The sequence below is a fragment of the Panthera onca genome, chromosome B4 (assembly GCF_046562875.1).
Source record: "Panthera onca isolate mPanOnc1 chromosome B4, mPanOnc1 haplotype 2, whole genome shotgun sequence".
Lineage (NCBI taxonomy): Eukaryota > Metazoa > Chordata > Mammalia > Carnivora > Felidae > Panthera > Panthera onca.
In genome coordinates this window covers 78637306-78776554 of record NC_138345.1, presented here as the reverse complement: position 1 = coordinate 78776554, position 139249 = coordinate 78637306, and the positions used below count along the sequence as shown (strand labels likewise).

The 139249-nt window shown below is 49.2% G+C and overlaps 7 protein-coding genes and 1 pseudogene across 10 annotated transcripts; 7 read left to right on the top strand and 1 right to left on the bottom strand.

The window, feature by feature from the left end:
• Window positions 1-5084: 5084 nt before the first annotated feature.
• On the top strand, window positions 5085-11880 carry KRT4 (keratin 4). Its single transcript, XM_060657521.3, has 9 exons — window positions 5085-5647; window positions 7438-7652; window positions 8601-8661; window positions 9048-9143; window positions 9660-9824; window positions 10084-10209; window positions 10625-10845; window positions 11098-11132; window positions 11241-11880. Exons 1-9 carry the CDS (start codon window positions 5186-5188, stop codon window positions 11426-11428), a joined length of 1569 nt encoding a protein of 522 aa, XP_060513504.1. The 5' UTR covers window positions 5085-5185; the 3' UTR covers window positions 11429-11880.
• An 11469-nt stretch (window positions 11881-23349) lies between these two features.
• On the top strand, window positions 23350-29581 carry KRT3 (keratin 3). Its single transcript, XM_060657517.3, has 9 exons — window positions 23350-24093; window positions 25130-25350; window positions 25898-25958; window positions 26307-26402; window positions 26681-26845; window positions 27268-27393; window positions 27725-27945; window positions 28341-28375; window positions 28851-29581. The coding sequence occupies exons 1-9, from the start codon at window positions 23434-23436 to the stop codon at window positions 29213-29215; spliced, it is 1950 nt and encodes a 649-aa protein (XP_060513500.3). The 5' UTR covers window positions 23350-23433; the 3' UTR covers window positions 29216-29581.
• An 11088-nt stretch (window positions 29582-40669) lies between these two features.
• On the top strand, window positions 40670-50333 carry LOC132694332 (keratin, type II cytoskeletal 2 oral). The gene is made up of 9 exons (XM_060657519.3): window positions 40670-41296; window positions 42853-43073; window positions 44480-44540; window positions 45231-45326; window positions 45927-46091; window positions 46201-46326; window positions 47180-47400; window positions 49041-49075; window positions 49496-50333. The coding sequence occupies exons 1-9, from the start codon at window positions 40670-40672 to the stop codon at window positions 49840-49842; spliced, it is 1899 nt and encodes a 632-aa protein (XP_060513502.3). The 3' UTR covers window positions 49843-50333.
• A 3889-nt stretch (window positions 50334-54222) lies between these two features.
• LOC132694334 (ADP-ribosylation factor-like protein 2-binding protein pseudogene) lies at window positions 54223-55416 on the bottom strand (annotated as a pseudogene).
• A 7144-nt stretch (window positions 55417-62560) lies between these two features.
• On the top strand, window positions 62561-69770 carry LOC132695350 (keratin, type II cytoskeletal 3-like). Its single transcript, XM_078450523.2, is given in 12 exon segments — window positions 62561-62566; window positions 63631-63854; window positions 63951-64197; window positions 64315-64497; window positions 64500-64540; window positions 65569-65628; window positions 66352-66448; window positions 66931-67095; window positions 67648-67777; window positions 68296-68391; window positions 69510-69633; window positions 69719-69770. Coding segments are annotated over 12 exon segments (1425 nt in total).
• Window positions 69771-75265: 5495 nt separating this feature from the next.
• Window positions 75266-91794, top strand: LOC132695351 (keratin, type II cytoskeletal 3-like). The gene is made up of 11 exons (XM_060659687.2): window positions 75266-75315; window positions 75749-75971; window positions 85787-86007; window positions 86980-87040; window positions 87692-87787; window positions 88024-88185; window positions 89287-89412; window positions 90023-90243; window positions 90882-90916; window positions 91214-91319; window positions 91704-91794. Exons 1-11 carry the CDS (start codon window positions 75266-75268, stop codon window positions 91792-91794), a joined length of 1392 nt encoding a protein of 463 aa, XP_060515670.2.
• Window positions 91795-100147: 8353 nt separating this feature from the next.
• On the top strand, window positions 100148-112837 carry LOC132694329 (keratin, type II cytoskeletal 1b). Of its 4 annotated transcripts, XM_060657516.3 has the most exons (9): window positions 100148-100937; window positions 104847-105061; window positions 106172-106232; window positions 106757-106852; window positions 107786-107950; window positions 109879-110004; window positions 110120-110340; window positions 110766-110800; window positions 111285-112837. In XM_060657516.3, exons 1-9 carry the CDS (start codon window positions 100191-100193, stop codon window positions 111569-111571), a joined length of 1953 nt encoding a protein of 650 aa, XP_060513499.3. In that variant the 5' UTR covers window positions 100148-100190; the 3' UTR covers window positions 111572-112837. The 4 variants fall into 4 exon arrangements, 2 of the variants coding, with proteins under 2 accessions (XP_060513499.3, XP_081652293.1); XR_014137953.1 differs by having other exon boundaries at window positions 100151-100937; window positions 110120-110800; window positions 111285-111371; XR_014137952.1 differs by having other exon boundaries at window positions 100152-100937; window positions 110120-111043; window positions 111285-111372.
• Window positions 112838-120792: 7955 nt separating this feature from the next.
• On the top strand, window positions 120793-126305 carry LOC132694331 (keratin, type II cytoskeletal 1). The gene is made up of 9 exons (XM_060657518.3): window positions 120793-121440; window positions 122376-122590; window positions 122904-122964; window positions 123370-123465; window positions 123629-123793; window positions 123926-124051; window positions 124619-124839; window positions 125355-125389; window positions 125481-126305. The coding sequence occupies exons 1-9, from the start codon at window positions 120832-120834 to the stop codon at window positions 125828-125830; spliced, it is 1878 nt and encodes a 625-aa protein (XP_060513501.2). The 5' UTR covers window positions 120793-120831; the 3' UTR covers window positions 125831-126305.
• Window positions 126306-139249: the final 12944 nt, after the last annotated feature.

The following is a 139249-nucleotide window of genomic DNA, read 5'->3' as shown; positions in this document are numbered from 1 at the left end:
CTTGCTCCACCTCCTGAGTCCAGCCTATGTGGGCAGCAGATGTCTCTCCCTTTTCTAGGGAAAGACCCTCATGTGTGCTTCTGTCACTCCAGGAAAAATCTGCCCCTGCAGACGGGAGGCATGTCTACCTTCGGTTTCCCATGTTACAGTTTGAGGGGTTTGTGAACTTTTGGCAATTCTGACTTAATCAAGGCACAGAATATGGCTGTCGTCTAGAACTTTCTTCCTGTTTGGCTTGGGTTTATTGTAGGATGTGTAATTAAGTTAATTTGCTTTTAATGAAAAAAAATTAAACAATTTTTGTAGGTGCATACCTTATTTTTTTAATGCTTCAGGTTTTTATTTAAATTCTAGTTAGTGGGGCGCCTGGGTGGCGCAGTCGGTTAAGCGTCCGACTTCAGCCAGGTCACGATCTCGCGGTCTGTGAGTTCGAGCCCCGCGTCAGGCTCTGGGCTGATGGCTCAGAGCCTGGAGCCTGTTTCAGATTCTGTGTCTCCCTCTCTCTGCCCCTCCCCCGTTCATGCTCTGTCTCTCTCTGTCCCAAAAATAAATAAAAAACGTTGAAAAAAAAAAAAAGACCGTTTATTTAAATTCTAGTTAGTTAACATATAGGGTCATATTGGTTTCAGGAATAGAATTTAGTGATTCGTCACTTACATACAGCACCCAGTCACAACAAGTGCCCTCCTTAATGCCATCACCTACCTTGCCCACCCCTATCAACCTTCAGTTTATTCTCTGTATGTAAGAGTCTTTTATGGTTTCTCTCTCTCTCTTTTGTTTCTTTTCTCTATGTTCATCTGTTTTGTTTCTTAAATTCCACATTTGAGTGAAATCATATGGTATTTGTCTTTCTCTGACTACTTATTTTGCTTAGCATAGTACCTTCCAGTTCCATCTAGGTTGTTGCAAATGGCAAGATTTCATTCTTTTTGACTGCAGAGTAATATTCTATTACACACACACACACACACACACACACACACACACACACACCACATCTTCTTTATCCATCAGAATGGTTAACATGAACAACACAGGAAACAGCAGATGTGAAGAAAGGGGAACCCTCTTACACTGTTGGTGGGAATGCAAACTGGTGCAGCCACTCTGGAAAACAGTGTGGAGTTTTCTCAAAAAGTTAAAATAGAACCACCCTACTACCCAGCAATTGCACTATTCACCCAAAGGTTACGAAAATATGGATTCGAAGGGGGCACACGCCCTGATGTTTATACCCTGATGTTTGTCTACAGTAGCCAAATTATGGAAAAAGCCCAAATGTATTTACATTAATTTGGATCTGGTTAATTGAACGACACAGAATCGGTCCCTTGGGACAATGTCCTACCTAATTGGATACTTGCAAGGACGAGGTAATGTAAACAGAACAACCAATCATGTAACAAGAGAAAGGGCAGAAAGAGCAGAGACAGCTCTACAGAGCATGCTCGTTAAGGACCCTGTTGATGCCCTGTTGGATTATAAACTATGGTTCTGTAGAAGTTGCTGTATGTTTTTTTTTTTCTTTTTTTCCTGCAGGTATTGTGTGGGGCAGAGTCACTGATGTAAAGTGGTATAGAGGTTAAGGTCATTAGACTTTGCGGTTAGACGGATAGGACTGGTTTCCCACTGCCATCACTTCCTGGCTGTGTGACCTCAGGCAAGTTGCATAACCTCTCTGAGCCTCAAATGCCTGCAGCCCTAAACTGAGCATAGCAACACCTCTTTTACAGGGTTGTTGTAAGGAATGGAACTGTTATCAGAAAAGCACCCAGTGTCCCGCACATAATGGCAACTCTAAATGACAGCCCCTTCTACCTGGAAAGCACTAAGCCCTTTCCTTTGTTTTATTTTTTGTCTCAGGGTGGTGTGTGCGTTAGCATTAGCTTCATGAGCAGTACCTCAATTGAGAAGCACCCACAGGCACAAAATAAGTTGAATGTTATATATCATCTCGCTCCAAATCCTTTCCATCCCCACTTGTGTTCTCTTCTAGGCTCTGGGCACGAGCGGACACAACTCCAGGTGCAACACCACATCATTTTCTCCTAGCATGGAAGTGTCACAGTCACAGACGACAAGGCACAATGGACATCTCAGGAGCCTCCTTGGGGCTTCACCTCTGCAGATATAAACCTTCCTCCTAGCCAGGAAGGTTCTCGTCAACTGTTCAGGGGCAAGAGGATGGAGCTGTGAGTGGGAGGTGTGGAGACCCAGGTGAGGCAGCCGGGGTCTGAGCTCAGGCTGCAATCCTGGTGGCCTTCCTGTCTCCTCTCAGGGCAGGACAGCCGACCATCAGACCTCAGCTCCACAAAGGGGGTGGCGCCAGATCTCCTCTGCTCCTATAGCTGCAGCCCCAGATACCTGGAGTAGCTCTGCCTTCCTACCCAGCCATGCCCATACCTGCGGTCAGGATGGAGGGCAGTAGACCCTGGGATACCAGTGCCCTCAGAGCCCCCTTGACCTGAATGGTGGGGTCAGCCAGGTTTGTTCAGGTGCCCAATTCTGGACCGGCTGCTATAGAAATTAGACAAGCGGCTTCACGCCGGGCAGGGTGATACGGTGAGAGGCCGGGGGCACCGAGCCTCTGGGACGAGACTGATGTGGGTTCCAGTCCTGGCTCCACCACGTGCTACTGCGTGACCCTGGGGAGACCCTTTAGGAAGACAGAATGGTGCCCTGTGTGCAAAGCACTCAGCACAGGGAGGGCATGAAGCTGGCATTCAATAAATACTCATGGAAGGAGGGAGTGAAGTGTCAGCGGCATCCCTTGTAGGAAGTGGTCCTCGCTCTAGGGTGCTCACTTACTCCAGGGGGACGGACTACCCAGTGGGTTTTCTTCCGTGGACCTTCCATGGAGCCTGGGAGCCTCCTGTCTTCATGGCCACGGCTCCTCCACCCCCCTTCCACCTGAACCCTGACAGGTGGAGCTCCGCAGAGGCTGAGGTAGGTGGGACTGAGGGGGGGGGGTGTTACAGATCAGAGGGAGAGAGGGGATGGGGGAGGGGAGGGGGAGAGGAGAGAGCCCCCCGCCAGTCCATTCTTCCGTGCAGCCCCGTCCCTGGGAACTGGACCCACCGCCTCCCTCTTTGCACCCCACGGGCCCTGCCCTTTCTCTCTGCAGGGAGGGAGCTGTTCATTTCTGCCATGGCCAGCTTTCGGTAGGTCAGGGTCAGCTCGGGCCTGTGGGAATTACCCAGGCCCCAATCACTGCTGTGCCTCAGATTTGCAACGGCAGTCTCATCAGGGCTTTAGAAGAGGAGGAGGGCCACGGATTTGTCTAATTTCTCATCTTAAGTGGCAATGGCAAGGTCTGGGCCGGGTAGGAATGAATGTCCACTGACCTACTATGTGCCAGGCCCCATAGGTATGTAAGAGGCAGGTGTCGAGTTTCTAGATGAGAAGATGGTTTGAATGCATTCAGCTAAAGTGAGATAAGTCATACAGAGAAAGACAGATACCATATGTTTTCACTCTTATGTGTATCCTGAGAAACTTAACAGAAGGCCATGGGGGAGGGGAAGGAAAAAAAAAAAGAGAGGGAGGGAGCTAAACCATAAGAGACTCTTAAAAACTGAGAATAAACTGAGGGTTGATGGGGGAGGGTGGGAGGGAGGGGAAAGTAGGTGATGGGCATTGAGGAGGGCACCTTTTGGGATGAGCACTGGGTGTGGTATGGAAGCCAATTTGCCAATAAATTTCATATTAAAAAAATAAATAAAAATTAAAAAAAAAACAACGAATGCATTCAGCTAGTTAGTGGCACCAGGTGGGATTTGAACACAGATCCATGTCACTCAGTGGGGAAGAGTTTAAGTTAGGGCTTAAAAACTAGGATTTTGCACTTATTTTCACTCATTTATTTCTGTTTATTTTTGAGAGAGAGAGAGAGAGAGAGAGAGAGAGAGAGCAAGCAGGGGAGGGACAGAGAAAGAGAGGGAGACACAGAATCCGAAGCAGGCTCCAGGCTCTGAGCTGTCAGCACAGAACCCCCGACATGGGGCTCGAACCCTTGAACCGTAAGATCATGACTTGAGCCGATGTCGGACGCTTAACTTAGGCACCCAGATGCCCCTGGGATTTTGTGTTAAAAACATTGCTCTGAGAAGGGGCTCACGGGCTTCACTGTTCTGCTAAAGGGGTCCTCAGCACCAAAAGAGTTACAAACTCCTGCCCCGAATGCGGGGGTCATTACAGAAAAACAGAACATGCCCTGTCCTGGTGGAGTGGAGGGAACAGCTGGGCAGCAAACGGAGCAGTGGGGCACACGCCGTAGGGATGGGACCCAGGCTGGAGAGTGCTGATCTAGAATCCCACAAACACAGACCCGAACAGAGGCCAGAGAAGGAACCTGTGTCTTGAGGGCCAGAGACAGAGTTCTGTCTCCTCAGTCCCCAGCTCCACGCCTGGCACATAGTAGGGTCTCGACAACCGTGTCAAGTTGAGGTGAGTCTTGATCTAGGTTTGGAAGGCTATAAGGCTGGAATACGGATTTCTTCTTTGTGTGTGCACGTGGGCCCCAAGTGTGTGTGGAGGAATAATAACGAGGAGAATAAACCTGGGGGCAGCTTCTGACGGTTTACGATTATCATCTCGCTGCATCTTGAGAGGAGCTGCAGGTAAATGTTTGTATTATTTCCAACTTCCGGGGGAAGCATCTGAGCCCAAGGCAGTGACTCGCTCCAGGTTTGTGGAGCAAGGGAGGGCGGGCCCTGCACCTGAACCCAGGCCCTTGGTTTCCAAAATCTGTGGAATGAGAGAATGGGCAATGGGCCATCTTGTGTGGAGTCGGGGTGGGGGGAGCCCCTGAGAGGCTGTTGAGATGGAAGGGGCAGTGGGTGGGGGCCCCTAAGGGCTGGGTCCAGGCAGGGGCCTGTGATTCAGGAGGCCCTGGGGCACCAGTTCAGGTTCTCCTGGAGGGGAGTGTGTTGGGATCCTGTAACCTGTGCCCTCCGAATGACATCTGTAGGTGTGTTTAGTGACATACTCAGCAGGTACGGGAAGGATGGGCCTGTGCCAAAGGCCAAGCCCAGAGATGTTTCAGATTTTTCCCTTTATGCCCCTGCAACCAAGCCCTGCTGCTTCAGCACATATAAGAGACCCAGGCTGGGGCTGCAGCATTCACGGGCCTGGCCCCTCGAGTTTCTCTGAGAAAGCCAAGCTCGCTCTCCTCTCCGCAACCATGATCTCCAGACAGCAGTGCGTCCGAGGCGGGTCCCAGGGCTTTAGCTGTGTCTCGGCTGTCGTCGGCGGGGGCAAGAGGCCTGCCTTCAGCTCAGTCTCCACGTCTGGGGGCACGGGCCGCTGCTCCTCTGGGGGCTTCGGCAGCAGGAGCCTCTACAATCTCGGGGGGAGAAAGAGCATCGCCATCAGCATGGCCGGGTCCCGGCAAGGCGCTGGCTTCGGGGCTGCTGGAGGTTTTGGCGTTGGCAACTTTGGTAGTGGATTTGGGGGTTCTTTTGGTGGACGGGGTGGTCCTGGCTTCCCCGTCTGCCCTGCTGGGGGGATTCAGGAGGTCACCATCAACCAGAGCCTGCTGACTCCACTCCACGTGGAGATCGACCCCGAGATCCAGAAGGTCCGGACTGAGGAGCGGGAGCAGATCAAGACCCTCAACAACAAGTTCGCCTCTTTCATCGACAAGGTGAGCCGCCCCTTTGGCCAGACACGGTGGTAGAAACCAGGGGTCCTGTGTCCTGGGCTTTCAGACCTGAGCCTGCCACAGTGTTGGGAACCACTGAACTTCTCTGGGCCTCTGTTTTCTAGCCGTTAAAGGGGGCTCATTCCTCCAAGTCTTCCTCTTTTGTCCATGGGGGTGGGAAGACAGGCTACTCAGAGCAATGCAGTGTTGGGAGTCTTCTTAGATGTGCTCTGTGACACTGGGCAAATTGCTCAACTTTGCTGAGTCCAGGTATCCCTGCTATACGGTTTCCCTGGGTGCATTGTTTCCCTGCTGTTTTCTCAGGTTTGGTTTTGGAAGTAACATGGCTAATAATCTAATGATTAGCCAAAATTAATTATAGTTAATATAAGAATTTAACTATTGGCACTTTTGTTGTTGGAGCAGAAGAAAACCACGCTGGTTTCCCAAAGGCAAAAGGGACCAATGGGACCCTGGAGAGTCATCTTCTTCATCCTCCTGACTCTGGGCAGACTTGCTCATTTCTGGGTCTGTTAGAGAGGAGGGGTTGGGTCTCTGCTTTTCTCTTTGTACTCTAACTTCCTTTCCCATGCAGGGTCTAGAGATTCAAGTCCTTTTTTTTTTTCTTTTTAGATTTATTTATTTTTGAGAGAGAGAGAGAGAGAGAGACGGAATGTGAGTGGGGGAGAGGTAGGGAGAGACGGAGACACAGAATGCCGAGCTGTCAGTACAGAGCCCGATGCGGGGCTTGATCTCATGAACCGCGAGATCACCACCTGAGCCGAAGTTGGATGCTCAACCGACTGAGCCACCCAGGCGCCCCTAGAGATTCACGTCCTTGAAGCTCAGTTACAGCCAAGTATGATGGATGATAGCAAGCAGATAAGCCCAGATTTCTAAGTCATCTGAAGATTAATGATTTAGTGGATGAGTGTAGTACATTTAGTCAAGGGTGCCTTGATTGTGCATTGAAATCTCAGTCCTCTTAGAATGTACGGGGCAAGAATGAACAATCTTGGAGTAGACTGAGTGGGAATGTTTTCTCTTCTTACTAGTTGGATAAGCCGTCCGTAGCTTAAAGAGGCTTTATGGTGACTCTAGGACACGCAGATATAAAAGCAAGGCCCAGAGTTCGGTGCTTCCTTGTCTCATCTCCCCTCATCGCATCTTGTGGGTTCAGACTGTGATCAGTCACCCTTACCTGCTTTTCTTTCAGCTCTGAAGCACATACAGTGGGAATATTGTGCCAAACTGCTACCTTGGCTTATCTTGTTGGATCTCTTCGTAGAGAGAGGGAAGGTTCAGGGAAGTCCCCTTGGAGAGCGAGCCTGGCCGAGACTGGGAATGTGTCTAGGGCCTTGGTGCTAACTATTGATACTCAGTTGTGCACAGGTTTAAAGAGACACCTCAGGCCCATTTATTCCAAAAATCTTCAGCAAATTTATCGTGCCTTTGCCTTGGGTCAGCATCACTTGGAATGCAAGAGTTCCCAGACTGTGGTTTTATCTCCTAGTTTTGTTTATTTTATTATTGCATAGAAGTTCAATGTTCTTCTCAGCAAGTTGCCTCAGGGCCTCTGGGTCCCTGTGGTCAGGAAGTGGTGCCTGCAACACATGCGTTCCATCGTTGCCATGGAGCAGGGCCACCATGTTGACCCCAATGGATGGTGCCTGGAGTTGTGACACGGTGGCCCTACTTGTATGGCTTTTGGGTCACCTGGGTGGCTGTGGCCAATCCTCCTGCCAAAGCTTCATTCAGGCCCTCATGGGCTGGCCGGTGCCTTTTTAACACAGGTGCGGTTCTTAGAACAACAGAATAAGGTCCTGGAGACCAAGTGGAACCTCCTCCAGCAGCAGACGACCACTACATCCAGCAAAAACCTTGAACCCCTCTTTGAGGCCTACATAAGTGTCCTGAGGAAGCAGCTGGATACCTTGGCCAATGACAAAGGACGGCTGCAGTCTGAGCTGAAGTCCACGCAGGACAGCGTGGAGGACTTCAAGACCAAGTATGTGTGGAGCACGGAGGGACACCGCCTGCCAATATCTGCCCAACCACGCCCCAGGGTCCCTGGGTTCCAGTCTAGTCATTTAGAATCTCAGCCTCTGAAGAGATCCCAAAAGCGTCAGGAAGGTTTTCTAGTTTGTTCCCCTGCATCCACATGGTCCCATTAAAAAATGGTGTGAGGCCTTGTTGCCCCAAATAGAAAATGAGTGATGCATTTGGGGAATTGGGCTTGCTGCATACAAACAAGATCAGAAACTGCACAGATGAAAAGTAGTAGGGCATGGTCAGAAGAATACAGGTTGTGGAGACAGACCTTGTTTGGATACTGATTCCTCCACTTACTAGCTGTGTGATCTTGGGTAACTTGCTTAACCTCTCTGAGCCTTAGTTTTCTTCATCTTTAAAATAGGCTAATAATCCTACCTTTTAGCTTTTGAGAATTAAATGAAATTAAATAAGATCGAGAAAAGAGGTAGCATAGCAATGGACATAACATGAACATTTAATGCAGTACCTCTTACTATACTTACTATGTTGTAGACCTGAGAAAATACTGATCCGCTCTCTCCATTCGCTCTCGCACCAAACAAAGAGAGCTGGAGCACTGGCAGCATTCCTGAGAATTTAATCCACCAAAGGGGCAGCCCTTCTATGAAGATAAAACCAACCAGACCATGCGGGGTTCTCTTCTTCACGCCTTATTTCTTGAAGACAGTCTTTATAAAGTTTGATTTTTCACTTCTCTGAATAAACCAGGGTCTAGACTGGTCTCTCATGCATGGTAATTAACAAATGTAAGTTGAATGAGCATTTGCATGAAAACAGCAAAATGCAGCCAATTACTTGGATATTTCCAAAGAGTTAGATGTTTGAAAGCCAGCAGCAGAGATCGGGGAAACACTAGCTCACTGTGCGGCTTTTGTCTTTTCCTTCCCACCCCTCCCCCCAGGTATGAAGATGAGATCAGTAAGCGCACGACTGCCGAGAATGACTTTGTGGTCCTCAAGAAGGTAAGAGATGAAGGGTGGGAGGGGCTATGAGGGTATCCCTTCCCTCGAGAGTGGTCTTTGGCTGGAATCATGGGTTTGGTTCATCTCGGCCCCATCTTTACCCCACTTGGTACTCTCCAGATCTATGTGGTCAAAGGAGTGGGTAACTGCACCAGACCTTAAGGAACTGAAGTTGGGGATAAAAGCCCATTTGGATAAGTAGTTTCCATTTCTGCAGCTGGCTTTAGGGGCCGAGTATGTCAGACGATGAGTCCTTTGTCACCTCACCTGTACTGAGAAGCCTTCCCTACATGCTGCTGAGAACATCTTTGTGTGTCACTTGACATTCGTTCCCTTGCCCCGCTTGTGATTTCTGTACCTTTGTCTCTTATCCCCCACCTCTGCAGGATGTGGACATCGCGTACATGACCAAGGTGGAGTTAGAGGCCAAGGTGGATGCTCTGAACGATGAGATCAACTTCTTGAGGGTCCTCTTTGCTGCGGTGAGGACTCCATCCCCGTCCATTCAAAGAAGGCAGTCCCTTATGTGTGAGGCTGCTGCAGGCATTCACAGTTCTTTGAAAGGACTCCAGCTCCCTTACTTGCTGAGGGCACTCTCAGCAAGGTCATGGGTAGAAAGAATTGAAGTGAGAGACTCAACTCGGAGGTTTTTGAAACCAGATGTGGTCTTAGGAGGAGTGATTAGATCCAAGATTGCATGGGATGGAATTTCTTGCTGTCCAGCATTTCCCTGGTGAGATGAATCCATTCATTGATCACCTGCTTATGGTTCCCAGAGAGCAGCAAAGACCAGAAGCATTTCTTTTTTTGTCTTGAAATGTCACCACCAATCACTTGATTTCTACATAAAAACTTACCGCTCTCCCTACACATTGGGATGCCAACCCTACTTCCATCTGAGTCTGTGGCATGGCCATTTCCATCACCACAGTGGATTTCTGGTGTCAGAGATTAGGGAAGACTCTCTGGGGAAACTGACACGAGACATTTCCCTGCAGGAGCTGTGCCAGATGCAGACTCATGTTTCAGACACGTCCGTGGTCCTGTCCATGGACAACAACCGGAACCTGGACCTGGACAGCATCATCGCTGAGGTCCGCGCCCAGTATGAGGAGATCGCCCAGAAGAGCAAGGCGGAGGCTGAGGCGCTGTACCAGACCAAGGTGGGTATTGGGGACCTCTCAGGAGCTGGGGGTGGTTTCTGGGACTCTGCTTTTGATGTTTGTGAGCAGGTGATCACCACTCAAGCCTGAGAGATGTCAGAGATGAACTCATGTCCCGGGCATCACTGGTCCTGGTCTAATTTGAGATTACATGATATTTTGTATTATCCCTGCCACCTATTCTTGCTGACTTCACTTGAGAGTAGACCCTACCCAAACAGCCCTGACCCTTCATTCCCTGTGTTTTCCTGGATATTAGGTCCAACAGCTCCAGATCTCAGTTGACCAACATGGTGACAGCCTGAAGAACACCAAGAGTGAGATCTCAGAGCTCAACAGGATAATCCAGAGGCTGCGGGCTGAGATTGAGAATGTCAAGAAGCAGGTAAGTGTCACCACCTTCTAGCCATGGAACAGGGCCAGGCAGGTGTCTCCATAGCAGACAAACAGATTTGGTATCAGGCCAGGAGATCCTAAGCTTGTGTGCAGGGGATTTGTGACTCCTTATGTAAACCACACTCAGGTCTTCTTAGCAATGTTCTACTTAACCTGACATGACACCCTGGTAAATAAGGTTTCTTGGCTCTTTTTCATTGGTTTTTGCTCATCTTTATCTAATCAGTCTGGTAGGGATGTTGGCGGGCCCTGGTTGTAGTAAAGGGAATGTATGAATAGGACAGGTGGGAGAAGGACAGAATCCTGACATCTTAGCCCAAGTGAAGCTGGCACAGCAGAGGGGCAGATGGAGAAGGCTTGACATTAGGGCACTGATGATTGCCTGTTCATGCCGTTGTCTACAGTGCCAGACTCTGCAGGCATCCGTGGCTGATGCAGAGCAGCGTGGGGAGCTGGCCCTCAAAGATGCCTACAGCAAACGCACAGAGCTGGAGGCCGCCCTGCAGAAGGCCAAGGAGGAGCTGGCCCGGATGCTGCGGGACTACCAGGAGCTCATGAACGTGAAGCTGGCCCTGGACGTGGAGATCGCCACCTACCGCAAGCTGCTGGAGGGCGAGGAGTACAGGTGGGATGGGCAAGGCAGAGAAGGAAGGTGAGGGAGGGAGATATTCTGGAGCCTTGAGTTTGCACCTCTGCTGGGCCACCTGCTTCAGTGCTGCATGGGTGCGTTATGAAGCAGGGCTGTGTGGACAACAGGTTCACATTCAGACCTTTAACTTGGCTACATAAGGATGGGATATGTGTTTGAGACCCGCTCATTGAACGGAGCCTGGCTCCGGGCTCTGCTGTGACTCACTGCTCTTTCTCTCCCCCACAGAATGTCTGGAGAATGCCAGAGTGCCCTGAGCATCTGTAAGTACCTCCCACCCCTTCCATGGCCTTTTGTCCACCCCGGTTCGGGTGAGACCCCTGGGTGCCAGTGTTGTTGGAATAACCATACCCTTTGTGTCTCTCCTGCAGCTGTGGTTGGTGGTGGCGCTAGTGCTGGGACCATCGGCGGAGGATTAGGAAGCTGCTCTGGGTTTGGCCTGGGCAGTGGCTTTGGCTCTGGCTCCGGAAGTGGCTTTGGGTTTGGTGGCGGTGTCTGTGGCAGTTCTGGCAGCAAGATCATCTCTACCAGCACCATGATCAAGAGGTCCCACCGATAGAGGAGACAAGGTCCCTGCAGCCCTTGAGCCCAGCTGGGCCCAGCCCTGGTATCTCTGTGCTTCTTTCATCCCTGCCTCCACCCTCCCTCTCTGGGGCTCATCTTCCCAGTGTCACCTCAGTGTGGACTCTGCCCTCCTGGAGTTTGGTATCTTCCTCTCGATTTGGTCCTGGTTACCACCTGGAATGAAAGGGGTGTCAGCTGATTCTTCACCTCCCACAGGCAGAGGAGAACACAACCAGGAGTTTCATCTCCTGGTTAATCAGGGTCACGTATGTCCCCTCCCAGCCCATGGCCCCAGATATCTCTCTACATCAGGACCAAACTCCTCTGTTACTTGGCAGCAACCTGGCCTGCAAGGTCAGGACAGGAACCACTCAGGGTCCCATCCACCTCTTCTCCTCCCCTCTATCCATTTTGGGTGAATCTCTAATAAAACGCTTTTGTCATTCACTCTGAGTCATTGTCCTTGTTCCCTGGGGAGAAGTCTCCAGAATTCAGGTGGGAGCAAAGGAGGCTGGGGCCTGAGGGATATGTCTGCACAGATCAAGGTCATCATCTAATCTGGGGAAGACATGCTGTGTGTGGAGTCTGAAGGCTGCTCCAGAACAGGGGCACAGACTTCCAACAACCAACAAGTACACAGAGATGGAAGACAATCAGAGCAGGTCCATCTCAGTGTGGAGCCTGCAGTGAGCCTGAAGGGAAGGGGTAGAAGAGAGGCAGTCAAGGGGTCTCCAATGAATATGGAACGAGAGGTTAGGGAGCTTATGGAGAGTTTATACTCAGTGTCTAGCAAGGCCTCCCTACTTTCATGAAACTCCACGCATGGGACTCAATCTAACTGGACCAGCAAGGGTTTCTGGAACTTCTTCCAAGAATCAACAAGATCCCGATTGCTGGATGGAGGGATGGAAGCATGTTGTTCTCGCAGAGCTTTCATGCCCTGCCCACTTTCCCATCTCAGGTGATTATGTCTAGGGTTATGTCCATACTGCTGTCCCTGAGTGGTGAGGACGTGGGGGGCGGGAGGCAGGTCTGCTAGAGCGGTAGAAGGTGAGGCTGCCTGATTGGGCCAGCCCTGGAGAAATGAAGATAAGGAAATGAAGATGAGGTGAGGGCAGTGAGAGGTGGGGGTCTGGTTATAGCATTTGTGGACACCCTGTTTCTATATTGGACCAATTTCAAGCTATGCCGAGGAGCATAATCTTCTTGCACCGTTCCCCGTGTGGTCTGACCTAAATACCTCCGACTGCAGATGCAGGAGGCACTCGTTCCCTTGGCCACTCAGTTGGAGCTTCCCACCCTGGACTGCCAGGCAATTCATTCAGACTCCAGTCCCCCCAGCACAGTGCCCATGGGGTCCTTATTGCGTGCAGACAGAAGGGCACACGGGTTGCCCAGGGCCTGTCCCTGCCCAAGTGGCCTTCACACAGACCTGGAGGTGGGCTCAGGGCAGCATGGGCAGGCAACAAAGCATTAATCTCAGGGGCTTGTGCTCCCTGGGCTGGAAAGGCTGGTCCTTCTTCAGCCCCGCCCTAATCTCCCCTTTGTCTTGGGGCTCACCCCCGTGTGTCAGACCAGGAAGTCTTTTACTTCTTCCCACCACTGAGCCCCTCCCCTGGGAACATGCTGAATTGGCTCTTTTCTAAGTTCCTGGAGCTGGGAGGAGGAGTCAAAGGTTAGCAGTAAGGGAGGGACTTCTCAAGTTCACCCATCAGGAAGGTTCGGGTTGTGATGGGCCACCCTGAGGAGCTGGGGGCAGATTACCGAATTTCTCATACCCGCTGAGCAAGTCAAGTGTGGGACTAGCCAGCCTGAGTGGCACCGCTAGGCCTCCAGGGCCTCTTTAGTTGGATATAATGGTTTACACAGGAAACTCAGGTCAAGTGCGTGTGTGTCTTTGAATAAATGTGTTTCTGCAGGAAAGTGGTTATGTGAGTTTGTTTGTGTTTCATTTCTATAAAGAAGACTCCTGGTTCACCTACAAGAAGAAAAGCATTCCTGTTGGTCTCTGTTACCAGAACAATCCAGGGGAGTGGATCCTGGCCATGAGCCATAGGTCTGGAGCTGGCTGGCTATTGAAAGGGGATTATTATTTGTGGGGAAAGTCCAACTCTGAGATGATAGGCACCGCTCTTCTCTTAGATCTTTGAACTGGATCTGGCCAGCTCTTTGTGTTCAGGGAGCTATGGAGACACAGACTGTATTACCCTTTGGAAGGCCCTGCAGTCTCCACACCCTCCCCCCACCCCCAAATGCTTTAACGTGAGGAGTACTAAAACCACTTCTCACATTGTAATGGCCCAAATGTGAGTTGGCAGATGTTTAACTCATTATATTTGGTTCATCTGCCTTGACCCCCACTCTTCAGGCTCTTGACTTCCAGCCTTGGCTGCAACCTCACTGGTGGTTTGGCTCAGGCTCCAGGCTCACAAGCAATGACCTTATTTGCATAGGTCCCTCCCCCTTTGCCAAGACCCTCTGCTCTGAGTCCAGCCCTCCCAGTTTCAGAAAATTCTTGCCAACACTTCTGAAGTCTTCCTGCCTTGTTGCTAGTAAAACTGAAGGATATAACAGAGAGGGATTTATTTAGTGTTGCCCCCTTGTGAGATTTTGGTTTTGCCTGCTATGGGGACTCAGGTTTTGGATTCTAGGACCAGAGGACCTCAGAATAAGGCAGGTCCACTGCCATGTCTTGAGAGTGATGGTCAAGTTTTAATGAGACAGTGATCTAGGGAAATAACTAAGGGAGCTGAGTCCTCCTTTGTTAGCCCTTGAGGCAAGGGAATAGTGGGTCCGGCCAGGGCAAAGAGAAGGAGCAAGCTGAAGGAAGAAGCCATTTTAGCACCTGTTCCACCCTTTTGCTGTTTGAAGGTAGAGACTTAACAGTCATCTTTCTATCCCATGGAAAGAAGGCTGGGAGTGTAGGACCGTGGCCATGAAGGGTCTTGGTGGGAGCCCCAGGACTCAGGCTTGTTGCTGCCCATGGTTTCTTGCATCTGTGGGGTTTTTACTTGAAGTGCTGTGGATTTGGTCCTCAAAAATTCAAAGGAGAAGCTAGATGAGCTAGGAAGAGGTTTTGGGGAGAAAGAGTTTGGACTGCCATTTGCCATTCACCTGTCTGTCATCCACCATCCATCCATCTACTGTCTATCCATCCATCCATCCAACCATACACCCATCCACCCATCCATCCACCCATTTATTAGCTTTTGAATTTTCTAGGGTAGGGACTGTGTTTATTCATTTTGATATTTCAAGGCCAGTGTGCTTGTCACATAGTAGATGTTTCACAAATGTTGGTTTAATGAACCAATGTGAATTGGTTTAATGAACGGATGTCCTAGGCAAAGTTTTAATAAGAATTAGACGATTCTTTCAAGGAGTTTTCAATCAGGGTAATAATGTCTAGATAAAAACATGCACATATATAACCTGGAAGAGATGAAGAGGGAACTCTGGGCCACCTGCTTTTGGGGTGTGGCCTTCAGGCCCAGGGTGTGCTTTGGATTCACATCTGGGAAGTGCCACACGTGCACCTCTCTCCCCTTCAGGCAGCTGTAATGCTAAACCTTGGCCCTGCTCTGCCTCCTTTCCCACTCTTGTTTACTGTAAGCAAACGTTCCGGGGCCCAACAGGTTTCTCGTCACTCCCTTATTTCCTGGTAGAATCATCTTTCCCCTAGCGACATCCATTCCTTCGATATTTGCTGCGTGCTTTCCTTATGCTGGGTGTTGTCTCCTTGGACTAATTACATAATATCCTGTGGTCCCCTTATTTCCCACCGTGATAGCACCCTCTGCCTGGTGTCCAACTGGATTCCCTCAAAGCTGCAGCAGAGAGGAGAGCCCTGCTTTTCAAATCATTGCCCGGAAAAATACATTTAAATTTCCTGTTAACTTTCTCTTTCCCAGGTTAAATGATCACTTGACCTTTTCCCCCCCGCCTCTTTTAGTTTTTGTTTCAGGCAATTTATTTCATAACTTCCTAAGTTGTTTTTGGAATCTCCCACGGAGGACAAGATGGGATTTCTGCTACTGACAATCTCTAGTTTGAGAAGCGTACTGGACAAACATGATTCAGCACAAACGTGGTGGAGAGCTCCTATCACTCAGGACAATCTTGCTTAGATAAAGCGTTATTGAGGGCGAGCCTCCCTCTCGGTTTTATTGTCTTTTTTATCTTCTCTGTAAGTCTGCTTTGTGGCCATTGTTCCTTCAGTTTATTCTTACAGCAGGACATGGAAGTGAGTTATTTAAAATCAGGATGCAAGTTTCTGTCTTGGAAGGTAAAGAAGGTGAAATGGGTCTCAACACAGTCTGCCTTGACCTCATAACCTACTCTCTACACAGCTGCCAGACTCATCCTTTTACAAGTCACCTCACGTCGGGGCACCTGGTTGGCTCAGTCAAACGTCCAACTTCAGCTCAGGTCATGATCCTGCAGTCAGCGGGTTCGAGGCCTGAGTCGGGCTGTGCGGACAGCTCAGAGCCTGGAGCCTGCTTCAGATTCTGTGTCACCCTCTCTCTGACCCTCCCCTGCTCATGCTCTGTCTCTCTTTCCTGAAACCCTTCAGTGACATCTCCTCTCACCTCTTCCCTCATTCTGCTTCAGCTCTGCTGGCCCCATGCCGTTCCTCAAATGCTCCCCATTCTCCTGCCTCAGCCTCAGGGCCTTTGCACTTGTGGTTCTCTCTGCCCAGGACACCCTTTACTCACATGTTTGCATGTCTTGTTCTTTCACTGTGTTCAGATTATCCGCTCAGGTCCCCTTAGACCACTCTCTATGAGATAGCACCCCTTGTCATGTCTACCCCCCTTTCCTGCTGTATTTATTTGGTAGTGCCTTCCACTGCCTGACAAGCATGTATTTATTTCTTTATTGTCTGTTTCCCACTGGCATTGTGGACTCTAGAAGAGTGGGGACTCATCTATTGTGTCCACTATTGCTTTCCTGGTGCCTAGAATGGTGCTTGGTAAATAGTTAAGTGCTCAATAAGTATTCATTTTATAAGTAGACAGAGCCCAGGAAGGCTGATTAGAGCTGATGTTTGCATCTGTGGAAGAAGAAGGGTATTAAGTCAAGAATATGATGGAGAACACAGGGTGCTTGGGTCCTTGCTAGAGCAATTAATTCATTGAATTAACCTGTGAATGTTCCAGAGCAGCAGAAGGGGCCCTACCTATTCTCACATTAGGACAGAAGCACATCTCAAAGTGACACACAATGACATATGGAAAATAATAGTGACTGTTTCCTGAGTACTCAGTATGTGTAGGTACCATCTTTAGAGTTTGCCATGCATTATTTAATTCTATGCTTGCGACAACTGTGGAAGATTAATTCGCTATTATTATCATCTTACAGAGGAGGAAACTAAGGCTTGGAGAAGCTTAGTAACTTGCCCAAGAACACAAGTGAGAAGCAGAGCCAGGATTCAAGCCCAGGACTGCCTGGTTTATCTGGGTAAAGCCCCTCTCTTATCTCCAGGTGGGACCCACATGAGCCAACAGTTAAAGAAAGGGACAGAACCTTAACCTGCAGTGAAAGAAGCACAGTGTCCACGTCACAGACAGTGAGGGTCTTCCTAGGGGTTTTGCCACATACTACGTCACCCCTGAACATTATATCTTCATTAGGCACTGTGATTTTAAGAGTTTCGTGGACAGAATGAAGAGTCCTGGAAGGCACGTGCACAGAAAGAAGACTGGGAGGAGGGTCTGGGTGTATCGAACCTAGAGAACAGCTTCTGGAAATTCAACAGCATTTTCTAATATTGGAATAGTTGTTGTGCAGAAGTCAGGGAGCTTTGTGTGTATTACTCTGGAGGGTCAGACAAGAGCGAAGTCATGTCAGTTCAGTTCACATCCATTGAAGGCCTGATGGGACCAGATGCTGATGGACACGAAGGCAGGGAGGGCTGGCAGTGACGGCACGCAGAAGGGAGTGGTCCCGCGGGGAGCTCCAGCAGGGGACAGTGAGCCTTGTGTAACGGACAGTGGAAGAGGCTGATCGGTAGGAGTTTGAGACCTGGGGCTTAAAGATCTCAGGTGGTTGTTGGGTTACTGCCAGGGTTCTGACCCTCCAAATGCACACACGTGTCCGTAGACTGAATAAATCAAATGTCTTTCACACACGTGTGTTACCCTTTTGAAATGTAGGCGAGTATAAAAGGCAATTTTAATGTTTATTTATTTTGAGGGAGAGAGGCAGAGTTGAATTCACAGTAAAAATAGATGTTCTCAAATGACCCTGAAAGGATAGAGTCTAACCTACGTGAAGGTCAATATAATTTTTAAAAAATGTTTATTTATTCTTGAGAGAGAGACAGAGACAGAGCATGAGTGGGGAGGGATTAGAGAGAGGGAGACACAGAATCCGAAGCAGGCTCCAGGCTCTGAGCTGTCAGCAGAGAGCCTAACGCGGGGCTTGAACTCATGAACCGCGAGATCATGACCTGAGCTGAAGTTGGCCGCTTAACCAACTGAGCCGCCCAGGTGCCCCTGTCAATATAATTTTTAATGTCAAAAGGGGCCTTCAGATCTGGAGATGGGTGGGTGCCATGGTGGTATGGTGGTCAGGTGGGTGAGACCCCTGCCAACCCCAACTTCACTGATTCCATGAAGAAGAGGTAGGCTCCTACTGGAGTAGAGGGCATTGAAGCTAGAGCCAAGAAGAACTTCCTCAGCTCAGGGTGGTGGCTTGCTGGCCTGGGCAGGCCAGAAGATTTGATGAACAGCCTTCCATGGGGATCCTGAAGAGCAAAGAGAGGCCGCAGGGAAGTGAGGGGACCACCTGGAGGCAGAGGAGTGCTCTGGCTGGCTTCCTGGGTGCAGCACCCTATGAGGCTCTGATTTTATACACTGTAACACAGTGAGTCACTCATTTATCTAGGGAGAAAGAACCTAGGGTATTTAGTTAAGCTTCAAATAATCCAGGTGTTCAGGGTGAGTGTAAACCAACAAGTGTTTTCTCCAAATATTTTTTGGGTCCCCAAGTCCAGAGGGCTGGGCTGGACCATCATAAATTTCAACTTGGGATTGCTTCCTCCCCTGGCATCACCTGTATCACTCATGACTCTCCAATCAGAATTGATGTTCTAGTCCTACTAAGGCACCCCCAATCCCTGGTTTACTTCCGGTTCCCTCGTGAGCGATGTCCGCTTTGAAACCCTGGCTGTAGAGTAAGAATAGATTAAGCCCTTCCTCTCACTCCTTCTGCCCCTGGCTGGGGAGGTCCCAGCTCTAGTACTAGGTGATGACTGTGGTGGCTGTGGCTTTGCTTCTCAAAGACTCTTCTCCAAGCTAATTCCCTCTGAAGGAATGGCAAGTATGGCTCAGGATCAGCGGGCTCTGGTCATGGCTGCCCCCAGTGGGGAGCAGTTGGAGATCTTGATTCACTGGGAGTTTAAGAATCCCAAGGATCCATTCCCTAGACTTCAGGGCTGGCACCTGGCCATGCAGCAGCCTTGTTCTGTCCGGCACAAAAGGCAGGCCCTCCATCCGTTCTGCCTTCCAGGTCTATCTCATCACTGAATTGATCAAGGCTCATGCTTGCAAATATGAGCATCCCTTCTGTCTTATGTAAACTGAAAATAATATATGAAAGGACATTATTGCTCGTTTGCTCTCTGGGAGCTTGGTAGCTTGGAGCCATGCACAGCCGCACCTGGAGGCATCTCTGGTGACAACAGTGTGACCACTGTTGCTGCACCGATAATGCCTGGGGCAAAATGACAACATCCCACCTCTGCCCATGGAGGCCCAGATGTCTCCATCATTGCACCCTCCAAGAAGCTAAACTGTTCTGTCTGTCCATGGCTGTCTCCTTACATTGTCTATATCAGAATCTGAAATCTCACGAGGGTCTACCTCATTGGAACATTGTAGGTCACAGTCCTGGCTTCCAGGTGCAAAGCAATCTGGGAATGTGTTTTCTGGATTTTGTCCTAGGAAGGTGGGGATCACAATGTGGGAAATGACTGAAACGTAGGAAAGGTGTTCACAGATGTTGCGTGGTCACAAATGACAAAAGTCCACCACGGTCTCCACTTTCTGAATCCAACTGTGCTTGTTTTCAACACTGAGCCTTGGCTCATGACCTCCTGGGATGAAATGCTTTTCCTTCTGTCTAATCCTGCCTTCCTTGAAAGCTCTGGCCCATGTCTCTTCAGGAAGCCTTCCCATGCGACTCTGTTTTCTGACTCTTCATGCCCTCACAGCACTCATTACACAGCACGTAGTTTTACAGTCTTGCTTTGTTTGGCTTGCCTAGACTGTGAGCTCTTTGGAAACCATTCTCTCTATCACATGGCGACTGAGGAGTCAATGCTCAGTAAACACTTCTCATATTTGTTCACTGGTTTCTCTTTGGTAGGCTGGCAGCTGAAGTCCGCTTCCCCTCACCCCAGGTCATGGAGTTGATATCTATCTAGCTATCTATCGGGCCGCAAGCTGTGCTCACATCCCCTGTAGGGCCGCCATGGATAAGTGCAAATGGACTCATCATTTTATGGGGCCGGTTCTTTGACGGGTGCGGAAGCTGAAATTCTCTGCGTGGGTTGCAAACACAAACAGTTAACAATAATAGTGAACACCGCTTGAACTCAGGTAGTGTGCTAGGTACTTTCCAGGCATGACAATGACCTTATGAGAGAGGTATCATTAAAAACTTAATTTTTTCGATAAGGAAACTGAGGCACAGAGAACCTGCTCATGGATGTGTCATGACAAAGCTGAGATTTAAACACTGGGCCTGTGTACACCTGAACTAATATGACATTGTACGTCAGTTATACCTCATTAAAAAAAAAAAAATCAAACAACTGGGTCTATTTGGCCTCAAAGTGCACACTCTTTAATATTAAGAAAAAGAAATATGGCCTAATTTTTTGTGATATGCAGCTTTGGTCATGGTTAGTCATGGGGTGGGGCTGGCCCAACTCTGGGTTTGGTTCATTCTTTAAAGTCTAGTTCTTCGGAGGGAGCCAAGTGGAGGAGCGTGTCTGTGTGCGGCCACGATCTGGGCCGTGGGCTCACTTCACATGTCATTAAGCCTTGGGCAACAGCTCTGGAAGGTCAGGGATCTAGTTCAGACCTGCTAGAGAGGAAATCCCAGTACTGGGCAGGGGGCAGATTATAGGACCTCAAATGCCCAGTCAACTTCAAGCTGATTCTGTGATTGATTGATTCTTTTGAAAATTTTAAATTTTTAAAAGATTTAAAAAATTTAAAGTATAATTGACATACAGTATTATATTCATGTGCAACATAGTGTACAACATAGTGATTCTAAAATTACATACATTACAAAACGCTCAGCACGATAAGTGTAATTACCACCTGTCACCATAAAAAGGCTTGCAAGACTATTGACTTCACAGGCCCCAGGCTCGTTTATTTGATAACTGGAAGTTCATATCTCTTAATCCCCTTCACCTGTTTTGTTCATCCCCCCACCCCTCTGATTGAGTGATTGTTCTTTTTTTTCCTTTTTTAGGATGAACACTTTTAAAAACATTTTTTTCTTTACATTTATTTATTTTTAATAGAGAGAGAGACAGAGCACAAGTTGGGGAGGGGCAGAGAGAGAAGGAGACACAGAATCTGAAGCAGGCTCCAGGCTCTGAGCTGTCAGCATAGAGCCCAACGTGGGGCTTGAACCCACAAATTGCGAGATCATGACCTGAGCTGAAGTCGGATGCTTAACTGACTGAGCCACCCAGGTGCCCCTAGGATGACCACTTTTTAAAAAAGTTTTTATTTTAATTCTAGTAGAGTTAACATACAGTTAACAGATGTACAATATAGTGATCCAACTATTCCATACCTCCCCCAGTGCTCATACCGACAAGTGCGTGCCTTAATTGATTGAGTGGTTCCTGATTGATTGATCAGTGATTCTTGATACTGTGATTCTACAACATTTTTTCCATTGGAAAAGAGGCGACACTCATTTTGCATGTGTATTTTCTTAAGCCGTACACCAAATTTGAGGTGTCCAGATTCCTCATGTTGAGATGATCTCAATTAACTTGGGGTACCTCATGTAATGGGATTTGAATTCTTTTTTAGAAAGTTTATTTATTTTGAGAGAGAGAGCGCGAGTATGTGAGCAGGAGAGGGGCAGAAAGAGAGGGAGAGAGAATCCCAAGCAGGTTCTGTGCTGTCAGGCACAGAGCCCAATGCGGGGCTTGATTTCACGAGCCGTGAGATCATGACCTGAGCCAAAATCAAGAGTCAGGTGCTTAACTGACTGAGCCACTCAGGCACCCCATGAACCCATTTTTGACCAGTTTTATTTGGTTGTAATCCAGGAAAGGCTTAATTTATTCATTAATTCGTCAGTTAATTGATTGACTCATTCAACCAAACAATTTTTTATCAGCACCTGTTATTGGCAAAGCACTGTGCTAAGAACGAAGGGATCCAGTACATTACCAAGACTATAAACTCCCGGAAAGCTTACGGCTTTATTCTGGGGAAGGGGCCAAGAGGATGCATAGCCTGTGGGCAACAAATGGGCGAGAGAAGGACAAAATAGGAGAACCAGGTCACTGAAGAAAATTTCATTTCCTCTGCACTCGGGCCATTCCCAGCCCCACCCAGCATTGAAACATCCCCTGTCCTTTCCTCCTTTTTCCTAATCTGAGACAGCTGCTGCCAAGGCTGCATAGGTTACACCCTTAGCAGGGCCTAACGTGCAGCACACTGAATGAAAAAAGGCCTGTCCTGGAGAGATAAGCGGCTAATTTGGCAGGAAGGCTTTCCTCTTGGACAAGCCAAGCCCAGTACCTAAGCTTCTGAAAAACACCAGGCTGGCAGTTCTCAGGCTTTTGGAATCAGACACGTATGGCAGTGCTGGGGCCCTGCCAGGTCTGTTTTCCTGAGGCTGGGGGTGGGGTATGGATGCTGAGGCCACAGACTTCTAGGAGCACAGCCCCTCAGCCCGAGGAGCGGTCTCACAGGGGATCCATGTATTTTGTTCACCAATGAGTCTCTGTACCTTGCACAGTGCCGGGCACGAGGTAGGCCATCTGTACCTATTTGTTGAATTGGTGGTAGAACTTGTGTTTGAATCTCTAGTCCTCTGGCTGAAACCAGAGAAGTGCCCAACATGTGGGGAGCAAGAAAGGAAGCTTTAGAGCTACACCAAAATGTGGAATAGTGTATGGTTCCTCTGGGAAGTTTTCAAAACAAACAAACGAGCAAACCAATAAACATTTCTCATACTGAATGTTGCTAACGACTCATCAAAGCGCATAGGTGTTTACTGCCCCTTTTCTCAGAAAACAGTCATGAATCCCAATACCTCTGTCTCCTGAACTACAGCCTGGGATGGGCGGCAGGGGGCGGGGAGGCAGGAGGCAGAGTTTTCAGGGATCTGAGCTTTGTTTCCAGAAAGGGAGGCAGGGAGGTCATCCTTTCACCCCAAATCCAGCACAGAGTGGGGCCCGCCGGGGACACTCCATGACCATGTGTTGTCTGTGGAGTGAACTGAATCACCCCTTCTGTTGAGATACTTCCCTTGAGTGCTTGGGTGGGCTTCATTGTTTCCACTACCCAGACAACCAGAATGTCCCCAACCCACCTTTCACTCCATTCTTTTCACAGCTGAGGGCAGACAAATGGCCGTTGGGCACCTGGCTAGGATGAGTGTGCCTCTTGGGTCCTGTCAGACAAAGCTAAGGAGGTGGCCATGCCCAAGCATGGGGCAGTGCCGGGAGCCACCCCCTGCCAGGTAAGCCTGCCACCTTAGCATTTTTACCATTTCAGATTATTTTCAAGGTGTGTTTAGTAGCCTGGAACAAACTTATTGCCTTGGAGGCAAACCCAACCCATGACTATTTGGGATTAATTATCTCTCCTTCGTTTGAGCCCAGCAACCTCCTTGATGTATATAAAGGGATTTATTTTGCACAGGCCTTCAGTTCCCTTCCCTCTTCCTCTGACTCTCAGTGTCCTGCTTAACTCTGGTACTTTTCCTTCACCAAGCTCCCTCACCATGAGCAGACAAGTCAGCAAGACATCTGGCGGCGGCGGCCAGGGCTTCTCGGGTCGATCTGCCGTGGTCTCAGGAAGCAGCAGGATGAGCTGTGTGGCCCGCTCGGGGGGAGCCAGCGGAGGGGCCTGCGGGTTCCGGGGTGGGGCGGGTGGCTTTGGCAGTCGCAGCCTCTACAGCCTGGGTGGCAACAAGAGCATCTCCATCAGCGTGGCCGGTGGCTCCCGGGCTGGTGGCTTTGGGGGAGGGCGTAGCAGCTGTGGCAGTGGCTTTGGGGGTGGCTATGGAGGTGGCTTTGGTGGTGGCTTTGGTGGTGGCAGAGGAATGGGAGGTGGCTTTGGAGGGGCTGGTGGCTTTGGAGGGGCTGGTGGCTTTGGTGGAGCTGGTGGCTTTGGAGGGGCTGGTGGCTTTGGTGGAGCTGGTGGCTTTGGAGGGGCTGGTGGCTTTGGAGGGCCCAGTGGCTTTGGAGGGCCTGGTGGCTTTGGTGGGCCCGGTGGCTTTGGTCCTGGTGGCTTCCCTGGGGGAATCCAGGAAGTGACTGTGAACCAGAGCCTCCTGCAGCCCCTCAATGTGGAGATCGACCCCCAGATTGGGCAAGTAAAGACCCAGGAGCGCGAGCAGATCAAGACCCTCAACAACAAGTTCGCCTCCTTCATCGACAAGGTGATGAAACTCTGACCGGGCCCCCATTTCCCAGGCTGGGACTTTGAGTTTAACATTTAGGATCAATCTTGGATGAGCCAGGCTGCAGGGAGATGGTTAGGAAGTCTAGGATCTGGGAAGATGTTCGGGGCTGATGAGTTTGCCGACATGGTCACCTGAGTAGGAAAGACAATGGGCTCCTCTTTGGACCTGGACATCCTAAATCCTACCTGTCTGGCTCCCTGCTCAAGTCTCTTGCCTGTTGCCTTATCTATGCCCAGGATGGCAGCATTGGGAACACATGGGAAGAGCCATGGCTACTGGCAGGAAAGGGTCTGACCCAGGAGTGGGCGTTTATCAGACATGAGGCTTCCCAGGAGGCCTGTTCCCTCCACGCTGCTGTGCCGGGCAAAGGAGACACATGCCCTGGAGAAGGGATTAGAGGGGCTTACCTGGAAACTTTAGTCTCAACAGGGCTGCAGAGGAGCTAGCAACCAGTCTGCACCCCTAACTGACCAGGTCAGAAGGAGAAGGGTGCTTGGTGTCCCCCAGACCAGGGTAGCTCACTGCTGCGGGCTCTCTCATGTGGTGCTGACTGCGGCATTTCAATCAGTATCAGCTCCCAGTGAGTCACATCCTTTGAAGGGCTGAGCGTCAGCAAGGCTTTAGGTAGGAAGAATGCCGCTGAGGCTCAAGCACATTTCTGCAGAGTGTACTGTCATTTTGGACCTTGAGATAGAGTCACGAAGTCCTCGGGGAACACCGAGGGGTCATCTTTGCCATTCTGCTTCTGGACAGGGGCTACTTCCAGATTCCCCACCCATTTCTCCTCCTTCTGTAACTTTCCAAAGTGGTGCTGGATCTTTAGCGGGCTGACCAGAGCGGCCATCTGCCCGTAGCCTCTCCAGCTACAGCAGAAGCCTAGCTTCGCATCCCTTCTGGGCCTCTGTGCCGGGGGATGGGGGGATTCAGAGGCTCAGTCCCACCTGAGCCGGAGCCCCTCCGCTCCTCTGCCACAAGCGTTGCCTGATGCGGCTTCCCCCCCGATGCGCGGCAGGTGCGGTTCCTGGAGCAGCAGAACAAGGTCCTGGAGACCAAGTGGAACCTGCTCCAGCAGCAGGGCACAAATTCCATCACGGGCACCAGCAACCTGGAGCCCCTTTTTGAGACCTACATCAACAACCAGCGGAGCTACCTGGACAGCATCCTGGGGGAGAGGGGCCGCCTGGACTCGGAGCTGAGGAATATGCAGGACCTGGTGGAGGACTTCAAGAAGAAGTGAGTGACAGAGACACGAGTGCGGCAGCCCTGTGTCGGAGCCCTGGCCCTTACTGCTTTCCTCCCACCCGGTGGCAGTGGTGCCAATGAGCTCATCTTCCTCTCCTTACCTTCGCAGAGGGCAGCTCGATTCGCTGGGCTCCCCACTCGCCCTCCTTCCCCAAGGACGAGTAAAGTCATGGCAAGTGGGATGAGTTTAGGGCTGAGGAAGCACTTCCTCATGATCCCGGCTGGGGAAGATTCGGGTTCTAGGATCTGAAGATTGTCGGGACAACTCAGGGCATGCTGACCGACGGTCCGGTTTCCTTGGGACCGAGGGGTTTCCCAGGAGGTGGGACTTCCAGTGCTAAAACCAGGCCAGTGTGCTTGGAGAGACTAGAGTGGCTGGTCCTCCTAGTTAATAAGGGGCGAGTAAAGAGGGTGTGTTCAGCTAAGAGGGGCAGCAGAGGGACAGAGGGATGGAGAGATGAACTTCCAGAGTTTCAGACAAAAGTGTTTATGACTACCTCGAAACCCAAACTCAGCTATTTCTTTTTAACCCTTACAGATATGAGGATGAAATCAATAAACGTACAGCTGCTGAGAATGAATTTGTGACCCTGAAGAAGGTAAGGCTGTGTGTGGGGTTCCCGGGGCTGTGGACACGCACGGGTTTCCAGCTGAGCTGGGGTAACCTTCCTACTCCACTGCCACAGAGCTGCCGAGTTCAGGCAGTTGAAGCAAAAAAACAGAAGCCAGGTGCATCATAGTCTGGAAAGATCCCCAAGAGCCAGTTCATTGGTTTTTCATTTTTGAGTAACCATCCCAGTGATACACGAGTCACTCCTTCATGTGGAGACCAGTCTCGGACAAGGGCCGGTCAATCACCAGCCTGTCCTGACCCTTTCCTGTGGCACGTGCAGTTTGTTGTTTGTTCCTTGTGGGGAACGAGGCCTTAATGCTTCTGTCTTTCTCAGGACGTGGACACCGCCTACATGAACAAGGTGGAGCTTCAGGCCAAAGTAGATGCCTTAATGGATGAAGTCAACTTCCTGACGACCCTCTATGACATGGTGACGTTTCCTACTAAGAGGGGAGCCAGGGAGTGTGAGATATTCTCAGAGGCTGGGCTGATTTGGTATCTAGGGCCCAGGAAGACTGAGCCTAGAGATAGGGCTGGCCCCTTGTTGGGGTTCCACAGGATGGACAATAGACACGGGTTCTCTGAGGGGCTGGGGGGGCAGAGTGGGGCAGATGCACATTCAGAACTGAGCCGGAGAATGGGTCTATTGTTCAGGAGTCTCTCTGCAGGCCTCTGCTTGAGAAGTAACAGGCCCCTCTGTGTTGGTAGGAGCTGTCCCAGATGCAGAGCCACGTCAGCGACACCTCCGTGGTCCTGTCCATGGACAACAACCGCAGCCTGGACCTGGACAGCATCATCGCTGAGGTCAAGGCCCAGTATGAGGACATTGCCCAGAGGAGCAAGGCAGAGGCCGAGGCCCTGTACCAGACGAAGGTGGGAGCTAGGCACCTCTCAGAGGATCCCTTGAGGGTCTCAGGGAGGCTGTGACCTGTGGGGACTGCTGGGTGGTGGGTCCCTGGTGGTCACTGGGTGGACCCCTCTTGCTTCTACCCTCTGGAGACATCCTTCTAATGGCTGTTTGGCTATCCCTGGAGGAAGGTGGTTCCACTGTCCCTTGCCAGGCCACATGGGACTGGTTCTAGCTTGTTCTAGACTGCAGGGTAGGGGAATTCCTACCACGGTGACCCAGATATTCTCTTCCCTGCTGCCACAGAAGTGTCCCTGCTGAAATAGGATTCAATGTCATTTTAACAAATGCTTACTAAGCACCTCAAGGTTGGGTGGGTGATGTTAGGGATAGAGAAACAAGTCAGGCAAAGCCGCGTTAACACCCGATCTTCCCTTCTGTTCTCCAGCTTGGGGAGCTGCAGACTACGGCCGGCAGGCATGGAGATGACCTGAAGAACACCAAGAGTGAGATCTCTGAGCTCAACAGAATGATCCAGAGGCTGCGGGCCGAGATCGAGAATGTTAAGAAGCAGGTGGGAGGGCAATGCATATAGGCGCCTGGATGGACCAGTGGGGAGTGGGGCTGGGATCTCAGGACTCCTAGTCTGGAATGGACTTCTGGGGTCATCTCAGGCAGCATTGACCTCCGGCAAGTTCAAAGACCGAGCCAGTCCAGATGGCTAGTAATCCATGGGGAAAATATCTCCATAGATGAGGAAAAGATAGAGGTATTGGGGAGAGGGGGATGTTGCCTGGCTTTCAGATGCTTGCTATGGGGTAAGCTATGGTAAGACTCAGAGAGCCTGGGACCCTCCTGCTAGGCTCATCTCTTCCCCTGCCTCCCCCCCTGCCCCCATCCCCCAGAATGCCAACCTGCAGGTGGCCATCACCGAAGCTGAGCAGCGTGGGGAGCTGGCCCTCAAGGATGCCAATGCCAAGCTCCAAGAGCTGCAGGCCGCCCTGCAGCAGGCCAAAGATGACCTGGCCCGGCTGCTGAAGGACTACCAGGAGCTGATGAACGTGAAGCTGGCCCTGGACGTGGAGATCGCCACCTACCGCAAGCTGCTGGAGGGCGAGGAGTGCAGGTGGGGCTTCCAGTTCACTCTCCCTAACTTTCCTGACCTGGCGCACATGCTGAGGGTCAGATGAGTGACTAAGTGCATGGGAATGGAGGCCTTTTGTATAGAGAGAGGACCCATCATTGTCAGTAGGCCCTGAAGAGGCCTTCACCCGCCCACTCTTTCCATAGATGGCCAAAGTGCACTCACGACCAAGGGCGCACAGGGGTTCTGAATGAAACAGAATCTTTGGGCAGGGAGGCAGGTGCCTTTTCTGGCTGGCATCCCTCTGTGGACAAGGCTAGGGTACTGCTCTGCTTGGCTTCTGAATTCAGTTCAGGTTGCAATTCATCACCTTCATCCATGAAAAATTGCGGTTATTTGCTTTGTGACAGAGCTATTTCTCTGGCTTTGTCCTGTAGGATGTCTGGAGAGTGCCAGAGTGCTGTGAGCATCTGTAAGTAGCCAGAATAACCATGACTGTGAGAACCGAATCTGAAATACCTGCAATCACACAGGGCAGTAGCACCTTATTTAAAAAAAAAAAAAATTCTATGGACGTTGGAGAGGTTTTCCGTGGGCAGAAGGGGCAGCAGACCTGCTTCTGTAATTATTTTGGGTTCAGGGCACTATTAATAGATGTCTACGGGATGGGGAGTATGCAGTAGGGAACCTATTCATGAGAGGAGAAATTCTGGAAACGTCTCCAGCGTGGGGGGCGGGGCATCAAGAGTAGAAGGAACTATTGGAGATTTCATAACCACTTAGCACTATGGGATGAGCACCCTATGCCATTAGAACGTGCCACAATGATCAACCGGTGCAAAGCTGCCTTGGTCGCCTCCCCGTCATCCCGGGCCCGTGGGTCATTAATTATGATACAGCTAGGAGGGCGAGGGGCGCTGATCGTGGTTCTGTCCTCTCCCCGGCAGCGGTGGTCAGCGGCGGCGGCGCTGCAGGTGGTTACGGCGGCGGCTACGGCGGCGGCTTCGGCGGCGGCTTCGGCCGGGCAGGCGGCGGCGGCGGCGGTAGCGGCAGCGGCTTCAGCTTCGGCGGCGGCAGCGGCAGCGGCAGCGGCATCGGCATTGGCAGCGGCAGCGGCAGCGGCATCGGCGGCAGCAGTTTCGGCTTCGGCGGCGGCAGCGGCATCGGCGGCAGCGGCTTCGGCCTCGGAGGCGGCAGCGGCGGCTTTGGCTCCGGAGCTCGCTGCGGGGTCAGTGGCGGAGGCTTCAGCTCGGGCAGCAGCCGGGGCGGCAGCGTCAAGTTCTCCCAGTCTTCGCAGCGCTTCTCCAGATAAACACCGCGCGCCGCAGCGCCTCGCGCCCCCAGCCCCTGCTCCCCGCCCATGTCAGCGACATCCTCAGTGCCACCCCCCACTCCCGACCCCAGCCCACCCTCCCGGGGCCCGCTCTCTGGGGGCTGGAAGATCCGGGGCACTGGATCCTCCATCCAGACTCCTGGCCGAGCGCTGCCGTGAGAATTTCAGGCGCCCTTTCGGGCTCCGGTCTGTGCCTGTGATTGTCCACTTGTGGCCTCAGCCACCGCCTTCTCCTGCCCTTGGGGTCCCCCCCGCCCCTGGTGGAATGGTCACCACTGCTGATGTATATAACACAGGGACCCCTCTGCCAACCGTTCTGTCGCCAATAAAGTGCATTGTGTTTCACATCAGGCCTCGGGGCCTCCCTGGCCGCCTTTCTCCCCATTGGACTGACTCCTCTCGCTCTGTGCCAGTGGGCTGTGCTGTTCACAGAACAGCTGGAGTGCTCTTGCTCCGCGACTAAGGCAGTTACTCCCGACTGTCCTGTCCACTGTATGGTATCAAAACGGGCAAGAGCTGGTGGTTCATTTGTTCTTTGAGCGCTGGGGGCCTGGTGGGAGGACATTCCAGGAGGCGTTGTGGCCTCAGTTCTTACAGGGGAAGGTCTGACCATGCACACATCGATTCCCTCCTGGCCTTTCATTTGGGGGAACCTAAGAGGACCTTGAGTGGCTGAGGGGTTTGGGGACAGAAGGTTTCTTTCCTTGGCCCTGGTCCCTACTCCAGCTGACATCCTGAAAGCCTTCTCCTTATCAAGGTGCACTTGGGAGAGTGTGAGCTGCTAGAACTCCAGGGCTGCAGGGATTTCTTGAGAGTCACCTATCTCGAAGTCGGGCCCAAAGAACGCCAGTCTGCTGATAGAGCTCTGCTAAAAAAAAAAAAAAAAAAAAAAAAAAAAAGCGTTCTGTGTCCATTACATCTTTCCTCTTGGGAGTATGTATTAGAGTTTTTGAGAAGTTTTGTAGCAAAGAATACCTGTTAGCTGTCTTTAACCGGGCATTTCCCACAGAGGCCTCCCTTCTGGGTAGACGACTACCAACACCCTCAGAAAATGTCCTGCACCTGTCTGCATGCACTCTGGGTCCTCAGGTGGTGCACCAGTCATGGAAACGTCCAGCACCAGGAAGCCCTGATAAAGTATTAGTTGGCCATGGCAGTGCTGTCTGGAATGTCATGGCTGGAAGAAACTCAGGCACAAGGAGTCCAGGAGCTTCATTTGCAAAGGAGGAGACTGAGGCTCAGAGAGGTGGAGAGGCTTGCTTAGGGTCATAGAGCGTCTGAGGGTCTGAGCCGGGAGTACAGCCGGGTATCCTGAGTCTCGAGCTCCTTCCACTGGCCCACACTGTCTCTGAGACTACAGTGGTTGTCCTCCTGGCATGGCCAGCTGCCTGGGTACCCAGAGAACACATAGGCAATGGAGTAGAAACATTTAGCCAAGCCAGGCCAGGGAAGCAATATATCCAACTCAGGCCAAAGCTGAATTTCTTTCAGAGAAGGGAAATGACAATTAAAGAAAACCAGAAACTGGGGCTTGAGGATTCATATGGAAATCGCATGTTCACACTTAGCAGAGCAATCCAATGCCAGTTCTATCTGATCTCCCAGGAAGGCTGTTTGGAGGAGGTGGGGTTTGGTAGCTATTGCTTCACCTTTGGGCAGGAAGGTGTCTTTTCTGGCTGGAATCCCTCTGTGGACCAGGCTAGGTGGGGAGACCCAATGCCTGCCCCAGCTCAGAGGGTTGGCCCGGTGGGAAGGTGCCAGGCCAGTTACAGGACAGCTGCCTCCCCTTGGATGAAGTCATTATTAATGAATTCCTTCCTTCAGCCAATATTCATTAACACTCGGGCACTGGACTAAATGTTGGAGATACAGCCGTGAGCCCTGCTCTCATTGTGGTAAGGGAGCACATCAACACAGTAAGCAAACAAATAAAATAACTTCAAGCTGTAATAAGTCCATGAAGACGAGAACCCAGGGGCTGAGCTGGAGAAAGGCAGGGCTTGTGAGCAGGCTGGATGTGGGGGTAAAGGAGAGGGAAGGTGTGGCTGTGCTTCCTGGTTTCCTCCCACCCAGTGGGAGCAGCTGGGTGGCTGGGTGGGAGCAGATGGGTGGGGAGGGGAGGGCAGTGGAAGGGAGGGGTGGAGGGGTGGGATGGGTCAGACGAGGCCCTTCAGGAGCTCCACTTTAGACAAGTCTGAGCTGCTCATGAAGTAGACATCTGGCCTACAGTTGGAGCAGTGAATGTAGATTTAGAAGGGACACCTGTTAAGACCGGAGACTCACATTTGGATGTTGTCTGCATAAGGACAGTTAGGGGAGTTTCTAGAGCCATGGGAACCGATGAGCTCTCCCAGGGAGAGGAAAGAGAAGAGGGACCAGGCTGAGCTCCAGCATCTAGAGTTAGGGAGAAGGGAATAGTCAGCCAGGCAGCACAGCCTCGTCTAAGTTTTCCAGAAACTTGGAAGCCTGTCCCTGAGAAGTCAAGGAGTTTCTAAATGGGCTCCAAAGGAAAGCCACAACAGGGCCAGACTTCGTTGGGACACTGTCCACTGGTCTCAGAGTTCACATTCAGCCAGTGGCCTCTTTCCTTTGTTGCTCCTCCCTGGATTCTGGTCTATGCCCACTGGCCCCTGTGCATCCTGTGGGCATTTATAGGAGACCTCCCCTACCTAAGTAGCCTTCAGGTGGCAGGGAGGATCCATACAGCTTCTTAAAGAGAGAGTAGCCAGGGGTTAGTCTGGCTCAGGAAGAATGGCACCACAGAGAGGGTTATTTCTTGGAGATGTCATTGTCCCAGAGGAACAACTAGGCAGGTGAACTTGGTGCCAAGCCCTGAGACTGAAGGAGTTAACTCCATGCTTGGCTGGATAGTCTCCGCCCAGCCCTGATCATTTCTAATCTAGCCTGAAAACACTTCCAGGGAACTTTGCCTGCTCCCAAGTGCTCCTTCTTTTCCTTCTTGGCTTCAGCTTTCACAGAATTTCTTTGTGAAATTCTATGGTGATTTTTCAGGTGCTCTTAAGTCTCTGGGCTTGGGTTGGGTTTCTTGCCCTTGACTAGACTTTTTTATTCTTTGAGTAAGGAGCCAATTTTTGCTGTGCTGTCCATTCTTCTCCTGTCCTCTGAGGCATGCTTGTTTGCTCACGGGGAAGCTCTCAGAGATTGTTGAACAATGCTGACTTGTATGCCCTAAACTGGTATTTGGGGCCATTGGTCAGTGGTCAAGCATTTCTTTTGCTCTCTCTGCTTTGTTGCACGTTTCCTCCTTGGCTGCAGAATGGTACATCCTCCTGAGGTGACACGGGGACCCAACTACTATCCCTCACCCCACTCCCATCCCCATCCACCCCTCTCTGCCTCCTCCCTCCCCAGCCCCCACCTGGAAAGAATGCTCAAAACAGCACCTTCCTGTTTTAAGAGCTTCTTGACCCACTGGTTCACACATTCCTTGATGTTAAGGAAACCAAGATGGGTTTTTAGATTTCAGGTTATTTTTCATTCTTGTTCCTTCTGAGATGTAGGCTATGGGCCCGAGCAAGTATCAACAGTGATGGTAACACAGCCACAAAAGTCTCAGTTAAAGAAACCAGGGGATTGTTTCTCCCACAAGAATCTGCCTCTGGATAATCCAGACTGCTGATGATCCGGATTTGCATAGAAAGTTCTGGGTAATTTGTAGGAAAATCTCTATGTGACTTCTCTGTTTTGCCCAGAGCTGGGTGGGGGCTGGTTAGCCAACCATCAAAGATCTCGTCTATTGGGATTTGGGCGGCCCCTTCCCTTCTTCTCAACAGTTTCACCCATGTGGATTCTCCCTCCACCTCCAAGGCCAGAAATGTAGACACCCCACAACAATCTTGGGAAGCCTGAGAAAAACCCACTTGAGTTCTGAAAACACTTCTTCACTATTTTATCTATGTCCCTCACTAGCCCTTCTGGGATTCAGACTGCACAGTACACATCTCTCTTGTGCCTAAAATCAAGCTAACCACCACCAATACCTCCAGTGCCATTGGCACAGGCTGAAGGTTGAAGACTGAAGTCTAGTTGGTTCTCCTAGGAAACTGATGGAGGTAACGTGGGAACAATCTGACAGCCTTGGAATCCATGGTGACATCAACTTCTGGAGAAGACAGGGGCAGGAAGTGATGGTTCTAGATGGCAGTAAGGCGTGATTTTCATTGGGGGCAATCTCCCCTCCTCCACCAGAGAACATATGGCAACGTTGGGTGACATTTTTGGCTTTTGCAACTGGGACAGTGCTATTGGCATCCAGAGGGGAGAGGACTGGTTGCTACTTAACATCCTACATTGCAGGGACAGAGCCTCAACAAAGGATTATCCAAACTGAAGTGTTAATAGGGCTGCTGTTGAGAAATTCTGGACCCACGCAAGGGGTCCTCTCGTTCACCCCTCTCCTTAGGGAAGGATCCTTGTCTAGCTTGGCTGTGGTTATAGCTGAGCTGAATAGAGACCATTCTGAATTTGAGGGAGGGAGATCTTTTTAGAAGTTTGTTCATTTTAAAATGGAAATGCCCAGGGGCCCCTGAGTGGCTCAGTCAGTTAAGCAGTTAAGCGTCTGACTCTTGATTTCCGCTCAGGTCATGATCTCATGGTTTGTGAGTTCGAGCCCTGCATTTGGCTCTGTGCTGGCAGTGTGGAGCCTGTGTGAGATTCTCTCTCTCTCTCTCTCTCTCTCTCTCTCTGCCCCTCCTCTGCTTATTCTCTCTCTCTCTCTCAAAATAAATAAACTGAAAAAAAATGGAAATGCCCTTCTATTCTGGGCAAAGGCACAGGAAACGAGCCAGGCAAGCAATGTGACCTTATGTGGGCACTTGCAAGACCTGTGCCAATGGTCCGGGGGGTCTCGCAGTTCTGGAATAAACTTGGCTGTTTCATGCCTCTGTGCTTTTGACAGTCTGTTCCCCTTGCTAAGAATACTCACTCCACCTTCAGTGACTAGATCAGCTCTTAGTTATCGTGGAAGATCACTCGGGCACTGCAGAGTCTGGGGTCTGTCTGTGTTCCCTTTGAACCTTTCCTTACTTGCCCTTTTAGATTAAAATGACTAGTTTCACATCTGTTCTTCACACTAGGATGGAAGTAACTCGAAGGGAGGGACACGCCTTCCTCATCTATACACTTCTCGCTGCTCACAGTGTCACGCAGGAGACACTGAATTTTACTAAGCTGATGATGTGCTGGAAAAGGACAGGGTGGGCTCCTCGACGGCTGTCCTGACACATTTAACAAAAACAACATGATTAAACAGCTCGCTTTTGTTCGGCACCTCCTGGTACAAGTTGCACACTGGGCAATTTGCACGTGTCATTGCATTTAATCCTCACCAGAGGAGGCGGGTGGCAATTATCCCCATTTTCTAGATGAGGAAACTGGGGCTTAGCAAGGCAGAGTAACATGCCTGGCATCCTCAGATCCAAAGCCTACACTTGTAACCACCGTGCTCTGCTGGCCTCCGGGATGCCCTCTCTTGTGCTAGCTCCGGCATGTGGTGCTAACAACTCTGCAGAGTCTTGAGTTGCCAGAAGTTCCAAACCTGGTTTGGTTCCAAACCAAACCCGAAGCTCCTATGTCAGTAGGAGAGGTTTCTCCATGGTTCTGAGGCCCTGTGAGGGGGCAGGTCCACCTTCAGGTCTAGAGAGTTCGGCTCTCCAGTAGAGAAGCCAGAGGCCAATCGGGGGAAATATCTTGATAGTGAGAGAAAGTGATCTCTCTTTCTCTCTTTAATTTTTAAATTTTATTTAATCTCTTTGATGCCAAAGAGGAATTTGTAAGGTTTAAAACTATTTTCATTAACACTAGTTGATGCTTCCAAGCACATCACATTCTGGGGGTGGGTTCTTTAAATGTTTTTTTCTTTTTAATGTTTATTTTTCAGAGAGAGAGAGACAGAGCATGAACAGGGGAGGGACAGAGAGAGGGGGAGACACAGAATCCGAAGCAGCTCCAGGCTTTGAGCTGTCAACACTGAGCCCAATGTGGGGCTGGAACCCACAGACTATGAGATCATGACCTGAGCCAAAGTTGGACACTCAACTGACTGGGCCACCTAGTCTCCCCATGTGGGTGAGTTCTTTCAATGACGAAGTGGACTTTTCTCTCTGGGTGCTGTAATTTGACTTGCTGAAGCTCACGTGAATTCATGACAGGCTTTGGATAAGCTAATTAAAATCCTAGGTCCGTCAGTAAGTTAATTAACCTCACTAAGCTTGTGTCCTTATCTATAAAAATGTGAGTAAAAAAAAAATGTGAGTGAAAATTCTGACCTAGTGGCATTTTTATGACAATTAGAAATGATACTGAGGGTTGATGGTGGGGGTGGGGGAGAGGGGAAAGTGGGTGATGGGCACTGAGGAGGGCACTTGTTGGGATGAGCCCTGGGTGTTGTATGTAAGTGATGAATCATGGGAATCTACCCCTGAAGCCAAGAGCACACTGTGTACACTGTATGTTAGCTAACTTGACAATAAATTATATTAAAAAATAAATCTAAAACTTTTGGTAAAAAAGAAAAAAATAAATGATACTTGTAAACAGCTTAATTCAGTCCTGGTGTTATGGCAGGCACTCAGCCACTGTTAGCCATTTTTATATTCTTTTTACAGATGGGTGAAAGGAGCAAAGATTTGAAAGAGGAAATTATTTTCACTCAATCATAGTCCCCACAATCCTGGGAAGTATGCAGTAGCTCAGTAAATATTGTTGACTTATGGACTGCATTAACTGATGAGCCCCTGGAGCAGGAAACTGGCTTGGCCAGGCATGGAAGAATGGATTTTATGTAACTTGCAATACCGATGCTGTGATTCCTTGTCACTTTATGCAGAAATCATCAGACTTCAATGCCTCATTGACCTTCAACTGGGCTACCCCTTAGAACTCTTCCCACCTTTCAGCCTCTAAACTGATAACTTCTAGGAGGGCTCTGTACATCAACATCATCACCAAAGGGACTGCCATATGCTGACCACCTGCTCTGTGTAGGGGCTTCTAACACTACTTCCCATAGTCCTCATGGAAACCCAATGAGGTGGTTATGCTAACCCCCATTTACAGAACAGAAGACTGAGGGCAGAGAGTAAAATGACTCGCTGGAGGCCTTGTAACTGGAAAGTAGTGAGGCTGGGGTTTGAACACATGCCTAACTCCAAGGCCTCTATGTTTTCCACTCCTCCAAGACAAGGAAGGATGGAAAGGAGGTGCTGTCATTTGACTTCCAGAAAATTCAGTATGCCAATGAAAAGGGATGAGACCTCTTTCACTTGGTGCTTCCCGAGGGAGGATGAATGACTTTCAGAAAGACTCAGCAAGAGAGATCTGGGTTTACAGGAGACTGGTCTTCAGGGACCAATAAAGAGAGTTAGCTAGTAATATATTTTTACTGTTCATTTGTTAAATAAAGTTATTTCTGTAGTGATAAGTTTGTATTTTACATTATTTTTTTAAAGTTTTAATTTTAATTCCAGTTGGTTAACAGAGTGTAATATTAGTTTCAGATGCATAATATAGTGATTCAACACTTCTCTACATCACCTGGTGCTCATCACAAGTGTCCTCCTTATTCCCATCACCTATTTAAAAAAAACTTATATCTTGGGGCGCCTGGGTGGCTCAGTGGGTTGAGTGTCCAACTTCGGCTCAGGTCATGATCTCACAGCTCATGAGTTCGAGCCCCGTGTCAGGCTCTGTGCTGAAGGCTCAGAGACTGGAGCCTGCTTCAGATTCTGTGTCTCCCTCTCTCTCTGCTCCTCCCTTGCTCACACGCTGTCTCTCTCTCAAAAATAAATAAAGATTAAAAAACCTATATCTTTATGAGAGAAGATGTTACTTGAACGACGCATTCATACACCATGTAGTGTCCGATATAAGTTTTTATTTTAACCTGGTAAGAAAGTAGAAAATGACAATTCCTAGTCCAGGGACAGCAGATCCAGAATGACTGTACATTTTTCTTTTTTTTGGAGAACAAATTAATGGTTATCTTGAAAATTGGATCTGTGAATCCACATGTATGAAGGGCATGTAGCTATCAGCTCCCAGGTGGAGAGGGATGTCTTCTCACTTTGACCTAGAGGTAGTGACTGCTGTTTTATGATTCATTCTTCCACTCACAATTATATTATGGGCAACTGTTATGCGTCCTTACCGCAGTTGAACACCAGAGAAGAGATTGGCTAGAGGGAATAACTCTGCTTGGTGACCATCCCCCCTAATTTGTAGGTAAGGCAATAAGGATCCAGAGGACTCAGCCATCCGGCAACTTTTACAAAGAAGGTTCTGGCAGGCCAGGGATTAGAAGAGCTCAGACTGTTGGCAGCAGGCAGCTTGTTGAGACGCCACTGCTCTAAAAGATCCTGCAGTGAATAAGAGAAATATTGCCGAAGATGCTAACTCTGTCTCCTTCTAGCAGCTTCAGTCAACAGCTGAGAGAACAAACCCAACCAGCTAAAGAAAGCGATGCTTTGGCAGGCTCAGGAAATGTGGATTAGGGGAGCCCAACCCAAACCTGTGCTTTTGTGATCTGCCCATTGCGTCTCTCTATTCCTCTTCCCCATCATAGGCTAGGGTGACTGACATAAGCCACACTTAGGAGACTGCCACCCGCTGCCTCAGCACTGGAGCCAAGGGAGGGGAATCAGAATCAGAGACACTGATGTCTGGTTTTGTTTGCTTTGGGCTCTCACTTGGAGCTTCAGGTGAGCCTGGCTCAACTTTCTTTCCAGCGAGGTATTTGTTCTTCTGCTTTTAAGGGAATTCCAAAGAATGAGACTAAAGAGCTCACCAAGAGGGGCTGGCATTCATCAGTTGATGGGTGGAGTTAATGTCTCAATGAAGAGCCCAACACAGACACCCCTTCATGGATTGTCTATGGATGGATAATATTGACTGCAATATCCAAACATTTGTTGGTGGACCATATTTAAATCTCAAAACAATCCTGCAGGTGGGGTAGGATTCTCGTTTTACAAATAAGAAAAGAGAGGCTCAAAGAAGTCAAGTATCTTGTCCAAGGTCACTTCATAGTGCGAGGTAAACAAGGGGTTTGAACCAGGTCTGAAGTTCATGATGACAGGCTCTCTGTTAGACCACAGCTACCTTACTCTTGTGAGGCATTTAATGATTTTCAAGGGACTTTCGCTTATGTTATATCCTACGAGGCTCCCTACAAACCGCTGAGGTAGGAAGGGATTTGACTGATGAGAACACAGACTTAGTGTGTTAAATCACAGCCCAAGGTCAGCAGCCCAAATCCCTCCCAGCAGAGGTCATGCTCTCTACTATTCCAGCTTGGGTTTCTTACTCTCCATCCTCACTTGGCTTCCTTTTGCTACCATCCTTTGGTGAGCTGCTCAGGGGTGCAAAGTTGTTTTGAGAACAACCAAGGCCAAAGTTAAGTTATCTCCTTTCTCCATATCCCTAAATAGAGTACTAGCAATAGCTCGGTATACAGTGTCTTACTAGGTGTCAAACACCATGCTACGCATTTTATATTTATTTAACTTAATGCTCACAAAAGCCCCATGAAGTACCCGCCATTATCATACCCATTTTATCATTGAGAAAACCAAGGCACATAGAAGTTAAGCAATGGCCAAGGTCAAAGAGCTAGTAGTGAGTGGTGGAGCTGGGATTCTAACCAGGCAGCCTGGCTCTTGCCAAACTGCAGAACAGAAAATTAAGAATTAGCTGCAGAGTACTTAAAATTGATAGATTCGAGGATCTTCAGGCTAATCCTCTGCCCCAGATTGCCTTGTCTGGAAACCCCTCCAGAAAGACAGAGTGTTGCTGATTTGATTGCAATTCTGGAGATAATACCAACCACCTACTTCTTAGGGAGTCCAGAATCACTCCCTCCTGCTCCGTCATACCTTGTAGAGTCTTAAATGTGGATAACAACTTGAAAACGTGTTCTTGCCATGGGTGGTGTGGTTGGGTGTGGAGAAGCAATATCCAAACATTTGGATATTGGGGGCATGGGGATGGGGGATAGTTGAGCCGTTGGAAGTTAGAACAGTAGTGTACCAATGTACCCAGTCTGCTACCAAGGATCTCCCACCCTTCCTCCCCCTAACTCCCTGGCCCAGATGGAATATCCATAGTCTAGACCAGGGCTTCCCAAACTCCCCTGATCATAAGGATTACCTGTAGGGCTTATTAAAAATATAGACACTCAAGCCTCTGCTCTGAAGATTTTCATTCCATAAGACTGAGGTGAGATCTGGGTCTAGATAGTTCTATTCTTAGACACAGGTCATTGGTCAGTTAACAACACATGTCAGTGGTGTGCTTTCCCTATGCAAGAAGCTGGCGATTCAGAATGAGTCGGACTCAATCCCTTCCGTTGATGAGCTCAGGGCCTACAGGGGTACTGACAAGTAAACATATAAGTTTACTTTAAGACATGGGGGAAAAGTACAGGGTATGGTGGGAAAACAGGGAAGGGTATCTAACCCAGACCAGGTGGTGGAGGAGTAGGAGATCCTAAGGCCACCAGGACTGACGCAGCACACACTCTCATCCTGAGATGAATGGGATCTTTCAAACTATTCCACCCACCAGCTGGAGGGTCCCCACTTTCTGTCCTCTCTTGCTTCTGGATCCGGAAATCACCTGCTGTGGGTCAAGGGTGGTGGTGGAGGGGCTTGGTCTGAGGCTCCTCCCTGCGCCTGTCTTTGTCCTCTTCCCAAGCCTTATACTTGTTTGCTTCAAATATGACCCTCACTTTTCCCATGGGTCATTTTATCTTTGTTTTGTTTGCCATGAGCAGCACTGCTCATCTCAAATGACAGGCTGGCTTAAATGGATGCGTTTGACTGAAGTGGTGCCAGAGTGGACTCTATGGGATCAGTGCACCTCTTCTCCCCACTCCCCCCACTCCAAGCCCTCCTCTGGATATTTCTCTGAAGAGGTGGGCACGGACGACATGTCACTGGGGCTGTGACGCTCTGGCATTACAGGGAGGGACTCAGCCCATATGGAAGAGGTTGTCTGGTCCTTACCCTGTGTCATGGAACTCAGTGGCTCCTAATTCCCTGGTGTCAAAATCCAATTCATCCTGCTAGGTCAGGTGCTGTCTGAGTTCCCTAGGCCCCCTGAGGAGATCACAGGAAGGGAGGGAGCAGAGCTCCTGTCTTTTGTCAGCTGTGGCAAGTTTGGGTGATTAAGCTAAAAAAGCAAAGTCATTTTGGTCCAGAGGATTAGTTTTGAGGTGTGTTGCAAATCTAGAAGCAACTTATTGCCTGGGAGGCAAACCAAACCCAAGATGACTCTCAGCTAATTGCTTGCCTTTCCTTGTGCCAAGCCTAACTCCTCAGTATATAAAGGCCAGCCTCTTCTCTGTCCCCATCCTCTGCCTTCATCCTTCTAGGCTCTTGCTAAGGGATTGCTAGCTGACCTCCAAGCTCTCTAACCATGAACAGACAAGTCTGCAAGAAGTCCTTCAGTGGCGGCAGCCAGGGCTTCTCGGGTCGCTCTGCCATGGTCTCAGGAAGCAGCAGGATGAGCTGTGTGGCCCGCTCGGGGGGAGCCAGCAGAGGGGCCTGCGGGTTCCGGGGTGGGGCGGGTGGCTTTGGCAGTCGCAGCCTCTACAGCCTGGGTGGCAACAAGAGCATCTCCATCAGCGTGGCCGGTGGCTCCCGGGCTGGTGGCTTTGGGGGAGGGCGTAGTAGCTGTGGCAGTGGCTTTGGGGGTGGCTATGGAGGTGGCTTTGGTGGTGGCTTTGGTGGTGGCAGAGGAATGGGAGGTGGCTTTGGAGGGGCTGGTGGCTTTGGAGGGGTTGGTGGCCTTGGTGGAGCTGGTGGTTTTGGAGGGGCTGGTGGCTTTGGTGGGCCTGGTGGCTTTGGTGGGCCTGGTGGCTTTGGTGGGCCCAGTGGCTTTGGTCCTGGTGGCTTCCCTGGGGGAATCCAGGAAGTGACTGTGAACCAGAGCCTCCTGCAGCCCCTCAATGTGGAGATCGACCCCCAGATTGGGCAAGTAAAGACCCAGGAGAAGGAGCAGATCAAGACCCTCAACAACAAGTTCGCTTCCTTCATCGACAAGGTGAGGGCAAAGCTCAAAGGTGGCGTGGATGGCTTTGGCTGCCAGGGATTGGTATACAAAGATGCCAGTAGGATCTGCCAGGCTCATAGGCGAGGTATTGGCTTCTTCTTTTTTTTTTTAATTTTTTGAATGTTTTATTTATTTTTGAGAGAGAGAGAGAGAGAGAGAGAGAGAGAGAGAGAGAGAGAGAATGAGCAGGGGAAGGGCAGAGAGAGGGAGACACAGAATCTGAAGCAGGCTCCAGGCTCTGAGCTGTCAGCACAGAGCCTGATGCAGGGCTCGAACTCATGAACTGTGAGATCATGACCTGAGCTGAAGTCGGACTCTTAACCAACTGAGCCACCCGGGCGCCCCTGAGGTATTGGCTTCTTGTCCTGGTTCTGCCTGGGGCCCTTTAGGACAGCGAACATGACTCTTTTGCTCTTTGGACCCCGTTTTCCTAGCTGTGAAACAGGGGAAGGAAAGGGAATCCAGTTCCCAATTTCCTTCTAGGGATAGGACTAGGGAAAATGAAGTGAGGGTCCAAACATGCTCATTCTCCCTTTTAAGACTGGGGCATTAGCCATGAGCTTATTATAGCTAACATTCAATTTCTCTTGCAAAGCAACTTCTGGATAATTGAACTGGAATTGAGCTGGAACTCAAACTTGCATTACTAAGAACTGTGGAACTATCTCTTAGTGGTGGGTCTCAGCAACTGACTCACCTTTAAAAAAATTTTTTTTTTCTTAAATGTTTATTTATTTTTGAGAGCGAAAGAGAGTCAGAGCTTGAGCAGGAGCATGGCAGAGAAAGAGAGAGACACAGAATCCAAAGCAGGCCCCAGGCTCTGAACTGTCAGCACAGAGCCCGACGTGGGGCTTGAACTCATGAGCTGCAAGATCATGACCTGAGCTGAAGTCAGATGCCCAACCAGCTGAGCCACCCAGGCTCACCTTCTTGATTCGAGCTGTCTATGCTGGGGCAGGGAAGGGTGTGCTGGGTTTGGGGGAATGAACCGGGTGTGTGAAGTGAAACCCAAGTCATCTGTAAGCTGAGTAACTGGAAGGGGAAACAATTAGGGACAATATGGCACAATTTAGGAAAAGTTAGACCTTGTTGACTATTTTCACTGCCTGTAGGGAGGTAAAATGTTCACTTGAAAAACAATTATAAATAACTTCATGCTGGCCTCCTGTAGAGGTGTTCCAAAGGATCCTAGTAGAATAAGGTAGTGCTGAGTGTGACCCTTAGCTTTGTCACGTAGTAGCCGCATCACTTTGGGCAAGTTAAACTGTTTGAGACTCTGTTTCCTTGTCTACAGAGGGGATATAGTAACACCTCCTTTATAGGTGGTTGTGAGGATTAACTGAAATAGAATAAGTGAAGATACTAGGTATAAACATATTCTAGCTCTCCCTCGTCTAAATTCTCACTCTTCCAAGTTAAAAACAAAACACAACACGACAGAGGCTATCGCTGATTGGAGAACTGGGTTCATTTTCTACTCTTCGGGCTGCGTGGCCCCACTTGCCCAACTCAGGAGGCTGACTCCTTGTCTTTCTCACCTGATGCAGGTGCGGTTCCTGGAGCAGCAGAACAAGGTTCTGGAGACCAAGTGGAACCTGCTCCAGCAGCAGACCACAGGCACTGGCTCAGGCCCCAACAACCTGGAGCCTCTCCTTGAATCCTACATCAGTTTTCTACGCAGGCAGTTGGATTTGGTTCTGGGGGAGAGGGGGAACTTGGAAGGAGAGCTGAAGAACATGCAGGACCTCGTGGAGGACTTCAAAAAGAAGTGAGGGCCCCAACTGGGAGTTCCGCCTTCCAGGGGATTAGCAGGGAGGTGTAGCCCCGGTTTGAGATTTTAACTGTCCCTGACTGCACCTTCAGTCAATACTCTTGGATGGACTTATTGAGTGAGGCATGACCAAGCAGAAGGGGTCAGAGGGTGGGAACTGAGACTTCTAGGTGGCTGATTCTGACACATTTCTCAGGCTCTGGGCAGGCCCCTCCTACACTAACTTAGGTGGATGAGAGAATCTTCCCAGAATCAAAAACGTTTTGGGATGAAGAGCCCTCCACACTTACTGTACATGGGAATCACCTTGGAATCTTGTCAGAAACACATATTCCTGTGCTCCAGACCTAGATATTGTGAATCAGTAGGTGTGGGGCAGGTCCCAGGAGTCTAGTGCCCCATGGTTCCCACGGGGGAGACCACCTGGCTGATGGTCTAGGGACACACTTTGTAAGACACTCTTTCAATGTGTCCAGTCTAGTACTCTGTTTCTGTAGCTTCAATCGACCTTGTCCTGCATGTTTGGGGTTGTAGTTGATACCCTCTGAGGTCTGTGAGGTGAGGAGGGAGCTCCAGATATCCGTGGGGTCAGGACTCACAGGGGTGGGTACACCCGTTTCGGGGAAGCCCCATCTTGGGTCAACTGCACAAATCTGGCAGGCACCGCTCTGTGCTGGGCTCAGTGCTGAGTTCTGGGAATCCAGTGGCAACTCAGATTGACGTTGCCCAGAAACCTTTTCTCCTGGAATCATTCCATTTTCAGTCTTCATGAGATCCAGACCCTTTGGGGGAGGTTTTAGTCATTAACGAGCAGGAATCTCATAACCCTGGTGCATTCAGGAGACATGAGTTCATTCTTAACCCAAATTCCTGTAAGAAGCAACTCTTAATGGAAACAGAAACAGAGAGGGCAGAGGCAGAAGCACCCAGTCTGAGCAAATACCTCTCTGGGTCTCATGTACACACATTGTGCTTTGTGACCTTTGTTACAGCTAGACAAGAAGTCACGCCCCTGGCCCCTCCTCCCCGCCTCCCCTCCTCCCCTCCTCCCCCTCCCATCTCCCCACACTTCAGCCTGTTACCTGGGCTTGGAGGGAGGAGGACGAGGCAGTGGCCTGAGCTTTGAAAGGTCTCCAAGCAGGATGGGTTATGTAATTCTAGGGGCTCAGTGCACAACGAAAATGCAGGGCCCTTGTTAAAAAATCGGGTTGGTGCCAGCAGAACATTAAACTGTTAGGACTTTCTGAACCCAGGGACCTGTGTAACTGCGCAGGTCACACGCCCATGAAGCTGGTCCTGTCCCCTGGTGAGAAGATTCTGGATGAGTGCTTGGGATCCTCAATTTTTTTTTATTTTTATTTCTGGAATGTCACTGTCCAAATATGTGCTTCTTTCTGTCCCAGATATGAAGATGAGATCAACAAGCGGAATGCGGCTGAGAATGAGTTTGTGGGGCTTAAGAAGGTGAGCAAGTGGGGAGGAACAGATCAAGGCTCTATTTCTGGGCACCACCCCCATGGAGTCAAGGCAGAGCCAGCAGCTCTGGGGCACAGTGACCCTATGCTGGGTGTGGGGTTTATATTTTTCCTGACAGTTTTGGAAACGAAGGAAGCAGCTCTAAATACATTATTGGTGAGGAAAGACGCCTTACAATGTCACTGTGACTAATGAACTGATCAGTAATGCGAACAAATAATGAAGGATTTATGTGTAGCATTAATCAAGGTTTGCAGCCTACAGGGTACCCTGGATGGTATTAATAAGAACAATCAGCCAATACTTACAGCTGACTTGATTGTAAAGATGAAGTAGTGAGAAGAATAGAATATCCTCCTTTCTATTCAGAAGGCTGGTTACCTGGTACCAAACCTCCAAAGTCACATGTTAGATAAATGTGATTTATCTACCCATACTCCATGCCTGGCTAATATGGTTTATATTTTGTTAAAGCATCAGGGTTTGGTTGGTCAAAGCAACTAAAGGGAAGAAAACCACTTTGATTTTCTATTAAGAGGGAAGGTGAGAAGTGGAAATTAGGGGGAGGACAGGGGAGGGACAAGAGGAGGGACAAAGGCTTAGGAAAGAGCTGTGGGTGGTAAGGGGGCTGCGGGTCATTCTTTTGGGTGTCTGACTGCCCGTCTCCACACCTCGCAGGATGTGGATGCTGCGTACATGAACAAGGTGGAGCTACAGGCCAAGGTGGACAGCCTGACAGATGAACTGAACTTCCTGAGGACCTTCTATGAGATGGTGATTCCTTGATTTCTTGGTTTGCTGAGCTCCAGAGCCTTCCTGTCTGCATCTTCTCTGACATGCTTCCCAAGCAAGACTTTAGGGGATAGTTAAGGGGCAAAACACTCACAAAACCAGCAACAGAGCTCGGAACTCAGCTACACCCCACCTGGGAAATGCTAACTTAGCTTACCCAGCCTGCATTGACCTGGGCCTCAAGGCCAGGGTCCCTCTCTGACTTCTTTGTTTTCCTTCTGTCCTCAGCCCTTTTTGTTCTACACCTTCCCTCTGGCTCCTATGCCAGTATCACAGCTAGTTCCTTCAGAGCACTCCTCCCTACTCCAGTCCCCTGGAAACCCACACAGTTGAACTCACTGACTGATACTCTCAGGCTGACAACCTTATTCTATTTGCACATTTACTTTTTTTCTTTAACTTTGTTGCCTGGCATCTTTTAGGCAGTAGCCAGGCCTGAAATGCAAGCTTATTTTTCTGACTGTTCCATTCCTGGCCCCATTTTTGGGATACCTCTGCTGGTAGAAGATTCTTGGACTTATTCATTCCCAGCATCTCCTGGGGCCAAGGGATGGTGAGAATGACCATCCGTATTCCCTATAGGAGCTGTCTCAGATGCAGAGTCATGTCAGTGACACGTCCGTAGTCCTGTCCATGGACAACAACCGCTGCCTGGACCTGGACAGCATCATCGCCGAGGTCAAGGCCCAGTATGAGGAAATTGCCCAGAGGAGCAAGGCAGAGGCTGAGGCTCTGTACCAGACCAAGGTGGGAGCCCTCTCCTTGCCTGCATACTCTAGGTTTAGGTCCCGCTGACCTTTATCAAGAATATTCTAACACTTTGTGAAGCTATGTTGATTGGTTTCCCCTCTGTCAGCTTGGGGAGCTGCAGACCACGGCCGGCAGGCATGGAGATGACCTCAAGAACACTAAGAGTGAGATCATGGAGCTCAACAGGATGATCCAGAGGCTGCGGGCCGAGATCGAGAATGTTAAGAAGCAGGTGGGTCTGGTCCTATCGGAGAGATCCTGGAGGTCTTCTGGGCCATGGGGAGAAAGAAGAGCAACAATTGTGCCTCTGCCACACGCTTTCTCTGTCCTTCCATGGTGTCACATGTGGGATAGCAGTCTCTGGGAGACTCCATTCTCCCTGAGATTCCCTCGGAAATCTTTCAAGTTCCCTAAGGAGAGATGGTTGCTCCTGCTGGCTTTCCCAGCAAATCTTGCAATTGTAGGGAGGGCCTTAAACACTCCGTTCTCAGTAGGATCTACCTTCTGTGAACTATTTGTCATGAACTTCACATTACCTCAATGGCTAATTTGTGTCACTGGAATAAACTGATTAGGCAGGGGAGTATTTAACAGTCTTGTAAAAAACCAGTTACCAGTTACCACTACTGCCTTTACCAGCGAATCAGTGTTCTTTTTCTTTAAAAAAAATTTTTTTTTACATTTATTTTTTTTTGAGAGACAGAGACAGAACACAAGTTGGGGGAGGGACAGAGAGAGAGAAGGAGGCACAGAATCTGAAGCAGGCTCCAGGTTCCGAGCTGTCAGCACAGACCCTGACGCGGGGCTTGAACTCACAAACTGTGAGATCATGACCTGAGCTGAAGTCGGACACTTAACCGACTGAGCCACCCAGGTGCCCCAGTGTTCCTTTTCTTGATGAGACAGGAGTTAGTTTCAGTGGGCCATAGATAAATAGACCAATTGCAAAATGGACTTCTGTTTTCTGGGCATGTGCCATTGTGGTAAGGGATGGAGGGATGCTGAATGGAGAAAAGAACTTTCAGGAAAAATCAGCTGTTTCTTGATCACTATGCTAATTAGTCTCCTACCTCCTCCTGGCCCAGAACGCCAACCTGCAGGTGGCCATAGCTGAAGCTGAGCAGCGTGGGGAGCTGGCCCTCAAGGACGCCAATGCAAAGCTCCAAGAGCTTCAGGCTGCCTTACAGAAGGCGAAAGATGACCTGGCCCGGCTGCTGCGGGACTACCAGGAGTTGATGAACGTGAAGCTGGCCCTGGACATGGAGATCGCCACCTACCGCAAGCTGCTGGAGGGCGAGGAATGCAGGTGAGGGGCTGTGGGGCCAGCATTCTACAGATAGGATTTTAGAGTGACCTTTGATAATGAAGAAAGAGAGCAAGATGATTGGAGAGGACAACTCAGACAAGGGGTAAGGAACCTCCTGAACAACAGAATTTAGGATTCAAGTGCCCCCCATTTTTTTTTTGTCAATCAAGATCATCCAATTCTCCTATTTACTGTGGATATATGTATTACACAGCTCTGTTGGTCATTCTTATGAGCAATGAGTACGGAAAAGTGCTTTGGGGTTATGACAAAGGTTATAGTGATGTCCATTGGAACTTTTTTTTAAATGTTTATTTATTTTTGAGGTGGGGAGGGGCAGAGAGAGAGGAGGACAGAGGATCCGAAGCAGGCTTTATACTGACAGCAGAGACCCCAATGCGAGGCCCAAACTCACCAACTGTGGGATCATGACCTAAGCCAAAGTTGGATGCTTAATCAGCTGAGCCATCCAGGTACCCCTGGAACTTCCTGAGATGACAGAAATGTTTTATGTGCTCTCCAGTACAGTAGCCATTAGTCACTTGAGTACTAATGGTTAGTGCAACTGAGGAACTGAGTTTTATACTTAATTTAATTTTAAGAAATGTGACTAGCTTCATGTCACTAGTAGTTACCATATTGGACAGCACAGTAGAGAGAGCCCTGTAACTTTCCACCCCTGAGGCTGAGTCCACAGGGGAGGTGGCCGATGCACACATACTCTGGAAAAATAGCACAGCATCAAGCAGCAGATAAGGGCTTAGGGAGTGGATATCAAATGCCAAAGGACTGTCAAGAATTGAGAGATCTTTCGCTGACTAGTTGCTCCGTGTATCCTGTCTTGAACCTCTGTCCTCAGGCAGCTCCCAATCTGATGGAGGAAGCAGAACTCAGGGGTGAGAAGGAAGTTTATGGATTTTTTTTTTTTTAATAAATCAATGAAAGGTGTGAGAGTGAAGATGGTGCTATGTGTACTGGGGATTGTGGGATAAAGACAGAGTGGTCGACCACAGGGGGGCCCACACTGGCAAGGGGTGCAGACACACTCTATGTCTGCTCAGATGTGTGGACGTGCCTGCTCCATGAACATGAATGAGGCACAGAAAGATGGGCTGTGTGGGCAGGACATTTTCAAGCTCCTCATGTGTTGAGTGTCAGCCCCTCTCACATTTTACCTTACCTTGAACCACCACCCCTACCCCCACCCCGGGAAGGCTCACTGGAGAAGGCTTCCTGGGAGAGGAAAATCAGAAGAAAACCAGGTCTGGGTGAGGGAGGTAGAAAGACGGTCTCAGTAGGGGAAGAGTGGTGAGGCAGGACTAACCAATTGGGGGCTGGGTAGTTGAGCACTTTGCCTGGAACAGATGCTCTGGAAACTAAGGGAAAGAGGGCAGACAAATGGAGAAATGGAGGATGGCTGGTGAAGCTTCTGAGCACCTCAACCCCATCCCCTGGCCCCACAAGCTCCTTTTCCTGGGGAGATGTGGTCATAGAGACACTTGGAATAGCCTTCTTCCCCGGGGAACTTGACCTCTAGTAGGGCAAATAGGGGAACGTGGTTCCCAAGGTAATGAACCCTCAGCTCTGTGGCTAGTGACTCATTGCAGAAATAGTCCACATCTCTTTCTCTTCCTTTGTAGGATGTCTGGAGAGTGTCAGAGTGCTGTGTGCATTTGTAAGTAGCCCTTCAAAAATTCTCTCCCTGGGTTGCAAAAAGGGTGGCCACAGAGACACCCTCACTGACTGATCTACAGCAGGAGAGGCTGACCCATACAAGGAGACCAGGCCACCAAGCAGTGCTAGGGCCATGGCCACACACTCCCCACCTCACAAAAGTTGGGAAACTCTAAGGCCAAAGCTAAAATGCCCATGGTCTTGGGGAATTCCCTAGGTTGGAGAACCAGAAATTTCTGTGGATGCTGCTGGCTCTTGTTCTTGGGGAAGGACGCCAGAGAGCCAGGCTCACTCTTGTCATTTATTTACAAGTTGAGGCCTCAGAGAAGTTAAGCACCTTCCTCCAATTCACAAGCCAAGCAGGGTAGAATTGTGATGCAGACCCAGGCTTTTGCCTGAATTGAGTGCCTGTTCTCTGCAGCGGTGATCAGCAATGTCACCAGCACCAGCAGCGGCTCTGCTGGAAGCCACGGAGGGGTCAGTGCCAGCAGCAGCGGTGGCTACAGAGGCGGCAGCAGCAGCAGCAGCAGAGGCAGCAGTGGTGGCTATGGAGGGCTCAGTGGTGGCAGCAGCGGTGGCTACCAGAGTGGCAGCAGCGGGGGCAGGCTCAGCAGTGGAGGCAGCAGCTCTGTGAGCCGGAGTGGAATTGGCTCCGCCTCTGGTGGCATCCAGACCTCGGGAGGCAGCAGCTATAAGTCTGGCAGTGGAGGCAGCACCAGCATCTGCTTCTCCCAGACCACCAGCTCGAGCCAGCACTGCTCCAAGTGATCCTCTGGGGTCATGTGTCCAGGCCCACCTGCATCCCTCTCAGCCTGCCACAGCACCTCCTACTTTGCTTGGCATCAACAAATGCCAACCTCAGCCTCGCTTTTCCTCAAGTTCCCCGGAGAAGGGGCTGAACTTCTTCCTGGCTCCTCCATCCCCAAGACCTTTCCTAGGCTAGGAAGGTCCAGCTGCTAGTCCCAGAGGATGATGCCCCCAGATGAGCCTGTGATGGCTCCTGATGATGGTAGCAATACCTGAGCCCATACCACTGTGGGCTTTTCCAGCCTGGCCTGTTCCTACACTGGCCCATCTCCCTTTCTCACTGGGAGTCGATCGATGGTCTGAAGTAGACATGTTTCAGCCCCGCTGAGGAGGCGGGGGTGCTAGAGGGTGAATGGTCAAGTTCTCTAGACTGTTGGTTCTCAGGGTGCCTTCTTCACATTGGCATCATGTCCTGACCTTGCCTCTGTCCCCTTAATTCCCCCAGCTGTGGATCCTCTGGTGATGATTATGTTGCACTTTCTTTTCTCAATAAATTGCACTGTATTTCACATTCTGGTGTTTGGCTTTCATTCAGGGAGTCATAGAATAAACTGAGGTCCAAGAGAGGAGAGAAATTAGGTGTGGTTGGTGGTCTTCCAGAAGTTATGGTAGGTATAAGGGATGCTCAATAGTCTTAGCTTCTCCTTTATCCATTTGGCTGGGTTCTTGTGATAGGTCTGCCCAAGAGTATTTATGTTGCTTAAGCGAAGACGCCTCCACTCCCATGGAGGTCTTCCCATCCATCCTCCTGCCTCTGAGCAGGCCTCTGGGATCCAGTCTTGGAAAAAGAGGGTTTTGCAGTTCATCAAGGGAAGAGATTCTCCTGGGACTGTGGCTTTTTTGCTCCAAATCCCATGCTGGCCAGACACAGCAAATTCTCTTTCTGCAAGCACAGCTCCTAGAGTCTGAAGAGGTCAATGCATGACAGCCTCTTTTCCCAGACCAGGTTCTGAGCCAATTAAAAAATAAGAGAAAGGAATGAGCAAATGGAGAGCCAATATTGCCTTTGTTATCAGCAAAGCAGATACTGGAGAATACTGATTATACCTCTGGTGGGATGGGGTTCCTTTACAGGACCTCAGGATTAGACCAGATTTCCTACCTGGGCAGACACAATATAGGGTCATTGTAGCCTTCCTATGGGTTCAGACCCCTCATGGGACATAGGAGAGCAGAACATAAGCTTGCTTTGGGTAGTCCGATCTTGAGAGATGGAGGGACAAAGCTATGCATGCCCTACCTTCCTTCCAAACTCATATCAGGCAAGAGAGAGAGAGTAGTAGAGCCACTAGTGGAATTCTCTCCACATGGATGAAAAATTAGGATTGAGGAAGATGCATACTCGCTCTATACTGGCATTTCCCAGCTGTTTTCAGGAAGGTGAAACCTAAACCCAGGGAGGAGAGGGGCAATGAGACAGCCACTGAAGGAAACCAGGAAGCTGAGAACTTCAGTGGAGTCTCTGTTCCTTCCCCGACTCCCAAATCCAATCCCATCTGCATGCCTTTGAGCATGGTAAAATGTGTAAGTCACTGTAGATCATACATTATCTCCCCACACTTCCCAAAGTCAGATCAGAGCTGGACTAATGAGAGGTCACCTCATATGAGAGGACATAAGAGATGACCTCTTATCTGATGGTCCAAGAAAAGTACCAGGACCTGGCCTCCATGTTCTTGTGTCTGATCTGATCTTCTACGCTCTACCCCATCTGATCTCCAAAATATAGCAGACCTGGTCTCAAGCCTTGGAGGAATCTAATTTTAAAGTTCCTACACTTGAGAGTGTAATAAATCCTTGCCTATCCTTTCAAGGCCTGCTGGCAGGAGGTAGCTCCTTCCCCATATACGCTTGGCATAGCTCTAGGTACTGTGGAAGTAGAACAGTCCATTCTGTATTGCTGCTCTTACTGGCCTTCTAGAGACATTACAAGAAGCATCACCAATCCCTAGGAAGACACCCCAGATGCTCTGCTCTTTGTGTTTCCTAACTTTCCAGGTAGAGGCTGACTGCACTGGACTAACCTAGCTCTCATAAGACTGAAGCAGCAGGGTTTGGGGATGGCCACTCAGTCTCTTATCCATCCATTCCACGTATGGAGAGCTTGTTCCTGAGTGCTGTCTTGGGCCTTGCAAAGTATGTGGGGCACACAGTGAAAGTTTGGGGTTCAACTGAAAGAATGAAGAGAGTAATGAGAGTAGGACTTCCCTCCACCCCAGAATAGGTCACACTCCAAGGCAGGATGAAGCTGAAAGTTGACAGTGAGAGCCTGGCACCTTCTTATGAGCTCTTGTAAGGGGGCTATGGAGGGAGTTGGCAAAAGACTACAGGATACTTGGAATCCGGGGAGTGGGGGATCAATCAAGGCATGTTGGAGCAGAAGCCTGGAGCAGTCCTGGGAAGGAGAGTCTGGGCAACATGGAGGTGGGGCAAGGTTACAGGGCAGATGTCCAGACCAAAGCCTAGGAGAATTCTAGGGCTAGCATCACGTTTCATGTTCTTGACACAGGCTGGGACTAAACCATGTGCCAGTGAAGCAGGGAAGCTTCCAAGGTGAGGGCACCATGTCTGAGGCCAGGCTAAGGGTTGGAGAGGATGGAATATCTCTAATATGGAAAGCTGGCAATTCTGAGCTTTCTGAGCCATGAAGAATCCCTCAAATCCATCTCCCATGTGAAGACAGAGCTGGGGCAGCTCTTTGCTTCTGAAGGTAGCCAGGGTATATAGAGTAGGTAGTATTCACCTTTATGTAATGGTCAGAGAGGTGACAGGAGCCTTTCCAAATTGAAGCTTGAAATCCTACCAGTTACGTCTTTAGGATTAAACAATCTGTCTCCTGGAGGCAACTGTTTCTTCATTCTCCATCTTTTATCTTTTATTCTTTATCCCCCACTCTTTCCCTCTTCTTCTAAAGGTCTTCTTCTAGATTACAAAAACAGCACATATCTGTAGCAAAAAATGCATAAAATTTAGCAAAGTTAAAAAAAAAAGGAAAAGAGAGATCATCTATAATTCCACAATCCTGTGACATTTTCCTATGTGTATGCACGCACATGCACGCACACACATACATATGGATAGGTACATGGAAATATATCATCTTTTACACAATAGGGCCTTAAAATACATATTGCTTTGTAACCTGATTTTTCACTTAATCTATTGTGGAATTTATCCATTAAGTGAGTTGACACTAGAGTGAGATCCTATCATTCTCCAGACACTGTGCCAGGCTCAGGAATAGAGTGGAGAACACATACAGTCTCTGCTCTCATAGAGTTTACAGTCTAGCTGGGGAGAAACTTACCAAATAATATCTTACCATAACAACCAATGTAGATGGAGATTTTCTTTTTCAGTGCAGTTTCTTATTTTTACTTAAAAAAAAAAAAAAACCAAAGGTACACATTGGGAATTAAATTACTATTTTTTCCTTCTTTCTAAAGGTGTGACATACATGTTTTCTGGTCATTAATATTCTACCAAACATTTTACTAACCTAAGCCAGACAGAGACTATTAAAGCTCTTTGCTATCCCTTCCTATTCAGACTGAGTTAGACCAATGAATACCACTTTGGCAGGGAGAAGAAGAGAGCTGGAAGGGCAGAGCTTGGAGAATCACATTTTTACCAAACTCATTCTAACCCCATCCCAAAACCTAACAAAGTAATTTATACAGAAAGGATTTTAAGCAAATCTGCATAAATACTTAATATGCAATAAGAAAAGGATAATTTTAGTCTGTTTCCAGACTACAGTATATATTCACTGATATTCAGTAAAATAGTAACTCCAATGAAGAAAGTATTTTTGCCTTCATAGTGCTAACAACTAAAAAGTACAGATATTTAGGGGAGCCTAGGTGGCTCAGTTGGTTGAACATCCAACTCTTGGTTTTGGCTCAGGTCATGATCTCATGGTTCATGAGTTTGAACCCCACATCAAGCTCTGTGCTGGCAGTGCAGAGCCTGCTTGGGATTCTCTCTCTCTCCCTCTCTCCCTGCCCCTCCCGAGTCTCTCTTCTTCTCTCTCAAAATCAATAAATAAACTTAAAAAAAAAAGTACAACCATTTAATACTTAGATCTTTAACTGGATAATTAAAGAAATTCTAAGATTAAATCTGCCAGATTAGTGTGAGTATTCACCTATAAAAATGTTTTTTTCAAAAATGATTCTTATTTTTTAAAAAAGGCTTCTTTTGCCACAGTAGGACTCCATCAAGACTAGAAGAAGATAGTGATAAAAGAACTGTAAACCCAAGACTAAGAGTTGATTTTCACATGTAGCTTTTGGGTAAAAGACATCATGTTTTAGTTTATTCCCATAGCCAAGACTAGTTCTAATTTTCCCATGATGGTGGGCTGAAAATAGGAGTTTCAGAAATCTGAAGACAGGGCCAGCTGTTTTAACACCATAGATAAGCATTCCTAAATAGTAAAAAACTCCACACAGGTGGGTCACTGGGTTTGAAGGACTGAAACTCTCAATCAAGTGAAAGAACTGTGAGCAGGGGGAGATTTATGCAAAACCTGCCTGTGGTATTGCAGACAGGGAGAGTTTACGATGGTGTTGTTCCTCTTGGTTGTCACAGGAACATGTATTCTGGGGGAAGGGGCCTTCTAGATGAAATGCTTGACATAGTGTTTGTCCCAGAGCAGTCTGACTCTCCAAAACACCTGAGAGAGGTGTCTACTTTGGCAGGAGTACTAGGGGTTATTGAATAGAAGAAAGTATTTTAGGAAAAAGAGAAGTCCTGGGAGCATCAGATAATTATCTTTTTGACCCATCAATACCTAACATTAATAAACAGTTGCAGAACAGAGTCAGTCTTTCCAGGGTGTAGTCTCCAGTCATCAGGAGCAGAACCCTCCGCTGGCCTATTGGGCCCATGTTGTCCAGAAGGCCGCCATTACCCACAGGTGGAAGCTAGTGCTAGGGGTTGTTCTGGGAAGTTGCCACCGAAGAGGATTTGCACAATGAAGTCACTATTAAGCCACTGCTTAAGACCAGTCCTCAGCCTTCTTTTTCTGCTCTGTAGTCTAGAAATATCTATTTAAATGTCAGAAAGTCTGTAAATGTGAGCAGCATGTCGAATAGGTCATCAGCCATCTCATCTTTATGGTGCTTTAATGTTGCTGTGAAAGCAGCCATGTTGAATCCCAGAATCCCTGTCAGCTGCAGTTCTTCAATATACTTTTCTACCAAAGAGAGGTATTCATTAAAGATGGGTGTGTAGGTGAGTTTATTCTCTTCCATGTCTCCAAACTCCTGGTAGTATCTGTCCATGAAATTTCTTTGCAGTACTTGGAACTCTGCATCCATGACAATGTCCTTGATAGATCCAACCACAGCAGCAAATTCAGCTTCAGAGGCGGAAGAGGTGGACAGTGCAAAGCTCTCTTCTTCCAAGACTTCTGCAGCCTCCATTCCACCCTGGCTAGTGGCTGGTCAGCCTCCCTGGAGTCTGAGGCTAGTGAGTCTGTGCCTGCGCTCGGGCCCAGAGGCCTCCATGCCCTGCCCAGCTGCCCTGCACCGGGGCCCCATGACTGACTTCCAGGAGCCACGCCCTGCCTCCTGTCACAGTGGCCGAGGTTATCATTCCTAATGAGTGCACAATTTCCATTATGTGGATATAGCACATTTTGTTGCCTATGTTACGTCCACTTTTTCCACAATAATAAACATCGCTGCAATGAACACCTGTGTCTCTGAACACTTGTCCTATTCATTCTTTAAGATAACTTCCTAGATGTGGAGTTGCTAGGCCACTTTAAAATTATGATTTATATTGTCAAACTACTGTTCAGAAAGAGTATGCCAACTGGTACTTTTACAGGTAATGCGTAAGACTTTCTGTTTCTCCAGCTGCATGAACACTGCAGTATTCTTTTTAGTGTTCGACAATTTTCTTGGTTTGATTTTTATTTCTTCGATTGCTAATGAGATTGAACATTATGAATACATTTATTAGCTATTTAATTTTCATTTTCTGTGAATTGTCTATTTGTGCAGTCCATTTTCTCTTTGGATAGTCATTTTGGTTTTCTTTTTAATCTACTTGTCAGAGGCAAGGATTCCAACAGCACTCGAGCCACTCAGGAGGCCAAAATCTGGGCAACAGTCATAATTGGGCCAGAATGAGTGTCCTGTGGGGGAAGTGGGGTGAGGAAGACAGAACTGGCCCAGGCAGAGGGAGGCCAGAGGGGGCTAACAGGATTGTGGGAACGTGAGGCCAAGTTCCAAATGGGGAGGAGTCACTTCCAAAATCAAGTCTGCTGTGGCAGATGGGATTATGGAGTGGGGTGGGGAGGCTAAGAGAGAAACAAGCAGGGTCAGTCATGTAGGGATGAGGGGTCTGTTGTGAATGGCCCTCTACTCCCAGTCCTGCTTTAATAACTCCTTTACAGAATTGATTGCAATCTCCATCTCAGAGTCTGTCTGGTGGGGAATCTGACCTGAGGCAAAGGCTGAGGGAGCAGCCAGATGGCTGCTTGACTGGGGTTTGAAGGATGCCTCTCTTTAGGTAAGAGCTAGTTCTCCTGGGGAGAGTGGAGAATACGCTGAGATCCTTGAAGACCCTGGAGGTGAAGGGCCCTCCAGTGGGCAGCCCGCCTTATACCAGAGAAGTCATTACAAAGTTCTTCAGGGATTCGGAGGGGAGTGGGCTTCCCTGGCTTCCCTGGCTTGCTGCCATCTGATTAGTTGTAAACCTTGCCTGGAATATTCAGAAAAGCTGGGCTGTGGCTGGGGCAGGGATTGATGTGTCTCCCCAGCCCACCTTCTGCCTTGTCTGACCATTCTGGACTTTTTTTTATCCCCCTGGTTGAGTTTCTGAGGACTCCACTCTGGCCAAGGTCAGAAGTCAAGACCCTTATTAGCTGATCCCTGGCTGATAGAGATAAACTCCTAAGCATTTTCCCTGTCTCCAAGCTGCTGGGGATCGATCACCTCCCCCAGTCTACCCTTTATTGGCATCTGGGGAGAGCAATTGACAAAAGTGTGCATTAGAGCTCCTTCTCATGCTACTGCTTAGACTAGTCTTTTGGTTGTTTCAAGCCAGGTTCTGCCTTATTAAAGATGCGGTTACTTGCAGTCGAAGCCTACACAGTCCTCATTTGAATGCCCATAAATTTATTTCATGCACCTTTTGCCCTGAGAAACTGGTAATTAAGATGCAGGGTCTTAGCTGTCCGACAATAATCTTTTGTGATGTAAGTACAAAGAAAGTCTGGGACCTGAGGCATTTCTAACAGTTATTTTAAGCTTTGCATAATTATTGCTGTTCAGTTAGAATTAAATACAAATTTTAGTATAGAGTTGAATGGGTCTACCCAATCTCTGCATCTGCACATGGCTGATGTATCTGAGTCTTTTGACTAACTCCTGCCTCACCCATCACATACCTACATATACACACAGACATACACATACCCACACCCACATGCCTGCCTTTTTGAAACAGAGAAACACTTGTTAAAAAACAAAATTCAATTGAGTAAATGTGAAGATCTAATTGGCTTTTTAGAAAAATGTTTATCTTGAGAGAGAGAGAGAGAGAGACAGCATGCGCGTGTGAGCCGGGGAGTGGGGGAGAGGGAGAGACAGAATCTCAAGTAAGCTCCATGTTCAGCATGGAGCTAACGTGAGGCTCAGTCTCACAGCTGTGAGATCACAACCTGAGCCAATATCAAGAGTTGGAAGCTCAACCAACTGAGCCACCCAGGTGCCCCTCTAATTGGCTCTATTAAATGATTCAAGAATTGGGCCACATCCTGACTAACAAGTATAGAGAGGCTCCACTGAACTGAACAAAAGGATTTTAAAGGCAGAGAGGGGGCATAAAAAAAGGAGAAAGGAATTTATTAGCAAGGAATCATTGTTCAGACAAGGTAACCCTTTTAAGAGGAGTGGAAGATGTTTATCGGCAAATTTCCTAGTATTGATGAGAAAATTCTGCATTGGCTAGTTAAGGGTTACGTTTCTGGGGGTGGGGTGTCAAAAAGTGCAGTTAGTTTAGGTAGTAACTCTTGGTTTGCTGACTTGTCCTAAATGATTCTGTTTTGGGACTGTGGCTTTCTTTCTTTAAAAAAAAATTTTTTTTGTTTTTATTTTTGACAGAGAGAGGGAGAGAGAGAGAGGGAGAGCGCGAGCGAACATGAGTGAGGGAGGGGCAAAGAGGGAGAGACAGAATCTGAAGCAGGCTCCAGGCTCTGAGCTGTTAGCACAGACCCTGACGCGGGGCTCGAACTCACAGACTGCGAGATCATGACCTGGGCCGAAGTCGGACCCTCAACTGACTGAGCCACCCAGGCACCCCAAGGGACTGTGGCTTTCTTTTTAACACACTAAACGGCAACAGGGAACCCCCCACCCCCCGCCCCCGCCGCCAAACACACACATGCACACACATGCACACACACACACACACACACACACCCCTGATAAGGACCCTGGTAATAGGCAGTTATGTTGTTTGGTTGATATGCAAGAGATGATCTTCCGTCATTATACATAGGATGACACTATTAGCTAAGAGTTAATGTGTACTGAGTGCTGTTATACACCTGGGCCTGTTCTAAAATAATTCTTACAACCACACTATGAAGTAGATCATATTGTTATCTTTAGCTTATTGAGGGAAGCCAAGGCACAGTGTGTTAATTAAGCAACTTATGAAAAATCATGTAATTAGGAGCTGGAGAGTCAGAATTTGAACTCAGGCAGTTTTACTACAACATGACTTGACTGACCCAAATACCAGTGGGATACAAGAGAAGCAAATGTTTTCTAGTAGTGGATTCTTTTTGTCCCAAGGCTCATTATGTCCAACTCTGGTGTTCCAAGGTCTTCTTGGCCTGGCTGGTCTTTTTGTGAATTAGAAACAGGTGTCCACTCTGTGCAGATACAGCTCTACAGGCTTGGTAGAGGACAACACTTTGTGTAAAGTAAAAGATGCCTGTGCTCCAGATGGACACAGCCCATGCCACCACATGCAGGTTGGTTACCAGAGCATAAGTTAAATTTTGGCTCTTTATCACACTCTTGTGAAGGACACAACCCACATAAATGTACATGGCCACCCAGGTGGTTTTGTGTTTGAACTCTGAGATCTGGGAGGAGGGGAAATATCTCTAATTCCTTGTTGATTCATTGGTCTCTAGTCTCTGTAGTTGGCCTGCTTCTACACCTTTTCATCCAGCGTTGGCACTGTTTTTCTAGAACGAGACAGTAATAACACCACCACTTCTTTTAACTTGCTCACACAAGTGAGCAAGTTACCCTTGTGGCCCAGGGTCCCACAGAATCGTAGGGCTTTAGATTGACTTCAGCCTGCAAAGAATGGGTAAGTGCTTTCTTCGGCAAGGAATGCTCTGTCCAAATTCCTGATAAATTGGATCTATCCATGGTTTATCCACCACATCCAAAAGAAAATTGCCAAGTTACATGAAAATGAAGACTGGAACCTATTTATGTGTATTATAGCCCTTTAAGGAATGACGAGATTCAAAAAAATATGTGCAAGTTAGTGAAGTGATACTGAAAAAAAGGTTTTCATGAAAACATGCTACTACCATGTTTCAACTGTAGCAGAGAGATCTATGAGGTAGTGAGGGCCTAAGGGTTTATACTGCATTTGGCTTTTAGGAAGCCAGCAAAGAATGTACTCTCAGGACTGTGGTGCCCATAATATGGTGATTATATGCAGAAGAAGATTTCATAGGTTTAGGAGTTGACCAGTGATAGGGAAATGGATAATGTGAATTTTGATTACCTGTTTGAGACCTTTAGTTGAGAAGGGGAAGAGACAGACAGGATAATAGCAAGAAGGTGTCATGGGGTCAAGATAGGGACTTTAAAGGTGGGAAAGACTTGGGCATAGAAGAGAGATTGAGGACATGGTAGGAAAGAGGGTAACTGAGTAAAAAACTAGAGGAGGTGGGTAGGGAGGCTGTCTTGTAACCCTGTACAAGAGGAAGAAAAATAAGGTGGGTGTGGAGGCAGCTAAGAGTGAAGGCATGGAAGAGATGCCAAAAGGAGATCACTTATGATAACCTGAATTTTCCCAGGGAAGTAGGAAGCCAGGTCATCTTCTTTGAACAGAAAGCGGGGACTGAAAAGCGGCTGGAAGAGAGTGGTGGAAGTTTGGGACAAAGGTCAAGGGCATTAATGAGAAGATGACAGGACAAGAGAGGGATTGAACCCCCAGCTGAAGTGGAGATCAGGACTCTGTTGTGCCCCAGATTACATGCTTGTGTGATTCTCCCAGCAGTGCTCAGCTCTTGGGATAGGAGGGGAAAGGAATGTTGTAGCCTCCTCCAAGACATGGGACTTCGTTAGGTGACTGGTGGAAGATAGCAGAATAAGGAAATGGAGGATGCTGGTGAGAAGGTTGTTCAGATGGTCAGTAGACTGTTCCATGAGGGATGAGACAGTATTAATTTTGTTCACCACTCCCTACCACCTGGTAAGTGCATGGCACATAATAGATACTAAAAAGGTATTTGTTGAATGAATAATGCTTAGGTTGGGAAGAACAGGAAAAGAGGCCATGAGAGGGCTAATAGGCTAGGAGAAAATGAAGGGATGAAGACAATGGTAGTATTTATAACACTGAAGAGCAGGTGTGGTGGGAGGTAGGTGGGAGTAAACTGAAGGATGAAAGATTATGGCCAGAGAGTAGGATTTGGGATTTAAGCTTCTAAGAGGGAACATTTCTTTATGATGACCCAGGGCATGGCCCTGAGTGGGTGGCTGAGGTGGAGGAGGAAGAAGATGAGTGTAATTGAGAAGATCAAGGAATTCCTGGGTCAGGATGCAGGGTGGGTCACACTCTCAGAGGGAAAAGTCTCCAAGGGTGATGGCGAGGGAAAGTGGGGGAGCATCATAGCATCCCAGAACCCAGGGGGCGGAAGAAACTTCAGAAGTGGTTTGGTCCAACTTCCCACCAAATGATAGCAAGAAGATTGACTTGGATGGAGTGGCAAGGCCTTAATATTAAAGGGAGGCACTGGGGAAGGAGGAAAGAATAAGGGGCAGAGGAGGAAGGGCATTAGAGGTCAAGGGAGAAGCTCATTCTTCTAGAACAGGAGACCTAGTCATTTTCTGGGTGGAAGAGTGACAGGTTGAAAGTGGTATTTGTATAAGTTCATGTTGGCAGCGATGTAGGGGTGGATGGGAGCAAGGAGAGACTAGAGGTTCTGGGTGGGTCTTTGGGGGAGAAGTGAACCATGTCCAATTCCATGACCCACCATAGTTTTCCAGGTTGCCATGACCGGCATAATTTCTTCCTACGCAATGGGTCATGCTGGTACATGCCCCCGCATCTGTGTATATAACATACTACCCTCTGTTGCCTTAAGTAGCTTCTGATGATCCTGCTTCAAATAAAGCTGTAATGTTTGCTGCACAGGCTGGTTCCTGCAAGTCTTTTCATCCCAACATGGGATGCTGTGTGTCTTCTTTATCAAGTTGGCTCATGATGTCTCCTCTGGGAAACCTTCCATGGCTAACTTCCCTCCACAGATCCCATTTTCATCCCCTCCTATAACTGCAATAGACGCATGGCTATTACTGGCTCCATCTGTGCTTGTCTCGTGTTCTGGGTGACAGTGTCAGACTGTTTGCTTCCTACATATATAGAACACATCTCCTTTTTCCTCTGAATTCCTTGCTCTATGACCTAAAAGATGCTCAGTAAATGCTTGAATAGACCTGTTTTTGCCTAAACTTTAGCTCTTGTGTTTTCTTGTGTGCCTTGCAATGAGTACGTTTCCCACAAATCTTTGAGAGCTGACTTGCCATCATCTGGTGAGCTATTCCCATGGTGCTGTCTATAGAGGCAAGGCATGGTGTTAGGTCCATGCAGATGCTGAAGTGTGGGGAAATGTGTATTCCAAGCCCAGTGTAAGCTCTTACTGGAAGCAGAAAGAACTCTGTAAACTCTAGTGCCCCTGACCTTGCCTGACTTTTTCCCTTCCTTCTTTCCACCTCGTGTGACTAGAAGGTACTCAGGTCTCTCACACAGGGTCAGATGGCAATGGATCCATGTCTGACACCCAATCATGACTTCCTTTCCTTCCAGGGGAGTTACCACAGCAGCCATAAGGTGCTCCAGCTCTCCTAACCTCTCTGTTGGGAAGGCCTTCTGGCATCCCTCCCACTGTAGTGGGTCCTTTTCCTTGGCTCAGGTTCACCAGAAACCACCAGATTCTGATCTCTCCTTGTAGCTAGGGTGGCTTTTGCTATTACCCCAAGTGTGGAGTTCTTAATGAAATCACTTTTTTTTAATTTTGAGGACAATGCAGCCTCTCTCCCAGGCTCCCAAGGTGGTCAGGTTGCCACAACAAGCATCCAAGGTGAGATTAAGGGGGCTTATGAAGATAAGAGAATGTGAGAGTTCAAGGGAGGTTCAAGGCCTTCTGATGAGTCGGGTCCCTTCTCCCACCCATGGGCTATCTGGTTGCATTTCCTGTGCACTTAAAATGGGTTTGATACACAGCTGGAATATTTAGCAGAGAGAGAAGCCATCCACACAAATAGCAGCTAATTTACCAGTTTTTGTCTTAAAACCGTATCCTGAACTCAAGTGTGCCAGGCTCACTCCTGAGCTTGGGGTAAGAGGCAATCTGTGTGGGAGGAATGTCCTAAGGGAAAAGGCTTTCTTGTCCAGTGTGACAATGGAGGTGGGACACACACAGGGACCCATATAGAGGGGCAGTAGCAGAAGCAGGAAAAGCTGGGCAGCCATTCATTGTACAAAACTTGGGCCCAGGTGCAGTGCTGGGTGATGGGGGCACTGTTGCACCAGACAGATAAGATCCCCCCGCCCTTGCCCATGGTGTCTATTGTTGAGGGGGAAGGGCTGCAGCCTTCATGCAGGAAAGAGGGAGGAAGGAATGGAATGCAGGTAGCAGAACCCACAGGAGCCTGAAAGGGGGAGGCTTTCTGGAAAGGGAACTGAGGAGGCACCTTTGAAAGGGGAAGAAACCTGGCATGGGAGTGAAAAAGGGGATATGGAGGCTCCCAGGGCAGTGAGTTGAACAGGAGCAATAAAACCATGCAGGAAGCCACAGGGAGACAGAGGAGACAGTAGAGATCTCTTGGTCACCCCAATAGTGAACACTGTTAATGCTCAGATGAATGTCTTTGGTATTGAGTCCACAGCCTCTGGGTCAGTCTGGAACATTCTCACCCCTGTGACTGGGGTAGCAGAGGTGCTGCTTCTAGAGCCAGGGATACACCAGCAGAGGCTCTCTGGAGAATTCCATGGGGACACACTGTGAGATTTGTAGGTGCTACAGTTAGGAGGGAGCCCACTTTCCACTCTGTCTTCCCAAACTCTTCCCAGACTCTTGTGTAGAGTTCGTTCTGGGAGGCAGACAGCACAGTGACACCAGTGGATGCCCAGAGTTTTGGGGGAATGAAAAAGCCACAGAGTCACCCAGTTGAACCTGCTGCCTCCTGAGAAGCTGGTGCCTGGGGCCCTGGGACTGAGCCATGCCTGGCAGGAGCCAAGCTCATTCATCAAGGGAGGGCCCTGGTTGAGTAGTGCGCAAAATCTGTAAAAGGCTAATTACAGGAAAGACTTGAAATAGAGACTCTGGGATTACAGCGAACGAAATTGGTGTGGGAATTAGTTGTAGCCAGAGAATGAAACCTTGGAAATCATCCAATTAATGAACCAGTTCACTGGGACCTATAAAAGGGGTCACCTATCTCCCTGTGTCAGAAGGTGCCCTTTCTTCAGAGACATCTGAACCAGGACATCTTCCTGTGCCCAGAGAAAGTAATGAGCCAGCAGTCCAGCAGGCTGTCCCAGGTCACCAAGGGCTCAAGGGGTCGCTCTGCTGTCGTGGCATCCAGCCAGGGCTGTATCAGCCCCACCAGGTCCCATTCAGCCTCGCGCTCTGGGGGAGGCAGTGCCTCCACAGCCTGTGCCATGATAGGGGGTGCCTTTGGCAGCCAGAGCATGTAACAGCCTTGGGAGGAGAAGGAAGGTCTCTCTCAGTGTGGCCAGATGTGCTGTCCAGGCTGGGGGCTCTGATGGGGTTACTCAGGTGTCTTTAGAGGAAGCCAGTGTGGGGCTGGAGGAAGGGGCAATGGAGACAGATGTGGTTTTGGAGGTATTTCTGGTGGATCAGGGGGCCTTGGGGATTCGGGGGGCTTTCCCTTCAGCATCCAGGAGGTGATCATCAACCAGAGCCTCCTTCAGCCCCTGAACATGGGAATCGACCCTCTAGATCAGGAGGGTGAAGACCAAGAGAAGGAGCAAATCAAGATGTTCAATGACAAGTTTGCTTCATTCGCCAACAAGGTGAGGGCTCATGGTGGGGAAGAGGTCTGAGAACACGAAGTCTGGGTTGGGGCAGTGGGTCTGCTCATGAGCTGGAGGTTGGGCAGGCCATGTGGTCTCCTCCCTTGTTGACCACAGGTGTGGTTCCTGGAGCAGCAGAACAGGGTACTGGAGACTAAGTGGTGCCTCCTGCAGGAGCAGTAGGCCACCTCCAAGGCCAGCACCAATGACCTGAAGCCCTTCTTTGAGTCCTACACCAGCTGCCTGCGAGCCCACCTGGACAGGCTGCTGAGTGAACGGCATCAGCTGGATGGAGCACAATGCAGAGCACAATGCAGACTCTTGTGGAGGAATATGAGAGGAAGTGAGTGAAGTCTAGGTGATTGTGGTGCAGGTCAGGAGGTGTGGAGGCTTTCCAGCCAGGAAATTGTTGGTGCATGTCCTCAAGGACCTGAGTCTGTAGGCCAAAGGATGGGGTATCAGTTGGGGGTCTGATGACAGGAGGATCTGCTCTCTTTTGATATTTGTGTTGGTGGCAAGGAGAATGAGGTATATGTCATAGCATGGGCATCTAGGGAGCTCCTTTAGACACAGGAAGATGTCAGGCACTCTAGCATTAACAACAGTGGATCTCATCGTTTGTTGTTTACCAGAATCACTTTGGGAGCTTTATAACTTCGGAATGTCCAGGTTGCACTCATGACTCATTGGTTTTCTGGGCATTGGAGCCAGGCATTGGTAGCTTTTATAGAGCCCCAGGTGATTTCAACATACTTACAAGAGTGAGGACCTGTTAGAGAATGTGTTTGTCCTGGGTGATGAGGGAGATTCAAGGGGAGGTAGGACACAGATGGAGAACGGAACAGCTGGGAGCTTCAGGGGCAGATGGAAGGTGGCCTTGGGAGTGATCATGGGTCTTTGTTCATGAGGATGAGACTGACTTCCTGCAGTGGAGAATCCAGAGACCTCTATGAATGTGGTGTCCAAGGACACCAGGGGTTATGTACCAGTTCCACCACACGTTTTATCTCCTTTTTGTGTGTGTGTTAAATATAATTTATTGTCAAATTGGTTTCCATACAGCACCCAGTGCTCATCCTAAAAGGTGCCTTCCTCAATGCCCATTACCCACTTTCCCCTCTCCCCCACCCCCCTTATTTCCAATACCCTGTAGTGTCAGAAACGGGGTGCCAATGTGCTCTTAAAGGCCCTACCATCATAATAAAGCATGCCACTCAACTGGCTTTAGCCTGGTTTTATCCAGAGAATAGCCACCTGCAGCCCTGCCCCAGGTTATACACTAGCTCCTGGAAAAAACACCTTTCCCTGGGCACATGTGCACATACCCTTGGCTCAGCCACCCTTAAGCATGACCTCCTTCCTTTCTCATAGGTACGTGGATGAGTTTAACAAGTGCTCAGAGGCTGAGAATGAGTTCACGGTTCTGAATAAGATGAGCAGGCCAGTGGGGAAAAACAAGACAGCACAGGGAGGAGATGGCATGAGGGAAGGGGGAATGGTGGTGCCTTCCCAGGGATGTGAGACTGGAGAATACTTTGTCCAGAGCAGGATTCCAAGTGTTGATGACCAGAACCCAGGACAGTGCCAGCCTTGAGTCTGAACCTACGCCCTGAGGGTTTTCTGTCTGTAGCTAAGATATCTCTCAAGTGTGTTTGGTTTATCAGTTGCAAAATGGCTTTAAGCCAGTCCTTACATATTACAGTTCATTGCCAACTATTAAAAATTACAAAAATCGATAATAAAGATCTTTTCTAACACTGAGCTTAATTGTCAAAACTCTCTACTGCAAGTGTAATGTCTGGTTTAAGTGATTTTTGCTCCCACAACTACATAAGCATGGTATCTTTTTAAAAAATGTTTATTTATTTTTGAGAGAGAGAGAGCGAGAGAGAGAGCAAGTGAGCACAAGTGGGGGAGGGGCAGAGAAAGAGGGAGACACAGAATCCAAAGAAGGCTCCAGGCTCTGAGCTGTCAACACAAAGCCTGAAGCAGGGCTGGAACCCACGAACCGTGAGATCATGACCTGAGTCGAAGTCAGATGCTTAACCGACTGAGCCACCCAGGTGCCCCAGTATCAATATTCTTAAATGCAATGGTAATGAATGAGAGCAATACTAAAGCTAAGAAGGCTGGTTCTCTGTTTTTTTACTTTCGGGATGTGGATACTTCCTGCACGACCAAAGTGGACTTGGAAATAAAAATGGAGAGTCTGACCAGTGACGTCAACTTCCTGAAAGCCCTCTTTGAAGCGGTAAGCACCTCTATACTATCCTGTAGGGTGGAAGCCACAACATGTGGTGTCAGATCTTGCTTGATTCTGGGCATTCAGCTTCCTTTGTGAAATCTATTTGGCAGCAAACATTTGCAAAGTCTTTCCCATCTTTATCCCTATTTCTTTTTCATTTTTTCAATTTTATACCTCCTTGGTAATATTGCTTATGTTCTCCTTCCCCTGGCTCCAAGCTTTCAGAATCTGCAGCCCATATCTTTAGAATCTCCATGTACATAGCCTCCCAATGGAAATCCTCGGGAGAGTTAAGGGAAATCCCTCACTGCCTGCTGGGAAGTTTCTTGCTGCCTGGTTTCTGGGTCTCTGTCTTGTCCCCTTCCTTTCCCCCCAGTAAGATTTAGTTTTCTAGATCTCACAACGTTCCGAAGCCAGTGCATGGAAGGTTTAGGGCATCCCAGAGAGAAGGCAACACTGTGCAATGGTGTGCTCCTGTGGGCATATAGGAGTACAACCAGGTGCTGTCAGAATCCAGTGATATGTCTGTTATCCTGTCCATGGACAACAACTGGCATCTGGACCTGGACAGCATCATCAGCGAGATCAAGGCCCAGTATGAGGAGATCACCCAGGGGAGCAAGGCTGAGGCTAAGAGGCTGTACTGGGTCAAGGTAAATAAGGGTGACTGCATCAGTCTAGACTCACCCAGGGCTCCTGCTCCTTCGCCTCCAGCCCCTCCTGGCCCCATCCCAGATAATGCACATTTTGTTCAATGGGAAACCCACTGAAATAACTTTTGCAAATATCCATAATTTGCAGTACATTTCATTCTACTACCTGATATCTTTAGGAGCAACTGTGATTTTTAGTTAAGCAATACTTTTCATTCTAAATGCCTGCTGGACCTCCATGTAATGTTAGGACTTTCTGGATTAACTGCACTTCTATTCTCATTTTATTTTATTTTTTCATTTTAGGTGGGGGCAGAGGGGCAGAGGGAGAGAGAGAGAGGGAGAGAGAGAGAGAGAATCTTAAGCAGACTCCATTCTTAGCATGGAGCCCAATGGAGAACTCAATCCCACGACCCAGGAATCATGACCTGAATTGAAATTAAGTCAGACACTCAACTGACAGAGCCACCTAGGCTCCCCCTATTCTCCTTTTAACACACATGTATTTGAGGGTTAGAGATAATCTCTCCCTATCTGCTCCACACCTTCTAGCTTGGGAGGCTGCAGACTATAGCCAGCTGGTATGGCGTTGACTTGAGGAGCACCAAGAATGAGATTGCAGAGCTCAAAAGGATGGTCCAGAGGCTGTGGGCAAAGATTGAGGGCACCAAGAAGCAGGCAGGTGTGGCTCCCCAAAGCCTAGGATTGTAACTCTGATGCTGGTGGGGTATCTGAACCTAGCAGACTGGAAAGCCTTTCAGGTCCTCATTGGAACCTACAGGGGGCTTCCCAGGATACACCATACAGAGCTATGGCTTCATGTATGTTACCTTTACTCCCAGCCATCATCTTCAAGATAGAATGGTCTTCCCTCATTTCATTGGGTGTGGCCCCAGACTCCATGAAATATGTGGCATTGAGTTTCTGGGGTCTCATACCATGGAGTATGAGATTTAAGAGATTAGGAAGCAGGTGACCAATATCTCTGAGTAAGGATTCAAATAACCACTGGAATTTCCTAGCATAGTGTAGCTACATGGATATGAATGATATGGGCAGGAGAAGTTAGCATGGTTAACAACACAGCACACAGCTTAGAAGTTTTCATTAAGACAGTTGGAGGGAGACCTGTGGTCACCTGCTATGTGCCCAGGAGGGTTTAAAGATTCAGCCCTTCTCTTTTTTCTCCTCCCATTTCAGAATACCAGCCTTATCTCCTGTGTGACTACCAGGAGCTGATGAACGTCAAATTGGCATTGGATGTGGAGATTGCCACCTACCAGAAGATGCTGAGTGGTGAGGAGTGCAGGTGTGTGGGGACTCTGGCCAAGGCAAGGAGGGCAACTTGAGAATCAAGTTTCAAAGGATTGTATGGTCCTTGGCTGGACACAGTGGTAGGGAACAAAGGAGGGTCTTAACAAATGCTCGCTTAACTGAATTATACTGCCTAGCACTCCCGCTTTGGGCTCGGGGACAACACCAACTTTATATATCTGTTACAGCTGAATACTTAGTGCTTTCCAACAGGCATATGGTTCTCCCCAAAGGTCAATGTCAGTCAATCCTGGGATGGTGGGCAATACAAGATGGGTACTAGGGGGTCCTGATAGCCTGCTCCTCCAATTCTACAAACTGGTTTCCACTCCTCTCTGCATCAGTCTCTCTTCTTTGACTCTATATCTCTGGCACAGATAAAAGCTGTGTCACTTTTGGTATAGGCCAAGCACTGTACTAGACATTCTTCATGGCTTAATTTACTCTCTTCAACAAACTGATGAAGAAGTATATTATCCCAGGTTTGTCAGTGAGGGAATCAAGGCCAAGGTGATGACAGAGCCAAGTATCCAGAGACACATTATATCTCTGTTCTCTGCATCCCCATCCTAGAATCCCAGGGAAGCCCTTCTCATGTCTAATTTCAATCCCCGATGCTGCAACTCAGATTATTGTACTTTGGCATCCCAGGGGATAATTCTGAACAGAGATGCTGAGAGGAACCACCATGAGGTTCCCATTATATTTATTTTGTTTTCCTAAACAAGATGCCTGGGGAGTGTCAGAGCCCAGTGTGCATCTGTGAGTATCTTACACACTCCATTTCTATTGTTTGAGATGATTTCTTGTGGCTTTGCTTTAGCTTGCCTACCTGCAAATTGTCTTTTCCACGGTTTGATTCCAAGAGTAAAAGAAAGGGAGGGGCAAAGGGAGAGTCGTATTTGGGTAAGACTTACCTAATGTCCTATCCAGTGTATGTCCTGGATTCCCCCTCAGACAAAGAACTCCCTACCATGGGAGGGTGGTCACCTTTTTTTGAATTTTCTCTGACACTCATTCCAAAGATAGGAATGCATACAGTGGGCATTTAGACAGACAGATGACACTGAGCAGCCCCCCCCCCTTTTTTTTTTTGGCAGTTGTGGTCAGCCAAACATCCAGCAGCAAGAACGTTAGTGCTGGGAGCACTAGCAGCAGCAGCAGCAATGGCATTCGGGCAACAGAGGTGGCCAGGGCATCCAAAGGGACAGTGAGTCCACCAATGTGGGAAGGGCATCCAGTCCAGAAGCAAGAGCATCTCCATGAATCAGAGTCCCAGACTGAGCAGTTCATCCTTTTCCTCGGCTAGGATCGTGCAGACTGCCACCAGCAGTGACCAGAGCTCCTGCATCAAATACTGAGACTGGACCTTGATGTGCAACTGTAGGATTTCCCCTGCCTTTAGCCACACCTCTCTATAATCGCTCCTCTCTCCTAAAATACTATCATCCGCTTGGAGGCTCAAAGCCAAGAGGGGACCCAGGTAGACACTGTCAGGTGAGGAGTTTGTCCCTGAGCGTATCACCTGCCCATTGTTCTCTTATATAGAAGCTCTTCTTGCCTCCTCTCAGGTCTCTGTTTCCTTTTCTTCATTAAATTATAATATGTGATGGTGTATTTGACTCTATGAGTTTTTCAGAATAATAGGGACCCGCGAAGTTTGCCGAGTCAGAGAGCAACATACTCAAAATGTGGCCTGCAGGACGTTACATTAGCAGCTACGTATGGAGTGAGAGAAGAAGAGAGGAGGAGGGTGCTGAGGGTGTCTTTGGAGTTAAGCCAACTGGGTCAGACTTTGCTCAGTTGCCATGCTGTGCTTCACTCTTTTTGGATCTATCCCAGGGCAGGACACGCCTTGGGGCTGGCACACTTCTCATACTGGCATCAGTAATCCTTGCCAAGAATTCCAAATGCCTCAGTGACAGCCAACTGACTAACTGCAGTGCCCAGCCTGGGTCACCTCCAGGGGCAGCCTTTCTTTATCTTCTCCCTTGGGGGCTTTAGGCTACAGTGGTAGGAGAATGTGGTCAAACGTTGCCCTTGTGTCCTCATTCCTTATGATTCAATGACAGTTGCCCCTCTTCCCAGTAAGACTCTGTAGCTCTCTGTCTCCCTTTTCCTCCCACATCTTGAGATCTCAAGGCTCTGGAAAATCAATAAATGAAAAAGGTTTTATTAAGTAATTTTCACCTCCTCAGACATTGTTCGGAGAATTTCACACATAAATAATTTAATCTTCACAATGATCTTATGAGGTAAGTATGATTATCCTCACTTTATAGATGAGAAAAAGGAGCACAGAGACATAAAGATCACACTATGCCAAAGGATGCAGTTAGCAGGTGTTACAGCCAGGGTTTGAACATGAGTAGTTGGACCCTAGAGTCCATGCTTGTAACTTGCATGGTGTACTAATGTCACATGTGTGGTTTTGTTTGTTTCATGATAGATTTGTGGGGTGGAATGTCTTTGGTCTTTGAAGGCAGAAGCTGACTATTCACAGCCCTGCTCTGTCCTTGGTTCTGAGATCTGGTCCAGATACCTGGGGGATTCAATCCCTCCAAACCTGACTTCTCAGTCCCACCTTTAGTTCTGACTATTTGCATGTGCTCACAGATTTTCCACTTAAGATCAAGTAATGTTAATATTAATATTTGTTTCAAAGTTCAACTTTAAAATAGACCCAGGCTTTGTCTGTTTTGTTTTGTTTCTTTTAAAACCAAGAACAACAAACAAGTGTCAGAGTCCTTATAGATAATAAAACTTACCTAATTTAGCATGTTTGCTTTTTTGTCTCAGCTGCTGGGCAGTATTTGTCATTGGATGATTAGCATACTTGCTTCCTTTTTAAAAACATGGATTATTACTTTTATTACTGTTATTATTTTTTGGATTATTATGTTTAATTTAACTCCCTTATTGGGATGAGAGGGAAATGAAAATAAAGGAAATTGAGAAGATAGTCTTCTTCTCTTGATCAGAGCTAGGCTCATGATGAGCAAATTGGAAACTGGACACTCACAGAGGAAGAGAGTAATTTAAAATATTAGCTGTTAGTATTCGCTAATGTGATAATAAAAATAATATCTACCTCTCAGGGATGTTTCAAAAAATACATGAAATAATATACATGAAAGTATTTTATAAAGTGAAAATATTCATACAGATATTATACTACTTGTATACAAATTTTGATTAACAACTAGATTATAGGCTCTTTACTTTTTTTTTAAAGTTTTTAAAAATGTTTTATTTATTTTTGAGACAGAGAGAGACAGAGCATGAGCAGGGGAGGGGAAGAGAGAGAGGGAGACACAGATTCTGAAGCAGGCTTCAGGCTCTGAGCTGTCAGCACAGAGCCCAACGTGGGGCTTGAACCCACAAACTGTGAGATCATGACCTGAGCCGAAGTTGGACGCTTAACCACCTGAGCCACCCAGGCACCCCTAGATTATAAGCTCTTTAAAGAGAGGGACTATGCCGTATATTGTTTGTATCTTATATAATATCAGACAGAAAATTTGTACTTGTTGACTGATGTATTGATTAAATTGTACAATGCATGACAGAGGTCAGCTCCTAGAACAAGATAGGTACTCAATATACGGGAGATATTACCACTATTATTTTGAGGGTTACCACTGTTAATTAATTTCTGAGGAGTCAGACTTTCAAGGCTAGAAATGACTTCAGAGGCCCTGAAAAGGAATCCCCATTTGGACACTGAAGTCTTCTCTAAAACACCATTCTATAGTCAGCAGCTTCCTGTGGAAAGTAACTCCTCTCTTTCATAAAGGACACTAAACTGAGTTTTACCTTGTAAATTCTACTCATTGGTCCAAGTTTTTTCCCCTCTGTGGCTATAAGGAAAATCCTAAGTCCTCTTGTGCACAACAGTCTACAAATGTTCGAGGATGTTTTTCCCCTTTATTGGATTCCTTCTCCTTGTGGAATCATTCCATTTCCAACTCTGCTTTGGGTGCCCTTACCATTCTGGGTGCTCTGTCATAGACATAACATCCTCTGGATGTCTGGAACCCAACCCAAACTTCCAAGAGTGGCCTGACTAGCCCAAGGAAAAGAGTGGGCATGGAGCTTCTCACTATGTATCCTCCAACTTTGCAGCTGGCAGTTTGGCAGTGCCTGCCACTGACTCATCCTGAGCTGGAATAGAGGAGAAAGGTGTTATATTTAATTTTAAGGGAAGTAGCTTTTTAAAAACTTTTTTTATTATAGAAAATTTCAAATAAATATAAAAATAGACAGAAGAGTAAATGAATGCTTCATTCTGTACCCATCAACGATCAACTCAACAATCAACTCATTATTCTGTTTCATTTCTATTCTCCCCACTCCTTTTACCCCTCCAGATTATGTTGAAACAAATCCCAGACATCATACTATTTTATTCATACATAGTCCTTAAGTTTCTCTAAAAGATAAGGACTTTTAAAATAATATAACCATATTAAAATTATCACTCTTAACAGGTTAAACATTAATTCTTTGATAAAAAAAATTCAGTCCAGTTTATCAACTATATTCAAATAAAAAAAATCCAGTCTGAGTTCACATTTCCTATAATGTCTTGTGAATGTTTGCATTAAAAGCACTTGTTTAATCAGGATCTAAAAAATGTTCATGCATTGCAATTGGGTCATATCCCTCTTTTTTATTCCTTGTAATTTATTTCTTGAAGAAACCTGGTGATTTGTCTTGTAGATTTAGTGTCCTGCTAATTTAGTGTTCCCCCACCTCCACCCCTCTGCCGTGATATTGTTCAACATGTTCCTTTTTCCTTTGTCTGTATTTTTAATTATCATATGTTAAAATGGACTTTTTTGGGGTGAACTATTCTATAAATTTTAACAGTTATGCAGCATAGATTCGTGAAGCCACCGCCACAGTTAGGGTCCAGAATAATTTCGTCACCCGCCAAAACTCCTGAATGTTATTTTTTATAGTGACACACTCCCTCCACCTTTAACCATGGGCAACCACTGACTTGTTCTGTCACTATAGTTTAGTCTCTCAGAGAATCTCATATAAACAAGTCACACAGTAGGTAACCTTTTGAGACTGACTTATTTCCCTCAGCATAATGCCTTTGAGATGCCTCCAATTTGTTGTGTGTATCAATAGTTTGCTTCTTTTTATTGCCAGGAGTATTCCATAGAATTGAAGTACTATGGGTTGTTTATATCCTTACTTCTTTTTTTTCTTTTAAGTTTTTTTTAAAATTATTTTTGAGAGCAAAAGAGAGAGCATGTGAGCTGGGGAGGGGCAGAGAGAGAGGGAGGAAGAGTGGCTCCTACAACATGTCAGGAGATCACACATGGAGGCCACGGTCAAGGAAGCATTTCCCAGGGGATGCCCATGACATTTCTATCACAGGGATGTCAGATAAGGAACTGGGGTCATTCCTGGATCGTACTGTACTCTCATTACAGTACATCATTGGCAAAGGAAGAGGGTTGGGTTCAGATATCGGCCAGGGTGGGCTAGGGGCAGACGGTGGTCTTGGGGACTGGGAGCAACAGGTAGGAAGACGTATTGTAGACTGACCAGGGAAGGTCTGGCTCAGGGCTCCTCCACAGGAGTATGTGGGAGCGGGAGGTACTGAACTCCCTGCAGAATTGAAATGGAGGTTGGACATTTGGTTGGTTATTAAAGGGAAGCAAGACCTGGGAGGTTGGAGGACTTTGAGGGTGTCTGCATTGCATTTGAAGCACAAATCTTACCATGTTATTTCCCCATTAAGTCCTACAGTGCTCCCTATTGCCTGAGGACGCAATCTGACATCTTCGTATGACCTATCAGGCCTTCTTGAAGGGGCTCAGCCTGTTTCTCCAACGCGGTCCCAGAACACCACACCCTTTTCTGTATTACCTTTACCAGTGAGCAAAAATGCTTCCATTTTCTTAAACACTCTGAACTATTCCAAGCCTTGGGTCCTTTGCAAATGCTTCCCTTTTGGCGGGCATACTCTCTGAGACCCCATCTTCCTTCAGCTCTGACATCTGCTCTTGAGGAGAGATTTCCATGTCTGCCCCTCAGCTACCAGCAGAGTTACTCACCCCCTCATCATGTCACCAGCAGGCCCTGAACACACCTGTCTTTCTCAGTACCTTTGTATTGATGTGTCTGCCTTCCTTGCTGGCCCGTGAACTGGCAGACTGAGCAGGCAGAGCAGGCAACAGCCATTGTTCGCAGCACCTGGCAGTTCTGGGCCCAGAGCAGATACTGGATGAGTGCATAGTGAATGAGGGTGGGGGATCGAGCAACCTGTCAAGGGGCACTGTCCAGGTCAGAGAATGGGAGTCAGCTGGCCATGGATGTGCTACCGGTGCTATACTTCCTCCAGGTCTTTCTCCATCTGCCTCATGAGCAACCCAGTTGGCGTCTTTCTGGGACCCTGTTTCCCTACACCTGTAGTATCCTCTGGCTTACTGGGCAAGTGGCCCCTGTTGAAAATGAGATAAAGCTAGTCTGTCATAATGTGTCTTTAGTAAAGCCCTGTTGGCCCTTCAGGTCTCATGGAGGGCATGTGTGTGTGTGCGTGTGTGTGTGTGTGTGTGTGTGTGTGTGGTGTGTGTGTGTGTGAATTGCTCCAAATTTATCCTGAGATCAGGTCCTGAGGCTCATGGCCCTGCTGTGGCTTTAGGGTCTCTGTGTCTTTCCATGTGTTGTGTGCACCTCCATTCCCTTTGTCAGCTGGGGAGTTCTCAGTGGAGGAGCCTTCTGTGTCTTCTTCCCCCACCATCCCCCGCTATCCAATCCTGGTGGTTGGAGAGGATCTGAGACGGACTCCCTTATTGGATCACGATACAACATAATCTTGTCCTTAGGAAACGCAATGCCGTTACTGAGTAGTAGTCTGCACTGCAAAGTCAATGCCAAATCCTGGTAGCTGGTGCAGACTTAGAAGGCAGCAGATAATTGGTTATGCTAAATTCCCTACAACAAAAAAATTGTGCCACTTCTCAAGCATTCTTACCGCATTTCCACCAGAGCTGTAGCACATCTTTATGAGGCTTTACCACAAAGGACTTCTAGCTGAGGCCCAAGCAGCGGAGTGGAGTGGGGGACAGAGATTCAGCCCACTGTCTATGACAAAATTCTGCACTCCTAGGACTACATCATTTTTGGAGGGGGCACCTTTATCTAACCTGCTGTAATAGCCTTTGTCATGATACAGGATGCCTTTGGCAGCCAGAGCCTATACAGCCTTGGGAGAAGCAAGAAAGTCTTGCTTAGTGTGCCACCCAGCCTGGGGGCTCAGCGTGGGGATGCTGGGGATGTTTGGGCGTCTTTGGAGGGAGACTGTGTGAGGCTGGAGGAAGGGGCAATGGAGATATGGTGGTTTTGGAGGCATTCCTGGTGGATCTGGGGGCCGTGAGGGTTCAGGGGGCTTTCCCCTCAGTATCCAGGAGGTGACCATCAACCAGAGCCTCCTTCAGTCCCTGAACATGGGAATCGACCCTCTAGATCAGGAGGGTGAAGACCAAGAGAAGCAGCAAATCAAGATGTTCAATGACAAGTTTGCTTCCTTCATCGACAAGGTGAGGGCCTGTGGTGGGGAGGGGGCCTGGGAACATAAGGCCTGGGTTGGGGCAGTGGGTCTGCTCATGAGCTGGAGGCCAGGCAGGCCATGACCTCTCTTCCTTGGTTGACCGCAGGTACAGTTCCTGGAGACCAAGTGGTGCCTCCTGCAGGAGCAGCTGGCCACCTCCAGGGCCAGTGCCCATGACCTGCAGCCCTTCTTTGAGTCCTACACCAGCTGCCTGCAGGCCCACCTGGACAGGTTGCAAAGTGAGGAATAGGGAAGAAGCTTAATGCGTCTCACTGGTAGACCAGCAGTGTAGACTGTGTTTATGAGCACAGACTCTAGATCCACACTGCCCAGGTTTAACCTTGACTATGTGACTTTCTAGCTGCTCAGTCGTAGGTCATTTACCTAACTATCCTGTGCCTCAGTTTCCTAATTTGTAAAATAGGGATGATAATTGTATCTACTCAGAGGTTTGTCCTGAGAGTGAATTCATTGAACATATACTGAACATTTCAAAAGTGTCTGGCAAATAGTGATACAATGTTATTATTATCTTTTTAAAGTTTATTTATTTTGAGAGAGACCGAGAGAGTGGGAGTGGGAGAGGGGCAGATAGAGAGAGGGAGAGAGAGAGAGAGAGAGAGAGAATCCCAAGCTGGCTTCACGAAGTCAGCGCAGAGCCTGATGCGGGGATGGAATTCATGAAACCGTGAGATGACAACCTAAGCCGAAATCAAGAGTCTGATGTTTAAAATGACTGAGCCAGGTGCCCCACATTGTTGTTATTATTAATTCATATTAATTAAGTGTCCAGAAACCAGATTCTTAATAATTATTATTTTATTATTATTACAATTATAGTAACTAAAATGTAAATAATAATAAAGCAAATAGAGTGCCTAGTCTGTGCCTGGCCCTCTGCTAGGCATTGGGGCTCCTGTGACCAAGGAGTTGATTCATGGTCCTTATTCCCAGAGCCCTCTGTCTGGGGACCAGAGCAGCAGAGCTGGGCCTCAGCATGACTGGGCACAGGGATTAGATTAAGAGAGGGGCTGCAGAGACAGAAGCCCAGGGTCGCTCTCTGGGAGTTCCTAGCCCTGTGGTAGACTGCAGGGATATTAACTGCAGTGCTGACTGAGGAACAGAGAGATACTCCCGAGCCATGGGGGGTCCCCAAGCCTCAGAGCGGGAGCGGAGTGGGGGAGCGGAGGAATATGGGAGAAAAGAGGATTGGACCTGAGTAGCAGAGCTGCAGAATGGGAAAGGAGGCCGTGTGCCATCTAGGTCTGTTTGGGCTTGGAGAAGTACTGCCCTTACCCCATTCTATGGTCCATTACCAACATCCTGAACATTTATGCCAGAGCCGGGATGAGCTGGGAGGACACAGGACTCAGTGGATCCCTATGACCAGGCTGGCTTTCTGTTTGGCTCACCCATGGAATCCCAGGGCTGGAACCTGGAAGCTGGAACATGGGGTGAGCTGGGCCAGCCAGGGAACCTTCCTAGCATGCCTCTGACACAGCTGTGCCCAGCCCAGGCTTCTCTCCTCTTGCAGGTATGGTGGCCAGATGGACAAGTGCACAGCAGCAGAGTGGCTTTGTGCTTCTCAGGAAGGCACATGAAGGTGGGGCTGGGCAAGAAAGAGGAAAACAGGGAGCTGGGGCCGAAGCCACGTGGGATGGCACTCCTCAGGGGGCAAGCCCAGTTCCTGTTGTGCCCGTTGGACCTCCCAGGACTTTCTCGGAGCTGGAATGGCACACTCTACTTCCCTCGTCATTTGATCTGTGTCAGAGAGGCGAGGTGAGGGGGTGAGGGCGATGGGAGAGAGCGACCCTCCCCCGCCGTGGAAAGGGCCATGCATGAACCCTTTGCGTCCACCATCACTACTACCTGAACTCTTTGAAAGGCATAAATCCTGCCCTCTTTTGTATCCCGGCTGGAGATTGAGCTATTCCCAGATTATAAGGACTTGATGGTAGACAAACCACATCAGCCCTTTGGAGCATAATGCCACCTTTTCGCTACAGTGAGGGATTGGCATCATGCACAAGAACTGTCTTTAATTCTGGGTCCCATTTTCAAGTCACTCTTATCCTAAGTGGTTTAGTGACCAGAGTAGACATGGTTTCTATTTCCCTTCATAAAAACTGTAATTATTGACAAGTGTGTATTTTGTTTTATTTGTTTATTTTTTTACAATTTGAATATGGTTTGTTTATTTATTTATTTATTTATTTATTTTTAATATAAAATGTATTGTCAAATTTGTTTCCATACCACACCCAGTGCTCATCCCAACAAGTGCCTTCCTTAGTGCCCATCACCCACTTTCCCCTCCCTCCCACTCCCCATCAACCCTCAGTTTATTCTCAGTTTTTAAGAGTCTCTTATGGTTTGGCTCCCTCCCTCTCTAACTTTTTTTTCCCCTTCCCCTCCCCCATGGTCTTCTGTTAAGTTTCTCAGGATCCACATAAGAGTGAAGACATATGGTATCTGTCTTTCTCTGTATGACTTCTTTCACTTAGCATAACACTCTCCAGTTCCATCCACGTTGCTACAAAAGGCCATATTTCATTCTTTCTCATTGCCGCATAACATTCCATTGTGTATATAAACCACAATTTCTTTATCTATTCATCAGTTGATGGACATTTAGGCTCTTTCCATAATTTGGCTCTTTAAAAAAAATTTTTTTTTTCAACCTTTTTTTAATTTATTTTTGGGACAGAGAGAGACATAGCATGAACGGGGGAGGGGCAGAGAGAGAGGGAGACACAGAATCGGAAACAGGCTCCAGGCTCCGAGCCATCAGCCCAGAGCCTGACGCGGGGCTCGAACTCACGGACCGCGAGATCGTGACCTGGCTGAAGTCGGACGCTTAACCGACTGCGCCACCCAGACGCCCCTAAAAAAATTTTTAAAATGGTTTTATTTTTGAGGGAGCACCCAAGCAGGGGAGGGACAGGGGGAAAGGGACAGAGGATCCAGAATGGGCTCTGTGCTGAGAGCAGAGTGTTTGATGTGGGGCTTGAACTCACGAACTGCGAGATCATGACCTGAGCTGAAGTCAGACGCTCAATTGACTGAGCCACCCAGATGCCGAGAGAAAGAGAGAGAGAGAGAGAGAGAGAGAGAGAGAGAGAGAGAGAGAGAGAGAGAGAGAGAATCTTAAGCAGCCTCCATGCTCAGCACAGAACCCAACACTGGGCTTGATCTCAAGACCCTGGGATCATGACCAGGGCTGAAATCAAGTCAGATGCTCAACTGACTGAGCCACCCAAGGCGCCCTTCTTGTCCCCTTTTTAAAATCAATTTCACTGAGGTATAATTTGCATACAATAACAATGCAGTCATTTTCAGAGTACATTTCAGTGAGTTTTGACTCACAGAGAGGTGTATCCCTGTGTAAATACAACCACAATCAAAATATAGGACATCTTCCAAAATTTTCTCCCACACCACTTTGCTGTCAATCATCCTCCAGCCCTCAGGCCCAGGCTGGGACTTGCTTTCTGTCACTACAGGTTACTTTGCCTTTTCTAGAATTTCATGTAAATGAAATCATACAGAATATATTCTTTCTGTGTCTAGCTTCTTTCTCTCATCATGATGTTTTGGAGACCCATCAGATACATGTTTGCCCTAGGCTGTGGTTCACCTTTTCTTGCCCTTTCTCAGTGATGTGTTTCGAAGCTCCCTGCTGGCTCTCCAGCGCTCTGGTGGTGCTTCTCAGTCATCAGCATTTGCACCTGCCTCTAAAGACTGGCTGCTTGGCCCAGCCTCTTGGTCTAGATAAAAGTCTATACCTGGTCTGAAGACAGGACGGGTGACTCTCTCTTATGGCTCTCCCAGCCCTTCACAAAGATGTGGAATCCTATAATAAGGTTGCTTATGTTTTAGGGATTAGTACATCAGAGTTAAAGCAAACTGGAACTTAAAAAAAATACAGGTGCCTGGGCCACATTACCTAAGATTCTGATTCAGGAGATCAAGAGTGAGGCCTGAGGATCTGGATTCTTAAAAGCTGCCCAGTGGTCCTGATGTGCAGTCAGCCCCAAGGCCACTGCCCACAGAGTGAAGCCTTGATTCTGTAGCATAGCACAAAGACACCATCATAATCAGTTTCAACCTTCCATATCACCTGTCCCCCCCTTCCATGTCCTCTATTCTGCAAGAATGTGGGGTCTCTCACTAACCCTCCCCACTCACCTGTATCTGAAACGTTTTCCTCTCTATTGGGGATGCTTTTCTCTTTTTGTCCATCCACCAGGCCCATTCCTACTCATCCCTCAATACCCCACTCAAAATTGCCTCCTCTATGATGCCTTCCATAGCCTTTCTTCCTCTTATGCCTATAGTACCGCTGTCCAAAACACTGATCCTGATGTGATATAAGGAGTTGTTTACATGACTGGCTCCTCCTTCAATACAACTGTGAGTTTCTCCAGACCTTGGACCTTGTGCAGAATCGTGTTCCTATTGGGTAGCCTAGTGCCTGGTGTAAGTAGGTGCTTGACGAACGACCACTGAGAGAATGAATGGACGTTTGGAAAGACAATGGTATGGATGGTGGTCCTTGTACCCCTTGCTGGGAATGGAGTCCTGGGGAAAACAAGGATTGGCTACCCCTGCCTGGGCTCTCTGAGCATTGTGCCTGACCCTCACTCCCAGCTCTGGTTTCCATGCCTCTTGGGAGAAAGCAGAGTCAGAGGGTAGGTAGAAGCAGAGTCAGACAGCATTTACCTTCTGACTGTTACCAGTCTTCAAACCTTGTTCGTGCTTAATGCTTTGGTCGTTTTCATTTGGGGTTGCAGGTCGTTTGAGAGCATTTTGTCTGTGAGTCACGGGAGGGTGTGTGTCTCTGTGTGGCATGCTTGCCCATTTGTCTGTCAGTCCTGATAAGTGAAAGGATTTTAAAAAGTTGAAGACACTCCACAAATGTCAGATGCTATTAAGTGTTGGCACGTATGCTTACGAGGCTGTGGCTTGGCACTTTTTGGAAACAAGAATGGCTCAAGTTGTACAAGGCTGGCTGGCTGGGTGCTGAGGGTATAGAGACCGCCCCAAGTATGGTCCTGCCCTCCACCGGCTTTCCCGCTGGTTGAGGGGAGGAAAGACATTCTCGTCTGACTTACTTAGGGGCAATGGTGCCCCAGGAGCTGTAAGACAGGACACCATTGGGGCTGGGGTGCTTGCTGGTTTCTAAATTATGGGTCAGTTTGGGTGTAAAGAAAAGGGGAGGAGGGCTTGAAGCCAGAGGATTTTTCATGATCCCTGGTACAGAGGAGGAGCCAGTCAGAAGAGGTCAAGGTAGTACCCAGCACAGAAAGGTGTTCAGGAAGGGGTGGCTGGGGAGCAGATGAGGGGGAGGGTAGAGGAGCCTCACACTAGGGTCTCATTTAGAGGCGGGGCTACTAACTGTGAACTGCTTAGTGTCAGGGTGGTTCATGGCCCTGGCCTGCAGCCCATTGGCTTGCAAAACTGGGACTCTGATACTCACTGGAAAAAGGTAAGATGATATAGCACCCATCAACTACCCCCACTGCTGGGGAACTACTGCCAAGTGCCCTTGCTGGGGGCTTAGACAAGAGTAGGGTCCTGCTTGTACCTTGGCTCCTGGTTCCGCACTCTGTTTTCATCTGCCATTTCCCAAACTTGATCAAATCCGAGTCAGTTGCTCAGAGTCAGGGCCTGTTCCATGAGCTGAGCTCTGGGTAGGAACAGACACAGAGCACTGTGTGGGGTCCCCACAGGAGGCCTTTGCCGGAGGCCCAAGTCTTGCCTGGCTGCTCCACAAACACGGGCTCCAGATTGGGACAGAACGGGATCGGAGGCTATTGGCACTTACTGTCTGTGGGCCCTCAGACAGGCAATTTAACTTCTGAGCCCCAGTTTTCCTCATCTGTGAAATGGAACTACTACGTGTCCTTCCCTACAGGGTTGCTGGGAGGGAGGGTAGAAGGGAAGAGGTCTGTGAATGTCAATCACTGAGCCCGCCCCCTGGCCAGCACACCACGGCTTGCCTACCTGCCGCTATTATAGTCCCTCACAGACACAGACACAGAAACAGACACAGCGTGTCTGCTGTTTGGTTTATACAACACTGTATAGCACTTACCTCACGTCCCAACTCCCAGCCGCTTCATAGGCGGAGCAGGAGTTTATCAGCTCTTTTCTGATTGGCTAAATGGTAGCCCAGAGGGATCCGGAGCCTGGAAGCAGGGCTTCCTGTTTCTGTCCAGGGTGCTTTCCATGGCACTGCTCTGATGGCCTCCTGGGGTGGCAGCATCTGGGCACTTTGAGGAGGCCGCCCATCTGTCAAGGTCCCTGTCCTTTAGGACAGCAGCTGCTGGCCTAAGACCTTTCCTGGGTTCTAGATGCAGCGAGGCTGGTCCCTCCCCAGTATGACTTGGCTCAGAGCTCACCTGGTGTTGAACAGTTCCCTATAGAGCAGGGTTCTCTCCAGTTGCTGACAACAGGATGACAGTTTGTCCTGGACACCAAAACACAGTCCCTCACCTCCCCCACACCCGATCCAAGGCCTCCTGACTCAGTGCCCCCATCCTGACGCAGCCCCACACGCTTCTTTCTCCTCAACTCCTTCCTAGCTCCACTCAATCACCGCTGTCCCCAACCCACATTATCTGCCATCTGCTGTGCTATGTGTTGCCAAGCTGGTCCTTAACCCTGAGCGCCTGAATCTGAGCGCCCTGTTTCCCAGAGAAGCCAGGGCTCTGCTTCCCAGAGAAGCAGGAGCGATTTCTCCTCTGCCTTCCTAACTCCCCCCAGTGACAGCCCGGCTTCCTCCGAGCAGAGGGGGCCTTGGTCATGGTACCCTTGTGAGAGGCCTAGCCATGGCCATGGAGAGGAGGGGCTACAGGGCCCCGAGTCTCTCAAGGAGCCCCTATGCCCTCCCCTCTGGGAAGGCCCAGCTGTGCTGGTAATAACACACTCTGCTCCCCTTTCTAAGAGGCATCCGAGGAGAACAGCTGGGTTTATAGTCTGCAGGTGTGGGGGATTAGCAGTGGGCTTTGCCAGGAAGAAGGGATTTGGGATGGGCCCTCATTAGAGCCTCAAACTTCCACCCCAATTTCTTTGGAATTTGTTCTTTATGTTTAAAATGCAACCTGATTTCTCAGCATATTCAAACCAGGCCAGGTTGCTGGCAACCATCAAGGGGTGGAAGCCACTGAATTGTTCCAAAGTGTTTTTCCCTCGATAACAAGGATTGGAGAAAATGGTAGGCAGGGGATGGGAAGACAGTGTGGCACATTTCCTCATTTGCTCCCAGGTCTCTTTCAAGGAAGGCAGGGGCCACACTGGAAATGCACCGTTCGGATTTGGGAGTCAAGACCAGCCTCACATGTCTGCGAAAACAGGGTGACTTTATATAAATATTGTTATAATGTCTCCTCCCCACAACTCCCAGCCGCAAACCCACCCTCCTTCCACTTTCCCCAGACTGACTCTGTCCTCAGCATCACAGACGTCAGCAGGCCGAGGTGGTGGATGCAATGTGGGGCTAGGACACTGGTGCCCTTTCTCTCATTTCCATACCTCCTTTGAACCCCTGACTTCAGTAGGTCCAATGTGAGCCCCGCTCCCCTCCCCCTGCCCACTCAAGTCTGAAGCCCTGTATGTGCAGAAAAGGAAGCTGAGTACAAGGAGACTCAGGAGGTGGCTGTGTCCAGACAGCACCTGGGCTGTGAACTCTCAGTCTGTGCCCCGATTCAGACTCAATTGCTGTGTCTTGCTTTTTCAGATTAGCGAGAAGCTTTGGGCAAGAATCAGGGCCTTGAGGGCATGGGGCAGGTACGTAGGGGGTGAGGGGGCAAGGAGGGCAGTCCCCGTCTGCGACATAAAGGGCTTCACGGGGAAGAGAGCCCGGGGCAGGGCACTGTGATGAGAGAGCAGGTGTGTGAGTGTGTGTGGTTTTGCGAGTCTATCTGCATGTATATGTTAGTGGGAATGCACGCTCTATGCAGGCTCTTTCCCCCCAGAGGACCTACGGTTTCGCTGCCAGCAGCAGAGGCACCAAGACTGGTCTCTGCTGCTGAAGGGAAGTAGGAGACAAGTGTTACAAAAATGACCTACATTCACACCTCACCCAAGTGACAGAGAACTTTTCTCATACATGATCCTCTCAACAACCTGAGGAAGAGGCATCCTTCGTCTTTCTCTTTCTTTCTTTCTTTCTTTCTTTCTTCTTAACTTTAATGGAAATAACAAAAGGGAAATTGGTAGGTTCAATGGGGCTTCTGTAAAATTTGTGGGTTTTAGGCAGTGCGTCCTGGAAAAGGAATTCAAGATGAGAGACAAGGATGTCACTGGCTGGTGGGAAATACAGATGACAGTGTCCCAACAACTTGGAACACTGAGTCTGAAGGTATCTGAAACTTTGTGTCTAATATGGAAACAAGAACAATGTAAAGAATTTGAGGACAAAAATCTACTCCTCCAGGATGATGTGTTGGATGTAACTAGCCCTGTAGCATATACATCATGATGATAAATAAAAAGATACTTCGGGGGCGCCTGGGTGGCTCAGTCCGTTAGGTGTCCGACTTCAGCTCAGGTCATGATTTCGTGGGTCTGGGAGTCAAGCCCCATGTGGGGCTCTGTGCTGACAGCTCAGAGCCTGGAACCTGCTTCGGATTCTGCGTCTCCCTCTCTCTCTGCCCCTCCCCTGCTCTCTCTCTCTTTCTCTCTCTCTCTCAAAAATAAATATTAAATTTTTTTTTAAAAAGATACTTCAGAAAACTCATGGTGGAAAAGAGCCTTCACTGGCATATGATCTGGCTCAAGTTAAGTAGCCACTGCCCAGCTGCAGAACGGTGGTGATTTTTATAGTTCTCATTCTTCTTAAATTTTCCTGGGGAGGAAACCCAACCTTCCCAGATGGGGAAGGTGGTGTCTCTCATGTGAGCCAGGGGGAGGAGGCCTTGGGAATCCTAATGTGAGCCTGGAAGAGGAAAGTCTGGTGGTCTCTTGGGTCTGGACGAGGTGGTCTACACCTGCTTCCTGGCCGGATTGGCCCTCCTCCAGCTTTCCCTTCCCAACAGGCCCCTCTCCGTGCCTGCTCCCCTCCCTCTCATGAGCCTTGAGGGTCTTGAGCCTCTCATGGTCTTGAGGGTCCTGACTGTCCAGCATAAGCCCTGGCAACAAGCTTGGTGCTCTGCAAATGTTTGTTGAATGGCCAATTGATATTTATTCTACATGTGTGTACAGTTGGCCTAGAACTTTTAACCAGTGGTTCAATTTAAATGCAGCTGAGCCCTACATTTAACCAGGTTTGTCAGACGAGGCTGACTCTAGGTGTGTCTGGACCCTGTTCCTGGGACACTGGCTGCCTGAAAGCCAGTTCCCTATGGCTTTTGCCATTTCCCACATTAGTGCAGTGTACCTGGCGGTCCTGCAAACCTCTTCCTGGGGACTCTATCTACTCTTGGATGTTGGGATCTCCTGCTATTTGTTGACTACTAAATGACTGAGGAACGAATAACTGAGGAATGAATGAATGATATAGCAGGAAGATCATCAAGCCTAAGTATCAGGAAACGTCACTTGTGTTTTGTTACTGACTTGCTGTGTGTCCTTGGTCATCTCTGGGCTTCGGCTTCCTTACCTGTGCAGTAGGGCTCTGCCTCCCCTGCATTACCCCAATGCTGCTGTCCACACGGGTTTAGGACTAAACTGTTGCAGAGTTACAGAATGCAGCCCTGCAGGAGAGAGGAGGAGACCCCTGGGACTTTGGGGAAGCCATGGGCCGCCATGATTGGAGCTGGCCCTAGACAGCTCCCTGGGGCTCTTCCCATTGGGCTGCAGGTGTGGTTCCTGGAGCAGCAGAACAAGGTCCTCGAGACCAAGTGGACCCTCCTTCAGGAGCAGGGCTCCAGTTCTAATAGCAACGACAACAACCTTGAGCCTTTTTTTGAGAACTACATCAGTAGCCTCAAGACCTTCCTGGATGGGCTGCACACGGAGAAGGACAAGCTGGAGGGTGAGCTGAGGAGCAGGGAGGAGACGGTGGAAGACTTCAAGAAGAGGTGTGCACTGCCCCGTCCCTGGGTGAGGCGGGTGAGCTGGCAGGTGGCAGGGGTGGGTGGCAGGAGGCCTGGGCTCTGGCTTCGCTCTGTTCCAGCTGGCTGCAAGCTTGTAGAATTTACCCCATCCTCTCTGACTCTCAGTAGCCCAGTCTTTAAAGGAGTGGCTTATGGCTTGCTTGAGGCAGAAGTCCTTCTGAGAATTTAGTGAAAGGGTATACACACAGAATTCTGGGGAGTTCCAAGACACCCCGAAGCTAACAGACTTGGCTAATGTCCTCTGTCCTCCCTGGGCTAGACGGTCGTCAAGTTCTCCTCCGAATTGGAATTTTATTTCCCCTGTCAATAAGCTTCTCAACAAATAGCAACTTGCTGTGCCTTGGCCAAGCCTCATTCTGCCACTTAGGAGCTCTGTGATCAGTCTTCTCACGGTAAAATGGAAAGAGTGGGAGCATTTACCCTATTGGTTGTAACGAGGATTCAATGAGTTAATACAAGCAGAATTCACTGGCACATTCTTAGCGACCCATTCTTGGGTTTCACTGATTTGTTAAGTGTCTACTGGGAGCCCATGGGGCTACTATACTCACTATACACTAGTTGGTACCACCCACCTCCCTCCCAAAAGCACCTGGCAGCTCAGCCATCTCCCTTTGGTCTTAGAAATGGTTTTCAAAAATCCAAAATTTTCCAGGAAGCCTTAGGAGATGAATCAAAATAGGACCCCAAAATAGGAACAGGCTTCTATTCCAGTGTCCAGTAATGACCACCGCCATTATTAAGTGGTACCTGGCACATAGCAGAGAGTCTGTTGAACGAATTCTTCCTTGACTTCAGAAGGGCTGTGCATTGCAATGACACCTGTCTTGAGTGAAACTGGCAGAAGTCCTGAGTCCATGTTACTTATGAGAAGGGCTCTGGGACCATGGGGACATCCCAGGGAAGGCAGATCAGACAGGGGCTCTTTTCTCACAGGTATGAAGAGGAGATCAACAAGCTCACGGCTGCAGAGAATGACTTCGTGGTCTTGAAGAAGGTGAAGGGTCCCTCCCTACTCCCACCTCCCACTAAGCAGAGTGGCTGGAAGATTGAGGGGAAGCATGAGTTTAGTCCTGCTAAGCTGAGGGTCTCCTTTAGGCTATGTGGGTGAGGGCCGGGGCCCGGGAGGGAGCCTGCTGAGCAGGGTGGGCAGGCAGGGGCAGGTTATAAAGGACCTGCCAGACTTTGGCAATACCTCTCCCTGATGGGCATGTGGGGCTTATGAATCTCATTAGGTCTTGAGTTTTGATGAGAAAATGGACAAAGGGAGGCAACAGGGTTTTGTGTTTTCAGGAGTACATCCCCATAATCCATCTAAAGAGAAACTTTGAGGGTTGCACAGTCACAAATCCTCCTCTGCCCTGGGCCCATTGTGGTGGCCCCAGCCCTGCTCTCCTTCCCACCCCCCCCTCCCCCCAGTCCCTTAGCTCCTTTGCTCCTCTCTGTCGGGTATGCACCAGCCCAGCCTGTCAGACAGTGGTTTAGTCCTGTGAGGACACGCCTGCCTCATTTCTCCTGATAGGGAGCTCCTGGGCGGGGGGCTGGGGGGGGGTGGGGGGGGGGAAGAGGCTCCGGTGGCCCCTTCCTCATGGCCCAGGACTGGGCCAGCCCATAGGCTGGAGGGAACAGTGTTTGAACTGTCCCCCAGGATGTCGACGTTACCTACATGACCAAAGTGGAACTGGAGGCCAAGGTGGAGACTGTGACAGATGAGATCAACTTCCTGAAGGCCCTCTATGATGCTGTGAGTGTGCTTTTCACGTGCAAGCCTCTGCCCCACCTACCTCCCCCTCCTGGAGAGGAAGGCACTCAGAGCTCACCATTAGGCTCTTGAGTCCCGTCTGTGCTTCTGACAAAAGTGATATCTTCCCACCTGGCCCTCAGTCACTCCCGACCCCTCCAGAGCTGGTGGCTCCCCATCTTCTGAGGGGCCCTGGTGTGGATCTGCTCAGGAATGGGCATGTCTGCCTGGCTCCGCAGGAGCTGTCCCAGATGCAGGCAGACACCAGTGACACGTCTGTGGTCCTGTCCATGGACAACAACCGCTGCCTGGACCTGGACATCACTGCTGAGGTCCGTGCACAGTATGAGGCGATCGCCCAGAGGAGTAAGGCAGAGGCTGAGGTGCTCTACCAGACCAAGGTGGGTGACACCAGCATGTAACTCTGGAGGATCTTGCTCTCCCATCAAGCTACATGAGCAGGCCATTCAGGAGGGCAGACCTTGCCTCTGAGTCATTCTTTTCTCTATCGCTAGCATAGCAGTTCCCTCACTGCCTCACTGGTCTGATCTCACCCACATACATCTCCCTTCCTAACCGGAAAGCTCTGACTTTGCTCAAACTTGGTGCTTCTCAACAGGAGGGGAAGGCATGATTTTCTCCCAGGAGATGTTTGACAGTGTCTGTAGAGACTTTTGGTTGTCACACCTGGGGTGGCGGTGGGGGTGCTACTGGAGTCTAGAGGGTAGAGGTCAGGGATCCTGCTACACATCCTATAATGCATGACCCTGCCTCCCAACAAGAAATTATGCTGCCCAAAATGTCAGTATGCCCAGGTCAGAAAATCCTTAATTCCTCTGGCTGCATTCCCTTTATTGCTGGAGACACTTCCATCACTCCTCCACCAATCAGGACCTTGTCATTGTGTGCTCTGATTCAATCACACTGAGGGGTTGAAGCCAGCATCTGGAAAGAAGTGGGGAGACACAGAGGGGGGTGGAGCAAAGGGGCTACAGGCACAAGGAGTTCTGTCCCCCTCCTTCTGTTCCCAAATCTGAATGGGGCATCAGCTGGCCCATGTACGGCTGACTCTTCTGTCTTTTCTGCCCAAGGAGGGACAGTCTGCTGGTTAAGAAGATGGTTCTAGCATCTGCAATGTTGGCATTCAAATTCTGGCACTGTCACTTGATAGCTGGATGAGTTTAGTCATGGGACTTAAGCAGTCTGTGCTCAGTTTTCCCATTCATAACATGGAGGTAACCATGCCTTTCTCATCTGGTTGTTGTGAAGTATGACATCAAGCACAGGGCCTGGTGCAAACTGCTCCACAAACAGCAGCCGTTGTGCTAGAAGACAGGTCCCTTGATGCAGGGGTGAGAGCACTCAGTTCCACCAACTGGGTGACTCTGCACTAGTCACATGTCTGTGTTTTGGTTTTCTTGTGTGTGATGTGAAGGGTTGGGTTAGGGGATCTGTAAGGCACCTGCTGGCTTTCTGAAAGGGTAACTCTCTCCTGGACACAGTTGGGGGAGCTGCAGACCATGACAGGCAGGCATGGAGATGACCTGAAGAACACCAAGAGCGAGATCTCTGAGCTCAACAGAATGATCCAGAAGCTGCGGGCTGAGATCAAGAGCACCAAGAAGCAGGTGGGAAGAGGAGGAAGAGCATGTGTCTGAGACTATGGGCTTACGCTTGCCCCATAAATCTCAGGGCTCAGCACTTACCGCAGTGAAACCATGTCCTGGACTCATGCATGCCAAGATTGACCAGGTGCAGTTCTGGGCTGGGTGCTGAGCAAAGCTTGTCATGTGGATCCAGGTCCTGTACCCCTGGAGTCTGGTTGCTGATGTGCGTCAGAAATACTGAATACAGGCAAGGTTAGGGAGGTCGGGGAAAGAAGCTGATTGGGTGAAGAATGAATTGGGAGAGTAGCTCAGGAAAGTTTCTCTGATAATCCAGGAAGACTTCTTGGAGGCGGGAGGTCTTTGGAAGATGTTCAGTCTCTTACCATGAAAGGCGAGAAAGGCAGAGTCTGACTCCTTGTGAGCCGGGCTAGGTCCTTGAGGCCAGGTGTCACTAACTCCACTCCTTGATGTGCTAGGACCTAGACGAAGGCCCAGGTTTTAACCTCTGTGGGTGGTAGTTTCCTCATTTGCCCAGTGTGAGGTGACCCACATGCAGACACCAAGCATACAGTGCAGGCTCTCAGTGTATGTCACTTGAATCTAAATCGAACTCCTGCCCCCACCCTCCAAGAATGCCAACCTGCAGACAGCCATCGCTGATGCAGAGCAGGGCGGGGAGCTGGCCCTCAGGGACGCCAATGCCAAGCTCCAAGACCTCAAGGCTGCCCTGCAACAGGCCAAGGAGGACCTGGCCAGGCTGCTCTGGGAGTACCAGGAGCTGATGAATGTCAAGCTGGCCATGGACATTGAGATTGCCACCTACCGGACCCTCCTGGAGGGCGAGGAGTGCAGGTTAGTGGGAATCCCTCTGGTTCCCAAAGAGGCAATGACACCCGGTGGCTTTCCTGCCTGAGCCAGCTGCCAGGTATCGGGTACCATCAGTGTGTGCATGTGCGCACTGCTGGAGGTGGTGATGCGCCCTTGGCGGACCCAGCCTGCTCCTCTTCAGGGCTGCAAGATGCTGCCAGACCTCCAGAGAGCTGTGTTTTCTGTACAATAGTGACACCACCAGAACCTTACCTTGGGTAGACTTCCCACCTTTCTTGTCTCATGTCTTAGCTGTAAAACACATGTCTGCAAAGAGGAGTCATAGGCATAAATATTATTTCTAGGCCATTTCTTTATCATTGGCTTAATTGTAGGTCTGAAGAGTCAATTCCTGTAGCCTGACCCTTGGGTACAGGACCTTGGCCCATATGGATTCAAATAATATTTACTGAATAAAGAGAGGATGGGTAGGCCAGGGGATGTTCCTCTACTGTTACTCTGGGATGTTAGTAGGAAGGGCAATAATTAAAGTCCAACCTTACCCATCCGGAGTCCATCCTATTTCTTATTGCCAACGTCAGTTGCTGTGGACCTAAGCAGGTGCATCTAGCAGAGGGAATTGCCACACAGGTTGCTAACACTGACCTCTGCTTTTCCCACAGGATGTCTGGCGAGTGCCAGAGTTCTGTTAGCATTGGTGAGTTACCCAGTGCTTTCTCTGGGAAGGGGCTGGACAGCTGAGATTAAGGTTTCTCAAATCGTGGGCCAGCGTTGGTGTGAGATCATCTCACCTGCAGGCTGGGAAGAGCTCTTGGGTGGTGGCCAGGGTAACCCAGGGGCTCTGAGTCCCTACTTCCCCTGCCAGCCACCTGCCCTCACCACCTTGTGTGGAGTTTCAGTGGGTGGGACACCGGGGAAGGGTGGAGGGCAGAGGGGGTGGCCCCAGGGCTGTAGGATGCCCCATAGGCTCCCTGACCTCAAATGCTCTTTGCAGAGATGGTACACAGCAGCGGAGGCGACAGCGGCTGTGCCCAGGGAGGGGCCGCCCTAGAAGGCGGAGCTGGGGCCCACAGGGGCTTGGCTCTGGAGGGGGCTCGGTGGTACGTGGGGGCTTCTCTAGTTCGGGGGGCTCATGTGCCATCAGTGGGGGTGGCAGCAACAGCTCCTGCCAGGTCTTGCAAAGCTCCTCCCAGAGTTGGCGGTCCCACCACAAATTCTGAAGGGGGCGTCCCAGGTGTCTCAAGACCCCAGCCCCCTTCGTATGCCCGCACACCCCAGTTCTGCGTGCTGTTCCACACCCCCGTGGGACCCTTTACCAATTCACCTTCTGACCTCCGACCTGGAGTCCCACCCTCCCAGACGACTGCATCTTAGCCCAAAATTTGCTGCCAAGGATGATTGGGTTGAAAAACCATCTATCGCCCCAAAGCCAGGCTGAGGGGCATGGCCCAGGAGCCAGGTTTTTCATCATCTCTGCCTCTCAGGTGCCCCCCTTCCAGCCCCACATCCCACTGGCTTGTGGGAAAGCCCCAGGCAGCTGATGCACACACCTATCTGTGCCTTGATTTCCCATGAGTGGTACTTGTCCGTTTTTGGCTCCAAGAAAAGACCTCTCTGTCCTGTAGCTTCAATAAACTGAATTGTGGTTTGCACCTGGTGGTGGAATTTTCATTCTGGCTTCCATGGTCCCTGGTTTTTTTTTTTTTTTTTTTTTAATGTTTATTTTTGAGAGAGAGACACACACAGAGTACAAGCAGAAGAGGGGCAGGGAGAGAGGGAGACACTGAGTCCTTAGCAGGCTCCAGGCTCTGAGCTGTCAGCACAGAGGTGGACTCGGGCTAGAACCCATGAACCATGAGATCATGACCTGAGTCGAAGTGGGGGGTCTAACCAACCGAGCCACCCACGCGCCCCCCATGGTCCCTGATTCTAGTCTGCACACTCACCCATGGGTCATGGCAGACCCTTTCACACGGAGACTTCCTCCTGAGCCTGGAGGGAGACAGGAAGCTCTAGTTTCCAGGCAGCAGAGGCCTTTTCAGCCATCAGACACTATGGATGACATGGATCCACGTCCTTAACTGATAAGATTTTCAACCCATAAAAATTTCATTACATTTGAAAAAAGTTATAGGTTAGATTTGCTTGCTTTTCAGTAATTCCAAGTATGTCTGAAATTGTCCACAAATTACAGCTAGTTGTAATTGAATGAGTTGTCGGTAGACAAATATTTTCAAAAGGCAATTATAAAAATTCAAATGTTTCATAGCAAAAGCGAATGTGTTTGATATGATGTGGGGTGAAGCCTTCGGATCTGAAGAGTTATGAGAACCGACAAGAACTTAGAATGGCCTCATGACAGGTCACTGCCCTTCCCCACCTCAGACATCGCACTCGATCAAGGCAGATCCAGGGGTACTTGGGTGGAACACAGGTTCAGTGCAGGGCCAGGGAGGACCCTCACAAACCGGGGACATAGAGGTGGGAGAAGCAAAAACAAAAGATGGACAAAGGTATGAGTCCATGCATGAATACCTTCTTTGTAAATCATGGTCCTCATTAGCATAAAGGACTGCCAAAGGATGTCAGATAAACAGAAAGAGAAGACACACCTTAGAGTGATCACAGAAACTCTTAGCTAAGTAAACACCCACCTGCCAGAGAGCCAAATGCTCACCGGGCTAGAAAAACACAACACACAACTGCAGCTTTGACAAAGAATGTTCTCACTCTAGAGTGAAAAGTTTACCCGGAATAGCCAGAATAGTCTGGAGAGAGGGAAGTCTAGGGACTGTCCTGTTGCAGCCGGTCCCCACAGGGGCTGCAGCCTCACTTCTCAAAAGCAAACCCACTGTTGGCCATACCTGGTGCCCCTCCATCCACCCCCCTCCGCTCCATCCCATCCCTGGTGGTGAATGCCTCGTGGTGGAGAGAGGTGCCTTTAGCTTAATGGCTTGTTTCAAACTTACCAGGAAGTTGCCATATTCTTTAAAGTAGGATGATTAAAGAAAAAACTTTCTGAGTCTTTCATATGGTTTACAAAATATCACAGGGCCATGTTTTCTGGCTCACAATGACATTCTGATTTGTTAAGGGAAGCGGGACGGAAAAAACAGTTTGGTTAATAGAAATCTGCACACATTGTGCAGCAATACGATCTTTGTTAAAACCGATGCTGTCTTGTGATTCGCCTGGCACTCTGCTAGCAGCTTTTTTTTTTTTTAATGTGTATTTATTTTTGAGAGAGAGAAAGACAGCAAGCAAGGGAGGGGCAGAAAGAGAGGGAGACACAGAATCCGCAGCAGCTCCAGGCTCTGAGCTGTCAGCACAGAGCCCCATGCAGGGCTCGAACTCACAGACTGCGAGATCTGAGCTGAAGTCGGACGCTTAATCGACTGAGCCACCCAGGCGCCCCTCTGCTAGCGGCTTTTTATGAACGAGCTCATTTAATCTTCACAGAGGTGGGCAGTGTTATCGCCTCTACTTTACAGATGAGGCAACTGAGGGGCAGAGAGATTAAGTGGTGGAGCCAGGATTCAAACTCCAGCAGCTGTTCTGAACCTGCCTCATAAAGCAGAACGTGATCCAGCACAGGCTTTGGCAGCAGGCTTCCCTGGTGTGGTGGGGGCCACTTGCAAGCTGCCAAACCATGGGCAAGCTGCTTGGGCCCCCCCACCTCTCCCCCGCCCCCCACCCCCCCGCCTGCTCCGTGCTTAATCTCATCAACAAAATGAGGTTGCTCACGTTGAACGATATCGTCTGTTTAACCCCTGGCACATTGTGAGAGCCCAGTAAATGATCATTACTGTCAATGGACGACCTTTCAGGAACCCACCTATTCTTTAAAAGAAGGAATGGTAAGACATTGTTAATTCTTTACGTTTGTGTCTCTCCCACTATGGGCAAGGGGAGACATGATCTGGGAGGTTCCCACAGGTCTCCCATTCCCTGCCCCCACCCCCCGTGGATTTGTGATTCTGGTCCCCAGCACACCACTTACTAGCCCTGTAACCTTGAGTTGATCCCATTTTCCTCTTTGGCCCGGTGTAGGGAAGTACCCTCTCCAGACAACCCCAGTCCCCTGCCAGGGCCTCGAGGTCTCTCTTGGAATTCAATCCCCGTCTAACCCATAGCCTTATTTTCCTTCGGGCCCACACCTGTCCCGCTGCTCCCTTTGCCTTAGAGACCAGAGAGAGGTGCCAGCTTTATAAATGACTGTATAAATAGTCATGGCTTCCAGCATGTTGGATGGAAGGGTTTGATATGTCTGGAACAATATTATCTCTGGACCTTGGCCATGAGAATGTGCAGGGCTGCTCTGAGACCTTGTGAGGGCTTGTGGCCCCAGAGCACCTGCTGGGTTTTACGAGAAAGAGAGACACTGCCTGATCCTTAGTTTCCAGGTAGGCCTTGGGATTCTAGTCAAAAGGATATCAGAGGTGGGGGTCCTGGCTGATTTGGGGCCTGAGGAAAAGCTTGAAGGCTTCACTCTTGCTGCAAACACCCACCACAACCCAGAAATTAGGAGAGAGATTTCCCAGGGGTGTGCCTCTGTGTGGGGCACCACTTTCTCACCTCTGCAGGCAGGGCCTATTAGAGATTGGAGGTGGGGCTCCCCCATATCCATTTCCCCCAGGCTGCAGGAACAGAGAGGCTGTGGGAATTCTTCATAGGCTCTGGTTCTTTCTGGGTTGGGAGGGAGGGTACCCAAGCTCTTGCATCACCAATTTTCCCAGTGACCTTGACCAAGGCCTTCCTTTCTTTGTAGCTATTTCTTTCTTGTAAAATATGAAGGCTCTGGGCTGGTGGAGAATAGTGGTCTGAGGGAATGGGAAGCCCAGGCCAGGAGCTTCGATTCAGTCCCAGGACCCTGCTCTCCCTGATCTCTGTCACATCATTGCCTTCCCCTGCTGCCCAGGGGTCCAGAAACTCCTGTCTGAAGGAGATTAAAGGCCTCCATACCTACACCAGGGCCATAGCTGTCCCTCCTTCCTGAGCAGAGGTGACTGAAATTCTCCTTCCCTCCCTTTCTCTGTCCCCACACCCCTGCCACACTTCTGCGCTGCCCAGCGATATCCACCTCCAGACCTGGGAGGTGCAGGCTGAGATGGGGAGCAGATTTGTGGGGGCTACCCCTGCCTGTCACTCTGGCAACTCCTCTCGAACCCTGCCTCCCACTGCTGCCCGAGACTGTGATCTGGTGGCTGATAAGTGCCCTGGGCCTCACCCTCTTGGCAGCCCTGGGTTTCAGCACCTGGGAGACAAGCAGGGCAAGCTGGAGCCCTCAACGGACTTGCTCCTTCCCTTTAAGGAGAGTGCTGCTGGCAGGTGGGCAGAGCGGGGAGGGGAGGAAGAGGGCACGTCTATCTCCAGAGACCCCACATCTTCTGCGGTACATGTGGGCTCTGGAGTGGGAGTGCTTGGGTTCAGATCTCCACACCACCGTTGTCATCTGTGTATTCTTGAGCAAGTTACTGAGCTCTCTACGTCTCCTTTTCCCCACCTGTTAAATGAGAGTAATTATAAGAATGGCTTCCTTATACGGGCTCCTGGGAGGCTCAGTTGGTTAGGTATCTGGTTCTTGACCTCAGCTCACGTCATGATCTCATGGGTCATGGGATCGAGCCCTGCATCGGGCTCTGTGCTGACAGCAAGGAGCCTTCTTGGGGCTCTTTCTCTCCCTCGCTCCCTGCCCCTCCCCCACTCGCTCTCTTTCCACCTCTCAAAATAAATTTAAAAAGATAGTTTAAAAGAATGGCTTCCTTATAACGTTGCTTCTAGATTGAGACTCTCCATGTTTTAGACCTAGCACCACGCACAGCCCACAGAAAGCACTTGGTAAGAGGTTACCATGATTATGTATTCTTTTGTCCTTGAGCTGAATAGAATCTCAAGATTCAAGATTTCATTGGTTCTGCTGCTTTCTCCATGCCAGTGGTTTCAGAACTTTTCTGCCCATTAAAGCCTTCTGGGACCTTTAAAAAGTTCCAGAGCCCAGATCACAACATACCAGATCAGTGAAATCGCAGTCTGGGGGTGGGGGAGTGCGGGGAGGCCCAGGCACCAGTGGTTGTTGAAGCTTTCCAGAGGATCCCAACATACAGCAAACTTAGAAACCACTGCTTTTGTTGACCAACCAACTGGTCGAGGGGTTTCCTATAGGGGTAGCAGTTTGTTACAGAAACCTCACCCAGCATCTAATACTGACCCGAGGACAAGTATCTCTTTGAGGTCAAGTAAAACTCTCTCATGCTTCACTTTATGCCGAGTTTCTCTTATCTTGAGAGGGAGCAGAGAATAGCTGTCACCCTATACCAAAGGCTCAGGTCTTTCCCCAAGGCCTTCACGGGAGTGACAGCAGCCCACCAGGGGCCATCCAGCTGACCAGAGACAGACTGGGGTGTTGGCATTGGATGCTGGTAGCTGGTCACAGCCAGAGACAAAAAAGCTTTCTAAATTCTGTCTGGGACTTCCTCTTTTATTTTACCATAACTTAATCATTCTCCCTATCCAGCCTGAGGGTAGATATAAACCTGGGTGAGCTTCCTGTTTATTTAGCTGGTACACACGTGGAAGAGTTAACTACATGGCATTCTTCATGACGGGGCTCGAAAATGAGTGTCGCCAGAGAGCACTGTAGCAGGTGAGAGAGGTGAGCTCACATGCTCTGGGGTCTTCAGGGGAGGCTGTGTGAGGGATCCCCCCGCCCCCCGCCTTGTATGACTCTTTGGAATTTCCAGTATGCTTTTCCATGTTTGATCTCAGCTACTCATTATAATCACCTTGTGAATCTGGTATTATTATCTTTGTTTTATGGGCCAGGAAAGAGAGGCTCAAGTGCTTGTCCAAGCCCCGGGGCCAGGAAGGGCGGAGCCAGGATTCAAAGCTGAACCCAAGGATCTTTTCCCACACCACGGCTGCTTCCTGTCTGGGATCTACCTCTGTTTTCATATGCTCTCTGTTTTCTCTGCCTCTTCTCTCTGCCTCTACCTGACGCAGAATCCTTGCCTTCAGGTACCTCTCCCACACTGACCCATCCCAACCCCTAGCTCCACTTCCTGTCCTTCCGCTGGCTCTGCTGGTTTTCTCCCCACATCTCCCGTGCCTGGGGCTGAGCCTTGGATTCCCTTCCCTACCAACAGCTCCTCGAGGTGGGGGGGTTAGGGCCAGGACTAAGGCTGTGCAGACCTAGTTCTGAGATGCCAGAACTAGGGTGGCAACTGTCCTGACTTACCTGGGACTATCCTGGTTTATGCACTGAAAGCCCAGGCAAAGCGGGGCAGTTGGTCATCTTACCAGGATCTGACAGTAACTATATGCTTCTTTAGTGCATGCTTTTTTCTTTAAAAAAAATATTTTTTAATCTATTTATTTTGAGAGAGAGACAGAGTGTGAACAGGGGAGGAGCAGAGAGAGAGGGAGACACAGACTCAGAAGCAGGCTCCAGGCCCTGAGCTGTCAGCACAAAGCCCGACACAGGGCTCGAACTCACGCACTGCTAGATCATGACCTGAGCCAAAGTCAGACGCTCAACCGACTGAGCTACCCAGGCATCCCGATGCTTTTTTCAATGCCTTAGAGCATTGGAGAAGTTTCCTTGAGAAATAGCTACTGATTCCTTTAAGCATCTGAGGCTCTGGAGTAAGGGACTTGCCTAAGATCACAGGTTAGTAGAAGTAGGGCTGGGAGCTGAAACCAGTTTTTGTGACTGTAAATTTCAGGTTCACTCTCTCGTCTATCCCACAGTATCTCCTGGAGACGGTCCACTAAACAGTTATTAAGTAGAGAAGGTGTGGAGGCCTGAAGCTGCTCACATAGCCCCTCCCAGCCTAGGATGCTTTCTCACCGCTGCTCCCAGACACCTCTCTTGTTCTTTCCCACCACCCACCTTTCCCACCTCTGTAGCTGTTGGCAGCTGTCATCTCAGCTCCTGCTTAAAAATTAAAAAAAAATTATTTATTTTTGAGAAAGAGAGACAGAGTGCAAGTGGGGGAGAGGCAGAGAGAGAGGGAGACACAGAATCCGAAGTAGGCTCCAGGCTCCGAGCTGTCAGCACAGAGCCCGACGCGAGGCTTGAACTCATGAACCTCGAGATCATGACCTGAGCCGAAGTCGCACGCTTAACAGACTGAGCCACCCAGGCGCCCCTCAGCCCCATCTTTTGCAAAAATGTTTACTTTTTGCTTAAATACGGAAGAAAAGGACATTTGAAATAGGAGGGAAAAAAATCCTCCCACAATCCTTAATAAATTGATTCCCTTTTTTTTTTGCTTTTTAAGTCCACCTTCTGTGCATTTTTAATTTCTGTAAGTTCATAGCAGACAGGCTTGTGTATTAGCTTTCTTCACTTAACATCATATCATAAGCTTTCCCAACAATCTGCAACACCATGTCCATGATGATAAGTTACCAGTTAGCCGTTTTTCTGGGTCTGGACACTGAAGGTTATTTCCCCCACATTTATTATTATTATTATTATTATTATTATTATTACTAAAGCCACCATCTGTGTCCAGAGGGCAAGTACACATTTTTGGCGGCTGATGCTAATGCTTGTTGTATGAGCTGTACTCCGTGTCGGCTGGTAGTGCTTTACAGAATGTGGGGCCATACACCAGTGCTGGGCCACGGGCACTTTGTTACTGCTTTGAGAAGAGATAAATACAGAATTTGAGAATAACCACTTAGGAACGTACATCCCCCCCCCCCCCCACTTTTAACAATAGAACAATTTTATGTCTATTGATTCCAAAAATAAAAATTGGGGCTTGTGGCGTGCCTGGGTGGTTTAGTCAGTTGAGCATCCGACTCTTGATTTCAGCTCAGGTCATCATGGTCTTGTCGTTGTGGGACCAAGCCCCTTGATGGGCTCTGGGCGGGGTGAGGAGCCTGCTTGGGATTCTCTCTCTCCCTTTCCTTCTGCCCCTTCCCCCTGCTTGCACACACACACACACACACACACACACACACACTCTCTCTCTCTCTCTCTCTCTCTTTCTCTCTCTCAAAAAAGAAAAATTGGGCTTGTATTTTGTATATCTTTAAAAAAATCTCCTTTTAAAAAAATGTTTGTGTATTTTGAGTGGGGGAGGGGAGGGAAAGAGAGAAGGAGAGACAGAATCCCAAGCAGGTTCCTCACTGTCAGCACAGAGCCTGACATGGGGCTCCATCTCACGAACCGTGAAATGACCTGAGCTGAAATCAAGAGTCAGATGCTTAACCGACTGAGCCATCCAGGCGCTCCAAAAAAAATCTCTTTTGAGGGGAAATTTATTTTTATTTTATTTTACCAAAGCATTGGTCTGCAATACGTTGGAAATAAAAAAAAGAGAGATTTCGGGATGGTTTGCCTTTTGGTCTAGAAGAGCAGGTTAGGTTCTGGTAGGTGCTGACAGCATCTGCAACCACATATACCTTGAGCACTATAGGAGGAGTGCTCTGTTTTGTGGCGGAGGAGACTGAGACCCATAGAGCAGCACACGACACACCCAGCAAGATGTGAACAGCCTTGGGCAGAGTGCCCCGGCTTTCACTTACACTCGATGACCACAGTACCATGTTTTCATGTGATTAAAATTTGGGGTGTGCACGGTGGTGATAACAGTGGGGAGCAGAAGCAGGGTGAAGGGAGGTCAGAACAACTCTTTCATCCCAACCAGGGTAATGCTATGGGAGCAGGTGTCTCCACCCTTGTCCCCGCTGTGGTTGCAAGGCAGCTAGACAACCCCTTGCTTTGTCCCAGATCTCCTGGTCACACCCTAAGACAAACAGCTCAATGGTGGGAGTTTCTTAGGAAGATATCCACTACTGATTTGGGGGGAAAGTGTATAGGAGTTTCCAGCAACTCGATCCTGAGAGATTATTTTGCACTCTGATCTCAAAATGGCAAGAGATGAGTGATAAATGATCAATTCAGGGAAGTTTATCTACAGTGCAATTTCTGCAACTCATAGGTGTGAGGTTTTAAACAGATGTTGTTGGCAGGCAAACTAAACACAAATATTCCCCTCCCAGGACTCGCAAGGTGCCCAGCCCAGCCAATGCACGTATATATAGGGACTGAGCCAGATGGCTTGTCAAAGGAGGTCATAGCTCCTTCCCTCCCGGGTCTCTGCCTCCTTCCAGCTGGGCCTTCTCTTCTGGCTGCTTCTCTTGATGCTCTAGTAACCATGAGCCGCCAATTTAGCTCTCGGTCAGCATTTAGCTCCAGGAGCAGGCGGTTTTACAACATTAGCTCTTCTGCGGGCTCTGGTGGTGGAAGACGGGCTGTGGGGTCTGTGTGTCAGGCCCGAGGCAGGTGTGATGGTGGCGGGTATGGGGGCCATGCCAGGGGGTTTGGTTCTAGGAGCCTCTACAATCTGGGAGGCAGCAAAAGCATCTCCATTAGCCTCGTGGGGAGAAGTGCCAGTGGTTTCTGCCAGGGTGGGGGACTTGGAGGGGGCAGAAGCTTTGGGGGCGGTGGCTTTGGAGGTGGTGGCTTTGGGGGTGGTGGCTTTGGAGGTGGTGGCTATGGAGGAGGTGCTTTTGGGGGTAGCAGTTTTGGGCTTGGGGGCTTTGGTCCTTCCTGTCCCCCAGGGGGCATCCAAGAGGTGACTATTAACCAGAGCCTCCTGCAGCCACTTCACTTGGAGGTGGACCCTGAAATTCAGAAAGTCAAGACCCGGGAGCGGGAGCAGATCATGGCCCTCAACAACAAGTTTGCCTCCTTCATCGACAAGGTGAGTACCTCAGGGGCAGGCGGGTCTCTGGTCCCTGATCAAGTAACTGAGAGGGCCTTGTGCCCTGTTGCCTCTTACCACCTTGTGCTGTCTCAGTTCGGTGGTGACAATCACTTCCAGAAGTATATGTGCTGAGACCTTAAGAAAGGAAAGCATTTACCTCACTAGGCTTCAGCTTGACTTATTGAAGCAATTTATTTTTATTTTTTCCTTTTGATGGGAAAGCAGGTAAGAAGTGTGAAAATACCCACAGATAAAATACATGGTGTAGTAACTTCAATGTTGTTCATCATTATTCACTTTCCATCCACCTGCTCATCCGTCCATGCATCCATCCATCCATCCACCCACTCACCGATTCATCCATTCATCCCACAAACATTTACTAAACCTCTACTATATGTCAGATACAGTGCCAGGTGCTACAGGGTGACTAGAACATGGGTCCTGTCCTCAAGGAGCCATTCACAGCCTAGGTGAATGCCCTGGGGAGGGGGTATCACTGGGGATTAAAGTGATAGCATACTAAGTAGGATTCTGTCAGAGTTCCTTGTTTTAGCTCATCTAAGGCCAAGAATGAGCCAGATGGAGCCATTGAAGTTCCTCTCCCTAGTTCCCTAATTAAACCTCAGAGTAGAGCTAGTCCAGACCCAAAGCAGCAAGCAGAAGCTGGTAGAAGGTCTATGGTGAAGATCTCCCTCCAGCATTTCCTTGTGTCCACAGGTGGAGTCACAGCAGCCACTGGAGGCTCCCTCAGAACGTTCTTTGCTCCTGGGGATGTAGTGGGAAGAACCCTAGGGCACAAAGGCCCCTGGATGCTCAGTGACTTTCCCTTAGTCCCAGAGGAATTCAGTGTTGAGGCCAGAGCCTGACCTGTGGTCTGAATGTGGAGTAATCATGGCCAAAGTCTACCATTGTGCTGTATGCCCAGCCTCTGATATCTGGGCAAATGCTGGGGACAGGATGGAGTGTGTGAGCTGGGGGAACTAGGGTAAGAGAGGTGAGGCCCAAAGATGACCACACAGGAGTTCAACAGAGCAAAGTACTTCTGGCTACTTCTGATCACCTTGGATGGGAAATTTGACTGCATATCACCACACCTCAGGCATGGGCAGGGACTGCGAGGGCTTGGCTGGAGCAAGGAAGCAACAGGTGAAGGAGACACCACTGGAGATCAAGACTAGGACAAAGGAGGAGCAGGGACAGAGAGGGCTGGAGGTCAATGAAATGGCCATGGGCTATTGGCAACTGATACCCTAGGACTCATTTGATTGTGGTTCCTGCCACTAAGATGACATTTGTTTCATTTTATGGCATGGGGCTGTGGGCAGAGGCCAAGTTGCAGGAGACCATGGCAACCTGTCCTTCCTTATGGGGATGGCTTGTCATGACCATGAGGAAAGAGCCCTCATCCAGGAGGGCTCTGGCTTGGCTGAAAGGAGAAGGATTCTATTGCAGTGGATTCTGACTCTAGTTTCTGATCTGGTCTTTTTTGCTCTCACCCTTAATCCTATTTGGCCCATTCTCAGAACCACAGGAGAGCCATCTTTTAAAAACATCACATCATGGGTCACCTGGGTGGCTCAGTGGGCTAAGCATCTGACTTCAGCTCAGGTCATGGTCTCATAGTTCGTGGGTATGAGCCCTACATCAGGCTGTCTGTTGACAGCATGGAGCCCACTTCAGATCCTCTGTCTCCCTCTGTCTCTGCCCCTCCCCTGCTCGCACTCTGTCTCTCTCTTTCTCAAAGAACAATAAACATTAAAAAAAACCCATCACATCACTTCTCTGTTTGAATCCTCCACTGGATGTTGTCTCATTTGGAATAAAAGCCAAGCTCCTATAAGGCCCTATGTGGCCTGGCCCTCCAACCCACAGCTGCTGCTAACCCCTGGCTTGCATTTGTGAGAATTAGGCAACATTGCCACCACTGGGTGGAACAGGAGTCAAGCTGCAAGTGTTAGTGAACAGAATGAGGGCTGGAGCTTTGCTCCCCAGGGTACACACTCATTGTCTGCAGTGACCCTACGCTCCTTCCCTGCCTCCTTTCCTGTTTCTCTCTTGCTTTCCAGCACACGATTTCATTTTTGCATCCTCCAGCACCGCAAGACTGCCTCAGGGCCTTTGCTCTCACCATTCCTTCTGCTTTGAACTCCTGCTTCCTGAAAGTGGTCTGGCCTCCTCCCTCATCTCTGTCAGGTCTTTTCTCAGATGCCACTATCTTAGCGAGGTTTCCCTGATCCCCCCCCCACCCCCTTTTTTAATGTTAATTTATTTATTTTGAGAGAGAGGGAGAGAGAGAGAACACCAGTGTGAGTGGGGGAGGGGCAGAGAGAGAGAGAGAGAGAGGGAGAGAGAGAATCTCAAGCAGAGCTGCATTCAGTGTGGGGCTTGATCTCATGACTATGAGATCATGACCTGAGCTGAAATCAAGAGTCGGACACCCAACCAACCTAGCCACCTGGGGCCCCTGATCTCCCTTTTTGAAGTAGCCCCTTCATACTAGCATCCTTATCCAACATCCCTGTGTTACTTTTCTCCACTGCGCCTCAGGCCATTTGACACACTATATAGTTCACATGACTCTGAGTATAGACTCTCCACCCTGGCATAGAGGATTCAAGCTCAGATGAACAAAGCCAGGATGGTATTCCCATGGGAAGAGATGGACCTCACTCCTTTCCTTCCCGAGGTCCCCTTTCTTTGTCATTGATTCTACAACAGACTTTATCTCCATTTGCACTCTGGGAGGGCCCAAGCCTGACACCTGAATGGCTGACTTGTATTTCAACCTGTATTTTTTTGAGTAATTATCTTGTGCCAGGGACTCTTCTGGGTGTTGGAGATTCAATTATAAACAAAACAGACAAAGTCCCTGCCTTCCAGGAGTTTCCATTCTATTCAGAGAGACAGCTGTCCACACTCAGAGGTAATTCCAAATTCCTTAGCATTTCATTAGTCCATGACACTTATGAGCTGTCTTCCCTGTGTTGGGTACTGTGTATTCATGGGTCTGATTGCCTTGTGTCCACAGGATAATAAGGCGGACATGGGCCTGCCTTCCTGAGGCTCCCCCCAGCAGGGGAGGGATGTGCTCAAACAGCACCAGGTGATGACAAATCACGATGGATGCTAAGGGGAAGGAAGGGTGAGCTATGAAGGCGAGACCCCAGGGAGATGCTACCTTCATTGAGTTCAGAAGGGTACATGGGAGTTAGCCAGGCAAAGAGTTGGGGAGACCTGGGCTGCCAGAGGCAGCGAGAGGTCCCTGTGGCTGGAGTGTCACGAACAGGAGGGAGAGGGCCATGACAGGCCAAGGGGGTATGCTTTTTCCAGCAAGTTCAGCTTAGCATGATGCTAAGTTTCATCTGTGCTGATGGGACACAGCCCAGAAGGGTTTGTGTGGCAGGCGGGGGGGGGGGGGGGGGGTACTGGGAAAAAATCACAACAGCTCTCAGTGATTTTTCAAATGATTAAATCCCATTAAAACTGCCTGGTACTCCCTGCAGCCCGTGCAGGTTGGGTGGCACGGTTTCTTTTGCTGGTGTGCTCCCGAGGTACCGTGTGCGTGGGGGGAGAGGATGCTACAGCTCTGTTTGATGGGGAGATTCCTCATGGGCCCATGAGACTGTTTCCTTTCAGTCCCCACAATACTGAGCACAGGGCTGAGACCCCGTGTCCGACTGATTTCTCCGCCTCCCGGCAGAGCCGCTGTGGAGCAAACTAGGCCAGGCGGCTGGCATTTCCCACGGGGTTGTTTCCAGCTGAGACAACTTGTGTGAGCTCCTTGCCTTTCTCTAGAGGGGCCATCTTGATTCTCCGAGCCCTGGATATGCTGTGCGGTTGCCCATCTTCCTACCCGTGGGGGTGCTTCTACCTGGTGTGAACTTGGACGTCTCTTGCTCTTAGGTGCGATTCCTGGAGCAGCAGAATCAGGTGCTACAAACCAAATGGGAGCTGCTGCAACAGGTGAACACCTCTACTCGGACCAATAACCTGGAGCCCGTCTTGGAGAGCTACATCGGCGAGCTACAGAGGCAGGTGGATTTTCTCAATGCGGAGCAGATGCGCCAGAACACAGAAATCAGGAGTATGCAGGACATCGTGGAGGACTATAAGAGCAAGTGAGACCCCAGGCAGGCCGAGGGGGTCAGGGAGAAGCATGGCAAGGAACTGGTTCAGGGGCAAGACGTTCTTAACATTGGTGTTCATGTGCGAGGGGTGGACTGGGGTCCTCAGGTACAGAGGGCACCATCTTGCTTATGGCAGCTCCGGTAGGATGGTCCTGCCAGGCAGCTCTCAATTGTGTTGGGTGAGGAGGGGCAGACTCTCCTCGTGGTGCTGGACCCAGAGGAGCCAAGTTCCAGTGGGTTTGGCCTTTCTGAGCTGCTTACAAGCCTGTCTTTCTAAGCCTTTAGTTTTCGCCTTTGTAAAGTAGGGATGGTAAGCCCTCTTCCTGTTGGGTTGCCGTGACAGGTGCGTCTGGGCTCTCCGACTCTGGTGTGTGGCAGGCTGGCTGAGGAGGCTGGAATGCGGCGGGGTGTTTGCATTTCTAGTGTGCTCCCACGTGATGCTGGTGCTGGTGGACTGGGGACCACACTTTGAGAACCACTTGTGTAGATGACATTATGCTTAACAAATTCTTAGACTGCGTCTGCACATATAAGCACTAGCTATTATTCATCGCAACGGTGGGGACGGTCTGATTCCAGATCAGCAGCTTCTGTGTCATGCAGACAGCACAGTGTCCTCGCCCTCCCCATGCTCGGGGTGCGGGGTGCTACTCTTGACATCATCCTGAGATGCCGATCAGAGAGTCAAGAGTGTGTGACTCAAAAAGGGAAAGATAAAACTCAGCCTCAAGGTGTGTGTGGGGGTGCAAAATTGTAGGTGATAGTTTTTCTCTTTAAAATAATTTAGTAAACATATTTATGTTCTCAACTGCAAAAAAAATGAGTGAGTGTGACAAATTTACAAAAGAGAAACGGAACTTCTGGGAGTGTTCTGCGTGGCTCTGCAGTTTCCACGTTGGGATGTTGCTCCTTTCGTTGACCTGGAAGGCCAGGAGCTGGCTCTGGCTGCTTGTCAGTGAGAGTGGCAGGTCCCGGAGGGGCTAGCCCAAGTCCAGGACAGTAAAAGTTTGGGAAATTCCAAGCCTCCTGCGGTGAGGAGAAATCTCAAGGAGTCAAGGTCAGCCTCTGCAGCCTGTCTATGGTTCTTACCTCCCCCCACAGATATGAGGAAGAAATCAACCGGAGGACCAGCACTGAGAATGACTTTGTCGTCTTGAAGAAGGTGAGGGATGGGAGTGGTCCAAGTGGGGGTTGTGGGCCCCGGGGGCTGAGCAGAGTGAAGAAATCTTGTGGGATGCTGTGTGACCAAGGGGTGGACAGGGTGACCACTGCAGACAGCTCGTTGAGGGTGTGGCCTGAATGCCAAGCCTTTGCACTAAAGGCTTAAGTCTGCAAAGTGATGTTGGTAGGAATCTTGAGGCCTCTTTGAGTGTTTATCTGTCCACAGTCCTGAAAGTGAGGTTCAATCAACTGACCCCTTTTGAGTGCCAGTTACGTGCAGCCTTGGGACCTGAGGAGGGCCTGGGGTGCTGTGAGTGACTGACTAGGATGAGGGCCTTGGTGGCACATTTCCTTCTGGTCAGGAAAGCCAGGGTTTTTGCAGATCCCTCACTGGAGCGAGGTGTGGAAATTTGCAGGCAAGGAAATAAACCCAGAGACGCTTTGCTACTTGTCCGGGTCACCCAGTGAGCTGGTGGCAGGCAACACCTGGGCAATAAAGTCAGACTATCTTTGCTTGCTGTTCAGGACGTGGATGCTGCTTACATGGGCAAGGTGGACCTACAGTCCAAGGCGGATGCTCTGTTTGGGGAGGTCAATTTCCTGAAATATTTATTTGAGATGGTGAGTTCAGTCCTCACGAGAAAGCCTTTTCTTTCCTCACATCTCACAAGGGGTGTGGGCTGTTAGAGGGGAAGGCCTGAAATCCAACATGACCCACTTAGGGATTCCTCTCCCCAGTCACCTCAACTCTGTGCAATGGGAGTTAGCCTCCCAAGCCCCAGTGCTTAGATTCCTGGGTGGGGGTGCTGGACGTGGGAGGCAGGGAGAGTCCCGAGAGAGAAATGGAGCAGCCCTTGATTCTACCCGGAAATTAGGTTAATACCTGGGACGTACTGGGGCAAAGTCGGCCAGAAAGCATCAGTGCTGGGAAGCCAACAGGTCTACTGGGAATTCTGTAGGAGAGGACAGTGTGGATCCTAAAAGGAACAAAGACGACACCTGCAGGGGTGAGGGATAATATGCTCCTGCCACCTCTGGCCCAGTGGTGGCTCATGTCTAAGTTGTGGGCCCCTGCCCTGTCTTGGGTCTCTCCATTCGGCAGATGAGAGAGCTGAGGGGCCAAGAGACTCAATCTCTAGCTCAGTGACTCAGCTGTTTGCTGGTAGAGCCCAGGCTCCCAAGTGAGTGAGCGGGTTACACAAGTGGAGTCCTTTCTACTGCCTCTGAGAGCTCATGTAGTTTTTAGGGAGCAAGTCTGCCCGTCAGAGGGCCCAATCCAAGATGGCAGCCAAGCCAAGTTAGGTGGGAGAGAGGGCACAGGAGAGGGAGGATGGGCAGGTGGTGCCTACAGGAGCTCTGAGTTTAAGCTAGGTCTGGGGACCATTACCTTTAGTTAAGTCACCTCTCAGTGCACAACCATTCACAGAGCTTCCCCAAGACTCCCATCTGGCCCAGGCTTCTGGCTTCCCCAGAGAGGCTTGAGGGGACAGTAGAGGGAAACTGAGGCCCTGGGAGGAGAGTGAAAAGAGTCAGCCTGTGGTCCATGCCTCGCAGGAGCTGTCCCAGATGCAGACACACATCAGTGACACCAGTGTCATCTTGTCTATGGACAATAACCGCTCCCTGGATCTGGACAGCATCATTGACGCAGTGCGGGCCCAGTATGAGTTGATCGCACAGAAGAGCAAGGACGAGGCCGAGGCGCTGTACCAGACCAAGGTGAGCATGCTGCTCCCCTCCCCCCAGACTTGGAACTCAAACCAAACATATCCCCCTGAACTTGTATCGTCTTTCTCTTCGGAGGTAATAGATGCATATGTATATGTATCTATATACATTTTATACACATATATACAATTTCATTTACTCCTTACAACAACCCTGTGAGGTAAGGATTTGATTATCCCTAGTTTGAAGATAATAGAGTCTGAGATCTCCTACTTTCCCTTGGGTCTGATGGGTGGTAAGTGGTGAAGGCGGAGTGTAAATGTAGGTGTCCTGTCTACAAACCCATGCCCTAAAGCACTGTAATGTTTTTATTCTTATTTTTTCATAATGATATCTTCAAAAAGATTTTCCTTAACATTTACTTATTTTTGAGAGAGAGAGAGAGAGAGAGCGCGCACAAGTGGGGGGAGGGGCAGAGAGAGAGGGAGACACAGAATCCAAAGTAGGCTCCAGGCTCAGGGCTGTCAACACAGAGCCTGACGAGGGGCTTGAACTCACAGACCATAAGATCGTGACTTGAGCTGAAGTTGGACGCTTAACCGACTGAGCCACCCAGGTGCCTCTCTTTTTTTTTTTTTTTTGAGAGTAAAGGAGAGAGAATCTTAAGCAGGCTCCCAGGCTCAGCACAGAGCCCGATGCAGGACTCAATCTCATGATCATGAGCCAAAATCAAGAGTTGCACGCTAGGGGCGCCTGGGTGGCGTAGTCGGTTAAGCGTCCGACTTCAACCAGGTCACGATCTCGCGGTCCGTGAGTTCGAGCCCCGCGTCGGGCTCTGGGCTGATGGCTCGGAGCCTGGAGCCTGTTTCGGATTCTGTGTCTCCCTCTCTCTCTGCCCCTCCCCCGTTCATGCTCTGTCTCTCTCTGTCCCAAAAATAAATAAAAAACGTTGAAAAAAATAATTAAAAAAAAAAAAGAGTTGCACGCTTAACCAACTGAGCCACTCAGGTGCCCCCATAATGACATCTTCTAACCTATAGTTTTGCACTTTTCTCTTTCACTTATTATTTATGAATTCCGTTCTGTGTCATTAAATATTCTACATCATTTTTAATAGCAGCGTGGTATTCCGTGGTAAGAATATGCCCTCATCAAATAAACATCTTTGTGGCCACGTCTTTGGGCACATCTTTGATCACTTCTTTAATACAGACCTTTTTGGAGGATGAAGATTGTAGTTAAGGGTCAAAGGCCACTCGCTACATTTTAAACTCCTGGCACTTGAGATCTGCCTTCTTGACTCCAATCCTGGCGGGCCTGTGACCCACTGTCCTGCAGACAAGTAGTTCTGAGTGGCACGCATGTCAGCACCAGACTGGGGAGGGAGATGGTCAACAGTGACAGCATCGGAATTCAGAGAGTCCCCTGTGCCTACCCTCCCCCTTGCTTCCTCCAGAGCCCTGACTGTGGGTTCCTACTGATGGGGCCACGGAGACACAGAAATGAGATAGGGAGGAGAATGGGAATAAACAAGGAACATGCTGAGGGCCTCTGAGGAAATGGGGTCCTGGCTGCTAGGGAAATCATCCTGGAAAAGGGTAGGAGGAATATGATGTGTCGGCAAAAGTGAAGGGGTCCCAATGTGGGGAAAGGCCAATGGTAAGTCTTAGGTGAGGGAAAAAGGGGTGAAAAAGTGTATCCGGGAGCAGATTTATCTGTGCGGGATGTGAGTCTGGCCCAGAGACTGGTGAGAAGGAGGGCGGCTTGAACAAGATTGTGTGTGTGTGTGTGTGTGTGTGTGTGTGTGTGAGACGTCACAGCTCAGATGAGGGAGCTATAGCACAGGAGTGGGTGTATGGGGGTATCACCCCTCTGGTGGCAGGCGGGGGTGGGGGCGTACTCTGGGAACTGTCCTGGGGAGAGTAGTTTGGGGCAGGGTCTGAGGGCCTCCTGGCTATGACGCTGCCCCTGACCCTCAGTACCAGGAGCTCCAGATCTCCGCGGGCAGGCACGGAGACGAGCTGAAGAGCAGCAAGATGGAGATTGCTGAGCTGAACCGAACCATCCAGCGGCTGCAAGCAGAGATCAGCAACATCAAGAAGCAGGTGAGAAGGAGGCTCAGGGCGGGCTGAGCAGACGTGCCTGCTGCCTCCTACAAGGCCCTGGCAGAAGGGGCTCCTGAAACTTCAACCCCTGCCCTGGTGACCGTCTCCTGAGCAGATCGACCAGATGCACGTGGCCATTTCGGATGCCGAGGAGAGAGGAGAGCAGGCCCTTCAGGATGCGCAGCAGAAGCTCCAAGGCATGGAGGCTGCCCTGCAGCAGGCCAAAGAGGAGCTGGCCCGGCTGCTACGGGACTACCAGGCGCTGCTGGGGGCCAAGCTGTCCCTGGACGTGGAGATCGCCACCTACCGGAAGCTGCTGGAGGGCGAGGAGAGCAGGTGGGCCATGCTTCTGGGGACAAGTGCGGGCTGCACCCCTGGAGCAGTGGGAGGACGACCCCAGCTTCTCTGGGAAGACCGGAACCCCGGGCCGAGCAGAAACATTCAAGTCAGAAGCAGAGGATGTGTGAGTCGGCAGGGTCATTGCCATCATTCCCCTGCCTCCAAGCAGAATGCCCCTCTACCCCAATCTAAACCATTGCAGCCAATGCGAAATGCCTCCAAGAAACTGCTTAACCCCCCCCCCCCCCCCCACTCTAGCCCCATACTCCCCGACCGCCTGGGCCTGCGCGCCCACCTTTCCCCAAAGCCTGGGGACACCTGTCACTTCGTGCGGGTGTCTCTGCTCCTGATGTCTGCGGGCTGTGACCCGCCTTCCGTCGGGCTTCGGGGGTCTGGCTGATGTTTGTGCTTTGGTTTTGCAGGATGTCAGGGGAGCTGCAAAGCCACGTCAGCATCTGTGAGTAGCAGAGCCCAGGCCCCGGCGGGCGGGGTGGAGCCGGGTCGGGGGAGGGCTCCGGAGGGCTGAGCTGCAGGCACTGGTGAGGTTTCAGCCTTGTGGTTTCGGGTTCTGCGCCGCGGGAGTGAGCAGACAAGCTGCAGGGCCTGGGGAACTTCGCTGAAATAAGCGGTTATGGTTCTAGCCCTTATTCATTTCAATTTTTATGATACAATCATCCGTAGCCGCTGGGAACCCTTTAAGGTATAGCGATGATGAAAATGGGTCCGGACATCACTCTGTCTTGGGAGGGATACTTGAAAAAACGGGAAGCCTTTCATCCGATGTATCGATGTATCGTTTTGCAAGTCAGATGCTGCCAGCAATTACGGATGTCCCAGGGCGGTGCGGGCGGTGCAGGCTGGTGTCCGCAGGTAACCCCCTCCCCCACCCCCAGCCCCAGTCCTTCTGACCCCTGTTCCTTTGGGCTGCCCTCTCCCCACAGCGGTGCAGAGCAGCCAGACTACCGTCAGCGGCGGAGGCGGCGGCGGTGGCCGAGGCTCTGGAGCTTACGGCGGTGGCTACAGTGGCGGCAGCTCCCTCAGAAGCAGCGGCTACAGCGGGGGCTCCCGAGGGGGCGGTGGAGGTGGTTATTCGGGCGGCAGCAGCGGGAGCTATGGAGGAAGCAGCAGGGGCAGCAGCAAGTACGGAGGCAGAGGCGGCGGGGGCTCCTCCCGCGTGCAGATCATCCAAACCTCCACCAACACCTCCCACAAGCGAATCCTGGAGTAGAAGGAAGGCTCACACGCCCCGCAGCGGCAGGGCTCTCTCCTATCCCCTCCCCCCACGCCCTTCCTGAACCCCTCTCACCTTTTTCTTATGGGTCGCAGAAGTTTTGCCAATACATTCGTTCCACTCTAGCTGGGGAAGCAGGTGGATAGTGGATCACCCCCAATGGCAGATCTATCTTCGGAGGGTGCTGGCTGGCAGGCGGCAGAGTCACAGCCAGGCACACTCAACTCAGGCTCCACTCAGCTGGCCCTGCTCCTGCCCCTGGGGACACCCAAGGGCCCCAATTTAGAGATGGAGGAAAAAGAGCCTTGAAGTGTATCTACGAAGCGGATAATAGAGAGTTAATGTCAAGGACCCCAGGTACTTCACTCCCAGGCTCCCTTTCACCTGGGCTGCTCTGTGAGCAATAATCCATCCCTTAGGGGACCCACAGAATGAGGCCTCCGGGCGAGTAGCTTGGCAAGGGGAACCTCTGTGTCTGGGGCCCGTTACTGCCTGTTGGTCTGTTAGCCTCATACTTTCATTTTCTCCATCCCTGGAGAGTGTGGGTTTGCAGTCCTCATCAGATGCCTGCAAGTGATGTCTGATCTTGATTCTGAATCTCTGTCTTAAGAAGCATTATCTTCTAGGTGAACAGCCCAAGGTGGGAGTATTTCAGAGGGCATTCGTCCTTGTCCCCGGGAAGGACTAATGATCCCTAAATGGAGGAGTCGATGGACAACAACCCAGTTCTGTCCTGTCTTGCCCTTCTGAAAGCTCCATTCTTTGGGAGCCTGGCCCTTCCTCAACTCTGCTCCATAATGGCCCTCCTGAGAATTGTCTAGGAGGCTGTGTCCAGGCCCTGGAGAGTTTGAGAGTCAGACATGGGTCTTGGGAGGGTTCAGTCCTGAACCAGTTTGGAAGCTGCCTGTTATTTATAAGGAAGCTTAGTGCCCTCTCCCAGGTCTCAAAGTCCCTTCTGCCTCCTGTTCTCTGTGACTGAGCACTTTGTGAGAATCTGATGCTTGAAATGTGCTGGAGGGGACAGGAAGGGAAAACTATCAGCCACCTAGTGGGCCTTGAGAGGGGGAAGGTGGCTTTACTTCTGGAGTCACCTGCACTTGTTTGTTGAGTGTCCTAATACAACCTCCAAGTCCATGATTCTCTTGGGGCATCTGATGGGCTCAGCGTGGGTCCCTTGGGGAGTGCTCTGACTTTATCATTTCCTGGTTGAAGCTTGTACCTTGAAGGGCTTGACATTTTTGGTGTGTCTACAATAAAATTTTTTGTGATCTCAAACTGCTGTTTGGTCAGAGATGAGTTATTTCCTTTTAAATTTCTGTAGGCCTCTGAAATTTGTATTTGGGAAGTAAGGTTTATTATTTTTATTCTTTTTTATTGCATGAGTCATACATGACCTAAAAAAACCTTGCAGACATAATCTTATTAGTCCTGAAAGCAGCCAATCATTCCAAAGTCAGTCACACATTTGTTCAGCAAGCATTTATGTAGCTCCTACTGTGTGTGGGCAGTGGTCTAGGCATGGGGAATGCAATGTTGAATGAACACATTTCTGAATCTTAAGGCACTCACAACCCAAATGATAGATTATAGGGGAGGGGAACGTCCAGAGGGAGGAGAATTCAAAGGAAGTGTCCCTGTGGACCTTGTAGCCTGGGGGTGGAAACAAGGCCTATCCTGTGGACACAGGCAGACCCTCCATTGTAGGCACAGTGGTACCTACAGCAGGTGCCAATGCTGGGGAAGGGAAGCGTGGCCCCAAAGCTTGGCCCTCCTAGAGGGCTGGCAAGAGGAACAGGACTGGGGAACAGAATGGAAGTAGATGTGGACTGGAACTCAGACAAGCAAGTAGCCTGCTGGAGATGCAAAGATAAGAGAGAGTGGAGTGAATGTGTGAGTGAGGGGGACAGGAGAAATGAGCTGGGGAGACAAGAGACTGAGCCCATTAACCCTGTAGGGGTCCTGGCAGGGTGTCTTTAGGCGATGCCCCTGGGGGCACACAGATGCAGATATTCAAGAATACAACAAGGTTAGCCATCATCTTATCCTACGTGATATTTCTGAGTCTGTGTAAAGGAGTCACCTAAAAGATGTGACCTACTTTCTCACTCCCTGAGGGAATACAGATGGTAATTGGATATGGGATTCATTCACATATGACTGCAGCCCATATTGATAAGACAGCCTGTTCCCATGCACACGCCTACCTTCTCTCTGAGAAGTTTCTGTCTCACCTTGGCCACTGGGATCGGACTGGGATGGGGTTGGGAAAGGAAAGGTGGGTAGACGGGCTGCCCAAAGGCAAAGAGAGAGGGTGCACACAGAAACCGTGTCATTCTTGAAGTAAAAAACCGGAGTATGGGACAAGGATGGGAAGACAGAAAATGGCAGTGGGTATAAACATGATTTAGAGTGTTCAGCTGACAGTGACAGCACGTGAGCCAACAGCGGTTGGTGGCCACTGGGGACAGGCATGGGGACCAGGAAGATAGTAGGGTACTGAGTCTGCTTTGGCTCTTCTGTAGCAGACCACTCTGAGGACATTACTAAGTAGGAGTCCGTGCAGAGGACAGTGGCCAGGATGTAGGTGGGGGGCAATCAGAAACCTGACCGTGAGACATCCTGGAAGTGTTTGGATTGGGGGGGGGGGATGTGACAGCTAAATGCATAGGTCTGAAGTGCTTCCTTGGCAAAGAAAGGTTGACCCCAGCTGATACCCAGATGGGCAGATGGGAGCCACAGCAGATTCAGGTCAGTATAAGTAGCAGCTTTTGATTGATCCTGAGATGGGAGACACATGAGGCATTGGCACATTTCGAGCAGAGGTTGGTGAACCCCCTGGCAGGAGGTAAAGGGAGGGAGTGTAGGGTGTGTGGGAATATGTGTAGGGCAGTGATTCATCTCTTTGCTGTCTTAAGAGTTCACAGGATGGAGCCTGAGAAAAAAGGAATTTTACTCTCTATTTTATATTTGGAAAAACTAGGGTCAGATGCCAAGGAAGGGTCAAAGTCATGGAGAGGCTGAGGGTCTGAGGGCCAAGGATTGTAAAATGAACCTGAGTTTTCTGACGCCATCAGACCTATTCCAGGGTGTGGATTTGATTATCCCTGGGATCGTGCATATGCATAAGATGTTCTTAGGGAATCCAAGTTGGCTCTGGAGAAAAAAACCACAAGGGCAAGGCCGATCAGAAGTCATCTTACCCATCCTTCCCCTTATGGGCAGGAATCGCGATTGTCCCAGAAAACACCGCCCTGCTTTTTCTCTTCAGAAGCCTTGACCTTCTCAATCATGGAGAACTGGGGAACAGAAGGAGGGAAGCCTGTGCCTAAATCCTAGAATATTGGAACAGAGATTTTGCAGGGCAGGGGCATGAGAAAGGTAGGGAAAGGAGAGTGGAGTTAGCCGAGGAGGATCTCAGACTCCAAGGAGAGGCCTGGATATGATATTCCCGCCTCTGGAAGAGGCTTCCTGGTATAAACAATACTCCTGTTCGAGACAATGAAATCCCATCAGAAGCAAATAAATGCCTGTCACTTTAATTCACCCCAGTGACAACAAAGAGTAATTCTATGACCCTCTACCGTGTACAAAATGCTGCCACATGTGGTATACATGCATACATGTGATTCTCACTGGCCCCGGGGGAGGGTCTGGGGAGAACACCTGTGGTCCTTCCAGCGACCAGGAAGCATTCCACCCCTGCTTGTGGTCAGTGCTATTGCCACAGGGCTGATATTCACAGGGAGAGTCAAGCAGGCCCATCCATCAAGCAACAGAGGGGCGGGCGGGAGGGGAGCACAGAGGAGGGCCAGAGGCAACTCCTGGGAGAATTTGCCAGCTGCTCCTCCCTCTGAGAGGCTGGGGCAGGGCAGGGCACTCTGGGAATCTAAATTTAATTCCGGCAGCTTCTCATCTACATCAATTTTCATCTAGGAACACGGTGACAGCAGGAGCAACCTTTGGCTCAGTAAAATCTTAACAGTGTCTGATCTTGGACAAGGTGTACATTTCTGGGCTAGGAAAGTCCTCGATGTAAGGAAGTCTGTCGAGAAGTTTTCTTCACCGTCAATTACTGGACCTTTGGCCCAGGGTGCTTCTTCAACTTCTGAGCCATGTGCTCTGATAGTCCCTCTTTAAGCTCGTAACTCCCATTCTTGGGTTGGACTTGCTGCCCTGGTTTTATCAGCTTTCTGATCAGTCCAGGAAACTGTGTGTCTTTGGGTTGATCAACACTCTGTTGAAGGCTGAGCTGGGAACTCGGCATGTGGGGAGGTGCTTGAGCATGGGAGGATTGGTTCTGAACATCCCAGTGCTGGGCCTGAAGGGCTTGTGGGGACACCTGTCCCAGTGTGCTAAGCCTTGGGAACTGTCCCCACCCTGCAGAGCAGGTATTCTGCAATGACAGTAGTCTCCAGTCTAGTCTAGCCCCTTCAGCTGCAGGTGCACTCAGCACTCCCTCCTGTATGTGATGGGGCCCTAGCTTCCCTGTTCTAGATTTATGGACTGCACCCACCTCCCCCGCAAGGCTTTTGCCCACAAGATGACCTCATCGCAGGAACTTAGGCTGCCTTTCCAGGTCTTTTCAGTTTCCAATCAAACAGGGGCCTGTTCTTGATCAAGCTTCTCTTGATTGTTATATAATCTTCTAGGTCCTTCCATAGGCAAGGGTGAGACAGAATCCCTCCTGCCCCCTCTAGATAGCATCAACTCCATTTCAGTTTCCCTTTAAGGTAGATGCGGTCCCTGTTTTAGACAAGGAAACTCAGGCTCAGAGAGGGTAAGTGACCTTCCCAGAGTCACACGGCTAGATATCTGCAGTCACGAGCGGGCCTCTGGATGACTCCATGGCTCAGACAACCTCCACCTCCCCTGTCCTCCACACTCATCTTTGGCTTCCTCCTTCTTGGCCTCTACTCTGCTCCAGCACTGCCAGCAAGCTGCTGGGGGCCTCCTTCCCTGCTATTTTCTGACAGACTGTCCCAGTGGGGCACCTCTCCCTCCTGCATAAAAAGCCTTGGCCCCTCCCCTGCTGGCTGCGGACTTTCCACATCTCACCCGCCTCCCCATTGTGGGTGATTCTCTTTTATGCCCCCCAGGCTTCAGCTTTCCCCACTCTCCTTGAATTACCTTCTCTTATGTCCCTGGTGGAGTCTCACAGGCTTGGGTGGCTTGTCTCTGCACGTCTCTCTCCAGCTGTTTTGCTCAGTCCCATCCCGCAAAAAGTTCTCAAAACCTCACCACGCCTGCCCGTGCCCACGGCCTGCCTGTGACAGCTTCACCTCAGTGATCAGTTCCAGTGTGTGTGTGTGGGTCATCGGGACTGGAGGTGTTCTGGCGCTCTGCTATCCAGCATTGATGGGGGTACCCCTCAGGTGCAGGGGACTGTGTGAGAGGCTGTGGAAAGTGGGGGTACTAGGAGAGCACCCAAAGACACAGAGGACTTAGTTTTGCTTTCAAAGGGCTTACAGAGCAATTGAGGGACTGGAAAACACACACACACACACACACACACACACACACGTGAATATGCACTTGAATCTGGCAGCAACTGAGGTTGCTCGAGGCCTGAGGGACCAAATCCAGATTCAGGTCCAAATGTGCAGGGATTGAGATCTTGGGTGCCCCAGAGCTTGATGAGGAGTAGAAGTTTGAAGTGAGTCACCAAGGCAACTAGAAGGCCTGTCAGGGAGAGAAGAGTATGAGTGGGCTGGGAAGATGGAAAGGAGTACAGGAAAAGGGAAGGGGGTTGAATAGTTAGGGCAAAGCATGAGAGCAGAAAGGTCAAGGTGTCAGGCTTGATGAGTGGGTGGCAAAAAAGCTGTAGGCGACAGGGGCAGTGCCTTGACAAGAGGAGGCCTTTGGGGTGAAGGCAGGCACATTCTTGCAGTTTGAGAGGCTTGGCTTGCCAGTTACCAGCTGGGGGCACATCTTTTAACAGAAATAGACCTCACCACCGTGTGGACTTCGGGAGATGTTTGGATGAGAGATGGCTCCTGGCACGTAGTCGGTGCCTGGGGATGTTAGCGCCTCTCTCTTTCATGATGCCTTTACAAATGCAGGACATGCGAGGAAGCCAGGAAGAAGGGTGTGTGGCTCATGCCTGTGTCCCCCACCCCGCATCCTCACCACAGTCCTGGGGCCCTCACAGGGAAGTATGAGTTCGGATGGCTGGCCCCACTGGGATCCCTCAAAAGTGAGCAGGGGGCACAGAATAGGAGTTTGATTCAGAAACTGGAAGATTCTTGGACACATTTTTTTTTTTTTTTGACTTCTCTGCGTCTGTCTTCTCACTGGTTCGGTCGGCAGGTTAGACGGTGTGGTCTTTGAGTCCCTGCAGATGGGAATATTCTGTGATTCTCTGCACGCTCATGTACTGGAACCAGTTCCACTTGCCTGTCCTTGATCCACCTCTCCAGTTTACAAAATACTTGAACTGAAACCATATGTGTATTTCAGATGTGTGTTTTCCTAGCTGGAAGGTCTAAGCAAGTCACCTAATCTCCCTGGGCCTCAGTTTTCCATTTTGTAAAACGGGTTGAACAGTTTGATTCCTTAGTTCTCAGGGGTCCTGCGTGGGGAGTGTCGTGTAGGCTCTCGGTCAGGCCAAGTGCGTACATGTCAGCCGAAGGTGATTTTTATGCTTCCTTGTTTCTTCTTTTCCGGGTGACCCTCCCTCCTCATGGTAGCAGCTATAGTAAGTTTTGCAGCTCTGTAAATGGTCCACCAACTGTCCGACTGTCCACCTCTTTGCTTTTTCTGTCAGTTTCTCAGTTTGGGGATAGAAGCCTGCGTCCCTGAGAGAGCTGTTGTTGGCTGGCAGAGGTGAGATAATAAACACACATGTACACACACATGTGTGCGTACCCATATGCACACCCCTCCAAACTGCTAGAAGGAATCAATTGTGCAGAGCAACAGGTCTCACAAGGGAGTATGCTGAACTAAAAGCATTTGATTGCCTGTCAGAAGATGATTAGGCAACAGTCATTACCATGCCAAGACCGTCCCAGGTCCCATTATTCCTTGCTAGGAACAAGATCTGAATTACTCATCCCCCAAGAGATGGCTGGCTTAGCAGCCCAAAGATGTTAGTGTTAGGACAGGGTCCTGGACAACTGTGTTACGAAGGCGAGGGGGTGAGAGGGGGATCAGTGGAGGGGTGAGGGGTACTTCTGGAGGAGGGCGTGTACAAAAACCCTGGGAGAAGAGGAGGGGCGGGGCTCAGCGGTGAGGCCTGAACCAGGGAGGGCTGACCAGGGCTATGATGCTTCAGGAGCACAGGGCGACAGGGTGGGATGATCGTCACTGGCCGCCCTTCTCTCGTGTGCCTTGTATCCCCCAGTGGAGACCCCCACACATAAGCGAGCTGCTCAGAGCCAGCTGTTAGCATTGGTTTCCCACGGACTCTTCAGTTCATGTACAGGTGTGGGGAGCAGGCCCGGCTTCTAAGAAGTCTCAGCAGGAAAGTCTATGTGGGGTTCAGGTCTTTCTGGATCTCAATGCCACTTCTGTCCATTAATATCTATCAAGTGGTACTCTCCAGAAGGGCCCCTGGCGCTTCCCGGCCAGTCGCCATGCAATTTAGACACTATTACGCCTGATGGAAGCAGAATCTGCCCCCTGAACTCCGTGCCTGCCATCTCCCCTTCTCAGAGTGAGTTGAAGAAACCTTTTCCAGGCAACTGCGCATGTCTGGGACCAAGGATTCAAAGGGATACAATTCAAAGCTTCCTGCCTTTGGACCTCTCTGCGGCACCTGGCTGCTTACGTCGTCTGGCTTTACACACCGTGGGCAGCACACCCCGCATTCAGTGCTGTGCTCTCATGCAGGTCGCTGGTTAGGACCTCACACGTTATAACTCAGCATCCTCTGTTCAAATCCCAGCCATGCCACTCACCATCCCTGTAAACTCGAGCTTTGTTGCCTCAGTTTTCTTGTTTTAAAAAGGGGTAGCCTAATAGCCTCTATCTCAGATTTGTGAAAACGAAGTAGGTTACTACATATAAAATATGTAGAACAGCGTCTGGTACATGTCAGGTTTCGATACATCTTAGCTATTATTATTATTATTGTTGCTATTACCACCAGTATTGTCCAGAAACCGTTTTATCTTCTCGGGTCAGGCTTTTCAGACTTGCATCCTGTCTTCCCTGCCAAATCTATATTCATCTGTCCATACCATCTGCTGTGAGGCTCGAAGCCCCTGTGAAGCCTCATGTTCACCCTTTTGCTTTGCAAAATGTACAAAGTAGGTTGGACCTCTTACCCCCCTGCTTTGTAGGCCTTTCCCGCTGGCATTTGCATACCCTAGAAAGCTGAGTTAGCCCCATTTCTATTGTATTCACTGATCCTATGTAAGTCCCAATTCAGCTCAAGAGCTGAATAAAAAAATACTTCAAGGTGATATCACATTACCCACACTTATGTGGACCACAGACCTCTTTGTCCAGAGAGTGTAGTCATGCCCTCCATTTCCACCAGTTTTCTTTTGCTGGTGTCTCTGTCTCCTGTCTTGGCCTGTCTTTGAGGAAAAGGAACAACTGGTAAACTTAGAAGAACCTGTCTTTCCCTCTGGTCCTTCCAGAACACCTACCCATCCATCCTGTTCTCTGCCAGTGTCTCTTCCTTTAATATTAACACACACGTTTGTAAAGCTTCCATTTAATGAAAACACGTTCTTTTACTTTTTCACTTATTAAAGCTTTTGTTCTGTGCCAGGAGATACCACTTGCTGAGCCCTGGGCTCTAGAGAGCAAGCTCAGAAGCAGGCCAGAGAATTCTTCCTCCGATTCAAGAGTGGGGCATTGCACCTGCCGGGCCTGAGGGGACAGTGTGCTTAGCAGCTTATATGGGCAAGGCGAGAATGGGAACATACATATCTTTGTGACAGGAGGTGATGAAATCCTCCCAAGAAACACCAGGAGGCAGATGCAGGGTCCTATTTTCCCAAAGTCACAAGCACTTGAAGAGAGATTTGGTCTGATAAAATGATTGCCACACAGGCGATCTTGCACTCACAGCAATTTTGAGAGCCATCCTGGGAGCTAGGTGTGTATTGTTTATAGCATTGTTGAGGCTCGTAAAAATCTTGTATGGCTGCAGGCAAGCCAAACCCTTGCATGGCTCTGCATCCCGCTGACTTGAGGACCAAGCCCAAATGTGCTCTCTGTATAAAAGGGACAGTCTCTGTGCTTGGGGTAGAGGAGTGTGGGCTCCTTTCCTCTCCTGACTTGGCTCCAACTCTCTCCTAGTCAACATGAGTCGACAGTTTAGCTCTAGGTCTGGGTTCCGGAGTGGAGGGGGCTTCAGCTCTGGCTCTGCCGGAGTGGTCAGCTTCCGGCGCAGGATGACTAGCAGCTCTGTCCGCCATGGTGGGGGAGGTGGTGGGAGATTTTCAGGGGGAAGATGTGGCGGTGGCGGTGGGGGTGCTGGTGGCGGTGGTTTTGGAAGTCGAAGCCTTGTTAACCTTGGTGGCAGTAAAAGCATCTCCATAAGCGTGGCCGGAGGAGGACGTGGTGGTTTTGGTGGTGGTGGCTTTGGGGGTGGTTTTGGCAGTGGAGGTGGTTTCGGTGGAGGTGGTTTTGGTGGCAGTGGTTTCGGTGGAGGTGGTTTTGGTGGCAGTGGTTTCGGTGGAGGTGGTTTCGGTGGAGGTGGTTTTGGTGGCAGTGGTTTCGGTGGAGGTGGTTTTGGTGGAGGGAGTTTTGGGCCTGTCTGCCCCCCCGGTGGCATCCAGGAAGTCACCATCAACCAGAGTCTTCTGCAGCCCCTCAATGTGGAGATTGACCCTGAGATTCAAAAAGTAAAGTCTCGAGAAAGGGAGCAAATCAAGACACTCAACAACCAATTTGCCTCCTTCATTGACAAGGTGAGTTTATCTGCTCAGTGCACTGGGAAAGTTGCTCTTGGTCCATTTGAGATTGGCCTTCTGCCTCAAGTGGCTGTTTGGGTATTTTGTGGACTTGTCTCCTAGGAGATAGGTTATAAGTATTTTTGTGGATGGTTCAAATGACTATACTCTCTCTTGGACCAAGAGGTCGGTGGTCTACATAGATGTGAGTCAATGTGACACCACCTTGAAATGGTTTTTTATTCAGTCCTTGATCTAAGTTGAGACTTACATATGGTGGACAAAGACAATAGAAATGGGGCTAACTCAGCTTTCCAGGGTGCAAATGAGAATTCTGGAAAGGTCTTCCTAACCTTAAAAAGGGAGTTGAGGGTGAACAGAGTGCACTGTGATGTTGTAGCAGAGAGGATGTAATAAGCCAGTCTCAAACATCTTTTGCTGTCAGAAGGGGAGCTTTGCCTTCTGAAAAATTTACAATGGTACCAGATCAGGGTAGAGGTTTTTTTTTTTTAATTCTTATATTCCAAGTATCCGCTCTGGAAAAACATGTAAACCATGTCTAATTACTGCTTAATCATCAATAATGTCAACTCAAAGTTTCCACAAGAGATTTCAAATTCAAGTTTGGGTTTCTCCACCATCCTTTGGAACATGTGTGTGCTCAGGGACTGCATACCAATGTTTATGGTAATCTACCTTAAAAAAATTGGAAGGTGGACCTTTTAAGTATAATGTATCTATTTCAAAGTGTAGTTGCAGTAATTTTGCATGGGCTTTGCTGTTTGGTATTTGGTCACTCCCTCATGGCCAGGAAAACAGAAAGAACAAGTTTTCTTTTTCTTTTTTTTTTTTTTTTCCAAATGAGGCACAGGTCTTATTGTGTGGTAGTCCATGGCACCCAGGGGCCAGGGGACTCCCTTTCTGCACCAGTGGGTCATGGGGTGTGTTCTTAGGTGAGGTTCCTGGAGCAACAGAACCAGGTGCTGCAAACAAAATGGGAGCTGCTGCAGCAGGTTGATACCTCCACGCGGACCCACAGCTTAGAGCCCTACTTTGAGTCCTACATCAGCAGTCTTAGAAATAGAGTGGACCAGCTGAAGAATGACCAGTCTCGGATGGATTCGGAATTGAAGAATATGCAAGACCTGGTGGAAGACTACCGAAACAAGTAAGGAACACTGGCCAGGAAATTCATGACTTTCATTCTAAGATATTTCCAGAAAGTGGCAAGCTACATACATGAACAGTACGTGCTAATATCTTTTCTTAGGTTAGAGGCCAATTAATTTGGCATTTCCAGAATTCATTTTCTCAGAAGCTGGAAATAGTTTAGCAGTTTTATTGCTCAGAAGAAAGGGATGGCCACACCGTCCTAGGCTACTAGTAAGAGGCCATGATGGGCGATGCCAATTTCAATCCAGGAAGCTGAACTTAGGGTGTCACCTGTGCCAAACATCTGAATACCTCTGATTTCCTTGCAGGTATGAGGATGAGATCAACAAGCGGACAAATGCAGAAAATGAATTTGTGACCATCAAGAAGGTGAGCAAAACTGTAGGACCTCACATCTGAAATAAATAGTAGAAGAAGGTCTCCAATTATTAAGCAGAGGGAAGGCATGATGTGGACAGCCAGGTGATGGGCCTGATGAATAGCCTCTCGGCCACATTATCATGGACCTGGGCTTACCCAGGCACACTTTGCTTCTCCAGCTCTCTCACACTTCATGTAGGAGGGTGGGGGAGGGCAAGTTCTCAGCCACTCAGGCAAGCTCTTCTGTGATTGTGATTCTGAGGGGTGGTGCAGTCTAGGGATTGTGATCCGCCTGGGTAGAAAGGTGTGGAGGAGATTCCAAACACTGGTTCTACTTGGAGAAGCCCCTGACAGCCAGTGAGAGGGACTTGCCCTGGAAAGAACATGATTTCATGATGTCCATTGTTCCTCTAGGATGTGGATGCTGCTTATATGACCAAGGTGGACCTTCAGGCCAAAGTTGACAACTTGCAGCAGGAGATTGATTTCTACAGAGCACTCTATGAAGCAGTAAGTCCTGCTTTCAACATTTACCCAGATGGAGAACTTGGAGCCTGAGCCCATCACTAACCAGGAGAACAAAGATACACCTTCCATCTCCTGACTCCTCCCTCTGTCTAAACTGTTTTCTGTGTTAACACTGTAAGAGCCATTGAACTATTATATCTTGCAGGAGTTGGCCCAGATGCAGACTCATATCAGCGAAACCAATGTCATCCTGTCCATGGACAACAACAGGAACCTGGACCTGGACAGCATCATCTCTGAGGTCAAGGCTCAGTATGAGGAGATTGCCCAGAAGAGCAAGGCTGAGGCCGAGGCGCTCTACCAGACCAAGGTGAATAAACTGAATGTCTAGCCAGTTGTCCTGAAATGTCTTGTCTTCCTGTCCTGTGTTTTCTCTTATGTGTGTATGCGTGAACCACGGTATGCTCTGCCACATCTAATTGACTTGTTCCACCATCTTTAGTATGAAGAGCTCCAGATCACTGCTGGCAAACACGGGGACAGCCTGAAAAGTACAAAGATGGAGATTTCTGAACTGAATCGGATGGTCCAGAGACTGAGATCTGAGATCGATAGTGTCAAGAAGCAGGTACATGCTCCTTCCTTCTACTTACTGTTCAGCTATATGGAATTGGTGTGGGGTGAGGGTCTCGGGTAACTGGAGGACACGTTCCTGGTTTTGAATCTTGCAATCCACTCCAAGGTTATATTACTGTCCCTAGTTCCTCTGGTGATTATTCTGGTTTCCACAATGCAGCTACCATGCTGGGTTCTCTTTAGGGAAACTTGTGACAACGACCTAGTAGAGAAATGGATGTGATGGTCATGAGTGACCTAGCCCCTGATGCACAGACATGGTGAGTGAGAGGAAAGGCAGTCAGGAGGTTTCAGTGTAGAGAATGTCAGGTCTGTAAGGGGCGGAGAAGCCTCAGCTCAGGGCCAAGAGAGGCTCCTGCATCCCCTTTAAGGGCTTTCAAGGAAGTCAACACGGTGACGTGCTATCCGGAAGCAGTGATGGGTTATCCAGAGCTTGCTGTCATTCTCTTGGACCCAGAGTACCAGCCTCATGGAGATGGACAGTTGGATGTGAGATAAGAAGGCCAGGGTGGGATTAGGTGACAGCAGAGTGTGTAATGTGTGAGCTTTTCTTTCTCAGATCTCTGCGCTGCAGCAATCCATCAGCGATGCCGAGCAGCGTGGTGAGAACGCCCTCAAAGATGCCCAGAACAAGCTGGCTGAGCTGGAGGATGCCCTGCAACAGGCCAAGGAGGACATGGCCCGGCTGCTGCGTGACTACCAGGAGCTGCTGAATGTCAAGCTGGCCCTGGATATGGAGATCGCCACCTACAGAACCCTTCTGGAAGGAGAGGAAAGCAGGTGAGGACAGAACCCTGGGTGGCTTGGCCACTTCTTTTGGTGCTTCCTCCCTGGTAGGCTGATTGCTGTTGGACACGCAGCCATGTGACTGCAGCTGGTCCTGGGTATGGGGAAGGGGGAACGCTACAGGGTGCAGGAGGAAAGGCTTGGCTTTGCTTTGGGACCCAGGGTGCCCAACTTCTTTCAGAAGGTTGTGGTATCTCTATGAAGTGCTTTGAGATGGCACAGTTTATTCTCCATCTGGGCTGGCTCAGGTGTCATCTGGCCTAGAAGTCAATGGCACTGTTAACGTTAACCTGCGTTCACGGCAAGACTCTTGTCTACTTTATACGGACATGTCTCCCTGTTTGTGTTTATGCTGGGAAAATGGCAGAGGTTTGGGAGGCCAAGGGGACTGGATCAGGTTTCAGATCAGGTGGATAGGAGGAGCCCCAAATGGGGAGAATCTTGAAGATGGCTGAGAGGGTTTGTGCGGCCGGAGGGTCCTGAGGGATGTTCTTTTCTTTCTCCTACAGGATGTCTGGAGAGTGTTCCCCGAATGTGAGCGTGTGTAAGTACAAGCTGCTTTCTTAGGGGCGCGCGCAGGTTTTGCCCGGTTGGAAAAGGAGTTGGGGTGGTGATAACCGCGTGTCCCTTTGCAGCGGTGAACACCAGCCACACCACCATCAGTGGAGGTGGTGGCCGAGGAGGCGGGGGTTTCGGAGGCGGCGGCTATGGCTCCGGAGGTGGCAGTTACGGCTCTGGAGGTGGTGGCTACGGCTCTGGAGGTGGCGGCTATGGATCTGGAGGTGGCGGCGGCTTCGGTTCCGGTAGCAGCAGTGGAGGCCACCGAGGCGGCTCTGGAGGGGGCGGCCGGGGTTCCGGCGGGAGCTCTGGAGGCAGTTTCAGTTCGTCTGGAGGCCGGGGATCCAGCTCTGGGGGTACTAAGACCTCTGGTGGCAGTTCCAGCGTGAAGTTTGTTTCCTCCAGCTATTCCAGAGTGATCAGATAAAGAGGTGTCCTCTGTCCTGTTAGTGCTCCCTCTCCATCACTACCAAACACGCTTGGCAAGACCAAGGTCTGTTGCCCCCAGCCTTACTGGAGAAAAGAGCTATCATGAGTTACACTGATTCACCCTAGTTCCCAGGCTCTTTCCTTTCTTCTCTGCTTCCCAAAGAAGTTTTTAGACCAGTGGCAATCTCAGTCCCCCTGGCTATGACCCTGCTGTGTGCTTTGCCTGAGAAACAGTTCAGCAATCACCACTGCACACATTACATTTCAAAGCACCTCCTTAAGTCGGCCAGAGGAGGGCTGGTTAGAACCACGGCTTCTTTGCTGTGCATGGAGCACACGCTCTGGACACTTCCTTAGTATCCTATTTCTTGGAGCAAGCTCTGTGCTGCTTTGGTTTTGTATATAAGGTGTGAGCAAGTTGATTGTCTTTTGTGGAGAGGCCTTAAACTCCCCGCTTCCCTGTATTGCTGCAATAAACCGCATTTGAAATTCTCTCTGAGTCTCAATCTCCTTTGTTCATGGCACTGTCTGTCCTGGATGGGTGCTTTGTGGGAGGGAAAGAAGACCTTAGAGCCACATGGTCTATGGGGGACTTGGGACACATGCAAATGATGGGCAAGATGCAGAGGCCTGTCAGGCACCATTTAACTTTAAGCATTTGACATTTAAACACAATGCGCTCTTTCCCAGAGTGCACATATGTCGTGGAGAAATGGAAGCTTCTGTTCATTTGAGAAGTCTTTCATGGAAAGGGCAGGGAGCAAGCAGTTTGGGAAAGAGGAGTCTGGCATAGAGAAGAGAGGAAAGTATTGCGTGGAAAAGTAATTGTTCATGTGGAACAGTGATGAGGGCGGTGTGGGTAACACAGGGTCAGCAGCTACTATAGCCAGAATGCAGACTTTGGCTAGGTAGCTCAAGAACCAAGAGTGGTGATGGAGAGCCAGATATCCATTTTTCCTCTGTCAGGCCACTGAATCTAAGAGCTCTTTAATTTAAGTTCATTCGTGCACATATAGCTTGTACTCGTAAAGTTGTACAATGGGATAGAATAGTGATCAGAAGCATGGGCATTTGGACTCAGATATGCTTGGAGCTAGATCTTACCACCACCATTTACTAGCTCTGTGATAATGTGCAAGTTACAGGTCTCTCTGTACCTCAGTTTTATTATCTCTAAAAAGGAGATAACAATGCCTTCCTTGTGGGAATCATGTAAGGATTGAATGAGATAATGAATGAACATGGTTTAGCACATGGTAAGAACTTGGTGGATGCCATTTTTGATAATAATGCTGCTGTTGTTGATGATCTGGCTATTATAGCATTGCTTGTTGGTCTCTAGATAGCTCAGTAGATGCTTACTCTAAAGACCAATGAACATCAGATTCCCAGGGGTTCTATGACCATGAAAAAGTCAGCCAACTTTCCTGAAGTTCAATTTTCTTAGCTTTCAATTAGGAAAAGTCGTCCTAGCTCCAGTCTCAAGCAGAACTGAGGGGAATAGAGGATAAAAGTCAACAAGAGTCCTATGTAAATACAACTTGATGAGCTCTATCTCTCCTCCCTAATCACTCCTTCACTACAGGTGCTTCCTGTCTGGACTGATGTGAAAGAGAAGCCTTATGGTGGATAAAAATAAGGGTGTTTAAGGGGCAGGCTAAGGAAAATAACCACAGCCTACTGCATGTATGGATCCTTGGACAAATCACTTGGCCATTCGGAGCTTCAGTTGTCTTATAGGTGAAATGGGGATGAGAATATTTGCTTGGGGACATCAAGAGGATAAAATAAACAGTGTGAAATGCTTTGTGAACTGTGGATATGTTATCCAGAGGTAGTTAAATGAAATTAGAAGGGAGTGACTCAGAAGTAGAAGAAGATAGCAGGCAGTCAAAGCCACCAAGGAGGGAAGTACCTTGGCATGGTCATGGTGGCCCAGTGACAGCTCTGTAGTGACATAGAATTGATTTTGTTAATGTATCCAATTTGAATCTGCCCCTAAGGACTAATATTTGTGAACCAAACACGTAAGTCATGGATGCATGAGCCATAACATCCATGTATTTGCTTGTTACATTTTCAGAGACTGAAATACCAGAGCCTCCCCATCCTGTTACCAAGATACCTGGGAAATTGAGTTAATCATAATAAGTGGCTTGGTGCTTGTTGATTTAGAGAAATAGGAGTTGAGTGGCTTTGAGATGGTTTACTTTCCTCCAAAGGAAAGAAGACTTCTGGGGCCACCAGATGCAGCACCTGGGAGACCACTGAGTGAATGAACCAGTGAGAGTGTTCTAGTACTCTGGCACACATTTTCTAATTCCTTTATTACATTACAACTTTCTTTAGTTACATTTTACATTGGTAACACCCTTGTTCATCTTGTTTGGACTTGAGTTTTCTTGGCAAGGTCAGACATGAAACAGAGACCCTACAACTTACGGTGAAACTTATCAAAACTTGTAAGATCACCGGACTAAATGAAACCCATGTGTAGGTCAGTATGTAATGGGGAAATAAATTGTATAGTATGAAGTGCCAACGTTCATTAGTACTAGAGAGACAGCAGAGGAAAAATATGGATTCCATTCGGTTCAACAAACAGTTCCTGCACACGTAGTATGTGTCAGGGACAAGGCCAAACACTGGGGAGGCTCTGATGAGTGAGACACGGTTCTTGCTGTCATAGAGCTTAGAGACTTGGGTGATGGGATGTATGCAAATGTGCCATTACAATGCACACAGCCCATGTGCATTGTAATATAAAAGGTATAGAAAGGGTACATATGGGAGTGGTGCATGGCAGGGTTTTAGAGGACAAACAGGAGTTTGTCAGGCAGACAAGACAGACAAAGACATTTAAGGCAGAGAAGGACACTCCAGAGAGAAGAGATAATATGGGTTAAGTGTGGAAGAATGAAATTACATGAAGTATTTGATCATCTGAAGGAACTTGAAGTTGGTGACGAGAAAGGAAGGTGACAAGTTCATCAGATTCACTCAGAAAGGACCATCCTTGTAGGCATTCAAAGGAATCTGGACTCTAGTTTGTAAGTCAGAAGTTCTCAGGTGGAGTTTTGGACCTATTGACTTATTACAGCCTACTATGTACAGGGACAATGGGAGACAAAGGGGTTGTTTTACTGCTGGCGGAATAAAAATTGAGCATGAGCCACAGTTTGTCTTGTACTTGAACATCCTGTAAGAAATCTGCTCTGCTTGTGAGAGGCCTGCTCATGGAAATGCCATTTTTCCCCCCAGGTATTTGGAGGCTGACACTGCTATGATAGGTGAGAAGGAGCCAGTGAAGGGATTTAATAGGAGACTGGCATGGTCAGATGGGTATTTTAAAGGAATAACTCAGGCCAGATTGGAGGGGACCATACTGGAATAGGAAGACTTGATAGGGAATGATGGCAAAGGTGCAGACAAAAATTCTTACACCTTAAGTTCAGGTCCTTAGAGGTGGGTGGGTGGCCAGAAATAAGGGTGAAGATCTGAATTCCACAGGTAGTTGGGATTCAAATCATCAGGACTTGGTGATGGATTGGTATGTGGGTTGGGGATGGGTGACGCAAAGGGAAGAGTTGAGGATGGCTCCACGGTTCTGGCTTGGGTAATAACAGATAATGTAGCAAGAGGGCTAGTGTGGAGAAATGATGACTTAGGTCTTTTGAGGAGCCTCTACTCTCTCCATGTAATTACTGGGGCTGGAGGTATAAACTGAACTTCATCAAAATTTGAAAGAGTAATCTATGAGAGAACTCAGGAAGAAGGGGTAGAGGGAGAATTGTTGAGAACACACAGTAGGAAAGAAAGTAAAAAATATACAGGAGGGGCGCCTGGGTGGCTCAGTCAGTTAAGCGTCTGACTTTGGCTCAGGTCATGATCTCACAGTTGGTGAGTTCAAGCCCCGCATCGGGCTCTGTGCTGACAGCTCAGAGCCTGGAGCCTGCTTCGGATTCTGTGTCTCCCTCTGTCTTTGCTCCTCCCCCGCTCATGCTCTGTCTCTCTCTCTCTACTTTAAAAATAAATTAAAAAAACATTAATATATATATATGTATACATACACACATATATATACATACATATATGTGTGTATGTATACATATATTATATATATATATATGTATGTATGTATATATATATACAGGAGAAGCTTGTTCAAAAGGAGAAAATGTAAAGTCCACGAGAGCAGACATAATTCTTCAGGAGCTGTCTAACCAAGACAGCGAGGTCTCCCAGATCTAGTGATGCCCTCTCAAAATCTTAGACTCCCACATTTCATCCTTGGGTAGGCCCAGTGCTAATTTGATGCTTGGTGCTTATGCAATTAATAATACTCAGAAAGATGGAAATCTATAAGAACAACCATATGATAAAAATTCTCCCATCCCCCACCACTGAGTTCCTTTTCTCTGTGGTAACCATAGTTGCTTAGGCATCTTTCCAAAGGTATGTATGCACACGCAAGCAAAAATATGCATATATATTCATTCTTCTTTCTCAGAGGTCCTGCCACCCCGGCCTCCCTCCAAACACCCAGTAGACTTGATTGTCTCCATTGGGATTTGAACTGCATGTTCTTCAGCATATAAGCCTTCTGGAGGCTGGCTGTGACTTCTGCCTATATACCACAGCATATGAGCCAATTTCAGTATTTTGCCCTTATGTTAAGTTGCCTGCACGCAACTACTCTCCCTGGGTCTAGATTCATATGTCTCACCCCTAGTGTCTCAGCTGGAGGGACAGAATTCTTTCCTTCACTCTTGGGGCTCCCTTTGGGCAATTTTCCTTCCTAGTATGGTCACAGTGTTGTAGAAGTCATTTCAGTGGCCAGTCTTCCTTCCATAACTGGCCAGTTTCTTTCCATAACTGTGTGGCTTGAACATAGCCAAGTCCCTAATAGAGTTCTGAGATTCATCTAACTCTGAAGAAGAATGGCCTTCCCACCGTCTCCCATCCCCACACACTAAGTGCCTCTTCTCCTACAATTCCAGTCCTCAGACAACCATCTAGTGCCCCTGGGGAAACAGCAGAACCCAGTAATTCTGCCTGCAACCTCTCAGGTCCTCATTGAGCTTAGCTCAAGTCTGCCATCTTTACTCCCTTCCCTGGGGGAGGGTCTTCACTAGCCTCAGGGGCTGTGCACACGCCTTTGGGAGAGAAAATGCAAAAGATGATCTTGAGCTAGAGCCTATGGCTTTGTATGGAATTTTGGGAACCATAACCTCCCAGACAGTCTTCATTGGAATGGGGACCTTCTGTTGGTCCCTTGGAGGGACTATGAGGAAGTCTCATAACTACTCTGTTCTATCAAAAATGTGTGTGGAAACTTTGACAGGTGATTTATGGACACTGATAAAAGTTTATTTTGAAAAAGAATATTCTTTCTTTAGGTCAGTTGTTGTAAAGATATCAGTCTCATTGCCCTTTGTTTTATAACAAAAATTAAAATAATACCCTTTTGCCATAGGCAAAAGGAAAGCATAGATGGTAAACCTTGCAATCACATATAATGAAAACAAATCAACACAGTGACTTGACTGCAATACAAAGGAAACACAAAAAGGAAAAAAGAACTGGTAGCAATATCATCTGTATTTCACTTTGTAACTTCTCAGGCAGGACTGTATTAGAAAACACAAAGATGCATCAGATGTTTGCACTGACAGGTGGAATTGCCAAGTGTTGAACCAGCTACAAATGCAGGTCAAATGCAGGTCTGCTGTACTGGTAATCTAAAGACTATGAGCAGCTTTGCCATATGACCAACACAGTTTTCCTAAAAGGTGAAAATTCCTGTAAGCTTTCTAATGAAAAGAAAATATAGTCTTCTCTTTACACAGCTGTTGCATTCCTCAACTACTCAGTTGTTGAGAACAGAAAACTGAGGAAAACCACTTGGCATGTGTGTGTGATATGGAGTTGGGTTCTGGGCTGAGCCACATAAATGGTGGGGCATTCAAAAGTTGTTCAAGAGGTCTAGCATAATCTGGATTGTGCTCAGGAAATGTCAGTGACAGCCCCCCAAACCACAGTGACAAGCAAAAAATGACTCCACAGATTTCCAAAGGATTTCTAGGGCAGTACTCTTGCTTTAGGATACTTTTTGGCTGGAATATTTTTAGAGCATCCAGGAGAGAATAGGAGGCATGGATATTCAAGTGAACTCTGTGTGTGTGTGTGTGTGTGTGTGTGTGTGTGTGTGTGTGTAAGAGTGCATGCATGGGTGCACATGTTGCAGGAGAGGAGTTGTGGAAAATCTCTATCTCCATCTCAGAGATGGACCCCCTGAATTGTGTAACTGTTTCCATTAGTTTCTGTTTCATTTGCAATTAAAGAAACGTACTCCCTTAAAAAAAAGGAGAGAAAGGGGAGAACCAAGAACAGACCCACTAGACTATTCTTCCTAAGGACCAGACAAAGAAAATCAGTAGAGTGTACTGGAGCCGGATGGGAGCGTGATGTCATGGAAATCAAGTCCCTCTTGGAGCACATTTCAAAAAACAGCCAGGAATAGAAGTTAAGAGTGAGCAGAAGATTCCTGGAGGAGCTGCAAGTTGAGAAGAGCCTAGAAATATGGTCAGGATTTGGTCAGGTGAAAGGGGTGAAGCGGGCACTACCAGCCCCTTCTCTTGTGAAGAGGATGCAGCTAATAGGCTGGTGATGGTGGGAGGTCAGAGAAGTGTCTACAAAGTTTCCTCCTGGAGCCACAATGTGCTGGCGTCTTGTGTCAGATGAAAGACAGGGTAAAGATGCCCACAAGACATTTGGGTGGCTCCACCAATTTTTGGTGTTTGTTGGAAGGATGGATACCCAAGCTGCCCTGGGATGCTCTGTGTCACTGTGTTGCCCCTCCCATATCTGCTGGAGGGAATGTGGCACTCCCTGTCATCCATTATCAGAAAAATAGAACAGTCTTAGTCAACTTATGACCTTCCCAGGTGCACCTTGGGTTATTCCCACCCCTCCCTCATGCCCACGCCCAGTTTCCAATCTGTCAATACGTTCTGTTCTAAGCAGTACAGAGTGTCCTCTGCTGGTACAAAGGCTCCTTTACACATGACGGTGGGACCTGTATTGGTCACCTCAAGGCAATTGTTCCTGGGAACAGTGAGGGTGAAGCTCATGTAATTTGAGTATTATCAGAAAGTTCTTGAGAATGATAGAAAGACTTTTTTTGTTTTTTTGGTTCTGTTCTGTTAGTTGTAAAGACATAAGGAAGCAGCTAAATCCTTCTTGGTACAGAGAGTCTCTGGAAGTGGGAAAAGGTCTCCCTCCCTGCGTGTTGAGCTCAATCCTGAACATTTGGAAAGTCTGAATGACCCCCTGAAAACCTAGTGTGAACTCAAGGGCAAGAACTGGGGCAAAATTAGGACTTAAGAAGGGATCAAGGATGACCAAGGGTGGGCATGATGGTCACTTCCACTGAAGATGGACCGCATCATTGTTGTAAGGAAGAGGGTGAGGCCTGTTCTTGCTTGGCAGTGACAGGGGTCTCTCTGAAGATCTTTCACCCCCATCCAGTTGTCTGATGAAATGTAAAGTTAATCTCCACCAGACACATATGAGTAGACTGGTCTTTCCTGAGGCTGTGGTACTGCAGGAGAGAGTCAACTGTGAATGGACGCACTTCCATCCTTGAGACCTCCTACCTCCTTCTCCCATAATCTTCCCAAATCTCCCATATTCTTCTTCCTCTCTTTTCCTTCCCCAAGTCTCAGAATCAACTTCCAGATATTTTGACTCATTATTTTAAAAAGTATAAAAGTGTCATCTTGGTTTGAACTGATCAGATAGGTGAGGTGGAGAACATTTTTGTTTGTTCAGTTGAGAAAATGCCGAAATTCGATCCTTGCGCGTCGGTGGTTCATGATGGGTGTACATGAGGCAAGGACTGAGGTGAAACCATCTTTCCCCTCCTCTAGCTACATATAAGTCCTTAATTAATTTCAGTTATTTGGAAGATGAGAAGGGGTGTGGGGAGGGGCAGGCCTCCGGCTTAGGTTTCTGGATCCAGCAACCTACACATTTCTACTCTCCTCATTCCTACTCTGTATGCAACAGGGTAGTTGACTAGTCCCTTTTATAACCAGCCTTAAGTTTCACCTGTTGTGAGCACAGTTGATTCCCTTTTGTCCTATGACTGGTGGAGGTGGAAGAACATTCTGGGCAAGTGGAAAACAGAATGTGCTACCTCTGTGCCCCTGAAGAAAGCTTGAGATGTTCCTGCAGTTGAAACCATTCTTAATCAACCTTCTTTACAGGTTGACATTTGAATGTCTTCACTCACACTGTGCTCACTGCTAGGGTGAGCTTGGGATGGAAGAAACTCCCCTAGGCTCCAGGGGATGCTCCCCAGTTTTGGCTGCCTTCTCCTCAATAATCTTCTCTCTTGGTTTGACAATGCATAAACAAGGTTTCCATGGTGAAGACATCAACCTTTGAGGTAAGGCAGTATGGTAGGAGTCTCATGCCACCTCACTGGTACTTGTGACCTGCTACATGTCACCATGGAGAGGTGTGTACCTGGCAGGACCAGGGCAAGAAATGCAGTCCATCCCATTGCAGGACAATCACCAATCTGTGGTGATTGAAGGTCTGATGGAGAGAGCATTGGATGATACTGCCCATGGACCCAACCTATTAGCCTCTGCCCTGGCCATCCACAGAGGTGTGATAGGAAGGAGCAATCAGTCTGGTGCCTTAACAGCCTGGGGGAAGTGTTGCAATGAAAGATGTAACAGCCTGGAAAGGACACAACTCCTGTTTACTTCCTGTGTTCCATAATTGTGGTAATTGAGCGTTGATTGTGGTATTTATTAAGCCCTTGCAGTTGGTTTACCTTTTCTGGCTTGAAATTCCATGCTGTCAGGAGGCAGAGCTGCTGGGCTGGGCTCGTTCCTCCTCTGTCACGCGACCTTGACAAGCCACGGAACTCTGTGTCTTCTTACAAATAGCAGTTGGGGTGGTCTCTAACATGTTTCTGAGTTGCCAATCCAGATATTAGAATGCAGGGGAGAGAATTTCAGAGAGGCAGAGCACCCCTCTCAAATATGTGTGGGGAGCAGGCACTAGGCAGAAGAAGGTGGAGTGAGCAGAAGTGGGGCTCACAGAGGGAGGTCTGCCACATTACTCACCTGGTGATCTCAGGCAATTCTCCTACTACCTTATAGGCTCATGTGCTCATGTGTGAAATGGGCATAATAATACCTGCCCGACCTCCTTCAGAAGGAGGCTGTGAAAATGAAATGCCCTCTATGAGGGTGATCTGAAGTGTTACACAAAAGGCACATCATTACCACTGTCCTTCCTGGAGAACGTGCTTGAATGTGGAGTGGGGCCAGTGCGTAGCCACATAGCTGGGGGTTCCTGGGAAAGGATCCTCCCTTGGGGAACAAGGCGCAGTCCTGTCCCTCATTCCTCCCCATGGCTTCATTCTTGTGGGTCTTGGAGCATTCAAGAGTCTTCCTTTTAAAAAGTGTGTTATGCTAAGTGAAATAAGCCAGTCAGAGAAAGACAGATACCATATGATTTCACACATGTGTAATTTAAGAAACAGAACAGATGAACATAGGAAAAGGGAAAGAAAAAGAAAATAAGATAAAAACAGACAGGGAGGCAAACCAGAGTAGAATCAATGATAGACAATAAACTGAGGGTCGATGGAGGGATGTGCATGGGGAATGGGCTAGGTGGGTGATGGGTATTAAGGGGGGCACTTGTTGGGATGAGCATGGGGTGTCATATATAAATGATGACTCAGCGAATTCTACTCTTGAACCGAATACTACACTATATGTTAACTAACTAGGATTTAAGTAAAATCTTGGAAAGAAAAAGAATGAAATATTCAGGGGGGAAGTTTCATATCCTAGCACCGTTACCTCTAGCTCTGAGAGGCTGGTTCATAACTGAGCAGGGCTGAGCTGACTGCTGCGGGGACCCTACTGGGCAAGGGACAGGAGCTCCAGGGAGCAGGGGGACAGGGAGGTGGGCTTGAGAGCCTCAGGCAGGGGTGCGATGTCGGGTGACAACATGCAGCCTAGGAGGTGATGTTGTATCTATGTTATTACCACCATGTTGACATTTCTAGACATTGTCTGCAACTTCTGCAGACAATGGAAAAATAGAAACATTTGCTTTCTTCTGGAAATCGTGCCAAGTGCTACGCATATTGTTGCATTTATTTTATTTCAATTATTTCATTTATTTTTGTATCAACTCTCTGAAGTAAATACTGTCATTATGCTTCCTTTACAGATGAGGGACTAGAGGCCATGAAAAGGTAGGTAACACTTTTAAAGTCACGAAACTAGCGGATGGTGGGGCTGGGATTCAACCCAGGCTTGTGACACAAATCCATGTCCTTAACCAGCATGCTACGTGGCCTTTGTGTATTCCAAGGCACAGTGTGAGGGCCATTTATTGTCATAGCTTTTCTCCCACTAAACACAGAATCCCTCAGAATCTTTTCTGTTGGGAGACTGTGGTCACTTTTTCCACTGAGATACTGGAAAAGAGGGCAAGGAGAAGACCAAGGGGGACAGGAAGAGTCCCCAAAGGCCCAGTTCTGGAAGCCTGTGTTTCTGCCACCCAGTGAGAGCAGGGCAGCTCAGCCATGGACCGGGTCTCAGAAGCTCCCTCTCGTACTGCTTCCCCACCAGGAGCCTCACAAAGGTTGATGAGGAGCTGTGCCCTCCCAGTCCTTTGAAGGGGGCCTGGTCTGCCCGAGGAATGGGGGAGGCTGCTTGAGACCCGGGTTCTACTGCTAAAGCCCAGTGAGTTCACCTCCTCTGGCCACTCCCAGCCTCCTCCGTAGCATAGCCGAAATCCCTCCCCTTCGCTGCCTGGGATTGCTCATTGCCCGGCTCCCAAGAGAAGCTGGTGGAGACTGCGCCCCCCTCGCAGGTGGTTGTCTGAGTTTAGGGCAAAGGGAAAGCTTGCTTTTCCACGACCATCAAAGCAGCCCAGATTGCTGGACTACGATATCCTCCAGGTTGCTGCCCGGAAAGCAGTTGCCCTTAGGAGAGCCAGGACACCAGGCCCACACCAAGGTCCGTGGGGGGACTGGGGTTGTAGGAACATTCTGCAAGGGCAAGGGTTAGGAAGGAGCAGGGTAATCCTGGGGGTCAAGCTAAACCCAATCTCCCAGCTGCTGCTCTCGGGAAGAAGGGAAGTGGAAAATACCGGAGAGGGGGTGGTTGGTGAGTAAGAGATAAACCCCAAGGGTGTGGGAGCTATTAAATACTGTGTAGACAGACAGCCTGGCACTTCTTTCAACAGCACTGAGATTAGCAGCGGGACGGGCTCCTCACTCCCTGCTCTCTTGAGGCTCTGCTCTACTCCTCTCAGGGGGGGATTTACCCACCGAGTCACATCCACCCCAGCGGCTGCCCCTGCCGGCCCTCCAGCACCCCAGGACACTCTGTAGCTCCCTGCCTCCCTACAAGTGCTAAGATCCAGTCCCCCAGGGTGGTTGACGGCCCCTGTACAGGGCAGGCGGCAACTTCCCCAGATGCGAGCTTGATTTACTCCTCATTCCCTGCCGTCCCTGGAGCAGTGCACAGGGAGTGCTGCTGTGTGACATCTCTGTGCCCAAAGAGAGCAGCTGGAGGGCGTCTGAAACTTGTTCTCAGCGACACCCCTGGTCCTTCCCTGCTGTCTCCTGCAATAACATACCACAGGGGCTGTGAGCTGAATTCACACTCTGGGAAGGGAGGAGAAGGATGCTGAGACTTGTCCTGTCCTTTCTAGCTTGTGACATACCCATTTTCTGGGACACGGGAGGAGGGATGAGACCAGGCCTCTTTCTCACACTCTGTCTGATAATCTATCATGCTCCCTCTCCCCGCAACACCCCTCAGCCCACATCCACACTCCCTCCTCCTCGTTCCTGTCCACCATCTCCACCATCTTGAATGTGAACAGAAACCCTGACCATCCTGACCTGGCAAAGGCCTCTTCCCTGGACCCCCGTGTGCAGCTGGGAAGCAGTGGCCCAACAGAGATGAGCCAGTCGGCACACTTGAGGCAACATCGTGTGCCAAAGCCAGTTCTGGGAGTCAAGGCCCGGGGCAGGCAACAGAAGACACAAAGGCGGGAGATCAATTCAGGACAGCGGTGTGTCAACATATTTGGGTCACGGGCCCCCGGGGGAGACTCTGGGAGAGCTTTACTCCATCTCTTCAGTGAAACTGCACAGCCCCATATGATGATTTTGTAAGAACACGGTTTTGCAAGAACTGCCCAGAGCCCAGCTATGGTCTCTTTATGGACAGCTCCACAGACTCATGTTTCAGAACCCGGCTCGGGAGTTGTGGGCTGAGACGGGCAACATGGCTTGACCACTTGAGGAAGGGGTGCTACTTATTGCACAGATGTGAGGGTGCACAGGTGCTGAGGGGGAGTAGGCACCCCTGGGGTCAATCAGAAAAAGCTTTCTAGCAGAGGGGGATTCGGAGCAGGGTCTCCTTGGGGGAGGGGAATGTGTGGAGAGGAGCCGGGCAGGTGGCCCTTCCAGACTCTTGGCCCCTTGGTGTCTGGAAAGACTCTGGGAATCCTTGTGGTGAGCAGACAACATGTGTCCTGGGCGCCGGTTCTGTGTCACTACAGCAAACCCTTCCATGCCTCGGTTTCCTCATCTCATACCATACCCTTGGGGAACAGGATGAGGAACAGGAAACACACACACAGGAAAGGACAGACAAGGGAAATATTTAAGGTCCTGCCCAGGAGACCAAACAAGGTAGACACCTTACTCCTGTGCCCTCCATGGGTCAGTGCCTCCAGCCGCTGTGTCCCCTGCGGAAGCCCTGCTTGGTGACTGCTGCCCTCCTTTCTGCCATCTCTGGGTAGGGTGGCTTGTGCCTGGCTAGCATCCGCATGGCACAGGACAACAGAAAGTGTCACGGGTTTGCTTAGACAACCCTACCACAGCATCCCCATCATAAAATCCTATCATTCCCATCTCTCCTTACCAGAGAAGCGGTATTTCTGCTTAATAGTGAACGGCGTGGAGCTAAGCCTACCGAGAGAAGCATGGACATCATCCTGGTCTTCTGGGGACTTCCACTCTATGGACAGGGAGCCAACTCCATGGATATAGTAAAGGGTCTCCAGAGGACTGGCCTTGAGCAGAGGGCATGGCTGCCTGGGATCCTCCCTGAAAGATGCCCGGGAAACTCTCAGCATATGACCCTCTGGTGTCTACGGGCTGAAATGCTGACTTGGAGAACTGGTGGGGAGGGCGGAGCCCATACAGACTCTCCATCTTCACCTCCTCCTGCAAGGAATTTCACTGAGAAGCCCCATGACATTTCCGTCTCTGGATCTTGCTCTGTGTGGGAGAGATACAGCACAAAAACATGCAAACCCAAGCCAATCCGGGTTTAGACAAATGCCAGAAACAGCA

What these genes read in the sequence shown, in the direction of transcription:
- KRT4 (XM_060657521.3), top strand. Translation starts at nt 5,186, where the DNA reads ATGATCTCCAGACAGCAGTGCGTCCGAGGCGGGTCCCAGGGCTTTAGC. An exon ending in GTGGAGGACTTCAAGACCAA is followed by an intron (nt 7,653 to 8,600) that starts GTATGTGTGGAG and finishes CCCTCCCCCCAG; the next exon opens with GTATGAAGATGAGATCAGTA. An exon ending in TTGAGAATGTCAAGAAGCAG is followed by an intron (nt 10,210 to 10,624) that starts GTAAGTGTCACC and finishes CGTTGTCTACAG; the next exon opens with TGCCAGACTCTGCAGGCATC.
- KRT3 (XM_060657517.3), top strand. Translation starts at nt 23,434, where the DNA reads ATGAGCAGACAAGTCAGCAAGACATCTGGCGGCGGCGGCCAGGGCTTC. An exon ending in TCGCCTCCTTCATCGACAAG is followed by an intron (nt 24,094 to 25,129) that starts GTGATGAAACTC and finishes GATGCGCGGCAG; the next exon opens with GTGCGGTTCCTGGAGCAGCA. An exon ending in AATTTGTGACCCTGAAGAAG is followed by an intron (nt 25,959 to 26,306) that starts GTAAGGCTGTGT and finishes TGTCTTTCTCAG; the next exon opens with GACGTGGACACCGCCTACAT.
- LOC132694332 (XM_060657519.3), top strand. Translation starts at nt 40,670, where the DNA reads ATGAACAGACAAGTCTGCAAGAAGTCCTTCAGTGGCGGCAGCCAGGGC. An exon ending in TGAGGACCTTCTATGAGATG is followed by an intron (nt 45,327 to 45,926) that starts GTGATTCCTTGA and finishes TATTCCCTATAG; the next exon opens with GAGCTGTCTCAGATGCAGAG. An exon ending in AGGCTCTGTACCAGACCAAG is followed by an intron (nt 46,092 to 46,200) that starts GTGGGAGCCCTC and finishes CCCCTCTGTCAG; the next exon opens with CTTGGGGAGCTGCAGACCAC.
- LOC132695351 (XM_060659687.2), top strand. Translation starts at nt 75,266, where the DNA reads ATGCCGTTACTGAGTAGTAGTCTGCACTGCAAAGTCAATGCCAAATCC. An exon ending in AGGTGCTCTACCAGACCAAG is followed by an intron (nt 88,186 to 89,286) that starts GTGGGTGACACC and finishes TCCTGGACACAG; the next exon opens with TTGGGGGAGCTGCAGACCAT. An exon ending in GCTCTGGAGGGGGCTCGGTG is followed by an intron (nt 91,320 to 91,703) that starts GTACGTGGGGGC and finishes TCTGCCTCTCAG; the next exon opens with GTGCCCCCCTTCCAGCCCCA.
- LOC132694329 (XM_081796167.1), top strand. Translation starts at nt 100,191, where the DNA reads ATGTTGTTGGCAGGCAAACTAAACACAAATATTCCCCTCCCAGGACTC. An exon ending in GTGGAGGACTATAAGAGCAA is followed by an intron (nt 105,062 to 106,171) that starts GTGAGACCCCAG and finishes CTCCCCCCACAG; the next exon opens with ATATGAGGAAGAAATCAACC. An exon ending in TCAGCAACATCAAGAAGCAG is followed by an intron (nt 110,005 to 110,119) that starts GTGAGAAGGAGG and finishes TCTCCTGAGCAG; the next exon opens with ATCGACCAGATGCACGTGGC.
- LOC132694331 (XM_060657518.3), top strand. Translation starts at nt 120,832, where the DNA reads ATGAGTCGACAGTTTAGCTCTAGGTCTGGGTTCCGGAGTGGAGGGGGC. An exon ending in TCGATAGTGTCAAGAAGCAG is followed by an intron (nt 124,052 to 124,618) that starts GTACATGCTCCT and finishes TTTCTTTCTCAG; the next exon opens with ATCTCTGCGCTGCAGCAATC. An exon ending in TTCCCCGAATGTGAGCGTGT is followed by an intron (nt 125,390 to 125,480) that starts GTAAGTACAAGC and finishes GTCCCTTTGCAG; the next exon opens with CGGTGAACACCAGCCACACC.